The sequence below is a fragment of the Mytilus galloprovincialis genome, chromosome 5 (assembly GCF_965363235.1).
Source record: "Mytilus galloprovincialis chromosome 5, xbMytGall1.hap1.1, whole genome shotgun sequence".
NCBI classification, from domain to species: Eukaryota; Metazoa; Mollusca; class Bivalvia; order Mytilida; family Mytilidae; genus Mytilus; species Mytilus galloprovincialis.
In genome coordinates, this window is record NC_134842.1 from 48,072,736 (window position 1) to 48,205,447 (window position 132,712).

General features: G+C 32.7%; 1 protein-coding gene and 1 long non-coding RNA gene across 5 annotated transcripts; both read left to right on the forward strand.

Annotated features, from left to right (window-relative positions):
• The first annotated feature begins 704 nt into the window (after positions 1-704).
• On the forward strand, positions 705-85,838 carry LOC143075943 (uncharacterized). Of its 3 annotated transcripts, XM_076251543.1 has the most exons (30): positions 709-950; positions 7,576-7,625; positions 10,594-10,704; positions 11,801-11,954; positions 13,097-13,213; positions 14,445-14,505; positions 16,775-16,922; positions 18,554-18,801; positions 22,178-22,351; positions 23,190-23,208; positions 27,009-27,070; positions 28,111-28,168; positions 29,291-29,428; positions 30,147-30,284; positions 30,998-31,156; positions 31,849-31,986; positions 32,705-32,863; positions 46,359-46,496; positions 47,256-47,368; positions 52,377-52,454; positions 54,106-54,177; positions 55,241-55,318; positions 59,307-59,352; positions 62,707-62,739; positions 64,392-65,664; positions 70,740-71,209; positions 74,223-74,312; positions 77,539-77,602; positions 81,370-81,428; positions 82,325-85,838. In XM_076251543.1, the coding sequence occupies exons 1-30, from the start codon at positions 913-915 to the stop codon at positions 82,630-82,632; spliced, it is 4,794 nt and encodes a 1,597-aa protein (XP_076107658.1). In that variant the 5' UTR covers positions 709-912; the 3' UTR covers positions 82,633-85,838. The 3 variants fall into 3 exon arrangements, with proteins under 3 accessions (XP_076107660.1, XP_076107659.1, XP_076107658.1); XM_076251544.1 differs by lacking the exons at positions 30,998-31,156; positions 31,849-31,986; positions 32,705-32,863; positions 46,359-46,496 and having other exon boundaries at positions 706-950; XM_076251545.1 differs by lacking the exons at positions 30,147-30,284; positions 30,998-31,156; positions 31,849-31,986; positions 32,705-32,863; positions 46,359-46,496 and having other exon boundaries at positions 705-950.
• A 30,283-nt stretch (positions 85,839-116,121) lies between these two features.
• LOC143075939 (uncharacterized) lies at positions 116,122-123,334 on the forward strand. Of its 2 annotated transcripts, XR_012978474.1 has the most exons (8): positions 116,122-116,614; positions 117,469-117,638; positions 118,243-118,382; positions 118,955-119,094; positions 119,667-119,806; positions 120,379-120,531; positions 121,356-121,447; positions 123,055-123,334. It is a non-coding gene; the product is annotated as an uncharacterized LOC143075939 (long non-coding RNA). The 2 variants fall into 2 exon arrangements; XR_012978475.1 differs by lacking the exon at positions 118,243-118,382 and having other exon boundaries at positions 116,125-116,614.
• Positions 123,335-132,712: the final 9,378 nt, after the last annotated feature.

Genomic DNA, 132,712 nt, shown 5'->3' on the forward strand with positions numbered 1-132,712 from the left:
TATAAGAATGTGTTTTATAACAATGTATAGATATATATATATATATATATAGTTATCTTTCAACCGGATTGTGGGCCATATCGAGTATGTGTTACCCACGTTGTGGGATACTAGGTGGTTTGTGGGTCATGTATAGAATGACCCATAAACCATGTACGTAAAAAGTACACAGCAGTGCTAGATCACGGGGGGGTAACTTAAATATTTTCTTGGTAGGGGTGTGCCATTTTTGCCTCAAAAAACGTACCCATTTTAATATAACATTCACTGAAATTCAGTACCTATAGTTATATAAATATTTAAGAAAGAATGACCTATACTTATATACAATATTTAAAATATGAGCCATGCTTATATAAGCACTGCTTATATAAGCACTTACTCACCGGGGTTCATTTGGGAACTTATTTGAAAGCACTTTGTTTGAAAGGTGAACTTTCAAATGAATTGATTTAATTTAATATAATAATTGACCATTAATAATGTATGATTCTCAATAGCATATTTATATATGATATGAAGATCATACCCCGAATCAATATATAGTTATCAAACGTAAATGCATTTTAATATAGGATGTCATTAAAAAGGAGGGTCATTTTTATATAAAATCTCGCAAAATTATGACCCATATTTTTGGCACATCCCCGTATACCCAATAATAGGAAGTTGACCCCCCGTGTGCTAGATTGTCTTTAAAATGTTATTTACTGCACAAAAGTCTGAATTAATGACCCACAAAATTTTTTGGAAAAGAATCCCACAATGAAAATCTATTTTTAAATTATTTTGAATACCACCATCATGACCACGTATTGACTTATTTTAGAAAATCCCACAAAGTTTCTATAAATATCCCGGAATCCGGTCACGAGTTGCATTATTATCACGTGGTATGTAAATGGCGGGATTATGAAAGATGGTGGGATGGTGGCCCGAAAAGAAGAGCTGTAAGTTAATTAATTTTAAACAATGAAATGTGTAATAGTAGGCCTAGTGTATGGGATATCATTTAATACAAAAGGTTAAAATTTTCACCGGAAGAAACAATAGATCCTGTAGAAGATAGGACGGAGAAAGTCAAAGTTGAAACCGGTCTTTTACAGATAAAAGTAACATATCGCCAAAATAAATACGTAATTGATATGATATGACTGATATAAGAGAATGTAACAAAAAAAGTTTTTTTTTCTGTATGTGCAATTTTCCATCTCATCTTGCCTTGAAATTATTAAGGCGCTCATGCGGGCATGGCGGGAGTTTAGTCCAAATAATTATGACGTCTTGTAAGGCTATTTGAAAAAAAAAATTTGGATGGCGGTGTCCCAATAAAATACGAAGTTAAGTAGCCTTTAAAGTATATCATAGCCTTACAAGACTTCATAATTATTTGGACTAGGCCGGAGTAAAAATTTGCAAGGATATACCTAATAGATGTATTTTTTTAACACCTTCATCAGGGAGAACATATAGTCCAGTCCTGGCCTCAGTCCCCTGGCCTCAGTGACTCATTTAAAAAAAAAATTATTTTTGTTGTCACGGAGTCCAGCTTGCCCTCCATTACCTTCAATGGTTCAAGCTCCCGGGTAGATTACCCGGGGACGATAGAGACAATGCCAGAGCGCTCAAGTACGAAAAATGTATCACAAATGGTAAAACTTGATAAAATCAACAAGTTGCATACCTGAAATGCTTGTACACTATATGGAAACTCATCTTAACAAGGAAATCCCTTGCAGTCGGAGCTGTGAACATCTTGTTTACATCAGTAACGCTATATCATGGAACGTGACGTTTCTACGCTATAACGTTAGACGAAACGAATTCAATGTATTGATAAAGATTTTCAACGTTTAAACTCGTAACACGATACCGAATGGCATATCTCCCGATTTCTAAACTTTTTGGCACACTTGTATTTTGAATCGAGTTACATCAGTATAAGTCATTGTATGCATAAAAACTTGGGTCACCATTTTTGGTCTTGTAATTTTATAGGAAAACGTAAATTTTGCGACAAGTTTACATATTGCATTTTATCCATCAACAGAATTTAAAAGGTTGGTTAATCCGGATCCAGTTCCAAATATCCACCACTCTTCCTAATATTATGGCTAAAGCTGTAGCAAGGTCTGCTAGTCGAGCTCTAAGTTTATTAATTGTTAAATGTAAAGCACATTGTGGTTTCTAGCACAGTCATGACAGTACCTCTAAAACATTATTAGGGCCCTGCCAAAGGCGGGTCCCCTATAGTGATCAGTCTGTCCGTCCGTCCATCCGTCCGTCCGTAACACTTTGTGTCCGCTCCATATCTAGAGAACCATTATGATTTCATACTTTATACTTTACATGTTAATTAACCACCACTAGAGGGCGTGTCATGATGTATGTACAATTTCCTAGGTCAAAGGTCAAGGTCAAAAAACTTTGGTTTCAGTTGACAACCCTGTGTCCTGTGGTGAAGATCGTGTCCGCTCTATATCTTGAGAACCGTTATGATTGCAAAGTTTATACTTGACATGTATATGAACCAACACCAGAGGGTGTGTCATAATTTATGAACGACTGCCTAGGGCAAAGTTCAAGGTCAAAAACTTTGGTTTCAGTTGACAACCCTATGTCCTATGGTAAAGATTGTGTCCGCTCTATATCTTGAGAACCGTTATCATTTCAAAGTTTATACTTGACATGTATATAAACCAACACCAAAGGGTGTGTCATAATTTATGTGCAACTTCCTAGGTCAAAGGTCAAGGTCAAAAACTTTGGTTTCAGTTGACAACCCCATGTCCTATGGTAAAGATCGTGTCCGCTCTATATCTTGAGAACCGTTATCATTTCAAAGTTTATACTTGACATGTTTATAAACCAACACCAAAGGGTGTGTCATAATTTATTTACAACTTCCTAGGTAAAAGGTCAAGGTCAAAAACTTTGATTTCAGTTGACAAACCCATGTCCCATGGTAAAAATACAATTTTTTAATGCACATTATTCACAGCGGGGCCCACAGAGATGGTTCCCATCTCAATGATATCTAGTTTGATACTCTGGTCAGTAATAAGCTAAGGTGCATTCATTTGGGGCACTCATTCTTTTTCTTGTATCAACGCTGTCCAGAACAGAGCTATCAGTTTTTTTTTTATACATGTAGGTGTTGGTAAGTATAAGCCAGATGATGAAATTAATGGGGACATATGGGCTGGAGACCTCCTAGTGTAAAACAATAGACATGTGTATTTAGGCATTGGGCAAGATGTAGTCAGCGGACATGACCAATGACAGAATAAATTATAAAGTTTTCAAATGGTCACATAAAAATGCTGTAAATAATAAAAAAAAAAACTGGTGTAATAGAGTCATGAAAAAACTAAAAGATTGTAACTTTGATTTGTATACTAGTATTGATAGTGTGCTGCTTAAAGAAAATTGTTCTACAAATTGAAAATGTTTTATTTAATAAATATATTTCAGAAGGGCAAACGAAAATTTTGTCACAGAGTAATGGTAACAAGCTTCGTACTTAAAAGCGATAACATCACAATATTGTACAGAGTTATATTTAAAACAAAATATATCTATTAAATTTAGAAGTGCTTATGCAAAATTTAGATAAAATAGAAACAGGACGATATGAGAAAAAGCCAATAAATGAAAGATGTTGTTAGATGTTATGTGTAAAAACGAAATTGAAGATGAGAAACATGTAGTTACTTTATGTTCTCTATATGCAGACCTTCGAAATATATTGTATAATGAAGCAGTAAAACATAACGATCAATTTTATAACTTGTCTATTGACGAAAAATTTATATTATTACTCAGAAATGAAGGACTAGTAAGCTGGTTCCCTGAAAATTATTCTAATTATTATTAATATTATTAAAATATTCTAATTTCAACCCATAAATGTATATGTAAACAATAAACAGGTCAATATAAACAAAACGATACCAAGATCGACGCTCGTGACACTTTTTACTTCCAATATTCTCTAGTGAAAAACAGATACCCGGAATAAATACACGGAATGAAATTACGCTAACATATGTACCCTCTATATAAGTTAAACACTCCGCGCAAAAATTCCAGTTTGAAATTGTGCATGTACGACATGTAAGCCAGAGTCTGTATTCTGCGTGTTATTTTATATCGTATCATAATGCCAAATCCAACAACCTGTCATTTCCAAAAAAAAACTGACGATATACGAGGGTTTGGACAGTCTTCACGCTGAGTGGCAGCCCAGGCAGCCCAGACTAGTAAAATTGCTCTCGGGCCTGTAAAAATCATATCTACAGGCCAACAGAATCTAACTAAAAAATTTCAAAAATTGAGCTCTGGGCCTGTAGATTTAAAAGTTAGTCGTGAAGACTGTTTGGATGGGGTTAAATGATTAAAGAATAATGCCATTAAAAAATGAAGATTAGAGAAATGCGTGGTCTAATTTTTTGAAAATTAGAGGAAAAAGGAGTTAATTTTTTAAAGATTAGAGTAAAAAGGAGTGAAAATTAAATGTTTACAGAATGACAGACCCCCCCTCCAGACCCTCATTTACACAGCTTTAGTACAAGCATGCAAGCAGGTATACAATTTAAAAGGCTGCCGTCCTAATAGATAAGCCGTATATATGTTAGACTCAGATCGACGACCAGTCTCTAATCGACGTCCAAATCTGACGTCACTTTCTAAAATTGACGTTTGATCCTCTAATCGCCTTCCAATATGCTGTCATTTATTGCCAAAACGCCGTCCGATTTAAATTATTGCAGTCTTCTCTAATCGATGTCCAATATCAATGAATAATGAAATAATAAATTGCGGCACTTACACTTACACAGATACATGCATATTGATAAACGGCATGTGAGTATACATAAATAAGAACCCAACGACAAAGAAAACAAATTGACATATATATTGGGCAACACTCAGTTTTCAACAATGGACAAAATGAAGGAGTAAATGCCAGGGTAGTTTTTAGTTCTATAATAATTGTTTTATATGTTTCATGTCGTGGCTTTTAATTGTCGACTTTATCATTGTTGAAAGACGTACGGTTGCGTATAAATATAAGAAGATGTGGTATGAGTGTCAATGGAGACAACTCTCCATCCAAGCTGTGAAGCAACACAGGCCATTATAGGTCAAAATACGGTCTTCAACACGGAGCCTTGGTTCACACCAAACAGCTAGCTATAACGGTGAAGGCCTTGGGCTATATAATTTGAACTCTTGTGTATAGTTGTCCGATTAGCAATCACACCACATCTCATTGTTTTTTCAGTAAGCTCTCTTAAATTACATAAAATAATATCACAACCTGTAAACATCGGAAATACGCTAAAAAAAGTTTTATTATATTTTATTTGTCACATATACTATGTTTTGGTTGTGAAAATATTGACCTAGGTCCTAGAACTGTCCTTACTACTCTCTCGAACAATCCTAGTTTCAGATCTGTTATTTCGGCAGTTTTCTTCATTTGTTTTAGATATATTTACCTATCATACGGAATGTTGGCCAACAATGTCTCGGCGTTATGATCTTCCCATAGGTCCATTCAAACGGACGTCGATTAGAGAAACAAAAAATTGGACATCGATTAGAGAAGAAAATAATTGGACGTCAATTAGTGGGTGATAGAATTGGCCGTCGATTAGAGGGTGATATAATTGGCTGTCGATTTGGAATCTTATTTTATTGTGATATCATCATTGGACGTCGATTTGTGTCTTACATATATGAAACCTATATATACCCAGTGCAAATTGGACTGCCGGACGGTTAAAACAATATAATGGTGCTATTATAAGTTATATGGTTCGCTACTGACCCCATACGGATCCATAGAGGGTTAGTAAAATCCATAGGGGGTGAGGCCGGAGGCCGAATCCCCTTTGAATTCTATTCACCCTCTATGGATCTGTAGGGGGTCAGTAGTTAACCGTATAATGAATTTATCGGACGCTGGACTTTTTCTGCTGCGTTTTGTTGAAAAATAAACAATGAAACACAACAACAGCAATAGATGACGTCACCAGTAATGCGTCATGAACCCCCTATGAAACTTACTAACCCCCTACAGTCTCATAGGGGGTCACCACGTGACGGCGTTTAACCAATCACAACGTGATAATTTATATGTGGTCCGATAAAATATAAGGAATGTGGTGACAAGAACTTTAAAAAAATGAGAGAAAATGAAAATCGTCAGTATTAAAGTTGTTCTTCCTTTTGTCATAAGTAACAATTAATTCACATTCAAAAAGGTTGATATATTGTAAGTTATCGCAAGGAAATGGACAGAGCCGCCTGTTGGCCGTACGGCAACCCCAAATTAAATATTCGGGATTTTTCATGGAATTTCGGGATAAAAAAAATTGTTTAAAAAAATAAAAGTGTGATGATATATTAATGAAGAAATTTATTATAATAATTGTCCTGTCATTTACTGAAAGGAACCATGATATGTGGAAAAGTTAAAACTGATTAATTTGGTTTGAACTTTCTGTCACTGGCTGGGAACTGAAGAAAAAAAAAAACACAATCAGTAAACTTCATCTGAACAACAGAAAGTACACATATGTAAACATGATTTAAAGTGTCATAATATAGCAGCAGCATCCAGTGCCCTAAGGTCCGTGTTTAAATAGTTTAAGGTGCTAAATAGTTGATTTAACGAGTTTAAACGTTGAAAATCTGTATCGATACATTGAATTCGTTTCGTCTGACGTTATAGCGTAGAAACGTCACGTTCCGTAATATAGCGTTACTGATGTAAACAAGATGTTCACAGCTCCGACTGCAAGGGATTTCCTTCTGTTAAGATGAGTTTCCATATAGTGTACAAGCATTTCAGGTATGCAACTTGTTTATTTTATCAAGTTTTACTATTTGTGATACATTTTTCGTAATTGAGCTCTCTGGCATTGTCTCTATCGTCCCCGGGTAATCTACCCGGGAGCTTGCACCATTGAAGGTAATGGAGGGTGAGCTGGACTCAGTGACAAAAAAAAAAAAAAAAAATGAGTCACTGAGGCCAAAAAAAAAAAAAAAAAAAAAAAATGAGTCACTGAGGCCAGGGCTGGACTAGGAGAACATATATCAAATTGAAGTGTCAGGAAACTAGTCACGAAAAATGCACTCATCACCAGTCACAGATAATAAATTCCATGATCTCAAAGTCAGAGTTCTTGAAGTCTTTTTCCCCTTGATGGTTCTTGAACAGGTTGTTCCCCAAATGAGTAACAATCCCTCATTTGAGTATCCTACCGTAGTCTAAAATCGGTCATCTTGTTGGTTCGTTCGGTATATGTCTTTGAACTTATCACATGGATAAACTAAGCATTGACGTCACTACGCTACTACCAGCGTACAAAATTAGTACAGAAAACGTTTTTTCCACTCTTTTGAATAAAAAAACATTTCTAAAGGTAAGTTTTCATTGTTATTCTCAACGAGTTCTGTGCCACAAAGCCGATGGCCAGTTTTGGGAATATTTTAACGCGATTTTCAATGAAATTGGGAAAAACAACCAATATACCATATGTTAGATACTTATTTATATTCTAGGTCAAGGAAAAGGAAGAAAGATACTGGGTCAAACCATACAGTGGACAGTGGTATATTACATATATTTATCATATATTTATTAGTAAATACAGTAGTTTTGAATATTTGATAAATAGCCCGTTGTTTAATCCGTATCGCTCAACTTTGATGTGCACCCTTTATTGCACCCCTACTCGGATTTCTCGTTTATATTCTATACGGACAGTCTCCTGATTAAATATACAATAAAGCATATAAAACATGGCAAAATCCGTATCACATGCCTTATCACCCTCGACCAATATCAACCCTCTGGCATGAAGGCATTCGGGATGATACGGCATGTGATACGGATTTTGCCATGTATTATTCTCTGTATTATTCATGTTATTGAAGTTGCTATTTTTAACCTGTTATAGTTGTAGTCTGGCCCATTAGTCATATTTGTCTAAAGAAACTAAACTTGGTAGAGATCATTCCCATGTGGTCCTTTAAAAAAATGTATTTTTAGGGTTCTTTTATATGCAGAATCTAACTATATTTATTTTTTTAATTTTGGGCCTGTTTTCAAATTGATCCACATTGAGGTCCAAAGGGTGCAGAATTAAACTTTGTTTGATTTAACCAGGCTGTAATTTTGCCGGCGAAATGACGATTTAAGTCGCCAAGGAATTTTGAAAATCGCTAAAACTCCCCGGCCGACTGACTTCATGGCGAAGTCAAATCGCTATCAAAATCGCTAAAACGGAGACAACTTGTATTTAACAAGTCTCACAGGTAAACAAAAATGGCAATGGACAAGGAAAATCGAAATTTTCGAAACGACCCAGGACTAGTAATACTGTCGACGTTTAAATGAAATAAACACAACTGCGACTTTGAACATCCATTAAAAACTATTGAAACGAGAAACAGAGCATCTGTTTGAGTTTAAATATCATTTTACAATGATTTTCATCTGAGGATGTTGCATAATCACTCAGCTGATTTGTTTTCTTTTCATTTATCACGAGACGATCAATTTTACTATTCGATAGGTTAAGGGTGGGAATGAACGGAACATGTTTTATATTCTTTGATTAAAAATTGAAATATAAAAGGTAGAAAGACATCTAATGGATAGGTTGATTAATTAAAAAGTGATTGATAAATATTTTCATTTATATATAGGCTTACGAGTAACGATCAATTTTCAACTTGCAGCTTACATGATGTCCCGGACAGTCATCATTTTACCAAATTATGACATGTGATGATAAACATTAACATTATCCAGTCATTAAAAAGTCATCACATAAAATGGGAGTCACATTTTTCTTGACTTAATAAAAAAAAATTGAAGCAGATGCACATGGGATTAATGCATGATAATATAACTAGGCAGGCAAAAAACTTGATTTCAAGTTGACAGCACAAAAGGTTGAATGAATGGATAACAACTACATTGTCTAAACCTAAGGGTCAAGTGAGCTTTACTCATCACTTTGCGTCCGTCGTTGTCCGTCGTCCTTAACTTTTACAAAAATCTTCTCCTGAAACTACTGGGCCAAATTTAACCAAACTTGGCCACAATCATCATTGGGGTATCTAGTTTAAAAAATGTGTCCGGTGACCCGGCCAATCAACCAAGATGGCCGCCATGGATAAAAATAGAACATGGGGTAAAATGTAGATTTTGACTTATATCTCTGAAACCAAAGAATTTAGAGCAAATCTGACATGGGATCACATTGTTTATCAAGTCTAGATCTATCTGCCCTGAAATTTTCAGATGAATAGGAGAACCGGTTGTTGGGTTGCTGCCCCTAAATTGGTAATTTTAAGGAAATTTTGCCGTTTTATGGTTATTATCTTGAATATTTTTATAGATAGAGATAAACTGTAAACAGCAATAATGTTCAGAAAAGAAAGATCTACAAATAATTCAACATGATCAAAATGGTCAATTGACCCGTTAAGGAGTTATAGCCCTTTTATATAGTCAATTTTTAACAATTTGACGTAAATTTTTGTAATCTTTTACAAAAATCTTCTCCTCTGAAACTACTAAGGCAAATTTAACCAAACTTGTCCACAATCATCATAAGGGTATGTAGTTCAAAAAGTGTGTCTGATGACCCCGCCCACGAACCAAGATGGCTGACATGGTTAAAAATAGCACATAGGGTAAATGCAGTTTTTGGTTCATATCTCTGAAACCAAAGCATTTAGAGTTAATCTGAGGAGGATAAAATGGTTCGTTAGAGCAAGATCTATCTGCCCTGAAATTTTCAGACCAATCGGGTAACCAGTTTTTGGGTTGCTGCCCCTGAATTGGTAAGTTTAAGAAAAATTTTCAGCTTTTGGTTATTATCTTGAATATTATTATAGATAGAGATTAACTGTAAACAGCAATAATGTACAGCAAAGTAAGACCTACAAATAAGTTACATGATCAGAATGGTCAATTGACCCCTTAAGGAGTTATTGCCCTTTATAGTCCATTTAAAACAATTTTCATAAATTTTGGTAAATTTTGATAAATTTTTACAAAATATTTTCCACTGTCACTACTGGGCCAAGTTCATTATAGATAGAGATAATTGTAATCAGAAAGAATGTTCAGAAAAGTAAGATCTACAAACACATCACCATCACTAAACCACAATTTTGTTATGTGTCCTTTGTTCAATATGCACATAGACCAAGGTGAGTGACACAGACTCTTTCGAGCCTCTAGTTATTAAGAATTTTCAATTCATACATTTTATACAATATCATAATCATATAAAACACTGCAATTATATTTTTTATTGCACAAATAAAACAGTTTTTGCTTAATGATGTTCACGAAAACACTGCAAACGAAACGGAAATGGAAATTGACCACTTCTCCCAACTCTCTCATGGAAGGAGATGTCACTTCTCCCTCTCAAAAATCTTAGATTTGGCCCTGGATTTAACACAACAATATTGTTTTTTTTTTATATGGCGACTATAACTATTTAGATTTTTAATTATGGTTCCCGGTTTTCTAGTATTCCTCAAATGTAATTTCAGGCCAGAGCTATAAAAGAACACGTGGCAAAAAGGAGGTAGTGGACCTAGCTTACTGGGCAAAAATTCATTTTGACCCAGATGGTTTTGAAATAAGAAATGTACCAGGCAAGGGTAAGTACAAATATAGATTAATGAACTTGTGTAGTTTGTTTGTGGGCGATATATAGGAATCATCCCCTCCTTCCATCCATCTTTCTGTATGTCTGTCGTCTGTCCATGGGAGTTGTATACATATAAATAACAAAAATACCGAAAATGGAAAGTCCTAAATCAAATGGCAAAACAAAAGGCTGAAACACATCAGAAGAATGGAAACAACTGTCATATTCCTGATATTTCCTTTGAAGAAAATGGAGGATTAAACCTTTTTTTATAGCTAGCTAAACCTCTCACTTAATAATGCCATGAATATGGAATTAAGCAGGTAGCAATCCTATCACCATTGACATCAACAGGGATAGTGTCAAACAAATTCGAACCGAGTAATTGCTTTGCAGTTTGATCTTGATGTGTCTCAGAATTTCAAAGAAATAAGGCACTATTTTATACATATACCTTTTTGCTCTGCCCACTTCAGTTTTACATACTTGGTAAACTTCAAGACCCATGTACAAATATAAAAAAAGTCAAGCATCTACATGAAATTGAGACAACATTATTTATGAGCCAATGCTTTGTCTTCTGAAGAAAAATATGAGTTTGATTCTTAAAAAAAATGGGAGACAATGTTCATTTAATTTCTGATGCAACCATTTATAACCACTAAAATTGAAAAAAAACTAAGATGTAACGAAAAACTGTTCAATCAGATCATTACTTGTAGATAACTCAGGTCCTTGTAAATTTTCAGAAAAAAAAATTATTGTCATAGGTGATGTACTTTGACCACAGAATCAAATAGTGTGTTTTTTATCCTGTTGTATGAAGCATAAATTGACTTAAACAAGTCTGTCATTTTCTGTCTTAGACCAGTCCAAAATTGTAAACATATTTTTATCAAAATACATGATTTGATTTCTATAAGTCAGAATAAAAAAGACTTGTTTATTTCAGCTCTAATTGCTATGTTATCAGTTAGATTGCAGAATAAGAACAATATTCCTTCATTGCTAATAATTTGAATTTGAAATTAATCTACTAGAGGTTTAAGATTATGTGGTCTTATACTAGCTACATGTTGGTTAATGTTTTATTTTTACATGTACAGGAAGAGGTGTTGTTACTACCATTAATAGAATGGCGGGGGATTTTCTCCTACATTATGCAGGAGAAACCATTTCAGCAGAGGAGGGGGAAAGGAGGGAAGCTGATGGTCCTACTGGATTTCGATTTTTTTATAATTTTGGAAAGAAGAAATTGTGGTAAGTGATGCATTTGCTTGTATTTTTTTTTTAATTTTGTGTTGTATAGTATGGTATAGCAATGTTGTCATTACATAACAATGCTGTGAACATTCTTGCACAATTACTTGTTGGGAACAGATTCTTATGAAATTATATGAGAATATCTCTATGACCATAGGAACAGTTGGTTACATTCTGTTTTTTAAATGATCGCAAAAAAAATGTGTTCGTATATTACTACCACATCATCGGTGTCGTTGGTGTCCGAAAACATTTGGTTTCCAGACAATAACTTAAGTTTAAGATCTCTATGAAATTTTACCCACAAGGTTCAATACCACAAAAGAAAGGTCCAAAAAAGCATTTTTTTAGTTACTGGACAATAACTTGTGTATAAGTGCATGGAGCTCTTTGAAGTTTACCACAAGGTTCCATACTGAAAAAAGGGAAGGTTAAGATTTACTTAGGGGGTGATTGCCCATACTGTTGAGGAATAAGAGGCAAATAAAGGGTGAAAAGCAAGGTTTTTCTTGTTGAAAGTAGTCTATGGATCGCTATATAATTGAAATTGAAACGCAAGGTTCCATACCACAAGTGAGGGTTGTGTTTGGCTTTAGGGTTATAGCTCAAAGTGTTCAGGTAAAAGGGGCCAAAAAAAAGGTGGAAAAAAGTTTTTTTCTGGTTTCTGGACAGTTTCTTAAAGTATTAGTTGATGGATCTCTATGAAATTGTGCCATAAGGTTCCATACCACACATGGAAAGTTTGGGTCTATTTTGAGGGTGAAGGCTTTAACCATTTAGAAACTGGGGCCAAAAACAAGACTTTTCTAATTCGGTCGAAGCTGGTTCCAACCTAAATAATTTATGATCTATATAAAGAAACAACAAATAGTGATATGGCAGTAGATACACATCAAACAGGATGTGTAAATTATTATAGATAGTTTCGAAACACATTTACTAAGTACAAATGAATTGCGCAACAGGGAGAAATCTCCAATTAAAAATAAATACAAAATAATTTGGCCCCCATCCCCTATATTTACATGGAGTATACTAAGTTTATTATATTACTTCTTACTTTTTGCAAATTAGCTATGAAGTCTGACGAAAAATTCAACAGAAACACTGTACTTATTAACTCACTCCTTTTTTTAAAGCATTGATGCTACGCAAGAAACAGGGCGGCTGGGTCGACTCGTGAATCATGGGGAAAAGAGGGAACGGAATGCAAAGATGAGACATAATGAGGGGCAACTTTTTCTTTTTAGCCTAAGGTAAAGTATTTTATTCTGTTAACTTTTCATGCTGATGTGTGGGGCAAGTTTTTGTTACAGGCATATATCCGATGTAAAGGTATATTATGTTTTAAGTTGATTGAATGAAAAAAAAACAAGTAGAATTCATTTCTTACTTATCCTTCACCTTGTTTCCTGAATTTTTAAATTAGTAAAAATAAGCCATTAAGATGATGAAAATGATATCTTTTATTCATATGGTCTGTCATTTTTATAAATTTTCTGTTTACAAAACTTTTGAATTTTTCGAAAAACTAAAGATTTTCTTACCCCAGGAGTAGATTACCTTAGCCGTATTTGGCACAACTTTTGGGAATTTTGGGTCCTCAATGCTCTTCAACTTTGTATATGTTTGGCTTTTTAACTATTTTGATCTGAGCGTCACTGATGAGTCTTATGTAGACGAAACGCGCGTCTGACGTATAAAATTATAATCCTGGTACTTTTGAAAACTAATTAGAATGTTATTTCAGACAAAATTATTTTTATACAGAAATCATTTCAGTCACTTATTTGTTATTGTCTGAAATTTCAAACTTTTCCTTTACAATCACTGATTTCTATTGAAATGTTTTCCTGTAAAAAAAAAACTGTCACTTATATTGAATGATAATCTCTAGGGCATAGCTAATTACTGTTAAAAAAGTTCCAGGGATATAATGTTAATCATTGTAATTGGTATTACCTGTGTGGTGTGTGTGTGTTCGTGAACCTCAGATGAACAAGTTAATCAATGAACTTAGACAAATATCAAATTACTTCTAATGGAATACTTCTCAACTTGATCATATTTGGCAGGGTTTGACAAACTAAAAAAAAAAGGTTTATAGTATGGTGATGTCGGCAGGCTGGCAGGGAAAATGAGTACATAATTTGTGTATTAATCAATTCTTACAGTGTTTAACACAGATCTCTGAAACTTTACTGGAAGCTTCTATATATATATTGAAATGTATTATATATGCTATTTTGAGTTTAAAAATGTATTTAATCACTTAATAGCAAACAAGATATTATACAAATTTCAATCGGGTTTTTATTCCAGGTCATTCTACTGTTCACTAGCTAATAGAAATTTACTATAGGATATGTATGTCACTTGATGATCATGGATTTTGTCATGGTGAAAGTTCTTACATCGTTTAATTTTCATCCATGGAGATCCCTGATCCCTAGTTAATATTGAGTTGGTTTTTTTTTTACTTTTTAGAGACATACACTTTGGAGAAGAAATCCTATATGACTATGGGGTAAATGTTGTGTTTGAAAAGGTAAAAGTAACATTTTGTCCAATGAAAAATATAAATAGATAACAGTGAGATAAAAATTATTAGTGCCTTCCAACCTCCCCTAAAGTAACACTTGTTACTTTATTCATTTACTCCTGTTTGTTGAACAGGTAGATAATTAAAAGTATTTCTTTTTACCATGAAGGTCGTGTGTACTCTTCAGAATTTGCATGTGTTTTACCTGTACAGGTACACACTATTTTATTACAATGGCTGAATTTGATAATGCAGATGTATTGCTTCTGCAAGACGTTTAAAATGATGTTGTCACTAATGAGGGTGATTTAAAATTAAAGATGATGAATTTAATAGGAAAACTAGAGGTATTTTGAATAAACCCTCTTCTGAAACAGTTATAAAACCTAGTAGATTTTTGTCGAGCCTTCGACTTTAGTCGAAAAAGCGAGACTAAGCGAGACTACATTCCGTCGTCGTCGGTGTCGTCGTCGGCGGCGTCCACAAATATTCACTCTGTGGTTAAAGTTTTTGAAATTTTAATAACTTTCTTAAACTATACTGGATTTCTACCAAACTTGGACAGAAGCTTGTTTATGATCATAAGATAGTATCCAGATGTAAATTTCGTAAAAATAAAATTCCATTTTTTCCGTATTTTACTTATAAATGGACTTAGTTTTTTCTGCGGGAAACATAACATTCACTCTGTGGTTAAAGTTTTTAAAGTTTTAATAACTTTCTTAAACTATCCTTGGTTTGTACCAAACTTGGACAGAAGCTTGTTTATGATCATAAGATAGTATCCAGAAGTAAATTTTGTAAAAAAATAAATCCATTTTTTCCATATTTTACTTTTAAATGGACTTAGTTTTTCTGCGGGGAAACATTACATTCACTCTGTGGTTAAAGTTTTTAAAATTTTAATAACTTTCTTAAACTATCCTTGGTTTGTACCAAACTTGGACAGAAGCTTATTTATGATCATAAGATAGTATCCAGAAGTAAATTTTGTAAAAAGATAACTCCATTTTTTTCTGTATTTTACTTTTAAATGGACTTAGATTTTCTTCCAGTTAACATTACATACAGTCTGCAGTTAAAGTTTTCAAAACATTTATTAGATTCATTAACTATCCTAAATTTTTACCAAACTTGGACAGAAGCTTCTTACAATCATAAGATAGTATCAAGAGGAATATTTTTATTGATTTTTTTCCTCATTTTTGTTGAGCCTGCGATTTACAGCAAAAGTAGGCGAGACACTGGGTTCCGCGGAACCCTTACAAATTTTTAAAAGGCACTCATTGCAAGTAACAACACAACAAAACTTGTCAAAAGAAGCCTTAAAATGCAGTGCTACTGGTATAGCTTCAAAATCTCCCAAGATTTGGGAATATTTTTCCAGAGGAGATAGCACAGTTGAGATTTAAAATGGGCATGTCTATTGACAGTGGCAACTCTTCAAAACACAGAACTGATATTCCTTAATTGGCAGTTACAGTGACTTTAGACGCTATAGGTCACTGCTTGGCTTTCAACAATGAGCAAAACTTATACTTTATTGACAGCTATTTAAGACCCCATAATGACAAAATGTGAAACAATTCAAGCAAATTAAAATTTTCTGTTTTTGACAAAACAATAAATGAAAAAAACCAACAGCCAGATAAATGACAAAACAAATATGATAAGACAGCAACCATGACAACCACTGAACTACAGGCTCCTGACTTGAGACAGACACATGCAGAATGTGGTGGGGTTCAACATGCTTGTGAGCACTTCAATTAGGAAAAGAACAACACTTTTGTTGTTATTCATCTCAAAGTTACAGTGAGGTCTCCAACATTAAACCAAAACTATAAGTTTAAGATGACCTCTAGCACTATTTCCAGTTGAACTCTTTTCTAGATCATGATAACAATGTTGATAACTATGATAACTATGATATGCTGTATCATAGAGTGGGAACTATTTTTTTTTAAATTTTCATTTACAGTAAATTCAGAAATTACATGTATTGTGATGTTTTTATTATTGAGAAAAATGTGACAGGGTTATAATCGTAATAATTCAAACTCACATTTTGAAATTTTATATAAGAATTAAACAGAATTCTTCTCAATATCGCATAATTAAAATCACATTTCAGTCTGAAATGACAAAATCGCCATAATATGCACACAATTATTTCTGATGTTACAGTGTGCTGATTAAAGTAGGAACCATTTTTTTGTAAATGTCTATTTATCACATTTGAACTTACACAAAGTTTTTATTTTTTATTTTCTAGGGTGAAAAAGGTGACACTGTTGTTGGGCCAGAGGGTGCAAGAGGTATAGTTGGACCACAAGGTGAAAATGGAGTAGCAGGACCTGTTGAACCAATGGAACCTTCTGGACCGCCTGGAATTCCAGGTCCTGGTGGACTTACAACTGATGGTATACTTAATATGATCTACAGAAAATATGATATGAGGCCCGTTTTAGCTGTGTTGAAGACCCATTGGTGGCCATAGGCTGTTTTTTGCTAATTTTAGATATATTTCCAGATTTCACAGTTTGCTGAACATGGAAATGTGATAGTGGGAATAATACATGGTGTCCTATGAACACAAATTCATAGAAATAAAAAGATGTGGTTTGAGTGCAAATGAGACAAATCTTCATCTAAGTCAAAATGTGTAAAAATAAACAACTATAGATCAAAGTAGGCCTTCAACACGGAGCCTTGACTCACACCAAACAGCAATCTGTAAAGGGCTCCAAAATGATGAATGTTAAACAAATCAAACAGGAAACGCACGATCTAATCCATATTTTTGATTAAATCTTTAAATCTATAGGGGCTTCATTTGCAAAGTGGCGTAAGAATATGACTTCCGGCATCACTAGCCTTTCAACACTGAAGTTGTGAGTAAAAATCTAGCATGTGGCAAGTCTAATCTTAATCGACTAGGATTGGCAGTTTTCCTTTTGAAGGTGGGTTATTCACTCTGGGTGCTCTGTCTTCCACCACCACTCTGGCTTTCTTCACCAATGAAACTGGCCAATAATGCCGAAAGTGGCATTAAATTCCAAAAAATTATCAATCTGTAATCATTACAAATTTGAATTACTGTGGATTCATTTTTATTCGTGGTATACCAATTTTCGTGGGTTTCGTGGGTCACAGCGAACCACGAATTTAAGAATTCAACGATATGTGAAATAATCCCAAGAAATGTGTATGGAGTCGGATGTTATGCAGTTCTAGTATAGTGTTGACTAGGGACAAACGTTGTAACATAACACGTGTTTTTTATTGAAAGAAGATACAAGTATTTTGATTAAATCTATAATAAATATATCGAATATCAGTGATAATTTACTTTATAAAATTTATATAAATTATATATAAATTTATTAAAACTGTTCATGGAAAATAACTGCAAGTTGTTAATTACCGTGTCATAGTTTGGTTTACCACTGATTAAAAATCAATAGGATTAAGTACGGGGATATTGCCCGTAGGTAATATTGTTTATGACAGGAACATTTATTTTCACAGCTTATACTTATATCACTGTTTATTATATCGTAATTAGGGAAATGAGCTTTCAATCATAAAGTTTTGAATGACTTATAGGATTCAAACAAGAATTTATAAATTGTAAAACAAACAAATAATTAGTTGTCTCTGTCCATTATTGTAATCAAAGTTATCAATGAACACTTTAACCTAGAATGACCAAGCGAGGATTTTGACGATTCAAAACTTTTTCAATTAATTCCTTCTTTTTTTGTTTTTTTGTTGTTGTTATTATTGATCAAACCAAGGAGGTTATATGATCTCCTCAATCAAAAAGAAATCCACGAATTACGTATCTAATTTTTTGTTGTTGTAATCAGCGATCCACGAATTTACGTATACCACGAAACGTCTTTTTTTCTCTATCCACGAAAATTGATACCAACGAAAATAAATGAATCCACAGTAAATAGCTCATGAATTTGATACTCAAAAATGTTTTTAAATGAATGTATACTTTTCCTTTTGTACTAAATCATACAAATTCTTATGATTAATTAAGGTTCAGGAGATAGAGATGGAGAACCTCGACTGCCAGGCCCACCTGGTCCAATGGGAATACAAGGTCTAGTAAGTCCTATGGGTCCTGCTGAACATAAGGGAGAAGCTAGAATTATTGGTACCCCAGGTATTCCTGATCTCTCAGGAGCACCTGATACTCCTGGAGTTTTTGCTGGACACTTGTCAGAAATGATTGGAAAACCTGGTAAAGATGGTGATCCTGGTCTTCAAGGAGAACCTGGTTTACCTGTAAGTAAAAAGGAACAATTTTACTGTATAAAATAATGTGGATTCATTTATTTTCATGGGTTAAAAGAAAATTGGATATTTTGTATAGTGGTTTTTCCACAGTTTGTACTCTAGACTGTTGTACCTGTTAATGCCATGGAAAAGTTGATTTTACTGTTTTTTTGAATTTTTTAGTGTCTTCTCAAAAACTATTGTATCTCAAAAATAATCAACAACACATCAAGTATATTTTTTCTCATCACTTGGCGTCCGTCGTCTGTCGTCCTGCGTCCGTAAACTTTTACAAAAATCTTCTCCTCTGAAACCACTGGGCCAAATTTAACCAAACTTGGCCACAATCATCATTAGGGTATCTAGTTTAAAAATGTGTCCTGTGACCCGGCCAACCAACCAAGATGGGCGCCAAGGCGAAAAATAGACCATAGGGGTAAAATGTAGATTTTGGCTTATATCTCTGAAACCAAAGCATTTAGAGCAAATCTGTCAAGGTCTAAAAATGTTTATCAGGTCAAGATCTATCTGCCCTGAAATTTTCAGATGAATCGGACAACCCATTATTAGGTTGCTGCCCCTGAATTAGTAATTTTAAGGTACACCAAACATAATCTGCATTGCCAGGATAAGATCTTTCCAGTACAAATAAGTTTGGTTCCCAGGAATAATTATACCCCCGCTTTAAAAAAAGGGGGGGGTATACTGTTTTAGCTCTGTCTGTCAGTCTGTCCATCAGTCCGTCCATCAGTCAGTCCGTCCGTCAGTCAGTCAGTCAGTCCGTCCCATGAAACTTTCGTCACATTTTTCTCAGGAACTACACATCCACCCTTTCTGTAATTTGGTATCAACATTTATATATGTCAGCCACACCGTGTGATGCGTTTTCAGATTCATCACTTGACAACTTCCTGTTTACCGAACACTTGTCTGATTTTACACATGATAGCCAAGTTGAAAATTTTCGTCACATTTTTCTCAGGAACTACAGTACAAGGATTTCTGAAATTTGGTTTCAGGATTTATATAAGTCAGCTATACTGTGTGATGCGTTTTCAGATTCATCACTCGACAACTTCCTGTTTACCGAACACTTGTATGATTTTACACTTGATAGCCAAGTTGAAAACTTTCGTCACATTTTTCTCAGGAACTACAATACAAGGATTTCTGAAATTTGGTTTCAGGATTTATATAAGTCAGCTATACCGTGTGATGCGTTTTCAGATTCATCACTCGACTACTTCCTGTTTACCGAACACGTATGATTTTACACATGATAACCAAGTTAAAAATTTTCGTCACATTTTTCTCAGGAACTACAATACAAGGATTTCTGAAATTTGGTTTCAGGATTTTTATAAGTCAGCTATACCATGTGATGCGTTTTCAGATTCATCACTCGACAACTTCCTGTTTACCGAACACTTGCATATTTTTACACTATTAATATTATCCACTTGCGGCGGGGGTATCATCAGTGAGCAGTAGCTCGCAGTTTCACTTGTTTTGTTTCTTTTTTAATGGTTTGTGGGTGCTTATAATATTTTGTTAGTTTTGTCTCCTTTTTGTCTTATTTTTATCCTTTATTTATTTTCTTCTCGGATATATCTTTGAAATTTTAATTTCAGAATAATAGTTGTTTTGATTTTTTGTCGAGCCTGCAACTTTTGTTGCAGAAAGCTCGACATATGGATAGTGATCCGGCGGCGGCGGGGTTAGCTAACTTCTTAAAAGCTTTATATCTTAGAAGCTAGAAGACCTGGATGCTTCATACTTTGTCTATATATGCCTCATGTTACGAAATTTCCGTTAGTCACATGTCCAATGTCCTTGACCTCATTTTCATGGTTCAGTGACCACTTGAAAAAAAAGTCAAGATTTTTTGTAATGTTGAATTCTCTCTTATAATAAGTAATAGGATAACTATATTTGGTATGTGCATACCTTGCAAGGTCTTCATGCCCGTCAGACAGTTTTCACTTGACCTCGACCTTATTTCATGGATCAGTGAACAAGGTTAAGTTTTGGTGGTCAAGTCCATATCTCAGATACTTTAAGCAATAAGGCTAGTATATTCGGTGTATGGAAGGACTGTAAGGTGTACATGTCCAACTGGCAGGTGTCATCTGACCTTGACCTCATTTTCATGTTTCAGTGGTTATAGTTAAGTTTTTGTGTTTTGGTCTGTTTTTCTTACACTTTATGCAATAGGTCTACTCTATTTGTTGTGTGGAATGCTTGTAAGGTGTACATGTCTAGTGGGCAGATGTCATTTGACCTTGACTTCATTTTCATGGTTCAGTGGTTATAGTTAAGTTTTTGTGTTTTGGTCTTTTTATCTTATATTATATGCCAAAGGTCAACTATATTTGGTGTATGGAAATATTTTATGATCTATTTGTCAGTCCCGCACGTTTTATTTGACCATGACCTTAATTTCACAGTTCATTGCACAGTGTTAAGTTTTTGTGTTTTGGTCTATTTTTCTTAAACTATAAGTAATAGGTCAACTATATTTAATGTATGGAAGCATTGTTAGCTGTACATGTCTCCCTGGCATGGTTCATCTGACCTTGATCTCATTTTCATGGTTCATTATTCTGTGTTTAGCTATCTTGGTTAATGTTAAGTTTATGTCACAGTTGTAATAAAGCTTTATACTTAGGACTATCAACATAATATCAATGATTAGTAAAGAAGGTGAGACATTTCAGTGTGTGCACTCTTGTTTAATTAAATCTTTGCAATTAACCATGACTTTCAACAAGAGGTTATTTCAAATACTGAATGTTTTCATCAAATGTACAGATGACATGCAATATTTAAAAGTTTTTTATGACCGTACTGAACCTCTATAAAAGACTTCTGTGAAATGAACCTGGTATATCTTAACCTGTTACAATATTTCCCTTATCATTTTTACAAACATTAATCTTTTATTTTCAATTTTTAAAAAAGGAAAGTTCATTTTTTTGACAACTACCATTTTAAAAAGCTATAATTTTTTTCAGAGACAACATTGCAATACTTACCAATTAATTAACGGTGAATTTGATTTGTTTTGTAGGAAGGCTCTGGATATTGTGGTTGTGAACTATGTCTGCCTGGTCTACAGGGTTCACAAGGACCATCAGGTTTATATGATATTTATCAGGGACTGATTTGTTTTGCAGGAAGGGTCTGGAGATTGTGGTTGTGAATCAGATCTACAGGGTCCACAAGGACCACCAGGTTTATATGATATTTATCAGTGAATTTGATTTGTTTTGTAGGAAGTCTCCAGAGATTGTAATTGTGAACCACGTCTGCCTGGTATACAGGGTCCTCAAGGACCATCAGGTTTATATGATATTAAAAGGTGAATTTGATCTGTTTTTTGTAGGAAGGGTCTGGAGATTGTGGTTGTGAGCCCAGTCTGCCCGGTATACAGGTGCCTCAAGGACCATCAGGAAAGCAGGGAATTCAGGGTACATCAGGTGTACCTGGAATAGCTGGTGAGATTGGAAGACACGGACCAATGGGCAAACCTGGAATCAGAAGACCTGCAGGACCAAAGGTACAAATAAATTACTGTTGGATCATTCATTTTTGTTGGTACAAATTTTGGTTGACTGAAGAAAAATTGTATTTTCCTGGATATTTGATTTTTCATATTTTACCAAAGTCTGCAAATTGGGAGTTTAAATTAATGCGATTATAACCAACTCTCATTTTTCATAATAATAAAAACATCGCAATAATTTCTGAATTTACAGTAATTTATTTATAAATATAAAGTATCGTCTAGCAACTTGATATCTTTGACAAGTTAATGTACAGTTAAATTTTTTAAGTCATATTTTCTCCTGGAGCTTCAAATTTGAAACCCAGGCTATGTTATTTTTCAGCCAAGATATCCCTTGGCAGGGTTTTAATAACAAAAAAATAGTTTCAGTACAATACCTTGATGGTGTTGAGGGGAGTTATTCTTTTTTTATTAGGTTGCATCTGATCAAACATGGTACATTGTAAGTCTTTATCAAAATCTGGAACACGTTTGATAGTCAAGGTCATAGTGGGACTTGTTAGTCCATACCTTATTGATTTTCCAAGTAATTAGTCAAAACTTTATGTCACAATTGGACTTTTATGTTTTATGTCAATAGGATTGTCCTTAACATTTCTTGTGTCAAATATGCTGTCCACATCAAACACTATGAATGTATCCTTTATTTGGCCTTCAATGTACAGGGTCTAACTAGCTGCCCAACTTTGCAGTGTCCTCTGTTCTTAATGATGAGCAACAAAAATCAATTGTCTGCTGTTCTGTCAAGATAATTCATGAATATTCTAGTAAGAACTTGACTAAAATATTCAAGTTACTTAAATATTTCACTGTTTGCTAAATATTTCAGGGAAATTTGCAGGAAAAAGGTATTTAATATTCAAAATACATGTACTGAGGTTTTAAAAGTTTTTTACAAGACATTTATTATTTGTGTGTTCCATGTTTCATGTATTTCATGTTAAAGTAATATGAAATGAGTTGTGATGAAAGAAAATGTTAACGATATTGTTGAACCAATGCATACATATACTATAAACTTAGTCTTCTGTGCATGTAATAACCCTTTATCATGTAAGGCCAAAAAATTTTTTATGTCTGTTTCCTGCTGCCATGGCAAAAAAATCAGGGTCGGTAGGTCGGGATTTTTTTTTTTTTATTATTATTATTATTTTTGCACTCCCTGTCAGATTTGCAGATGGTTAAATGTCATGTTTGGTTAGGGTCCTATACCCTAAAATCATTTAATCTCTTTAAAGAAGCTTTAATTGAATAATCCTCCCAGTGCCGACATTTTTTAAACCTTAATTGTAGCACTTTTGTGCTGGGAGCAGCCATTTTGATTGTTTGGGTATAGTAAAATACGGATCTGGATCAGAACGGAAACGATTTTTTCCGGACCGGAAACGATATTTTTTTCCGGAATTGAATAAAAAGATCTAGGGTCGGGAGCTTTGAGTCAGAGTCGGTCGGGAAACAAGAAACAGACATATATTTATTTTTGGCCTAACATAAACAACAAGAATTTTCATTTTGTCATTCCTGTTCAAGCAAATGGGTGCTTATTGTCTTCCTAGTACATCTATGGAAGTTGACTGATTGTCACCTGGATAAACTATTTTGAAGTTGGAGCTATATGCTTTTATGTTCAACTTTTTTTTCAACAACTGGTTTCATATTACTTTAAAATTAATGAAACTATAATTTAGTTTTTTGTCGAGCCTGCAACTTTTGTTGCAGAAAGCTCGACATAGGGATAGTGATCCGGCGGCGGCTACGGCGGCGGTGTTAGCTTACTTCTTAAAAGCTTTATATTTTAGAAGGTGGAAGACCTGGATGCTTCATACTTTGTATATAGATGCCTCATGTTACGAAGTTTCCGTCAGTCACATGTCCAATGTCCTTGACCTCATTTTCATGGTTCAGTGACCACTTGAAAAAAAAGTTCAGATTTTTTGTAATGTTGAATTCTCTCTTATTATACGTAATAGGATAACTATATTTGATATGTGCGTACCTTGAGAGGTCCTCATGTCTGTCAGACAGTTTTCACTTGACCTCGACCTCATTTCATGGATCAGTGAACAAGGTTAAGTTTTGGTGGTCAAGTCCATATCTCAGATACTACAAGCAATAGGGCTAGTATATTCGGTGTATGGAAGGACTGTAAGGTGTACATGTCCAACTGGCAGGTGTCATCTGACCTTGACCTCATTTTCATGGTTCAGTGGTTATAGTTAAATTTTTGTGTTTTGGTCTGTTTTTCTCATACTATATGCAATAGGTCTACTATATTTGTTGTATGGAATGATTGTAAGGTGTACCTATCTAGCGGGCAGATGTCATGTGACCTTGACCTCATTTTCATGGTTCAGTGGTCAAAGTTAAGTTTTTGAGTTTTGGTCTTTTTATCTAATACTATATGCCATAGGTCATCTATATTTGGTGTATGGAAATATTTTATGATCTTTATGTCAGTCGCGCAGGTTTTATTTGACCGTGACCTCATTTTCACGGTTCATTGCAAGTGTTAAGTTTTTGTGTTTTGGTCTATTTTTCTTAAACTATAAGTAATAGGTCAACTATATATGTTGTATAGAAGCATTGTTAGCTGTACATGTCTGCCTGGCATGGTTCATCTGACCTTGACCTCATTTTCAAGGTTCATTGGTCTTTGTTTAGTTATCTTGGTTAATTGTCGAGCCTGCAACTTTTGTTGCAGAAAGCTCGACATAGGGATAGTGATACGGCGGCGGCGTTCGCTAACTTTTTAAAAGCTTTATATTTTAGAGGGTGGAAGACCTGGATGCTTCATACTTTGTATATAGATGCGTCATGTTACGAAGTTTCCGTCAGTCACATGTCAAATGTCCTTGACCTCATTTTCATGGTTCAGTGACAACTTGAAAAAAAAGTTCAGATTTTTTGTAATGTTGAATTCTCTCTTATCATAAGTAATAGGATAATTATATTTGGTATATGCGTACCTTGCAAGGTCCTCATGCCCGTCAGACAGTTTTCACTTGACCTCGACCTCATTTCATGGATCAGTGAACAAGGTTAAGTTTTGGTGGTCAAGTCCATATCTCAGATACTATAAGCAATAGGTCTAGTATATTCGGTGTATGGAAGGACTGTAAGGTGTACATGTCCAACTGGCAGGTGTCATCTGACCTTGACCTCATTTTCATGGTTCAGTGGTTATAGTAAAGTTTTTGTGTTTTGGTCTGTTTTTCTCATACTTTATGCAATAGATCTACTATATTTGTTGTATGGAATGATTGTAAGATGTACATGTCTAGCGGGCAGATGTCATCTGACCTTGAGCTCATTTTCATGGTTGAGTGGTCAAAGTTAAGTTTTATGAGTTTTGGTCTTTTTATCTAATACTATATGCCATAGGTCAACTATATTTGGTGTATGGAAATATTTTATGATCTATATGTCAGTCTCGCAGGTTTTATTTGACCTCGACCTCATTTTCACGGTTCATTGCTCAGTGTTAAGTTTTTGTGTTTTGGTCTATTTTTCTTAAACTATAAGTAATAGGTCAACTATATTTGTTGTATGGAAGCATTGTTAGCTGTACATGTCTGCCTGGCATGGTTCATCTGACCTTGACCTCATTTTCATGGTTCATTGGTCTTTGTTTAGTTATCTTGGTTAATGCTAAGTTTATGTGACAGTTTTTAATAAAGTTTTATACTTAGGACTATCAACATAATATCAATAATTAGTAAAGAAGGCGAGACATTTCAGCGTGTGCACTCTTGTGTTGTAATTATGTTTGAAGGCAGAACTCCATTTGCTGCACATTCACTAAACCATTGTGCTATAATTTTTTGTTATGGAACATTTTTGTCCCCTGCGCCAAACTTTTTGAAGGACATAAAAACACGTGTAAGTCATGTTAGTGCTCTCACATTTACAATTTTTATGTATACCGACTGTGCAAGGGCTGTATAGCCAGTCAAGGTCGTTAAAAACTTCCATTTGCATTTTTATGAATTTTATGTCATAGGTTTATATCAGCAATGTTTCAGACAAGTTCGAATATCAGTGCTGATTGACTTTTTTTACCCCGTGGTAATATTCATTATATGGAAAATGGTATCTTAGGGCTCTTGCCAGATTTCTATGAAACTTATATCAAAGGTTTTATATCAGCAATGTCTTAGACATATTAGAGATCTACTTATGTTAAAAGAGTTATGCAATTGGACTATATTACTTTTGAAAGATGAAATATGTGCAACACAGGGGACATTGGAACTCTGTTCTTTTCTTTTATTTGTTATTTTTCTAAATTTGTTATATATTTAATTAAATAATTAAAAAAAAACATTAATAGCACATGTAACATGCGCACACATAGTCCAATGAAAATCCTTGGAGAGTTTGAAAATTATTGGCCATTTGGTGCATTTTTCTTTTTTAAAATCCTTTTGAAAAACAAAATTGGAATAAGAACTAAAAATTTACCTGAAGCAGATAAAATGAGATAAGACATAAATTCCACTCCTGTACAATAATAGATTTCCCAGTATCACAAATTTAACAATAAATGATAATGTAAGGTATAAGTATTCTTCTTAAAAATCCGGATAAACCAGTATTTATTGCATGATCAGTAGAATTGAGCATTATGTTTTGTAAGGTTTGATTTCAGATCAACAAAGTAAACTAGAAGGACCACTACATGCCAATTCCAAAACCTGCAACAAAATAAAGGTAAGATCATGCTTAAATACCTTAGCGGAGAGGGCATTAAGTTTTACCCTTGTCTGTATGTACGTACATCCGTCCGTCTGTACGTCCCAAAGTTGGTTTCCATTCTCTAATTTAAGTTTGCCTAAACCAAATGTTATGAACCTTATACACAAAGCTTATTACCACTTACAACGGATTCCATTGAGTGTGTAGCCATAGGTAATATCTTTGGTTAGCTTGCTTGTTAGCTGAACCGTGAAGTCATTGTTAGGTTAGGTAAACTACCCTACTTTAAGAATAGACTAGTCCTACAGAAAACAAATCAATCTGTCTGTTGGACTATGCTACTTCGAAAGGAGGGTAGTTTACTTAACCTAACAATGACTTCATGGTTCAGCTAACACTCCATGGAATCTGCTGTAATACAGATCAAGTTTGAATTTTAGTGGCATCACTTTTTCGATCAGTTTAAGATGAACCACTAATGTTAATTGTAAGTCAATGATATTTGGTATGTAAATTTATTGCCATTTGCAAGTCTCTTTTCCTAGGAGATTATATAGCCCCATCCCCTCATCATGGTTCATTGACTGACACTTTTTCATAGTTTACAAGTTAATGTTTCTGTTTAGATTTGTTTAAAGGAAGGAAGTATGATTAAGTCATTGGTATTTGGTATGCAGTTGTATTATAATTGGCACATCTTATTTCCATGGAGATTGTTTAGCCATGTACCTTCAGTCATGATTCATTGACTTTGAATATTTGCATAACTTACATGATAAATTATTGCTATTTTAATTTTAAAATTTGCATTATTAAAATTACAAAAAGGCAAGACATATCTCTGTTTTAACAGTTTATTCCACATGTTTAGGTTCAGGGAACCATGGTCTCAAAATTTAAAAATAAATCTCCTAGCACAGGGAAAAGGTCTAAACCAGCAATGGAAGTGCAATTATTTATTATGGGACATCAAGACACAAGATTGCATTCTTCAATTGTTTATTCAGTACATGAGCCTTAAGTTGCTTTCTTATAATTTCTTCTTTTTTTTTTAGTGGTGTTTTGTGAGCCTTCAAGACCTTACATTTACTGGATTGGTTAAGTCCAAAAAAGGTAAATAATCGAAGTATAAATCTTCTGTTTTAAAGATGGTCAATATCATTATTCACTACCATGGTGTGTATTGTGCAAACTTTTTTACCAAGAAATTTTTCTCAGAGCATGTGGAGTTGTGCACAATGCATAAATGTAATATCTGATAGCAATTTGTGACCCGAAAAAATTCAATGAAAAAGATAACATGTTTTGTTTATGCATCTGTGCATCAGACTGAAAGTTTGAAGGTTCTACATGAAAAACATAAATTTATGACCATGACAATACAGATCAAGTTTGAATTTTGTTCCGGTCTGATGATTTTTGCAGAGTTATGGACTTAAAAATTCATGCAAATAATCAGTTTTACATACTTTTTTTGTTATGCTTGAAGATATTGATTTGATATTTGGTATATAATTTTACCATGACAAGTTACAGATCAAGTAAGAATTTTATTCTGGTCTGATATTTTTGTAGAGTTGGACTTCAAATATTCATGCAAATAATCAGTTTTACATACTTTTTTTGTTATGCTTGAAGATATTGATTTGATATTTGGTATATAATTTTACCATGACAAGTTACAGATCAAGTAAGAATTTTATTCTGGTCTGATATTTTTGTAGAGTTGGACTTCAAATATTCATGCAAATAATCAGTTTTACATACTTTTTTTGTTATGCTTGAAGATATTGATTTGATATTTGGTATATAATTTTACCATGACAAGTTACAGATCAAGTAAGAATTTTATTCTGGTCTGATATTTTTGTAGAGTTGGACTTCAAATATTCATGCAAATAATCAGTTTTACATACTTTTTTAAAAAATGCTTGAAGATATTGAAGCACTATTTGGTATAAAATCTTATCATGTCAAGTTTCAGATCAAGTGAAGAAAGCAAAATATATATAAAAAAACTAGCATAAGAATTCTTTATCAAAAAAAAAATGTATCTTAATAAGATTTCTGCATTTCTGTCTGGCCTTTTCAGGGTTTTAATGGCTCTGGGATTTCTATCCTTGAATCTGTCTTTTGTTAATGTTTTTTAATATTTTATTATTTTGGTTCTGAGTTTATCTATGGTTGTGGAGCTAATTACATAAATATTTTGAACTGGTTTCTTTTGCTATATAGGTAACCATAACATTGAATCTGAAGAAGAGAAGGACGATATTCCATTAAATTCAAGTGGTGGCCATGGTTTTGCCATACAAGGGGATGGTACTATTAATCTAAAGTCAGATGATACAACAGAATATCAAATGTTAACAGGTATAACATAGTATAATAAAAGTAAGCAAAGAGGAAAGATAAATATTAAATCATCTGGTAATGAATTTACAAAGTAAAATATTTAAAGAAAGCACTCCTTCAAATCGTGATAGCATAGTATTAGTAGTAATTTTTAATGAGGCAACCATCAACTAAAGACTATTGACAGAATGAGAGCATCTGCAGGTAACTGTATGGAATTCATCAATGAGCAAATACATTTATATACCATGCACTAAGCTATAAAGCACTCTGAAAACAAGAGAAAAATTTCAAAGAACAACATTGTTCATTTTTAGCTGACCTATATTGATATTAGCTATACAGGTCACAGTATGAAACCTTGACTTGCACTGCAAAGTAAGCTATAAGGTCTCTAAATAATCAGTGTAAAACAATTCAGATAAAAAAAAAAAAAAAAACCCAAGCCAGATTTATATAAAAGAAAATAAAGGAAAACAAATTTTATGAAACTTATACACAATGCATGATCATAAACCACAAGAGCAAGTTCAAATTTGGGTGGGGTCACTTTTCTCTAGTTTAGTGTCTTTATAACAGTATATGTAAGAAGGGAATCATCTGTGTCCCATAAACACATTTTTTTATGCCCCCGCTGTAGCGGATTCAGTTTTATGGCTTTGATGGTTCTGAGTTTTAACTATGGTTGCGGAGCAAATTACATAAATATTTTGAACTGGTTTCTTTTGCTAAATAGGTAACCATAACATTGAATCTGAAGAAGAGAAGGACGATATTCCATTAAATTCAAGTGGTGGCCATGGTTTTGCCATACAAGGGGATGGTACTATAGATCTAAAGTCAGATGATATAGCAGAATCTCGAATGTTAACAGGTATAACATTGTATGATAAAAGTAAGCAAAGAGGAAAGATAAATATTAAATCATCTGGAAATGAATTTACATTGTACAATATTTAAAGAAAGCACTCCTTCAAATCGTGACAGCATAGTATTAGTAGTAATTTTTAATGAGGCAACCATCAACTAAAGATTATTGACAGAATGAGAGCATCTGCAGGTAACTGTATGGAATTCATCAATGAGCAAATACATTTATATACCATGCACTAAGCTATAAAGCACTCTGAAAACAAGAGATAAATTTCAAAGAACAACATTGTTCATTTTTAGCTGACCTATATTGATATTAGCTATACAGGTCACAGTATGAAACCTTGACTTGCACTGCATAGTAAACTATAAGGTCTCTAAATAATCAATGTAAAACAATTAAGATAAAAAAAAAAACCCAAAGCCAGATTTATATAAAAGAAAATAAAGGAAAACAATTTTTATGAAACTTATACACAATGCATGATCATAAACCACAAGAGCAAGTTCAAATTTGGGTGGGGTCACTTTTCTCTGGTTTAGTGTCTTTATAACAGTATATGTAAGAAGGGAATCATCTGTGTCCCATAAACACATTTTTTTATGCCCCCGCTGTAGCGGATTCAGTTTTATGGCTTTGATGGTTCTGAGTTTTAACTATGGTTGCGGAGCAAATTACATAAATATTTTGAACTGGTTTCTTTTGCTAAATAGGTAACCATAACATTGAATCTGAAGAAGAGAAGGACGATATTCCATTAAATTCAAGTGGTGGCCATGGTTTTGCCATACAAGGGGATGGTACTATAGATCTAAAGTCAGATGATATAGCAGAATCTCGAATGTTAACAAGTATAACATTGTATGATAAAAGTAAGCAAAGAGGAAAGATAAATATTAAATCATCTGGAAATGAATTTACATTGTACAATATTTAAAGAAAGCACTCCTTCAAATCGTGACAGCATAGTATTAGTAGTAATTTTTAATGAGGCAACCATCAACTAAAGACTATTGACAGAATGAGAGCATCTGCAGGTAACTGTATGGAATTCATCAATGAGCAAATACATTTATATACCATGCACTAAGCTATAAAGCACTCTGAAAACAAGAGATAAATTTCAAAGAACAACATTGTTCATTTTTAGCTGACCTATATTGATATTAGCTATACAGGTCACAGTATGAAACCTTGACTTGCACTGCAAAGTAAGCTATAAGGTCTCTAAATAATCAGTGTAAAACAATTAAGATAAAAAAAAAAACCCAAAGCCAGATTTATATAAAAGAAAATAAAGGAAAACAAATTTTATGAAACTTATACACAATGCATGATCATAAACCACAAGAGCAAGTTCAAATTTGGGTGGGGTCACTTTTCTCTGGTTTAGTGTCTTTATAACAGTATATGTAAGAAGGGAATCATCTGTGTCCCATAAACACATTTTTTTATGCCCCCGCTGTAGCGGATTCAGTTTTATGACTTTGATGGTTCTGAGTTTTAACTATGGTTGCGGAGCAAATTACATAAATATTTTGAACTGGTTTCTTTTGCTAAATAGGTAACCATAACATTGAATCTGAAGAAGAGAAGGACGATATTCCATTAAATTCAAGTGGTGGCCATGGTTTTGCCATACAAGGGGATGGTACTATTGATCTAAAGTCAGATGATATAACAGAATCTCGAATGTTAACAGGTATAACATTGTATGATAAAAGTAAGCAAAGAGGAAAGATAAATATTAAATCATCTGGAAATGAATTTACATTGTACAATATTTAAAGAAAGCACTCCTTCAAATCGTGACAGCATAGTATTAGTAGTAATTTTTAATGAGGCAACCATCAACTAAAGACTATTGACAGAATGAGAGCATCTGCAGGTAACTGTATGGAATTCATCAATGAGCAAATACATTTATATACCATGCACTAAGCTATAAAGCACTCTGAAAACAAGAGATAAATTTCAAAGAACAACATTGTTCATTTTTAGCTGACCTATATTGATATTAGCTATACAGGTCACAGTATGAAACCTTGACTTGCACTGCAAAGTAAGCTATAAGGTCTCTAAATAATCAGTGTAAAACAATTAAGATAAAAAAAAAAAAAAAACCCAAAGCCAGATTTATATAAAAGAAAATAAAGGAAAACAAATGTTATGAAACTTATACACAATGCATGATCATAAACCACAAGAGCAAGTTCAAATTTGGGTGGGGTCACTTTTCTCTGGTTTAGTGTCTTTATAACAGTATATGTAAGAAGGGAATCATCTGTGTCCCATAAACACATTTTTTTATGCCCCCGCTGTAGCGGATTCAGTTTTATGGCTTTGATGGTTCTGAGTTTTAACTATGGTTGCGGAGCAAATTACATAAATATTTTGAACTGGTTTCTTTTGCTAAATAGGTAACCATAACATTGAATCTGAAGAAGAGAAGGACGATATTCCATTAAATTCAAGTGGTGGCCATGGTTTTGCCATACAAGGGGATGGTACTATAGATCTAAAGTCAGATGATATAATAGAATCTCGAATGTTAACAGGTATAACATTGTATGATAAAAGTAAGCAAAGAGGAAAGATAAATATTAAATCATCTGGAAATGAATTTACATTGTACAATATTTAAAGAAAGCACTCCTTCAAATCGTGACAGCATAGTATTTGTAGTAATTTTTAATGAGGCAACCATCAACTAAAGACTATTGACAGAATGAGAGCATCTGCAGGTAACTGAGACCGTGTATATTTACGCCAAACATTTTTCATTTTAAGCTGAACAAATAGATTTTGAAAATACCCTACAAATTTTAAAATTAATTGGTTTGATAAATGTAACAAACATCGTTATGAGAATTGAAATTTGTAATTTTCATGACATTACATTATTTGATTTCACGAGGATAATATTAAAAGTAATGATAAGTTTGTCTTAAAAAGATTTCATCTTATCAACAGTTTGAATAAATTAAAACATTTGAATTTGATTGTTTTAGAAAAGAAACAAATTTCAATCTCCTTCTTAAGGACAAAATATTGAAATTGGTAACCTTAAGCAGTTTTCAATTTGCCATAAAATATTGAAAAATGAAAAATGCTAAAACGTGGAGCATTTTTCAATTTGCCTTTAAAAATTGAAAAATGAAAAATGCTCCAACGTGGAGCATTTTTCAATTTCCCTTCAAAAATCAAAAAATGAAAAATGCTCCAACGTGGAGCATTTTTCAATTTGCCTTTAAAAATTGAAAAATGAAAAATGCTCCAATGTGGAGCATTTTTCAATTTGCTTTGAAATATTGAAAAATGAAAAATGTTGACTTTTCATCTTTAATTTTTTTTTCTCAAAAATGAAAATGTTTTTATTTGTGTTGAGGATTTTTCAATTTGTTTAATCAAAGTTTTGTTTTTATGCTTTAAATATAATACACATATGTGTATGTGTGAACCCGTGTATACACATTTATTACCTTACCCCGAAAAGATAGGAGAACAATAACGCACCAGCAAAATTTTGTGATGTGGCGCAGGATTATTATGCAAAAAAATATTGTTATTTCCCTTGCTTAAAACCCTTAACTTTATATTTCCCTATTTTGTTGTTCACATTCAGGTTAACTACATATTCTCTTTATATCTGTTAAATCAAATGGATATTGGTTTGTTTAATTCATTGATAGAGATATTTATTTTTACTCCAAAGTTTAGTATTTGCACCGTTGCAAAACATTTGTAAACTTCTTTAAAAAGTTAATATACATTTAAGATAACATCTGAGCAATACGAACACGCACAGATCAAGGCATATATAATCCTGCTCGTAACAACACGGTTCGGTTTTTGCCATTAAAGGATTTAGCATAGCGAAAAGCTATTACATTATGCCCTACAAAACTCTCAACGACAGAATAGCTTCACCAAAGCTGAGAGCTATTTATCAATAAATAGTAAATGAAAAATATTGTAACATAAGATTTCGTACTTTCATGCAATTGCTAAGGATTTGGTGATACCCTCGTTGACAACCTAGAAAATATGTAAAGATAAAAACAACACCTAGGAAAGCTGTTCTGTTCCCAGTCTCTCTGTATAAGGTTGATTAATATGCCATTTTCCTTCTAAATACAGCTCATTTTGGAAGTCATTGAATGCTCCCTTTCTTAACTAGATAAAATGAATTAAATAATTTGTTCACTGGTTTTTTTTGGGGGGTTAGTATTACTTAGCTATTTTAATACCAATAGTGCTTTAACATTTGGCATCCATCGTCTCTGTTTACAACTAGAACAAGCTGTGGTTTACATCTCCGAATCTCAATCAGAATTACTAATGCTAAATGTTGGTCCCGCGAGGTTGATGTTGAATTTTACAGCGATTTTTCTGTTTTTAACTGAAATACATTATTTTGGGAAAACTAATCAGAAATGAAGCAGACATTTGAGTCAGTGCTCGATGGAATTAGATACGACTGTCTTTAGGAGACAAGTTTTGAAAATGTAGGTGTATAATTGTTCCTGTGGTCTTTTATTTTTATAGTATGGTTTATTTGGTACATTTTGTGTCAATGTATAGTCAAAATATGTTTAATGTTGTCAAGACTGATATTGCTGATTACTTAAAGTTTGTTCATTTTGAGACAGATTTTTTTTTATTTGGAATGAATGTGCGGTGGCATTTTAGCTAAAAATTAACTTCAAATGTGAAGCTAGTTTACATTTCTCTAGATATAAGAAGATGTGGTATGAGTGCCAATGAGACAGTTTGCCTTCTAAGTCACAATTTTAAAAATAAAAACCATTATAGGTCAAAGAACGGTCTTCAACACAGAGTCATGGTTCACATAAAACAATAAGCTATAAATTGTTCCCAAAATGACTGGTGTAAAACGATTCAAGCGGGAAAAACAACGGTATAATCTATATACAGAACGAGAAACACTTATGAATCACATCAACTAACGACAACAAGGAACATTATAGAAGATATAAAAAAAAACTGTTAAACAGACTTAGGAAGAAGGGATATAGTAAAATTCTGTTGTGGTTGTCAGGTTGTTAAAGTTTGCATATTTTGGTTTTAATATTGTTTCACTTATAGGGTCTTTACATCGGGATTAAACATATTTTTTAAAAACCAGTTGTTGGCATGACACGGGTTATGTTTTTCTCTAAAATATTTTATAATTTGTATAATACTGAACCCCTAACGGGAGTTGCCTGATATTCCTATGATGAAGACGTAATCTTAAAATCAGTTTAATTAAGGTCTGGAGCTGACATGTCAGTAACTTCTGGTAGTCTGTTGTTATTTATGTGTTATTATCATTTTGTTTATTTTCTTTTGTTACCTTTTCTGACATCGGACTGGGTGTATGGTTATGCGTTTACTTTTCTACATTGGTCAAAGGTATCAGGGGAGGGTTGAAATCTCATAAACATGTTTAACCCCACTTATTTTGCGCCTGTTCCAAGTCAGGAGCCTCTGGCCTCTGTTAGTCTTGTATTATTTTTTAATTTAGGTTTTTAGTTTTTAACTTGTTTAGTATGGCGTCCATTATCACTGAACTAGTACATGTATATATATATTTGTTTAGGGGCAAGCTGAAGAACGCCTCTGGGTGCGGCAGTTTCTCGCTGCATTAAAGACCTATTGGTGACCTTCTGCTGTTGTCTGTTCTTTATATATGGTCGGGTTATTATCTCTTTGACACATTTCCCATTTCCATTCTAAATTGGATTGTCTATTTAAAAAAAATAGAAGATACAAAATTATTATGTCTGAAGCTGTCAGGGAGAATCATAAAACCTTTGACATAAAATTATCCATATTTTGAGTCAGAGATGGGAGATCTTCCTATGATGCCCGCCCGTCCTCCCCCTAAAAAAAGTAAACAACACTAAAATCTTATTCTGACATTACAGATGGGATTTCATTTCATTCACGTGAATGAGGTTGGAGTGACTCGGTGTGCGCCTTTTCCTAAATTCATCTTTTTTGTTTGTTCTCCAGATCCCACCTTTGGTGTCCCCTTGATTTCATTACCCACATTTTAATAATCCTATATCCGACCATCCCTTTTTGTAACCTCAATAGCACCCCCTCTCTATATCCCACTTCTGGGGCTACTTGCAAAATTCATTTTGATCAAGATGGATTGTATACTCAGAATTATCAGCCTGATATGGATCAGGATAAAAGTTTCGTGATCCGTGTAAAAAAACAAAACAGTTGTGACTTTCTGTTTACATAACGAATATAAAAGGGGAGCGGACGAGCTACAAAAAATATAATAGTATCAACAAAGAGGCAATTTCGATAAATATTCAAATTATTTAAAATTTCTCAAATTACGAAAAGAGTGCACACGCTGAAATGTCTCGCCTTCTTTACTAATCATTGATATTATGTTGATCCAAAATCCTGGACTTAAAAACATGAAATCCCGAGGTCCTGAATGAAGAAAAAAAATCCCGGGTCCCGAAAGGGTTAATCCCGAAATCACAGGCTTAAAAACACCTAGTCTGTTTCCCGGCCGTTATTGAAATTGTTAATATTTGTATATTCCGAAGGCATACTGAATGTTTTACGGAGGGGACCAACCTAAAAAAACACCCGATCCTGACGTCCTGACAAAGGTCCTGCCCACCCTCTATGTTGATAGTCCTAAATATAAAGCTTTACTACAACTATCACATAAACTTAACATGGTCAAAGAAAATTAGGACAAGGTCATATAAACAAAACAAGAAATACATGTACACCTTACAATAAATCACTAAGTATAAATGACCCATGCTAATAGTTTCTAAGAAACAGACTTAACCGAGAAAACTAAACACATGAACCACCTAACTAAGGTCAAGGATCTGACCCATGGCAGGCAGAAGTGTACAACTTACAATTCCATATAGCAAGTAAAGTTAACCTATTTCTTATAGTTTAAGAAAATCAGAACAAAACTAAAAAAACTAAATACTGTGCAATGAACAGTGAAAATGAGGTCAAGGCCAAATAAAACCTGCCAGACTGACATGCACATCATTAAATATTTCCATACACCAAACAAAGATTACATATTGTATATAGTGTTAGAAAAAAAGACCAAATATCAAAAACTTAACGTTGGTCAAGGTTTGATAAGCACAACCATGCTTGACACATCTATATCATTTCCTCTATTGTTCAATAAAATATCGTCATTTGATCTCGATGGATCAGCATCGCGTTGTGACTCAGGTTGGATTGGTTGATCTGACATGCATATATGTCTACTGGATCAGAATTCGTATCAGAGGCTCCTCTGATTCTACCTCTATCTCTACCATCATGCCCACTAGTTCTGGTATATTTTGGTGGTATGCCTGTGTTGTTTGCGAGAATTCTACGTATTTTAAATGACAATTAGAAGAATATTTATTTATAAACAGTATGTATATGCAATATGATGTTGATGATAATGACGAGAGCGTAGAGAGTGAAAGTGGAAAGGACTTAGAGCGGTCGATGTAAGAGCGGCCTATAATCGCAGAAAAAGTGTGTTAAGATCGTGTTGCAATCGAATAAATCGTGCATGTATTGTCGTTATGAAAACGTGATTAGCGTAATAAATCGTGATTATCGTATTGAAGACTCAGAATAGGCGTGATGAGAACATGACCCGTAGCGGGATCGTAGTAGCATCGTGAAAACAATGAAAATCCAAACTTTCATCCTGCTCGTACCGGGACCTCACCTTTTAGATCGCGGTGAGCGTGGTGCAATAGTGGTCTAGTGTGACTTGGGCATAACACATGCTCCTTGTTTCTCCACCTTTCCTACTGATCAAAATGAGCAACTGGTTCTTGTCTTGAATTGTTGATACCGTACGTTTCCTGCTTTCATCGTGTCAGAATACATTTTTTAATAATCGTGAAATATATATCACTTATTGTTCAGTAATTTCAACTGTTGTTATTATTGTTATTGGTCGTAACGTAATCAATAAACATAATCAATACCGAAGAAACTGTGCTATCTTATTTTTTCTTAGTTTCCCAGGTAGCAAGTACAAAAAACATTACCAATTGATACATGTACATTTATAAAAATTCATATATGTATAGCATGTATGGCACATGAAAATAAATAACGCTGCGCTCTCCATGTATTCATTTACTCAATTCGTGAATGGAATGTTCTGTAACTAAACTGACGAATACTAGTGATAAACTTTGTTTTATTCATAATTTCACAAAAAAAAAGGATGTGGTATGATTGCGAGAGAAACACTTTTTTTCCACCAGACATTAAATGATGATGAAGTGAACAAGTATAATTCATAGTACAGTCTTCAACATTGATGAAAACCATTACCGCACAACAATCTATAAGAGAATCCAAAAAGAAAAATTTAAAAACAATTCAATTCATTCGAGAAAAAATAGTTTTACGGCGCATATATAGGACTCTTAGTGATTAAACTCGTTTTATATGTGCACAACCGTCCCCTTAACATTGAACAGTGATAAAAAGCATATTATAAAAACAGTTGAATCATTTCACAAATGATATCGGATATGTTCCTTACGTCGTAACTACAATCCCCTTCCCTTTCATGAATGTGACCTACCGAATTAGACTATTTACCGGATTTGTTATCACATTGGCAACACGACGGTAGCCACATGTGAAGTAGGATCTGCTAACCCTTTCGAAGCACCTGAGATCAACCCTAGTTTTTGGTGGGGTTCGTGTTGTTTATTCTTTAGTTTTCTATGTTGTACCATGTGTAGTATTGTTTGTTTGTTTGTTTTCTTCATTTTTAGCCATGGCGTTGTCAGTTTATTTTAGATTTATGAGTTTGACTGTCCCTTTTGTATCTTTCGTCCCTCTTTTGAAAAGACTTTTCAAATAAATAAATAAAGAGCTCTGCTGTAAGCGCATGGTGCTCCTCTTGTCTTTATGCTTTAAGGGCATACGATACAGTAGAGATCCCTCGTTGATTTTTTCTTAAAATTTTGATAGAAGGTCAATTTCAATGTGTACTTTTTAAATATGCAAAGAAAAAAGTACCTTCATGACCTACTTTTAGAGATAATTTGGTTCGAAATTTGCATATTTGGAAGAAAATCCCTGAAATTTAATAAATTATGACTTTTAAAGAAAGTAACAATACTTTTGAACGAAAAGTCATAACTTAACCGGGTTTTTGTAAAATATTCCCTTGATCCATGACATCAACATACTGAAACAAGTTTAAGGTTAAACCAAATCATCATGTTCCGGATTTAGATTGCTATATCCGAAATAAAAAATTGACCATATTTTAGCGTCTTTTCGGAAGTGCAGAAAAAATTTGATCGTTATTTTTTTCCTGAAATTTTGGCGGAGTGTTCTTGAAACAGTACTTGATTGATTGCAAGAGAAAACAATTGGGGTCCATGTGCTTGTTTTTTTCAATAAAAGCCATACATCTTTATTTTTTACGACGTCTGTCAGTATGGCGCTAAATTACGTTAAATTAAGTTTTAATCGCAACAACGTCGTGTAATCATTCCCGCCGTACACGAGTTCGCTGTCAAGTTTATGCAGGTGTTTTTCAAAGCGTTGATACTTAATATAAATGAAGGATTCTAGCAGATTGCATTGTCAGATGTAGATCTGCTAGAAGTATAAAGGTGCATCTCCGTCCGACATTAGTTCTAAATTGCTTGATGTACTGTAAGATGATAGACAACATTATTGACATGACAAAATGTGAACCAACTATAAATTAAGTGAGGCGATCATACCATATAACCGTCAACAATGACAAAACCGATACCGTATCGTCAACTATAAAAGGTCCGACGTACTTTGATTTTATTTTTTTTTTACACTCAAAAGATAATTATCTTTCAAATGTAAATTATGAGCAGTACTTCTTGTTTTATAATAAGAGCTGTTTTGTGCAATTTAACTCATGCCATTATTGCATCAATCGACCGAAAATGAAGTTGTAATATAATATTTCATAGGAAGTACTGCAGCCGGTATAAGAGAATGATATTGAACGATGTCTTTATCAATAGATAAGTTACATAACATTTTTTTTTACGGCGTATACGTATGAATATTTGCATACTTGTTTGTCTAGAAGAAGAGCTATATTGAAAACACTTTGTTCCTCTGTCTGATCGTCTAACTTTACGACGAGTTTTAACGTGTGTACACTTTCTGATCAGTCTGTCTGCAGTTAGTGTACATTTGCCGATACTTCAATTTTTATCTCTCAATACATTGAAGTAAAAAAATGTACAATAGGGACATGCTTATACATATAAGAAGACAAATGACTAAACGACTATAGGACATCGGACGGCCTTCAACAAAGAGTAAAACCCATACCGCATAGTAAGCTATGAAAGGCACCTACATGACAAATGCAAAAAAACTTAAACTTACGGCCTGATTTAAGTACAAAACAATGAACAAAATACAAATATGATGAACAATAGCAAAAGACACCGTTAATTACAAGCCCTTTTAACAGCATGTGAACGGGCGTTTTCTTGTTTTGGTCTATTACATCCAGTTTCATATACAAAAAGAATACATGTACAACCAATTTAACAAACTAACGTGTGACAATGCTGCATCTATTGGTAATATTTTGCTTAAATTCAAACCAAAAACGACACCAATATATTTTTTGAAATCTTTTTAACGGTTTTTTATTGACAGTTTTTCTTCATACACATACAATATTATATGTTTTTAAAATATCAATTAAAATCGGCTTTTTTTATGTACCAATTTCAAGTCCAGAATAGGATGAGACACTCTCTTTACTTATTATTCTATTTACTAATAAGGGTGTTATACGACCTTGTCCACCAATGAGAGTCTCGCACATGCAGTTGGTTTTGTTATTTCATTGATAGTCTGTTAAATTTGGCCTTACAATGACAATTCTCCGTAAAATTTGGAAGCTGCCAAATGCTTAACAAGAAAAGAATTCAAGATAGTATTATTTACTTCGAATTCATTATCAATAAATGAAAATAAATGTTCTCGTCATTAAAAATATTGCACAGCTGTACAACACGCCGTAGTAATGACTTTTGTGTATGGATTTCAACACCAGACCAGATTCAGCTACCATACGCGCCATAGATTTTGTTAAATTTTTCTCTTTAATTACGGGTTCATACGTTTTCTCATTTCTTTAAGTTTCATTAAAATAACATTTGGATGTCATAAATGTGCAAAAAATATTTGCCGCTGTACGTTAAGCAGCTATATTAACTATATAATTAGATATATTAACTAGTCGCCATAGTCTAATCATTAAATGCTGAAAGCATTTGTGATTTATTATCCGAAAAACTGGAAAAAAAAGCCTCATTTTTTTATGAATAAACACTCCATAACTCCAAAAATGTAAATGTTTCATAAAAGTTGGTAAAAGCGTGTTTGAGTTATTGTCCAAAAAACTGGAAAAAATCCCCTTTTTTCAATATAAAAATTCATAACTAAAAAACGTAAAATCTGAAATTTAAAAAAAAATTGAAAGGTAGCTTAAGTCAACAGATTTAAACAGTTCACTAAACTGTCATAAAATTTTGTTTAAGTGTTTATGAGTGATTGTCCGAAAACTGGAAAATCCCCCCTTTTTTAAGCATAAAAATTCATGACACGGAAACGTAAAATCTGAAATTTATAAAAATCAGAGCATACGTCAATAGATTTAAACTATTCACCAAAGTCTCATTAAGTTGATGGAAGCATTTTAGAATAAGTCTCCGAAAACTGGAAAACTCCCCCCTTTTTAAGGAAAAAAAATTCATAACATGAAAATAAAATTCCATAAAAGCTGGTGGAAGCGTTTTTTATTAATTGTCCGAAGTGTGGACGACGGACGGACAACGGTATACCATAATATGTCCCATTTTAGACGGGCGTATACAAACAAAGAAACAAGTTATAAAAAATGCTTAACACATAGTACAGATACAAGCGTGCTCGATGTTTGTGATAGAGGGGGAGGGGTGTGAAATTGCTGCGAGTTTTGTTTATCCAAAATCGATTTTACATATGTCCGCTTTTTACAATCAATATTTCACAAATTAAGTTAAGAATAAGGAATCAGTGAAAAAACTATGTAAATTAATTATTTTTTTATTATCCTACATTGAACTTTTGATGTTGTCCCTTACTTTGGCTTTGCGGAAGCGTCGACCATGTGCATTATACGCTGTCATCATTGCAGAAGTTAAAACACTATGTACAAAAATGTATTTCCGTTGGTGCCCCCACCCTTTTGTGGGGAAAATTTGGTTGATTATATAGGAAATCGCCGAAGCATGACTGGACCCCCTTAAGGTCAGTCAGTGCCACCCCTTATGAAAAGTTCTGGATCAACCACTGCTGCTGTCGTAAATGATGGTAGCGAGGGTTAACTGTCGCTAATGCTTTACCAACTCTAGCTTCAAACACGTTGATTTCTTTGCTTGATAAATGTAACTACTAGTATTTGTTCCATGTACATGATGCATACGGTTTGAAATTCGATCATTTGTGTCGATCTGTGTCGATCTGTTATTTTTTCCTTTTTGTATTTCAAAAGAAGATTGTCACTGACTGAGACCCTTTTTTTGTGTCGACAAATTTGTCCTATAATACTCGTTTTGCTTTCACATATTGAAGATGTAAAATCATATTAAAGACATGATAATAGAATGTACATAGTACAGAACCTCGGGGGAACTGTTTCATGTTTGTTGAAATACTAATTCACATAATTATTATATATTCTTTGCTACATTTTGTTTTCGGTAAAAGCAAATATAAGAAGTCTTTCATGCTTTATACATTTACCACACATACATGCATGCAAGTTAATTTGATATTTTCTTTTATAGGATGATTGCTTATTTGAAATTCTGCGAATGAAATTGTGAATATCATAAGCTTGGGAAAAACAAGTTTGTATTAAACAGATTCAAAATTAGGAAATGCTGTACAATGTAGAAAAATACAAAATTGAAAACATATACTAGCACAGTGATCAGAATAATTTAATATCTACACCCATCCCTCCCCATCCCTTTCGAATCGCGAACTCTGCTCCTTGAGCATGTACAGAAACTGACATGGACAATATCTAATATTTTAATATTTTCTCTTCTTTTCTAACATGTTTGACACATTCAGCCATGATATGGTTCAATGCTACTTCGTCTACTCCGCATCGCCTAGTAATTCCATTTTCAGAACAAACGACTTACGGTAAGAAAAGACAAAGAAAAACAAAAGTCAGATAGATAGACAGATAGCAAGATATATACAATGAATGACAGATTGATAGATCGACAGATAGATATAAAAACGTAGCTACAAAGACAGCTATATACATTGTATATAGATAAAAAGAAAGAATGATTCTTTGTGGTCATTATCGTACTTGTCAGTGTACCATTCTTGTTCGGAATTTGTTGATACCATACATAGTTCAGACACACACACAAACACACCTTAAAAAGATCTTCAAGACATATTGCGCTTAAAACAAGACAAAAAAAAAACGGAAATAGTAAAACATTTAATAAAAAGGGACAACAATTCAAACATTTAAAACGCCTACATTGAAACAAATTACATTTCGTTCCCATTATTAGACATTTAAATAATGAACATTTTTCAAATTTGAATATTGCACAGTAAAATGAAAATTGAAAAATTGGAGCATTTTTCATTTTTCAATATTAAACGTCAAATTGAAAAATGCTCCACGTTGGAGCATTTTTCATTTTTCAATATTTGAAGACAAATTGAAAAATGCTCCACGCTTGAGCATTTTTCATTTTTCAATATTGTAAGTCAAATTGAAAAATGCTCCACGTTAGATCATTTTCCATTTGTCAATATTGTAAACTAAATTGAAAAATGCTAAAGGTCAGTATTTTCAATATTTGCTTTTAAGAATGAGATTGAAATATGTTTTGTTTTCTAAAGCAAGCAAATACAAATGTTTTAATAATTTTAAACTTTTGACAAAATAAAATCATTTTTAACAGAAAGTTATTGTTATTTGTTTCAATATCTTCGTTAAATCAAAAATACAATTTCATGAAAATAACAAATTTCAAAACTCATAGAGAAAATGGTTTTTCGAAAGTGATTTCTACAGGTTTTTGTTACATTTTTCAAACCAACTACCTTTAAGATTTGCAGAGCAATTTGAAAATTTATTTTTCATTTTAAAATGAAAAATGTTTGGCGTAAATGTACACGGACGTAACTGTATGGAATTCATCAATGAGCAAATACATTTATATACCATGCACTAAGCTATAAAGCACTCTGAAAACAAGAGATAAATTTCAAAGAACAACATTGTTCATTTTTAGCTGACCTATATTGATATTAGCTATACAGGTCACAGTATGAAACCTTGACTTGCACTGCATAGTAAGCTATAAGGTCTCTAAATTATCAGTGTAAAACAATTAAGATAAAAAAAAAAAACAACCCAAAGCCAGATTTATATAAAAGAAAATAAAGGAAAACAAATTTTATGAAACTTATACACAATGCATGATCATAAACCACAAGAGCAAGTTCAAATTTGGGTGAGGTCACTTTTCTCTAGTTTAGTGTCTTTATAACAGTATATGTAAGAAGGGAATCATCTGTGTCCCATAAACACATTTTTAGCTCACCTGACCTGAAAGGTCAAGTGAGCTTTTCTCATCACTTGGCGTCCGTCGTCCGTCGTCCTGCGTCCGTCGTCCGTCGTCTGTAAACTTTTACAAAAATCTTCTCCTCTGAAACTACTGGGCCAAATTCTACCAAACTTGGCCACAATCATCCTTGGGATATCTAGTTTAAAAAATGTGTGGCGTGACCCGTCAAACCAACCAAGATGGCCGCCATGGCTAAAAATAGAACATAGGGGTAAAATGCAGTTTTTGGCTTATAACTCAAAAACCAAAGCATTTAGAGCAAATCTGACGTGGGGTAAAATTGTTTATCAGGTGAAGATCTATCTGCCCTGAAATTTTCAGACGAATCGGATAACCTGTTGTTGGGTTGCTGCCCCTGAAATGGTTATTTTAAGGAAATTTTGCAGTTTTTGGTTATTATCTTGAATACTATTATAGATAGAGATAAACTGTAAACAGCAATAATGTTCAGCAGAGTAAGACCTACAAATAAGTCAACATGACCAAAATTGCCAGTCGACCCCTTAAGGAGTTATTGCCCTTTTAATATAGTCAATTTTTAACAACTTTTCATCATTTTTTGTAACTTTTCTAAAAATCTTCTTCTCTAAAACTACTTTGCCAAATTTAATCAAACTTGGCGACAATTATCATTGTGGTTTATAGTTTAAAAAATGTGTCCGATGACCCAGCCTAACAAACAAAATGGCCGACATGGCTAAAATTAGAAAATAGTGGTAAAGTGCAGTTTTTGCTTTATATCTTTGAAACCAAGACATTTAGGGCAAATCTTTCAAGATTTTAATGTCCATCAGAATAAGATATATCCCCTCACAAATTTTCAGTTGAATCGGACAACCTGTTGTTGGGTTGCTGCCCTTAAATTGGTTATTTTAAGAAAATTTTGCAGTTTTTGGTTATTATCTTGAATACTATTATAGATAGAGATAAACTGTAAACAGCAATAATGTTCAGCAAAGTAAGATCTACAAATAAGTCAGCATGATCAAAATTGTTAGAGGACCCCCTAAGGAGTTATTGCCCTTTAGAGTCAATATTAAACAACTTTTCCTCATTTTTGTAACTTGTATAAAAATCTTTTCTAAAACTACTTGGCCAAATTTAACCAAACTTGGCCACAATCATAATACTAGGGTATCTATTTTTAAAAAGAGTGTCTAATGACCCCGCCTACCAACAAAGATGGCCGACATCAGTAAACACATTAACAGGTGAGCGACACAGGCTCTTGAGAGCCTCTAGTTTTATGCCCCCGCTGTAGCGGATTCAGTTTTATGGCTTTGATGGTTCTGAGTTTTAACTATGGTTGCGGAGCAAATTACATAAATATTTTGAACTGGTTTCTTTTGCTATATAGGTAACCATAACATTGAATCTGAAGAGGAGAAGGACGATATTCCATTAAATTCAAGTGGTGGCCATGGTTTTGCCATACAAGGGGATGGTACTATTGATCTAAAGTCAGATGATATAACAGAATCTCGAATGTTAACAGGTATAACATTGTATGATAAAAGTAAGCAAAGAGGAAAGATAAATATTAAATCATCTGGAAATGAATTTACATTGTACAATATTTAAAGAAAGCACTCCTTCAAATCGTGACAGCATAGAATAAGTAGTAATTTTTAATGAGGCAACCATCAACTAAAGACTAATGACAGAATGAGAGCATCTGCAGGTAACTGTATGGAATTCATCAATGAGCAAATACATTTATATACCATGCACTAAGCTATAAAGCACTCTGAAAACAAGAGATAAATTTCAAAGAACAACATTGTTCATTTTTAGCTGACCTATATTGATATTAGCTATACAGGTCACAGTATGAAACATTGACTTGCACTGCAAAGTAAGCTATAAGGTCTCTAAATAATCAGCGTAAAACAATTAAGATAAAAAAAAAACCAAAGCCAGATTTATATAAAAGAAAATAAAGGAAAACAAATTTTATGAAACTTATACACAATGCATGATCATAAACCACAGAGCAAGTTCAAATTTGGGTGGTGTCACTTTTCTCTAGTTTGGTCTTTTTATAACAGTATATGTAAGTAGGGAATCATCTGTGTCCCATAAAAACATTTTTTTCAATTGATTTAAATATACTGCAGGACAATTTTTTTTCAGTTATTTTAATTAATATAATGGAGTATAAAAAAAAATGCAATAATTTAGATCTGCCTACTGCCCAGATATTTATCAGTAGTAGTTATGCCTGTAATAATGTAAAATATATTTATATCTTCAGAACAGTTAGATAGTGAAGAGGAAGATACATACTCTGATATATTTCCAGCATTGACAACTCAGGAAAAAACTGATGAATATTTAATTAACATTCCTAATTGTGTATACTCTAAGGTAATTTGACTCATCTGAACAGTTTTTATTTCTAAGCAATCATTAATTAATTTAGGTTACATCAAATTAAATTATACATTCTCATCCACTTTTTAATAGAAAAGAGGGTCAGGCAGTTTGATTTTATTATAGGATTTCATGAACAAATTATGTTATCCAACAATTTTAACATATCAGACGAGAATAGTTGGAAAAATGAAAATTGTTTTGAGCAGTTGGTTAAGAGGAGGGGACAGACAGGGATGAGTGTCTACAAATTAATTTGATCATGTTGATATCAATTATTATCAATTTTTTTATGATCCGTAAACATACCAGAACTACCTGATAAAATTGGAAACAAATTATAACTTATTGTGTGCCATGGACAATTAAATATCAAGTTTTCTTACACACACCCTTTTTTAGCTCACCTGTCCTAAAAGGTCAAGTAAGCTATTCTTATCTCTTGGGCGTCTGTCCTCGTCAATTAAATTTTTACATTTTAAAATTCTTCGAGAGAAGCACTAAATGGAATGATACCAAACATGGCATGAATGCTCCTTATGAGGAGCAGACTAAGTGTTGTTACTTTGTGGCCATTCCCTCATCCAAGATGGCCACCAGCATGGGACTTAGTTTGACATAGGACCCAATAGGAAATACATAAAATGTCTTCTACAGAACCAATGAAAGGAATGAAACCAAACATGGCATGAATGTTCTTTATGAGTTGCTGACCAAGTTATTTTGTAGCTTATCCCGCATCCAAGATGGCTGCCAGCAGGGGACTTGTTTGACATAAGACTCTATGGGAAATACATACAAATGGTTTTTTTCTAAAGAACCTATGAATGGATTGAAACCAGTTATGGTAGGAATGTTCCTTATGAGGTGCTGACCAAGTTTTATTACTTTGTTGCCAATCTGTCGTTCAAAATGGCCCCCAGCAGGGGACTTAGATTAACATAGGACCCTATGGGAAATAAATACAAATATCTTCTTATGAGAACTGCTGAATGGATTGAAACCAAACATGGCATGAATGTTTATTATGAGGTGCGGATCCCTTTATTTTCTATTGTTACTTTAATGCCTTTCATGTGCATACCTTTGTCCTTAGATCAGTATAACCTCAACTTTATAATGTAAAACACAAAAGAAAAGCATAATCTGTCTTAATATGCAAGTTTAAGACTGTCTATCTTGGAAATGTCAGATTCAACATATAATTTACCAGTAACAATCACTGCATGTGAAGGCCCCCTTCAAAAATATGATATGCAGTTTCCAACCATAGAAGATCCAGGTGAGTGACACAGACACTTAGAGCCTTTATTTTCATACGACCGCAAAAATGTTGGTCGTATATTGGTATCACGTTGGCGTCGTGGTCTGCGTCGTCGTCCGAATACTTTTAGTTTTCGCACTCTAACTTTAGTTTAAGTCAATAGAAATCTATGAAATTTTAACACAAGGTTTATGACCACAAAAGAAAGGTTGGGATTGATTTTGGGAGTTTTGGTTCCAACAGTTTAGGAATTAGGGGCCAAAAAGGGACCCAAATAAGCATTTTTCTTGGTTTTCGCATCATAACTTTAGTATAAGTAAATAGAAATCTATGAAATTTAAACACAAGGTTTATAACCATAAAAGGAAGGTTGGGATTGATTTTGGGAGTTTTGGTCCCAACAGTTTAGGAATAAGGGGCCCAAAGGGTTCAACATTAAACTTTGTTTGATTTAATCAAAAATTGAATTATTAGGGTTCTTTGATATGCCGAATCTAACTGTGTATGTAGATTCTTAATTTTTGGTCCGTTTTCAAATTGGTCTACATTAAGGTCCAAAGGGTCCAAAATTAAACTTATATTGATTTTAACAAAAATTGAATCCTTGGGGTTCTTCGATATGCTGAATCTAAAAATGTACTTAGATTTTTGATTATGGGCCCAGTTTTCAAGTTGGTCCAAATCAGGGTCCAAAATTAAACTTTGTTTGATTTCATCAAAAATTGAATAATTGGGGTTCTTTGATATGCCAAATCTAACTATGTAGATTCTTAATTTTTGGTCCCGTTTTCAAATTGGTCTACATTAAGGTACAAAGGGTCCAAAATTAAACTTAACAAAAATTGAATCCTTGGGGTTCTTTGATATGCTGAATCTAAAAATGTACTTAGTTTTTTGATTATTGGTCCAAATCAGGGTCCAAAATTAAACTTTGTTTGATTTCATCAAAAATTGAATAATTGGGGTTCTTTGATATGCCAAATCGAACTGTGTATGTAGATTCTTAATTTTTTGGTCCCGTTTTCAAATTGGTCTACATTAAAGTCCAAAGGGTCCAAAATTAAACTAAGTTTGATTTTAACAAAAATTGAATTCTTGGGGTTCTTTGATATGCTGAATCTAAACATGTACTGAGATTTTTGAGTATGGGCCCAGTTTTCAAGTTGGTCCAAATCAGGATCCAAAATTATTATATTAAGTATTGTGCAATAGCAAGAAATTTTCAATTGCACAGTATTCAGCAATAGCAAGAAATCTTCAATTGCACAGTATTGTGCAATAGCAAGAAATTTTCCATTGCACAGTATTGTGCAATAGCAAGAAATCTTCAATTGCACAGTATTGTGCAATAGCAAGTCTTTTCAATTGCACAGTATTGCGCAATAGCAAGAAATATCTAATTGCACAATATTGTGCAATAGCAAGAATTTTTTTAATTGGAGTTATCTTTCTTTGTCCAGAATAGTAGTTGAATCAACTTAAATCATTGTTTTATACAATATACAATGTATATTCACTTTTACTACAAATGTACCAACTGATAAATTAAAACAATCTTTACCATTCAGTGATAACAAGCACTTTTTTTACATTTTAATATTTTATGATGTATTTAAATGAGTAGTTATTGTTGCAAAACATTTTTAGAGAGGATTTATATTCAACAGCATAGTGAATTGCTCAAAGGCAAAACAAAAATTTTAAGTTCATTAGAACACATTCATTCTGTGTCGGAAACCTATGCTGTGTCAACTATTTAATCACAATCCAAATTTAGAGCTGAATCCAGCTTGAATGTTGTGTCCATACTTGACCCAACCGTTCAGGGTTCAACCTCTTCAGTTGTGTAAAGCTGCGCCATGCGGAGCATCTGGTTTAAGTTGGCTTGCGTCACTAGTCGGACTGTAGTTGGTGTTGAAAGGGGTGTTAAATCCCAACAATAAATAAGTCGACAAATACTCTGTCCAATAAAAAATATATTGGTTACTGGTATTTGTTTTTCTGTAGTGGAAATTGCATCTGCTTTTTCTATCAAAATTCACTATAATACCAGCATATGATTTTTATGCCCTACATACGATAGTAGAGGGGCATTATGTTTTATGGTCTGTTTGTTCGTCCGTCTGTCCGTTTGTTTGTCCATGTGTCCGTCCGTCTGTCCCGTTTCAGGTTAAAGTTTTCGGTCGAGGTAGTTTTTGATGAAGTTGAAGTCCAATCATTTTCAATGAAATTGAGAATGAAAATGGGGAATGTGTCAAAGATACAACAACCCGACTATAGAGCAGACAACAGCAGAAGGTCACCAACAGGTCTTCGATGCAGTGAGAAATTCCCGCACCCGGAGGCGTACTTCAGCTGGCCCCTAAACAAATATATACACTAGTTCAGTGATAATGAACGCCATACTAAACTCCAAATTGTACACAAGAAACTAAAAGTTAAAATAATACAAGACTAACAAAGGCCAGAGGCTCATGACTTGGGACAGGCGCAAAAATGCGGCGGGGTTAAACATGTTTGTGAGATCTCAACCCTCCCCCTATACCTGTAGCCAATGCAGAAAAGTAAACACATAACAATATGTACATTAAAATTCAGTTCAAGAGAAGTCCGAGTCTGATGTCAGAAGATGTAACCAAAGAAAATAAACAAAATGACAATAATACATAAATAACATCAGACTACTAGCAGTTAACTAGTACACATGTTCCCTTTGATATGATCTTTCTAATTTTAATGCCAAATAAGACTTTTGACCCCAATTTTACGGTCCACTGAACATAGAAAATAAAAGTGCAAGTTTCAGGTTTAGGATTTTGGTCAAGGTAGTTTTTATACGCCCATCAAAATTTTTACGGGACATATTATGGTATACATATGTCTGTCCGTCTGTCTGTCCGGTTGTAAACATGTTGCACCGTAACTTGAGAAAGACTTATCCAAATTTCATAAAACTTAATATAGTTGTTTGTTATGATGGTCAAACAATCTGTATACTTTTTGGTGAAAATTAGATAAAAACTTTTTGAGTTACAGGACTTTGTAACTAAAACAGGGGTGTGTTTTTTTCACATGTCGCACTGTATCTCAAAAAACGATTTATGATAATTGATTAAAACTTTACACACTTCTCAGTTATATTAATCTAAAAACTATACTTTTTGGTGATGATTCAAAATTTTATATTAGTTATTGAGTATTTTGTAAAAAAAAGGGGGAGGGGTTTTATACATGTCGCGCCGTATCTCAAAAACAATTTATGATTATTTCTTAAAACTTTACACACTTCTTAGTTATATAAATATAAAGATCTGTATACTTTTTGGTTATGATTCAAAATTTTAAATTAGAGATATTGAGTTTTTTGTAAAAAAAAAAAAAGGGGGGGGGGGAGGGGTTTCACATGTCGCGCCGTATCTCAAAAACAATTAATGATTATTGCTTAAAGCTTTACACACTTCTTAGTTGTATTAATCTTAAGATCTGTATAGTTTTTGGTAATGATTAAAAATTTTATTTACGAGTTATTGAATTATTTGTTATAAAAAGTGTGTTTTCACATGTCGCGCTGTATCTCAGAAACTATTTATGATTATTGCATAAAACTTTCACGGTCCACTGAACATAGAAAATGATAGCGAGAGTGGGGCATCCGTTTACTGTGGACACATTCTTGTTAAAATTTGCTATAAAGACATGCCAATCATTGATTTTAATTTATTTATTGATCAATTGTAGGAATCAGTAAATTTTGTATTATGTCCCACAACTGGACATTTAATATCACCAACTGGTGAGGAACAGATATATGAAAAGGTATGTCTCTTTAATACTAAAAAAATGTTTAAATTATATTTATTCATCATTTCCATTTTGACGTCTTCCAGGTGATTTTTTTCTCTTGACAGATCTTTCAGTAAAGATTTTTTTTTTTTTTTACTATTTAACTGCCACAGTGGTCTTGTAGTAGGGCACTTGCCTCTTGTTTTTGGTAGGTCCGGGTTTGGAACACTGGCAAGGTTAATGGAAAAACTTGTAAGTTGGTATTCCTACTTCACCACTAAGTATGCAGCATTCTGGACTAAGAGCAATGAATGATTTTCTAGGAATTAGAATAATTTGTCTTGGTAGGATGACATGGTTGCTGTGGACTATTTAAACCTTTATTATGTTGTTAGCTAGCAGCTCAGTGTGTCTTATAGTACAAAGTCGTATTATTTCATTGAATTAAGTTCTAATCCTGAATTTGAACCAAATAATTGTAACTGGATGTTGAGTAACCATCCATCAATCATCAGTCGATCGTTTAACATTTTGATAGTACCGTATTCAGGCTTGTATAGTTCGCACTGGTACATAGTCCGCACCCCCTTCTCCCCACGAAATTTCAGGTAAAAAAACTTTTTGTAACTTAGAAAAAGTCTAATGAAACTCTGGAAATTTCAAATCGTGTGCGGTCATTTGCGGTATTTTCTTGAAAAAACCTGTTTTCCATCATCAAACAGAAGCTGAAACTGCTTGTAAATGATTCTAGAACGCTTCATGATTGTTAAAATAAGTTTAAATCACTTAAAAAACAATTTAGAAACTTGTGTATGTTTAAACAGGAAGTTTGAAAAGCACATGTAAAAGAAGAAAAAAATGGTGAGAGTCGAAATCCGTACATAATAGATATCACTATAATACGACTTTGAAAGTAAAACAGTTCCTTCCTTATGTAAAACAGTCTTTAATGTATTTATCACATTAATGTTTGAAGGGTCTTAAGCTAATACAAACCATATTATTCAGTATGAAACACCAAAACGGAACGAACAATAACCGATTACGTTTTGTAGTTTACAAATTGTAAGCTGGTTAACGGTTGTCTATTTTACTATGTTTGTATCTTTTCAACCAAGCAGATACCAGTTTATTTCAACCAATGCATTGAAAAGAAACAAGAAATTTGTAATGAAGGGTTTAGTTTTTAAATTTATCAGTATTGATTTGATATTGAATAGAAATAACTTATTAATATGGATGAGTTAAAATTATTAGTTTAAAAAATGATAAGAGCGCCCTCTACAAAATCAATAACAAAGATGGCGGAACGTAAACAAACCACCTCGCCCGCGAAATTGAACTTTTTCTCTTATTTCTTGTTTATTATACTCTATAGTCTGCACCTCGTCTGGAAGGTCCAATTTTGGAGAATAAAACCCAGACTATACAAGCCTTTTAACAGTAAATAAAACAAATCCCATTTAGGTATGCAGTTTTTTTTTTAGAGTGTGTAGGAAGAGTAGAAAACACACCTCTTTCTACTTGTGGCCTTCAGAACCTTTGAAGTGTTATCTGATTTTAAATATTTTCTGTTTACAGAATATAGGCTTTAAAGTTTTAGACTATTTTCACATGTTAACACTTTTCTGCTTTACAATATTACTGGGGTTAATTACAATTCATTAAACTTTATAAATTATAGGAACTTACACAGGATGTATTATATTCTACAAAGAAAGAAACTGATGGATGTAAGCTGAACTTAACCAACAAGGTATTTTGGGTCTTCTATTTATTTTGGGTCTTCTATTTTGAAATAGATCAACAACACACAATGCTAAACCAACAACACACAATGCTAAACCAACAACACACAATGCTAAACGTAATTTAGAGTGGTGCGCCCATATTCGCCGGGGACACAATTTCACCATTTAATGATTTTGAGGTGTAAAAACTTCAAAGGATGGCTGAAATGGAAGACATATACTGGTAAATGATATTATATAACAAATATGATTATTTTTTAAAACTGAGACAAAATTGCGTCATCTACTGAAAAGGACCGAAAAACGGACAACAATTTTCGTCCAATTTCCTGAAGAAAAAACACGAATTCAAATAAGTATTTCTAAGTAATTCTTTGACTGAATGCCCTAAATTTCAGTTCTAAACACCTTTGAAATGTCTGCTATTCATCTATAATGAAATTGATTTGATTACTGTTGTTTAAAGCTGTGGTTATTTGGTTTTAAATAGATGTGTAAAAACGGCGAATATGTGTCCCCCATTGACAAAAAGTCGGGAAATTTCGAACACCCTTTAATCTAACTTTTTAGATGATTTTATTCAAACAAACACGTTTTCAAGCTTAAGAATATTTTGCATTTGAAGTTATCTTTATATAGAAATATCAGTATACTTCAAAAACCTTTAAACCTGAACATAAACTGTAGAAAACATGAAAAGATGTGGCGAAAATGAGCACCCCACTCTACAAGTTCATGGCAATACATAGTCTGAACAATGACAGTACACGATAAAATCAGTCACATTTTATTAAATCTAATTCTTTATTGAAAGAGTAAAAACATGATATTTACATCAGTCAAGCAAAATATAAGGAAAAGTTAATGGGTAGATATCAGCTGAACCATTTTGAAATTCATGCTAATGGTTACAAACATGGTCTGCTTGATTATATATTTTTTTTCTAGAAAATAGGCTGTGCAAATAATTAAAATCAAAATTCACTGTATTAACAGCATATGATTTTGAAAATTTGCTCTAAAGACATGCCCATCATTGATTTCAATTTATTTTTTGATCAATTGTAGGAATCAGCAAATTTTATATTATGTCCCACAACTGGACATTTTATATCACCAAGTGGTGAGGAACAGATATATGAAAAGGTATGTCTCTTTAATACTAAAAAAATGTTTAAATTTGCAGTGGTGTTATAGTGTGTTACAGTTATTGTAACTGTTAGAATTGAAATTCTATTTATCTATTCATCATTTCCTTTTCTGGTGATTTTTGGCTAGCCTTGACAGTCAAAAAGTGAGACATATGTATGGTGTTTCTGATGGCGGCGTCTGTGACGTCAGCAATTTGTTAAAGTTTGTGATAAGGTTAGTTTAAAGGGAACCACTTATGGTAGATCATTGATATTTAGTATACAGTTGTACAAGTATTTGCACATCTCATTTCCATGGACATTATTTAGCCCTGCATCCTCAGTCTTGGTCTATTGACTTTAAAACAATTGCTTACTTTCAATGTAAAAGTTTGTGATTAGGTCAGTTTTAGTGGAACCACTAATGGTAGGGCAATGACATTTGGTGTGCAGTTGTATTCGCGTTGGCATATCTCATTTCCATGGAGATTGTTTGGTTCTGCCCCTTCAGTCATGGTCTATTGACTTTGAAAATTTTCCATACCTTGCACGTTAAAGTTTCTGATTACAATAAAATTGAGAATGGAAATGGGGAATGTGTCTTAATGGATTAGGTTAGTTTAAGGGGAACCATCTAGGATATGTCAATAATATTTGGCATGTTATTATATAAGCATCAGCAAATCTCGTTTCCATGGAGATTTTTTACTCCATCCCCTCAGTCATGGTTATTGACTTTGGAATTTTTTCATGGCTTAAGTTTATGGTTAGGTTATTGTTAGGGGAAACCAATAACTTAAGTCAATGATATTTGGTATGTAGTTGTCTTAGCATTGGCATATATATAGTTTTATGAAACTTTCTCAGATTTTTTATCATATAATGCCATTATACACCTCCTATTTTGTTTTTGTTAAAACTCGTTTTTGGAGTTTCTATTTCAAAAACTTGTACTTTGCCATTGCCATTGCCTTATAATGGGAGGTACCCATTTTCTATCGGCAACTCCTCCTAAACCAAAATATGAACTTTGCAAATGGGGGGGAGGGGGGGGTGGTATAATTTCGTGAGCTCTGTACCTGTAGTTTTGGCTGGTGCTGAATAAATCAACCTACTTTAAATTGCTTAAAGAGCATCCTGGTTTCAGTAAAAACAAACAGTACTTCACCGCTGAAAAACAGGTAAAATTTGCCCTATTAAAATTTCATACAGTTTTTTATTATTGAAACAAGGGTAGCAGCAACTCCAATAATAACAGAGAAATATCTTTCAAACAAATCTGTCAAAGCGTCTTTACACATCCAGGAGTATAGTTTCATCATTTGATCAAAATTGTTTCCCCCCTGGACAGTTCGCATAATTTTTTGAATTTCAATATTTCTCAAACGATCACAAATTGAAGTTCGTTTGTCGTAGATTCGTCATTCGAACGAATTTTCGTCACATTTAATATAAAAGAGGGACGAAAGATACCAAAGGTACAGTCAAACTCATAAATCTAAAATAAACTGACAGTACCATGGCTAAAAATGAAAAAGACAAACAGACAAACAATAGTACACATGACACAACATAGAAAACTAAAGAATAAACAACACGAACCCCACCAAAAACTAGGGGTGATCTCAGGTGCTCTGGAAGGGTAAGCAGATCCTGCTCCACATGTGGCACCCGTCGTGTTGCTTATGTGATAACAAATCCCATCAATATAAATTTTCATCAAAAACTTTCGACAATTTCCATTTAAAATAATGAACTTTATTCTGAAAACGTTCAATGTTTTCACGAGTCAAGCAGGTGCTTCCTGTTCTGTATGCTACGCATGCGTGAAAGTATTCCTATGACTATTTATAGACACCAAAAACGTAAAATACGAAATCATTTAGTATCATTTAAAGGAGAGAGAAAAATATATATCTCTTACTAAAGGAATTAAAATTGAAAAATTATAATTTACTGATGAATCCGGACTTGTTTTGAATTTATTATCCACATGTCACTTCCCGTTTTCATTTTATTTAAAAACCGAAAGTAGAAACATGATTTATTGACTATTCTTGTTTACAACCTCCATACAGTAACAGTCATTAAAATCGTTCCAAAAAGGATTTTATACAGTTCCAACTTCATAGGAATGTTATCCAAATATCGACTTAGACGTTTTATAAGGATAATGATTATGCAGTAAGATAATCATTGCAAGTTAATTTCTGCTGTGACTCCTTGTTTAAAAACGATGGAATCCAACTTTTGTTGATCAGGAATTCCCCTGGAATAAACTGGAGAGAAATTGTAAACTAAATCTCTGGATCCCATGTCAGAATCTTTCATAATAAGGACCAATACAGTCAAATCATACAATAACTGCCAATCATGCCTAAGTCCTTTAAAACATGTTAAAATCTGACAAAGTCAAAGATGAAGCTAGTAATATACATCCTTGGTCCCTCGCTGTTACACAAAAATAGGTTGAATTTAATAGCGTGCAAAAGTGACTTAAGAACTCAAAATCCTAGCTTAAACCCTGGTTATAGTTGCATCTACTTGTAACTTTGCATACATAGTCATTATGATTAGGACTTTCTAAACAGTATGGCAAATTTGGGTTTTGATCCAAATTTTACGGTTCATTGAACATGAAAATGGGATTGTGTGAAACCGCTTCTTTTTCAGGTTGAAGTTTTTGGTCGAGGTAGTTTATGATGAAGTAATAGTTGCATCAACTTGTAACTATGCATACATAGTCATTATGATTGGAAAATTTACAGTCAATTGGCGTCTGTTGTTTGTCTGTTGGCGTAGTTCGTCCATGGTCGTCGTCGTTGTCGTCTGTTAACTTTTACAAACATCTTCTCTGAAACTACTTGGCCAAATTAAACCAAACTTGGCCTAAATCATCCTTAGGGTATCTAGTTTAAAAAATGTATCTGATGACCGTCCCACAAAACAAGATGGCCGCCATGAATAAAAATAGAACTCAGCAGTAAAATGCAGTTTTTGGCCTTATATCTCTGAAGCGTTTAGATCAAATCTGACATGGGGGTAAAACAAACCAAAAACTGAGGACCTGGTGTGTTTTAGGGTACATGATTTACTTTGCACCTGTCCAAAGTCAGGAGTCTGTAATTCAGTTATTACTATCTAATCTGTCAACTCAAGACAACGATTACATAATACTGTTTTGCTTGTAAGGGAGGTAATTTGTGACACTAGATTCTATGATCTCAAATCGATCGATAACCAATTTTCAGTCCATTTATAGAAATATATGTGTATATCACTTCAGAATTATAAGGAAATTATTTGCTCACCAAGACGTTAGTGTTCAAGTTGTTAAAATTCACGACCTATTTTTTGTATTCTGTATGGAATTAGTCATTTCACACCCTAATCATTTTGTATCCTCAATTTCGTACCATATGGAATATTTAATTAAAGTTTCCATGTACTGCTTCACTATAGCAATCACAGGTCTTTCAATTTCAAATATTTATATGATGCCAAATAATAAACATGTATTTTGTCTATACGAAATTAGCTACCAATTATTCCCAGCATGCATTGTCACTTCTAACCGGGAAGAGTCAATAAATATTCTTTTTGTTCTTAAGAGTATGTAAATAAAAGTTCAGTCAAAAAGTATCCAAAATTGATCCTAAGTCCTTTAGCTTTCATCTGGTACTAAAATAACCAATAGATTCTTTTCTTTTTAAAGCTATAGTTACATGTATGCATAGGATTTATTATGTCTTGAATAAGTTGTACTCTCTGGTATGTTCCTTCTGACCAGCCCTATTAAGTGGTTCTATATCTATAATTATTACATGTACACACTGCAGATCTTTTTAAGAACTGTGCATGTAAAAGTAATATTTCACCACTCTTTATTATCATTCAGTGCTGAAGAAATTTATATTGTATAATGTACTTTTTTTGTGCAATCTGACTCTGTAAAGAGTATTAAACGATTAATACTAATAAACTTTGTTCAATCTTGATTTTAGGAGACTTCAGATACTCCATTTTCTGATGAAGAACCTTTGGACTCAGGTATTCTTTATTTAAAGGTTAATTTTGCTTGAACAAACTTGAGGGTATCTATTTGAGTACCCTAGCATCCAGGTCTGATACAACTTAGCCATTTTGTCATAGGACTAGATATAAGACGTTTTGTCATCGCTCAAAACTCGTGCATCCTACTTTGGATTGGGGATAAAACATGGCAGGAATACATGTAAAAATTTGAATGAATTCTGTATTTACAAAATTCATATTTTTAGGATTGACCAGGTTAAGATATGTTGATAGCCATTTTGCCTTAGATCAGGATGAAGAAATTTATATTCTTGCTTAGAAAGGAATATTGACATCACTGACTCATTATGAAATTCAATTGCGTATTTGATATCTGGTTTTTAATGGAACTTTTCTATGTTCCCTCCTGATAACATGTGAGTTTGGGGAGATAAAAATTGTGCATGCAAAAAGAAATTTTATTTGTTTACCCATTGTTGAAGGCCAAACAGTTTTCAACCTGTAGACGCATATTACTTTGTACTAGGCACATAAGTCAGTAATACCACATCCTTTTTTTTTTTCAATAAAATAAAGGTAAATATAAAAGTATTTGTTAAACTCCTGCTTTTTATAGCGGAGGTATATAGTGAGGGGTAGTCTATCTGACCTTCCATTTGTCTGTCCAGTGCAATATGCTATTTTTATTCCCAACTCCCTTTTAACTACTTTTTGGCTCGGCCAAGTGAGCTTTTCACATCACTTGCCGTCTGTCATCGTCCGTCTTCGTTAACTTTTACAAAAATCTTCTCTGAAACTACTAGGCCAAATAAAATTTAACTTGGCCACAATCATCATTGGGGTATCTAGTTTAAAAATTGTGTCCGGTGACTGGGCCAACCAACCAAGATGGCCGCCATGGCTAAAAATAGAACATAGGGGTAAAATGCAGTTTTTGGCTTATAACTCAAAAACCAAAGCATTTATAGCAAATCTGACAGGAAGTAAAATTTATCAGGTAAGATCTATCTGCCCTGAAATTTTCAGATGAATTGGAAAATCCGTTGTAAGGTTGCTGCCCCTGAATTGGTAATTTTAAGGAAATTTTGCTTTTTTGGTTATTATCTTGAATATTATTATAGATAGAGATAAACTGTAAACTGCAAAAATGTTCAGCAAAGTAAGATTTACAAATAAGTCAACAGGACCAAAATAACTCAAAAACCAAAGCATTTAGAGCAAATCTGATGGGGTTGATATTGTTTATCAGGTGAAGATCTATCTGCCCTGAAATTTTCAGATGAATCAGACAACCCTTTGTTGGGTTGCTGCCCCTGAATTGGTAATTTTATGGAAATTTTTGCTGTTTTTTGTTATTATCTTGAATATTATTATAGATAGAGATAAACTGTAAACAGCAATAATTTACAGCAAAGTAAGATCTAAAAATAAGTCAACATGCCCAAAATGGTCAGTTGACCCCTAAGGAGTTATTGACCTTTACAGTCAATTTTTAACAATTTTCATAAAATTTGTTAATTTTTACTAACATTTTCCACTGAAACCACTTGGCCAATCATTATAGATAGGGATAATTGTACTCGGCAAGAATGTTCAGTAAAGAAGGATCTACAAACACATCATCATCACCAAAACACAATTTTGTCATGAATCCATCTGTGTCCTTTGTTGAATATTCAATAGACCAAGGTGAGCAACACAGGCTCTTTCTAGCCTCTAGTTATGATTGAATGAAACTTTATCAGATTCTTAACCATGCAATGCAATTGTGCACCTATTTTGTTTTTGGTCAAAATCATGTTTAGAGTTTCTATTTCCAAAACATGGACTTTTAATGGGAGATACCCATTTTGTATCCGCAACACCTCCTAAACCACTTATTATACTTAAATGAAACTTTCTCAGTTACTTTATCATAAAATGATGCCATTGTGCACCTTCTATTTTGTTTAGCTCAAAATCATTTTTTTGGGATATGTTTGCTTTCAAGCAATCTAAAGACTTTTTACCATTGACTCAGGGCCATGCCCTCACGTCAACCATTTTATTCTAAACATTGAGGAACATCTCAGATTCTTATGATTGTCTTGCTTTAAAAGGTAAAAACAACCAAAAGGATTGAATTTAAACAACTGTCCTATACTGTTCTTCTCATTATCTTCATATTGATATTTCCCTCAACCTATATGCGTGTTTTTAACAACACGGAAAATCAGAATTCAGCAGTATTTATATTTAGTGTTTTTATAAATTTAGAAACGCGTCTGAGAGAATTCCTCAGTTTTGATAAAATGCGAGAGTTCTCTGAATTCCGATAAATCTATTTCTGTAATATAAGAACTGAAGTGGAGTTTTTCTTATATGTCACTGTTATGAAACTGATATTTGGTATTGTACTGCCATAAAGAAATGGAGAACCATCTAGGTCGTTTAATTAAAATTGAATATACGTCCTTGCTACAAATCAAATGTCTAGGATTTATTTAGGTAATTAAGCACATGCGTATAGTTTTCTTGACTTCAAGGGGTATCAAGATTGAATGATTGCTCTGGACAGGGACTTTAGAAAGTCTCTGCTCTGGATTCCCAACTTCATTGATTAATTTGAAACTCGTGAGATCCTTTCTATGTCTGTCTTCTATTGAGGGTTATTGTTGTTGCATAATTTTAAATCATATGCATCATTTAAATTAAAATAAATGTAGTCCACAACGTAAACGTGTAACTAGAACACCCCTTCAGCCGAAATGGAGTCTTCCATATTATCGCTACGAGTTGTCTCCCTTATACTTCTGTCAATTCTGAATCAAAATACGACGATATGTGAAGAAAGATTAACTCGTTCTGTATTATATTAAAAGCGATCGCAATTTAAACAGAGGAATGTGTACGGAAAGGAGTCATGCCCACTGACCCAAAGGAAGTTAAATATTTTTAAGAGTAAGAAATGGGAATTGGGATTCCTCATGGCACCGTCATATTTTGTATCTGTAACTCTTCCTTATCATAATCTTATGAAACTTTTTCAGATTCTATTTCATGTAATCTTTTTGTGCACCTCCTATTTTGATTTTTGATTAAAATAATGTTGTATTTTTTCTTCTCACAAACATGGACTTAGCCATTGCCTTATATTGGGGTACCCATTTTGTATCGGACACTCATCCTACACCATTGAATATAATTTAATGGAACTTTCTTTGATTCTTTATCGTATAATGCCATTGTGCGTCTCCTATTTTATGTTATGGTAAAAAAAAATGGGGGTTGTCCAATACAGAAACGTGGACTTTGCATGCTTATGGTATAATTTTGTGAGCAGAGACCTCAAGTTGACATTGATTTTGATAACATATTTATCTTTTTCAGGATGGACATCCTACAGATTATCAAGACCAAAAGGTTAGTTTAATTTGTGTCTCACCTTGACATTGCAAAAAGCGAGACTTAAGTATGCTGATATTGACGACAGCAGTGGCAGCAATTTGTTAAACTTTGTGATTAGATCAGTTTAAAGAAAGCTACTTATGGTAAATCAATGATATTTGATACTCAGTTGTACTGGTATTCCCACATCTCATTTCCATGGAGATCACTCAGCCTGGTCGACTCAGTCATGGTCTTTTGACTTTAACAATTACTTAGTTTCAATGTAAGTTTTTAATTAGGTAAGTTCAAGGGGAATTATTAATAGTTGGTCTATGATATTTGGTGTGCAGTTGTTTTTTCGGTGTATGGAAGGACTGTAAGGTGTACATGTCCAACTGGCAGGTGTCATCTGACCTTGACCTCATTTTCATGGTGCAGTGGTTATAGTTCAAGTTTTTGTGTTTTGGTCCGTTTTTCTCATACTTTATGCAATAGGTCTACTCTATTTGTTGTATTGAATGATTGTAAGGTCTATATGTCTAGCGGACAGATGTCATGTGACCTTGACCTCATTTTCATGGTTCAGTGGTCAAACTTAAGTTTTTGAGTTTTGGTCTCTTTATCTAATACTATAAGCCATAGGTCAACTATATTTGGTGTATAGAAATATTTTATGATCTATATGTCAGTGGCGCAGGTTTTATTTGACCTTGACCTCATTTTCACGGTTCGTTGATCAGTGTTAAGTTTTTGTGTTTTGGTCTATTTTTCTTTAACTATAAGTAATAGGTCAACTATAATTGTTGTATGGAAGCATATGTTAGCTGTATATGTCTGCTTGGCATGGTTCATCTGACCTTGACCTCATTCTCGTGGTTCATTGGTCTTTATTTAGTTATCTTGGTTAATGTTTATCATGTTTATGTGACAGTTGTATTAAAGCTTTATACTTAGGACTATCAACATAATATCAATGATTAGTAAAAAAGGCGAGACATTTCAGCGTGTGCACTCTTGTTTTTCTACGGAAAGCTTTTCCATAATGTGTTTTAAATGATTAAATAACAGTTGAGTACTTCTAGCGATAGAACAAACTTTTCAGTTGGAGTTATGAAATAAATATATTGCAATCGCCACCTGGGCGATCTGGAAAGTGATGTGAAGTCGCCCGTGTGAAATTGTGCTCGCCTTGGGCGACCGTTTTTATCCCTGTCATGGACTCTTGCAAAAACAAAAAGATTTACAGATTTACAATTGTTTTGCACCAGCCCATGAGAAAACGGTTCATTGTATGACTCCCAAATGAAGGAGGTTTGGTAGGTTGAGGATTAATTTCCAAATTCTTACGGGCATAATTTAGTAACCTATCAAAAAAAAAATATACATGTATGATGATTATCTGATTCATCAAGGAACAAAAAGATGACTGTTTTGCACCAGCCTATGAGAATAAACATGTTCTCTGTGAGATTCCCAATAAAATTTAGAGACTGTATAGCTTTAATACATGGGAAATTTTGTTTTGCAAAAGTATAATTTTTAAATAGGTAGACTTATCATGTTTGAGCAGATGATATATTATTCTAATAAAAAGATAACTCTAAATTATTGGAAAACAGATGGCTTAGATCCTAATTAAAAAAATATAGAGTCTTAAATTGATAATTATTTAATTTTATTTTCAGTCAAAGTCAAGAGAATTCACAAATTAAACGGAAAGAGACAATATAACAAATTATTGGCATGTTATTTTTGTGGGAAAGTGTTTCGCCATAGGATTAAGAAACATCTTGAAAGTTGTCACTCAAAGGAAACTATGGTTGCTTCAGCATGTTCTAAAACAAATAAGATTGAGAGGAGGAAATTATTTGATAGAATCAAGAATTTTGGATCTTTTAAGTATAATGTGAAAATTCTGGCGGAAGGACAAGGAAATTTGATAGTTTGTAGGAGACCAAGTAAAGAAACCTTAAATTCAGTAGATTTCCTGCCATGTCTTTATTGTTATGGTTTTTATGGGAGGAAAGAATTGTGGAGACATACCAAGAAATGTGCATTCAACAAAAATAAAAATAAGTCACAGTTACAGGACGCAAGTATTATTGCAAGATCTAAACTAGTCCTGGCAGGAGGATTGAGCCCTTATTTAGAGGAAAAAGAAGTAGCAGTTCCTAAGGAACTAGAAGAAACTTGCTTCATTAAAATGCATAGAGATCAAATTTTTGATAATATTGTAAATGATATATTAATACTACAATTTGGAAAATTCATGATTAGCCAGCTGGGACCAAGAAGAACTAACTATGTATCACAAAGGATGCGTCAACTGGCAAGATTGAAATTGAAGTTCAATGAAATGAATAAGTCGGAAAAGGATCTTCAAAGTTTGATTAATCCAGAATATTTTGATTGTATTATAACAGCTATACAAAAACTTGCAGGTTACCATAGGAACGAGCAGCAGATTTTTGCTTTTGAAACTCCATCTTTAGCTCTTAATATGGGACATAATCTAGTTAAAACAGCAGAAATAAAGAGAGGGAATGCTATTAGAATGTCAGATGATGTGATGAAAAAAGAAAGTGATGACTTTTTGATGCTCCATTCCTCGGACTGGACTCAAATGATATCTGCTGTTGCTCTTGCAACACTGAGAACAAACAAGTTTAACAAGCCTATGGCATTGCCAGTCACAAGTGATTTAGTCCTATTGAAAACTTATTTAGACTCAATAATTGAAGAGTTGTCTAGTCAAAAATTTAAGCAGCAAGACTTGAAACTTTGGAAAAGGTTAGCTGAAGCTACTTTGACCAGAATTATACTCTTCAACAAAAGAAGAAGTAGTGAGGTAGCCAAATTACTTACCAGCAGCTTCAAAAAAAGATGCAATTGGCAGCAAAATGTAAATGAAGAGATATCCATTGGTCTGAAACCTGTGGAAAAAATGCTTTTACAGAGGTATGTAAACATTTGCATGTATTGTTTTTAATATACTCTTTCAAAACAATTAGATCTCGTCTTTTACTTTGGATTAATCTTGTAATATAGCTATTTTTCAAAATTTTCCTTCAATGTTACTGATCGTGCTGATAATTATGATGAAGTGTTGGTAACCATAAAGCATGGATGGGATTGATTTTCACAAAAATCTGTTGAGGGTGATCTTTTTTTCAGGAGGGGGACTTGGATAAAAATCTTAAATTTATGCTTGTCGCCTGGATAGCGCCTTCATTTTTTGTCTGATTTCCTTCAAACTTGGATGAAGTTTTCGAAACAATAAAAGCTTGGATAGGATTGATTTTTACAGAAATCTCTAGAGGGCCCTTTTTTAAGGAGGGGTACTTTTAAAAAAATCATAAATTTATGCTCGTCGCCTGGAATGCGACTTCTTTTTTTATTGAATTTTCTTCAAGATTAGATGAAGAGTTGGTAACCATAAAAGCTTGGATTGGATTGGTTTTTCATAGAAAACTGTAGAGAGGGTCCACTTTTTTAGATCTATGATATTTTGTTTGCCTAGTGACAATGTCGGGATGTGGAGTATGTGAGCGTGCTCACTAAGTTTCTTTCCTTTTCTTTCTCGGTACAGACGAGTGATATGAATAAAATATTGATAGAAACTAGAGACGCAAGTGCTGTTGTCAAAGTAAACAAAACAGTGATAAACAGATTATCATTGGATCTCAATTCTATTGCTTTTCTCACTTTCGCAGCATCTGCACAAGCAAGAAAATCAATTTTGTTGAGATGACCAATTATAATCTATAAAAATGGCTTTTGAAAAGCAGTTTAAAATAATGATATATTAAACTGTGTTACCCCTTTGGTCAATTTTCTTTTTTGTCGCCTCTTTCGACAAAACTATATTTTTTTGCCAAGTAATTGGTACATGTATTTGTCCTTTTTGCTTTCTAAATAAAATAAATTTGCACCATTGTTATCCCATTTATTTTTATTCCCTTTTTTTGTTTGATAATCATTGTACATGTTGCAATAGAACAATAACTGCTATATACTTTTTTAGCTCACTTGGCCCAAAATAGGCCAAAGGGCCAAGTGAGCTTTTCTCATCACTTGGCGTCCGGCTCTGTCGTCGTTAACTTTTACAAAAATCTTCTCCTCTGAAACTACTGGGCCAAATTTAACCAAACTTGGCCTCAATCATCATTGGGGTATCTAGTTTAAAAAATATGTCCGGTGACCCCGCCAACCAATCAAGATGGCCGCCATGGCTAAAAATAGAACATAGGGGCGAAATGTAGATTTTGGCTTATAACTCTGAAACCAAAGCATTTAGAGCAAATCTGACATGGGTAAAATTGTTCATCAAGTCAAGATCTATCTGCCCTGAAATTTTCAGATGAATCAGACAACTGGTTGTTGGGTTGCTGCCCCTGAATTGGTAATTTTAAGGAAATTTTGCCGTTTTTAGTTATTATCTTGAATATTATTATAGATAGAGATAAACTGTAAACAGCAATAATGTTCAGCAAAGTAAGATCTACAAATATGTCAACATGACCAAAATGGTCAGTTTACCCCTTAAGGAGTTATTGCCCTTTATAGTCAATTTTTGGTGGAAGAAGACGTAAAGTCTTCTGAAGACCTATGGGACCGACTTTAAACTCATTGAGCCTCCGTATGCCGCATTCGTTTCTGTGTATTACAATTTCATAACAACTTAAGATTCCTAACACCGATTTTTACACATGATTAAGCATCTGAATCATTTAATTTGTAAATTAGGATTGAAAAACAATCACTATCGTAAATATGACCTTTTTATTTATGTAAATTAATAGATATTATCTCATCCACATGTAATCCATGAACGTTATTTGTTTACTTGTAACCGGATGTTTTTACTGTAGATATTTGTAGTACGCATGTGTGAATTTGGTATCGGGACAACTCGCCCTGTTTACAAGTTCACCCTTGAAGTTACGAATTTGCAATCTTGCAGACAAGAAGATTTTGTTTTTAATAAATAAAAAGGATCTATTTCTTATTAAATTGGTGTCTTTATTCATTGTTTTCCTTGTCATGTGAATTAGATGCCTTTCTACTTCAAATGGTTTGAATCTATTTATAAATTTATTCAAGACTCAGTTGACAAGAGCAGTACGTTACTGTTGGGAGAATTTGATTAAACTCTAAATGCTCATAGAATAAGAAATATAATTGAAACTGAATGTACCTTCTTCTGAATAATTTATTGCAATATAAATATAAATCCCTTTTGACAAGAGAAATCTGACTTTTGTCAGAAATATTTTTTTCACATGTGCAAAGGTAATCACGTGTGGCGGCCATATTGGTTTGTTTACAAATATGTGAAGAAGCCTCTAGAACCATGACCTAAACATAAATAGTCTCTGAAAGTGTAAACTTTATGCAATACTATTTTATCAATCATGATTATTTTCATAAATTTAAATTTGATTATTTAAAGAAATAAAATTATAGCAATTACGATTTTAGATTAGAGGTTCTACTCAGACATGCTTTGATTTATTTATAGCCAAATTAGTTTACCTGTGTGAAAATGTAAATAATTTGTTTACTAAACTAGTAAAAACAAACTATGGATGGAAGATAATAATTTATATAAATATTGCAGGACATTTGATTGATTTTAATAAATATAGGATTTAAAAACTGCAAGTGGAAACAAATTTATTCATTAGCTACATAATCAGCTGATAATTTTTCTCGCAAACATCGTGGTGATGTAACTGATGAAAATCACTCCATCAATCCTCCAGCCCTTTCATATATTAAGCAATAGATCTACTTATTATTGTAGAATATTCATTGAATATACATTCATCGTCTAATTGAATATATCGGGTAATCGGATATTTTTAGCTGACATTTTGATTATCCGATTGTCCGGAGTCTACTGTACTACCATAAACATGATAAAGATAGTAAATAGTATTTTTTTCACTAATTTATTGACATAATACTGGTTGTAACATATTTTATTTTTGTATTCAGGTTGGGACCCCCCCAATTATGAGTGGTGTCCCTTAAATAAGGGACTGTTCCTAAAACAAGGGGTCATTTTACTGTTGAAAAAAAAGAAAGAACATTCTTAAGATTTTTATTAAACTCAAAAGTGGGAAAATTCTAATATTTGGAACAACTTTTCTAAATGAGGGGTCAAATTAATAAAGAAGATATAAGTTTAGAAACAACAGAAAATTCTTATGACATATTTTGACCATTTAGTACTTAATAGATGCATAGTTCTTGGGGGAAAGTTTCATCAAATAATATGAATAAAAATGTGCTCATTTTTTACAGTGGGTTGTAATGTTCTTCCAATAAGGTTACCCCTCATTTGGAGTGTTGTTCCCAACCTGTTAAAGGTCCATCTTTGTGTGCATAATTCAAAATTGGAAATTTCAACAAGCATCTAATATTCTTACGCAAGAAAATAAACCCTGATCTGCTAGCTTCATCTCTTCTACCGATTTAATAACTAGAATCATGCAAACAGACTTAAGAAAAAGGCATGTAAGTTCATCATACAAATATGACACTTTTTCTAGACAATCCAGATCGTGCAAAATACTTCGCTTAACATTGTAACCTTAAAATTGTTGTTGTGCACTAAAAACCCCTATGGGAACTTTCAAAAGTTGGCGGGTATGTAACAAGCCTTACTATTTTTATGCTCCATTTATGGGCATTATGTTTTCTGGTCTGTCCGTTCGTCCTGCTTCTGGTTATAAAGTTTATGGTCGAGGTAGTTTTTGATGAAGTTGAAATCCAATCAACTTGAAACTTAGTGCACATGTGTTCCTTATGATATGATCTTCTTAATTTTACTGCCAATTTAAAGATTTTACCTAATTTTCACAGTCCACTGAACATAGAAAATGATTGTACGGATGGGAAATCCATGTACTTAAAATTATGACCTTTTCTTGTTTGAAGAAAAAAAAATACATCATAACGATAATGGAACAAAGCAGCCTGGGTTAGTTGGGCTGCTTTTGTGGTAATTCAGGTTACCTTTTATTCACCTTCTTCCACCTCAGAGCTATCAGCTCTTTGTTTAACAATTTTCATTAATTCGGTAAATTTTTGTAAATTTTTACAAAATATTTTCCTCTGTAACTAAAGGGTCAAGTTTATTATAGATAGAGAGAATTGTAAGTAGCAAGATTGTTCAGTAAAGTAAGATTTACAAACACATCACCATCACCAAAAGACAATTTTGTCATGAATCCATCTGTGTCCTTTGTTTAATATGCACATAGACCAAGGTGAGCGACACAGGCTCTAAAGAGCCTCTAGTTTTAAATAAGTGTGAATTGCATTAAAAGTCAAGAAATTATCAAATTTGACTCCTGAGAAGTTGATATTCACCTTCTATCAGTTTATTAGATCTATACATCCTGTCTAATTGAAGAACCAATTAAAGAAAAATAATAATATTGGAAAAATTTTCATGTCTGGACCTAAAGTTGAAACATAAAACTATACTTAAACTGCATATGTTAACTAATCACCTACTTAAAAACAAATATTTTATGGAAGTTGTGAAAACAAGCCTTTAGGTGACATGTGGAGCCATTTGACAACATTATTTCATTAAACAATAAACAATACTATTAGAAAAACTGAATAAAGAATGGAAATGGGGAATATGTCAAAGAGACAACAACCTGACCAAAATGAACAAAACAACCCAAGGTCACCAATGTGCCTTCAACACCGCGAGAAATCCAACACCCAGAGAAAGGCAGGCTTGAGCAGGCACGAAACAATCCCCACCCCTAAACCATATATATTCCTTTCGTCATGTCAAATTGATGAATATAATGGGGGTGCCAAGCTGTTTATAATAACAGGGGGCTTTGTTTGTGAGACTTCATAACAGCATCCTGTTACAATAATTTCTTGTTAAATGTTTGCTTTACAGATAACATATGGGATTGGCACATTAAAAACATTTCAACTTAACATTTGCTAAATATTTTCAGGGACTATTTTACAATATATTACATTTTCATTTTTAGGCTACAAATGATTGAAACTCAAGGGAAGCAGAACAAGAGGTGTCCGGTGCTCCTTACCCCTGCCATGATAAAAGCTATTGAATCCCTTGATGCTAACAAGGAAATATGCAAAGTGTCTTTAGTAAATCCATTTGTTTTTGCAAGTTCGACTAGTACTGACAGTCCGATAAGTGCCTGGAGTGCAATGAACAAAATGGCAACTGAAGCTGGGTGTAAAAACCCAGAACTGATATCATCGAGCCGTCTGAGGAAATATTTGGCCACTGTTTGCCAGGTCCTTGACCTGGAGGACTTTGAGTTAGAGTGGTTGTCCAGGCACTTGGCTCATAACATTAATACACACAAAAACCATTATAGGCAGCATGATTCGACCATTGAAATAGCCAAAATTGGCAATTTGATATTGGCTGCAGATGAAGGAAAACTTGGAAAATATGCTGGCAAGAAGTTATCTGACATTGATGTTTCAGGTTAGTGATAGACTAATGACCCTTTGCCTAAGCAGTATCACGCCCAATGCAGAACATTATGAAGGAACACCATTATTTCACTCCCCATACACAACTTTCTGAAACTTTGTTAATTCCTACTATTTAATGAAGGACACGTTCATTTTTGATATGAATTGCTTTTGGCAATCAAGAGTTATTTGCCCTTAATTGTATAAAAAAGACTAATTTTTCATTTCCAGTTGATAAAAAGAGAATTTCACCTTAACAGCTTTCTTAAATATGAATATGCAGTTTCTTACTTTAAAATCAAGATCAGGTTCAATTTTGAAACATATATCTCATTTCAAGATTTATTTGCCCTTGATTCTTAAAATAAACTGTTCTTTTCATTTCTGTTTTTTACAACCTTACTTCTCTTCACAGACAAACATACATGTAACAACTTTATATAGCATAAGGACATCTATTGCTTAATTCAAACAAATACTTTCAACTGACCACCATCTTTATATGTGTAGTTTAGAATGGGTGGCACTCAGTGGTGGTTGTATCTCAGAAGATCAAAAGATCACTAATAAATGTCACAAAGCTTTAATAGTTGAAATACTTCATTGCATGTAATCTGGAAAGAAAAAAAAAACAGCAAGAAAATATTTTTTGTTGTGAATAAACCATTATTCTGAAAGAAAAAAAATATACCATTTTCTGAAAGGATATTGTTCTATAATTATTTGTATGGCCCTGCAAGGATGTTGTCGGTGTCATATAGTTTTACCCTTGTCCATAATTTCGTCATTCCACAACAAACCATTACACAGACTTTTTTTCTGAACGCCTTCAGATATTGGGCTGATATATGGGAATTGAGTTAACCATGATGAGTTACAGATCAAGTTTAAATTTCGTTTCGCTCTGCTAATTTTTGACGAAATTATGGGCTTTGGACTTTGATAAATTGTTGAAAATCACAGTTGTACGGACCTTTTTTCTAAACGCCTTCAGACATTGGGCTGATATTTGGGATTTGAGTTAACCATGATGAGTTACAGATCAAGTTTAAATTTCGTTCCGCTCTGCTAATTTTTGACAAAATTACAGGGTTTGGACTTTGATAATTGTTGAAAATCACAGTTATACAGACTTTTTTTTCTAAACGCCTTCAGATATTGGACTAATTTTTGGTATGTGAGTTAACCATGATAAGTTACAGATCAAGTTTAAGTTTCGTTCCGCTTCGCTAATTTTTGCCAAAATAACGGGCTTTGGACTTTGATAAATTGTTGAAAATCACAGTTAGACAGACTTTTTTTCTAAACGCCTTCAGATATCAGGCTGATTTTTGGTATGTGAGTTAACCATGATGAGTTCTAGATGAAGTTAAAGTAAGGTTGTGCTCCGCTAATTTTTGACGAAATTACGGGCTTTGGACTTTGATAAATTGTTGAAAATCAGTTATACAGACTTTATTTCTAAATGCCTTCAGATATTGGGCTGATTTTTGGTATCTGAGTTAACCATGATGAGTTATAGATCAAGATTAAGCAAGGTTCCGCTCTGCTGATTTTAGTCCAAATTAAGGGTTTACCACTTTGAAAATTATACAGACTTATCTATACCCATTCAAATTTTGAGTTTGTGTCCACATGTATGTGTGTTGTTGAAATTGCAGTTTTTCAACTTTTTGAGACGGAGCCATTCGTGTCGTTTTGACGCATGGTTTTTTTTTTTTGTTTTTTTTTTTATATGTATCCTTTTTTGTTCATGGACATTAATAATTGTTTATCTGTCAATACACACATATTTGTGGTCTTCTTTTTCTTGTGAATACCACTGTCACACTAATTTAATTATTGTCACTTTATTATTTCAATTGTACTATACTGTATGCCATGTCCATTTAATGTACATGTGCTTGTGCTAATAGATAATGTCTATTGTCTATAAAAATTGGTTGGGCCCCTGGAGAAAAAGAGTTAAGTTTAGTCCCTATAAACACAGTAAATACTCACAAGCCTGCTCATTTTTTTTTTCAAATCATAAGGCTTAGAAAAATAGCATCAATTTTAAGAGTATCAATTTTTAAGAAATTCAATAAAAATATAATTTAACCTGTTCCTTACAAGGTGCTGACTTAGTGTTGTAACTTTGATGCTGATCTGTCATCAATGATTGCCATCAGTGTGGGACTTGGTGTAACATAGAACCCGATAGGAAATACATACAAAAATCTTCTTTTAGAGAACTGCTGAATGGATTGCAACTAAACATGGTAGAACTGTTCCTAACGATTTTCTGATCAAGTTTTGTTACTTTGGTGCTAATCTGTCATCCATGACAGGCCTCTACAATAACTTTTTTTTTCAACTTGTTCGAATGGAATTGTAACTTGTCTGAAAAAACCTTATTAACTTTTTTTCAGTAGTTGATTCAATAAACAAAATGAAATAAAACAATATATTATTTATAACAGAATTTTATTTATATCTCTTGACATCCTTGTCAAAAATATAAGTCGAGAGGAACTGCAATAGTCAAAGAATGTAGGGTCTAGTTTTTATCAATGACCAAGTCTCTTCAGTCAGTGTGTCACAGTAAAACATAAAATAGCCTTTCAAGATGTCATTATTATTTGGACTACCACAAGACCAATTTTATGAGTATCTGCATGTTCTAGGTCTTAAGTGCTGAGGTAATTATTTACCATCACTTGGCGTCAGCCGTCGTCATCTGTCAGTCGTAAATTATTTCAAAGATCTTCTCTGAAACTACTGAACCAATTCCAACCAAACTTAGCTGAATGATCTTTATGGTATCTAGTAAAAAGTTAGTGTTCTATTTTCTGTTTCGTCAGAAAACATGGCCACCATGGCTAATAATAGAACATATGGTAAAATGCAGTTTCTGGCTTATATCTCAAAAACTAGAGCATTTAGAGCAAATCCGTGACATAATTAGAATTGGAGCAAAAACAATAAGGCTCCCAAACTCTGTTTTGGGTGATTTGATTATTCATAATCTTGTTTATTTTCAGAATTTATAATTCCACTAGAAAATGAAGAGGATGATTTTGAGTGTGATCAGCCAGCAAAAGATGAGGATTTTTTAGATGAAGACCTCAGTGGTAAGGATTGATCTAATTCCTGTAACAATTAACAATTAAAAACCAATTGTTCAGAGAACAATTGAAAGTCTTTCCACATTAAAGAAATTTTGATAAGAAGATAGTTTCTTCATACTGATGCGATAAATAATGGTTTAATTATATTTTTGAGTGATATAAGGGAGGTAATATGCTACTTGTACAAGGTCCAAAGCCTTTATAATGAACTTAGTTGAAGTTATAATCAAATAACCTCATATCAAGACATTTCAGGGGCACCAACTCCTACAAGATGCCATTAAATTGTGTAAGACTAAATGTAGCATATCTTCGTTACAATAAAGCAGACATTTTGCACTTGTTCTTTTATATGTATCTTTCAAAGTGTCGGAGAAAATGCAAAAACAAGCAAAAGTCACAATTGAGAACTTGACCTTGACCTTTGACCTTGACCTCATTTTCTAAGTTAGGACCTAGGGGCCTCAAATAAAAACATTCCAGGGTCATACCGTTAACTGTTTATGAGTTAAAAAAACTTACCAACAAATTTATTTTGTAAAGGTAGATAACTCCTATAAAATTTCATCGAATCGCTTTGATCCAAATAAGCCAAAAATTACTGAGGATGTAACAAACAATTTGTAAAAAGAATTTTGTCAATATCTTTTTTTGTTACGAAGGAGATGCACACAGATGATAAACAGTGAATAGGGAGATAACTCTTACAAAGAAAATGGTTCGGCTTAGCAGGGTGAAATTTTAAAGCGCATAAACTATACAATACAGTATGAGAAATATCTAAGCGACATATTGCGAAACAAACATTTATCGCAAGATCAAATTTGGCGGGAAAAAAAATAAAATAATGATAATTAAAAACCAAAAGGTCTTTCCACACAAAACAATGTATTTTCATATGAAAGTAGTAAAATTAAGTTTAAAATGTCATTTCAATCGTCGAATGATAGCTTATTGTACGCTGATTCCAAAAATATATGGTTTCTATACAATATTTTTAAATATGGAGGATAATTTGTTACTTTCCGTTTGAAAAATGTTAACTCAGATTATATTTGAATATTTACTTGACACTGATTCCAAAAATATCTGGTTCTATATACTTTTATACTAATAAAGTACAAAAATAGCTACTTCCGGTTTACACAAGGTCACTTCCGGTTATTTTTTCAAGGTTAAATGGTTTGATACCTATTGCCAAAAGTCTCATGTCTTTATCATGTATACATATGAGGTAAAAGCAAAGGTCAAAATCTAGAACATCAAATTAAGCTATGACCTTGAGATCAATTTGAAGGTCATAAACCAAGGACCTTAAATCAAAAGACTAGGTCTTAATTATATCTGGTTAATGAGTTATATCACCATACCTGTATCTTTAAATACAAGAAGAGAGAAAACTCCCTTTTACGTTCAGCGTACCCTTGCAATCAAAATTTACATGTTACGACATATCGTAACTAACAATTTAGTAAAAATAATTTGTTGATGTCTTATACGGTTTTTGGAAATAAGTGAAAATAAGCCAAATTCAAATTTGGAATATGACCTTGACCTTTGACCTTGCCCTATTTTTTATTTTTTTGTACCAAGGACCTCAAATCAAAAGATCCTAGGTCTCTATCACCTATGGTTTATAAGATAGAAATGCATATCACTTATATTAAATGCATGAGGGGAAATAACTCTCATATGGAGCATTCATATTGCTTCGGTCAAAATATGACAAATCATGCGAAGGATATAACTAGCAATTTTATAAAATGAATTTGTCGCTTTCTTTTACGGTTACGGAGGAGATGTAGGCACAAGGAAAACAGTGTTCGGGGAGATAACTCTTACAAAGAAAATTGTTTGTCTTAGCAGGGTGAAATTTAAAAGCGCATGAACTATACGATACCATATGAGAAATATCTAAGCGACATATTGTGAAACCAAAATTTCAGAATGTGGCGGGGAAAAAAATATAATAATAATCGGAAGAAATACAATAGGTCTTTCCACAGAAAAGTGGAAAGACCTAATAATAATAATCAGAAGAAAAACTATAAGTCTTTCCACAGAAAAGTGGAAAGACTTAATTATTGTTAAGGTCTGAATATGTTTTCATCTTTCCTTTCTTTAGAGTTCAAGAAATTTGTAAATCATGTCTTTCTTTAGTTAACTGGCAAGATACACAAGTATTTCAAGACTCAAATACTATTGCAAACTAGAGGTATTGAGAGCAGAGCTCCTGAAATAATACCTTTGTTGCTTGCAAAGTCCATATTTTTGTTTGCGAACCTCCTTTATATTTTGATTCTGCAGATGCCATTTCTTTGAAGTTATAGGAAATAATTTACAGTTGAGTTACTTGGAATGCTTGCTACAGATGATTCAAACAACAGAAATAGGTGTGTTATACACAATTTTGTAGATAATTTTATTAAGATTTACGGCCATACAAGTTTCAGGGGGATAGGCAACTGAAGAAGCTAATTATACAGTTTATATAGGAACTCTCTGAACGAGTGTCATTTTTTTGTGCCTGTGCATGCAGAAGCGACATATAGGAATCCCTTTCTGTTGTCTTGCATGCGTGTTGTCTTCACAAAATTTTCTGTCACACTTTTCTTAACAACTACATTGGGCATAATCTTGAAATTTAGCTCAAAGCTTTATCCCAAGATGCTATAACGTGTGTACCATTATCATTGCCGCTGCTCTTCAAATTCCTGTCGCAACTTGTTGTTTCTTAGTAACGTATGTTTTCCATGGAAAACTCGCATCTAAGTTCAATAATGCGAGTTGGGTACCTTGTGTTAGATTAAGGGATATACATGCAGGTAAAAAAAATCATAGACAAGTGCCTGTGATGGCATTAAGGGTGAAAATTCTGAGAACATTTTTTTTAATTATGATAAATGATTTAGGAGGAGTTGCAGTCCCATATAAGGCAATGGCAAGTCTTCAGTTCTTTGAATGTATTTAATAATTGGATTTGGTTGGTGACCTCTTGATGTCTGTTTATGCCAGTTTACATTGGAGATGGATTGTTCTCTCCTTGAAATCTCATATCCATTCTGTTTTCATATGAGAAGGCAAAATCAGATATCCTTACTTGTTTAAAAGTAAAAAGATACCAATTAATAAACAGAAAGTTGACCTAGAACACTAAGGACAACATATATACAACAAGTTTATTTATAAATTGAGGGAGTTCATATTTTCCTTTTTTTGTTTGTTTTAGATGAAACACAAGTTGGAGATTACATGCCTGATGTTGATATTGTGCCAGCAAACAATGTGCAGCAGTAAGTTGAATATTTGCAAAAGTTGTCTGATAACTTTTTGTGGAATCTGGCTTCTCCCCTTTTTTTTCTTTGGGTCATTTAGGGTTTATTGATAATTTTGGTGTTAACTTTTTTAGTATTTGTCTGATTTCTATGATTTTGTATTTTTAATGTTGAACTTCCTTGATGAAATTGATGAAAATTTTACCACCAGGTTCAATACCACAAAAGGAAGGCTGGGATTGATTTGGGGTATTATGGTCCTAACCGTTTAGGAATTAGGGGCCCAAAAAAAATAATTTTCTAATTTTCGGACAATAACTTATGTATGGATCTCTCTGAAATTATACCACAAGGTTCCATACCGCAAAGGGAAGGTTGGGATTTATTTTGGGGTTATGGCCAACACTGTTCAGAAAAAAAGGTGAAAAAACAAAGTTTTTTTTCTGGTTTATGGACAATTACTTAATTAGTAGTCTATGGATCTCTATGAAATTGAACTACAAGGTTCCATACCACAAATGGAAGCTTGGGTTTGACCTTTGGGGTTATGTCTCAAACCATTCAGGAATAAGGGGCAAAAAAGGGGGAAAAACATTTTTTTTTTTCTGGTTTCTGAACAATTTCTTAAGTATTAGTTGATGGATATCTATGAAATTGTACCACAAGGTTCCATACTACATATGGAAAGTTTATGTCCAATTTGAGATTGATGGCTTGAACCGTTTAGAAACTAAAGGCCAAAAGGGGCCAAAATTAATATTCCTAATACTGGCTAAGCTGGTTCTTATTAATGATCTATATAAAGAATCAACAAATATTGAAATGGCAGGATATACACACCAAACAGGATGTGTAAATTATTATATATAGTTTGTAAACACATTTACTAAGTATTGTGCAACAGCAAGAAATCTTCAATTGAAAATAAATACAAATCTTTTAACCAATTTCAATGAGGATTAATTTAAAGTGTTGAATTGTTTGGGTTTTTTACTGTGTATTACTATATTGGTTATTGGGCCCCATTTTTAAATAGGTCTACATTGAGGTCCAAAGGGTCCAAAATTAGACTGTTTGATTTCATCAAAAACTGAATTCTTGTGGTTCAATGATATGCTGAATCTAACTGTGCATTTAGATTTTAATTTGGGGCCCTGTTTTCAAATTAGTCCATATGAAGGTCCAAAGGGTCCAAAATTAAACTTTGTTTGATTTGATTTCATCAAAAAACTGAATTCATGGGGTTTTGTTATATGCTGAACTAACCATGGAAATGGATTTTGGATATAAGACCATTAATTAAATAAAATGTCACATTTCAAATTGAAGTTCTCTGCCCACATTTATTCTGTGTCATAAATCTATAATGTGTCAAATATTTAATCACTATCCAAATTCAGAGCTGTATCAAGCTTGAATATTGTGCCCATATTTCTGTTCAGAGTTCGACCTCTGCGATCGTATCCAGCTGTGTTATGCGAAGCATTTTATTGGTTACTATCTTTACCATTATTACAGATAGAAAGTGTAAATGACAGAAATGTTCAACAAAGTAAGATCTACAAATAAGTCACATGACCAAAATGGATAAATGACCCCATAAGGAGTTATTGCCCTTTAAAGACAATTGTTTTTCATATTTCTTTGGGTTTTTTTTTTTTAAGAAACTGTGATGAATAGAAACAAGAAATGGCATGTTTTAATAAACATGTATTAAATTATACATAAACCATCATAAATTATATCATTATTGATGAAATATCTGCACAAAAAATTACAGGTGTCCAATTTCTGGCTCTCACGAGCCTCTTGTTCATTATATTGATTAATTGATTTTTGCTACAGGCAAATATTTAATGTATGTTCCAGAAGAATACAAGTTCAAGATCATATCAAAATAATAAGTATTGGGATCTGCCTGATGGGTGATGAAAAATTAGGTTTAAGCTTCAGAGAGACGAAGGATTAGGCCACAAAGGCATTAATTTGGCCCACAAAATTGAACTTTGTAATGTTGTAAGTAAACACCAATACTCACAATCTTGAATATGCAAATTAAGATATTCTAAACCCTTTTTCTGTCTGCAGGTCGTTTTAACAATGTGTTCATCTTCAAAAGATTGGTGTTTTACCAGATTTTTATCAAAATTTTTTTTTTTTTTTTATTATTTTATAGCTATATTTCCTTCTGAAACACATTGGCCACACCCTTCAACCAAAATAAATTTATCATTAAAAGTTGTAAATGTGTTAAATACACATCCTGACTTAAAATTAGGATGGTCCTTGCATGTGGCCAAGCGTTTTTGACGAAAACTATTCAAATGTTGCCAAAAATAGTCAAAATTAGGATTTTCTACATGAGAGGGCGCAATATTATGACGTCATGATAACATAAGTGATCTAATATGTCAAAGTTTGTTATTTTGAATTTGTCAGATATTTATCTCTATTTTGTCATCAAATACTTAATATTACTTCAGAAATAAAATTTCCCAGAATAACCAGGCCAATATTGACCTTTGTGGACTTGCTCCTTTAGAAAAATCCTGTTGCTAGCCCCAAACAGCTAGTGATAAAGTTTTTAGCTCACCTTGCCCAAAGGGCCATGTGAGCTTGTGTCATCACTTGGCATCCACCATTGTCGTCATAACTATTTCAAAGATTTTCTCCTCTGAAACTACTGATCCAAATACTTTTAAACTTTAATAGATTGTTCCTTAGGGTATCTTGTTTATAAATTTATCCAGGGATTAGATCCATCAACAAACGTGGCCACCCTTGGAAAAATAGAACATATGAGTCGAATGCAGGTTTTGACTTTTATCAGTACACAGCCAATTTTGAATAGGTACTATTTTTGTACTTAAAATCTGTAGTACTGAAAATTTACTTTTGATATTTAGTACTATTTCTTTACTTTAAAATTATTGTACTATTTACTTACCTGTATTTTACAGTACTTGATTTGTACTTAAAATTTTGGTACAGAAATAATACCAAAAGCGATCACAATATTCCATGTTAAAAAATAATAATATTAAGAGATTTGAAGTAGACATTACTATCAAAATGCTTAAAATGTAACATTGTAACCAAAAATATGTAGTACTTAATTTTTCAAGTACAAATCAAGTACTGTAAAATACAGGTACCTAAATATTACAATACTTTTAGAGTAACAAAATAGTACTGAATATGAAAGGTAGATTTCCAGTACTACACATTTTTGGTACAGACATTGTACCTATGCAAAATTGGCTGTGTATATCTCAAAAACTAAAGCAGTAAAACCTGACAATGGGTTAAAGTGATAAACTCTTCCATTAAATTTTCTGACCAATTGAACAAACTACTGTTAGGTTACTGTCCCGAAATAAATTTTTTTTACATTTTTTGGTTATTATCTTATTACATTATAATGGATAGAAAAAATGTGTAAATGGCAGAAATGTTCAAAAGTAAGATCCACAAATAAGTCAACATGACCAAAATAGTCAATTAAGGGCTATTCCAGAAAAAAATGTATGGGGGGTTGGGGGGTTGGAAGGCACATTGTATTAATAATACATGGGTGATGGGTATCAGAGCAACTTTTCACACTATAATGCACTATAATTCTCAATTACAATTGTCTGGATGGCGGGTGCTGACACAAACTGCCTTCCAACCCCCCAACCCCCCCCCCCCCCCTTACATTTTTTTCTGGAATAGCCCTAACCATTTTTCATTTGGCAAACTGAACGGTGTAAAATGATCATGTTAAATTTTTTTTTTTCTTTTAGAAAACCAGAAACAAGGTCAAGGCAAAGTAAGAAGAAAGATTTGAAAGTAGCCGTTGATGGTAGGTTTAGTCTTAAAATTTATTATTACTAGATATACAAAAAATTTTCTGTGAATTGATATAAATGAAAGATAAATGTAATTGATTCATTTTACAATTGAACAGCAATTGAAGCTCAATGATGAGCAAGTATATCATCATTTACTTTGTCACCAATAAGCTTTGACATTTTTGAAGTCATATAATTAAGAAATAGTTCATTGGGGCTTGAATTTATACTGATTTTACCCCTCTTTTTAGCGAGGGGTAAAATATCGGCATATCTGGCTAACCTGTGGTAAAATGAATATAAATTCAACACCCCCCCCATGAATTTTTTCGATTCTAATAAAACAAATACAGCAATTCTTTTGGATTGAAGCTCTCTAGGTAAAGTCAAATGTTTGCATGTTTGCTGTTGCTGTAATGAAACACACTAATAATATTGACGTAAAAGATGAAGAAAACTTTATTAGTAACATAACTATTTAGAATAACATACTTGGACAGCTTTGGACGAAGTTAAATGATTATCTTATTTTTACTAGTGAAAATTGGCAACTAATTTTTATCATGGTTTGTTTATGTTACTATGTTTTGATGACATTCAGTTTCACAATCTTGCATTTTCCTGTAGAATACTTATATTCATACGTCATTCAATGACGTCTATTACACAATGGGAACAGCCCAAAGAAATCATGACGTTTCCAATCAGCTGACATGAAACATATTCATATTTTACCACGGGTGTGTACACAAATGGTTTGAGGAACGTCATATTAGAATATGCCACATAAACATGAAAGGTTACTTATGACTAAACAGAAATGGTTTAAAACCAAGAGAGTCATATTGAAAGTCATTTGTATATACTTTGTAAAGCCTTCCTAACAATATTTTTCTTTTGCTTCCAGAGTTTGAAGATAATGACAGTGAAATAGATAAGAACTATCAGCCGACAGAAAATGAAGACGAGTCTGATGAATCAGAGGAGGATGAGTACAATTCAAAATTCAAGAAATTAAATAAGCAAAAAGCAGAGAGAAGAAGGTGGACAAGAGAAGAACAAAATATCTTGAAACTTGAATTTAATAATTTCATAAGAATGAAGAAGATACCGAGAAATAGTGATGCTCTAAGAGTGAAACAAAAACATGCCATCTTTTCCGAAAGAAGTATACATCAAATAAAGAGTAAAGTACAACATTTAATCAGATGCTAATGAATTTCTATTTGCAAAGGAGTAGGTTTGTTTCCATAAGGCAGTATTTTGTCCACCATTATTAGCTAAAATTTCAAATTACTATTGAAAGCTTATTACTACAACATGTCATAGTTCATACATTGAAGGAATCTGGTGAAATTTTGTTTGTCCAGTGACAATGTGGGGGCGTGGGGTATGTGAGCGTGCTCACAAAAGTTCTTTAATTTGACTATTCCCCATTCTATTGCTATTTTACAGTGTAAGGTATGTGTACATGTATTTGAATACAGGATATTTTTTTTTTCCAATGAAGAATGAATACCAATTTAAATAAAAATTAGTTATTTAATTTTTGTTGTTGAAAAGGTGCATTTCCAATGCCTCTTTCTGGAAATTATTAAGTCAAACTTCAAAAAAAAAAATATGCCTTCCTTTGAAGATTTCTATTTCCAATCATGTCAAAATCATTTAACTTAAAAAAGGAAGATATTAGAAATCAGTATTGAGAAATTCTCCATCTTTGGGCAATTGATGATGAAAATTGTTTTTAGTTATATCATGATAATGAAATAAAACTGTTCATCTGCAGTGTCATATAATTTTTTTATCAAAAATCAATAAGATGAGTTAGAAAAATTGCATACCAATGTTTATGAGCTGAAAGGGGTGATTTTAAAAAGGAAAAATAACAATGGTAATTTTTTAGTGAAAATTATGTTCTACATTTCAATCCTTGTGTTGACTGGTTTTTTTTCAGTCCCTTGGTTTCTTCTGTTAAAAGTGTTTAAACACAAACATTTTGGGCTAAAATCACTTATCCAAAGTTGTGATGGTTGTCTCTGTATAAATGTCTTACAGAAGCTTGTATAAAGAAAAACTTATTGAAAATGATATAAAAAAAATGTCAGACAAACTGTAGCTAAAAAATGATTGGATCACAGCACCGACGATGCTTTGATTTGGACAATTTAAGTATCAGAGCTCTTACAATGATGTCGATATTAACATCATTTTCAAATTGACAGCAAGTTCAATGAAAAACAGACAAATTTTGGTTGTTTTTTCATTTTTTTGGTCAGGAGTCATAGAGAGCATGCATCGACAAAAAAGATCTTTTAAAAATAGTTTGTTATAATCAATAAGATATGTTTAAATTTTTTCAGTTTTGATGTTGATTCCAAATGGTTTGATGGTATTTAGTATTTGCATCGATTGTGCTTCAACATATCTTCTGTAATTTGTAGATTATTCATATATTTGTACAGTCATGTCCTGTCTGCAGTGCTTTTTCTCTGTTATGTGTAATGTTTAATTTTATTGTGTATTCATCCTCATGTTCAAAGCTGCAAGTCAAGATGGACATAGTCCCATTGAGCTGTACAGGCTTTTGGAGCCTCTATTTACTTCAAGGAGAAATGTAACAAAAGTATATTAAACCATTGCTTTTATGTATGTTATATTTTTTAGAGAAAGGTTATTTTAAAGTATTCTGTTTATGAAGTATTCACTATTATATATTATATAGTGTATTTTGAGGATGTACTTTGAAGCACATATACTTAATTACATACTGAAAGCTAGAATTGTGTGCTCATTAAGCAGATAGAGAGAGAGAGAGAATTATATGAATTTTGCATGATTGCATGAGGTAAAACATAAAAGACCAGGTCTTTTATTCCCCCTTTGTTGGCAGGGTTATATAAAATCAAAAACCAGTCTATAGTACAGTGATGTCAAGTGGGCAGGCTTGCAGGGAAAATTGGGTACAATTGAGTAATCAACCCCTTCTATAGTTTTTGACCCAGATCCCTGAAACTAGGGAACTTTTTGTATAAAGAATTTCTTCCCAGTTTTCTGGACTTTAGAACTAATTAGTCATTTTTCAGTAAACTTAAGAAAGGAAAGTACAAGTTCTATGTAATCCTACAGTTTTCAACCAAGATCCCGGAAATTTTACAGGAAGCTTGCACACATGTGCACTTGCTATTATGGAATTGTTCGAAGAATTTTTTCCCAGTTTTCCAGTCTTGGGAACTTAGACATTTTTTAGCAAAATTAAAAAAGGAAGGTAAAGTTTTGTGTAATCAACTCCTCCAACAGCTTTCAACCCAGATCCTTGAAATTTAATAGGAACATTGTACACATGTTGATGTTGTGTACCTACTAATATCAAATTTTTCCAGACTTTGGAACTTAGTCATTTTTAGCAAAATTTACAAAGAAGTGATTAAGTCTTGTGTACTCGACTCCTCCTACAGTTTTCAACCCAAATCAATGATACTTAACAGAAAGATTGTTGAAGTTATGCACCTGCTTTTATGGAATAGTTTGAAGAATTTTTACACTTTTTCTTGACTGGGGAACTTTTGTTATTAGCTTCTCGTACAGTTAACAATTAAGATCCTTTTCCAAACATTACAAAAACAAACCCGGCCAATTGAGACTCTTAACTTATTTTTTTACAATTTTTTAATGATGATCATAATTTAATTCAATCTTTTAATGTCAACTGTTTATTATGTGAAGTATGAAGTTTAGTAAATTCTTCAAAAGTATCAAATAGCATGGATAAAATAGAACTAAAGTTGTTTTTATAAGATTTATGTACCTAATTAAGCAAACAGATAGAATTATTTGAAACTTACATGAGGTGAAACAAGGTCTTTTTAAACCCTCTATTTTACAAACTTTTAATGGTGATCATAATTTAGTTCAGACTTTAAATGTATGAAGTTAATTATGTAAATTATGAAGATGAGCAAATTTTAAACAATTGTTTTGTTACTTTTTCCATAGTTTATTGATTGTTCATAGTTGCCTAAGACAGTTTATTTGTTTAAATGTCTTTTTAAACCCTCTATTTTACAATTTTTTAATGGTGGTCATAATTTAATTCAGACTTTAAATGTATGAAGTTAATTATGTAAATTATGAAGTTAGGCAAATTTTAAATAATTGTTTTGTTACTTTTTCCATAGTTTATTAATTGTTGGTTGTTGCCTAAGACAGTTTATTTGTTTAAATGTCTTTTTAAACCCTTTATTTTACATTTTTTTAATGGTGGTCATAATTTAATTCAGACTTTAAATGTATGAAGTTAATTATGTAAATTATGAAGTTAAGCAAATTTTAAATAATTGTTTTGTTACTTTTTCCATAGTTTATTAATTGTTCATTGTTGCCTAAGACAGTTTATTTGTTTAATTAATAAATAGTTGTTTATATGTATTGACTTGCTCTTTTATTTCACCTACATAATCCATCTGAGCTAATTTGAACAGCTAGTATCCTATTTGAAAGATCAACAGTAGCATAATTATGCATCCAAATAGCTTTGTGGTCTAAATATGTCATCCAAGATGACAAGTCAATTAATATGTTTTAAGCAAAACTATTTTACAAATTTTCTAATAGTTACACATGGTCAAATGATTTTCAGTAATAGTTCACTAATTTACAAGTTGTTGACCTTCACCTTTTTGTAAAGTTATGCTTCGGTTCATATGTCTGTTCGTAGATCCCAGTCTTTTTTAGTTTGTAGGTCCACCATCCATATCTTCGATACTATACCAATCATACGTGACAAGTGGATAGTCAGAGATTCCTGTGATGTCAAACACCTCATGGAGGTTGTTCAGCCCCGCCCCCTCAGTCATGGTCTATTGACTTAAAAACAATTACTTAATTTTAATGTTAAAGTTTGTGATTAGGTCCGTTTTAAGTGGAACCACTAATGGTGTGTGAATTATATTTGGTGTGCAGTTGTATAATCATTTGCACACCTCATTTCCATGGAGATAATTTCGTCCCACCCTTCAGTCATGGTCTATTGACTTTGAAATTTTTCCATAGCTTACACGTTAAAGTATCTGATTAGGTCAGTTTAAGGGGAACCATTAATAGTTGGTCAATGATATTTGGTGTGCAGTTGTATTAGCATTGGCATATCTCATTTCCATGGAGATCATTTGGTCCCGCCCCTTCAGTCATGGTCTATCGAGTTTTGAATTTTTCCATAGCTTACATGTTAAAGTTTCTGATAAGGTCAGTTTAAGGGGAACCATTAATAGTTGGTCAATGATATTTGGTATGCAGTTGTATTAACATTGGCACATCTCCTTTCCATGGAGATAATTTGGCCCGGCCCCTTCAGTCATGGTCTGTTGACTTTAAAGTTTTTCCATAGCTTACATGTTAGAGTTTTATAAGGTCAGTTTATGGGGAACCATTAATAGTTGGTCAATGATCTTTGGTGTGCAGTTGAATTAGTATTGGCACATATCATTCCCGCGGAGATAATTTGGTCCCGACCCTTCAGTCATGGTCTATTGACTTTGAAATTTTTTCATGGCTTACTTGTTAGTTTCTGGTTAGGTTATTGTAAGGGAAACTATTTGGCCTCACATCTTCAGTTATTGTTCATTGACTTTTAATTTAAACAATTGTATTAAACTATCAAAGTTGCATAAAGGCGAGACATATCTCTGTGTCCACAGTTTATTGACAGGATAAATAGTCATACAGAGGAGTGGACAGTTTTGAGGGACCGCGGTTTATATAAAAAAAATATCTCTCACACTGATTGTGGGTCACACTGAGTATTTACGACCCACCTTGTGGGATACTTGGGTGGTTTGTGGGTCATGCATATTTTGACCCATATTCCATATAAAATGCATACAGCAGAGTGCTGGATTTTCTTTAAAATGTGACAAAAGTGTTTGTGGATATCAATATGTCCTAAAATAACAATTGTACTGGGAATTAGAAAATAAAATCCATTTCTTTACATACATGAAAGATTTCGACAAATATCTGTAAATTCATGTATAAAGCATGCATTTGAAATCATTTTCTTTAATTGTAAATGTCAAAACAGGTATGTTAAGTTTTGAGAGACAAAGGTTCATAAAAGTTTAAACATTTACAACCAAAGTGGTCCAGCGAAGAATCATGCAAAATTAAAAAAAAGTGATTCACTCATAATCAATCCCTATTACAGGATCTACCTATTGTATCAATTGTTAACTTGTAATCGCCCCGAACATTCATGAAATATTTGCTACCAGATGCAAAGCAAAACACAAATAAATCAATAAATCTGTTATCTACTTTCTGATTTCTCAGATCCGGACATCCTGGCATTTAAATTTTTCAAGGGTTGAAGCCAATAGGAATCCTCTAGACTTTTCATCTATTTGAAGGTGATTACTTATTATTTATATTGCTGATTATTTTTTAACCAGAGGATATAGTATGATAAAAATTTGTAAGGCTTCCGCAGAACCCAGGGTCTCGCCTACTTTTGCTGTTAATCACACACTCAACAAAAATAATGAAAAAAATCAATAAAATTATTCCTCTCAATACTATCTTTTGATTGTCAGAAGCTTCTGTCCAATTTTGGTAAAAATCCAGGCTAGTTTAAGAATCTTAAAAATGTTTTAAAAACTTTAACTGCAGACTGTATGTAATGTTAACTGGAAGAAAAACTAAGTAAAATACGGGAAAAATGGAATTTTATTTTTACAAAATTTACTTCTGGATACTACCATCTTCTGATCATAAACAAGCTTCTGGCCAAGTTTCGTACAATTCCAGGATAGTTTAAGAAAGTTATTAAAATTTTAAAAACTTTAACCACAGAGTGAATGTAATGTTTCCTGGCAGAAAAAAACTAAGTCTATTTATAAGTAAAATATAGAAAAAATGGAATTTTATTTTTACAAAATTTACTTCTGGATACTATCTTCTGATCATAAACAAGCTTCTATCCAAGTTTGGTACAAATCCAGGATAGTTTAAGAAAGTTATTAAAATTTTGAAAACTTTTACCACAGAGTGAATGTAATGATTCCTGGCAGAAAAAACTAAGTCCATTTATAAGTAAAATACGGAAAAAATGGAATTTTATTTTTACAAAATTTACTCCTGGATACTTAGTCTATCTTATGAACATAAATAAGCTTCTGTCCAAGTTTGGTAGAAATCCAGGATATTTCAAGAAAGTTATTAAAATTTCAAAAACTTTAACCACAGAGTGCAGGGCCGTAACTAGCCTCTTTTAATAGTGAGGCAAAATATATTTGCCGAGCGTAGCGAGGCTAAAAATTTTTGACGGGATCTGAAGCTCTGAGAAAAATAACGCAAAATCGTGCATTCTGAGCGTTTCCCGGACTTTTTTTTTACATTGAAACGCAATTAATTTTTAGCTATTTTTTCGACAATATTCTGGTCTCAAAGCTAAAACATAGATTAATTGTAATTTAAGACTTTTAGGTTTCACAGGGACAACATTAAAAGTGGACCGATATGTAGGATAAAGCAAAAGTCGTAAATCTCATAATCTCATAATCATTAAAACCGGATCTGTCTGTCGATCTGTTGTTGTCTTGTATAGTGCTTAGACTTTTTTTATTATTTTTTTTACTAGATTTAAATATAGTGACAGTGCAACTATTATAATTATACTAGTACTGAAAAGTCGTCACTAAGGACCATCTTGACCTTGTTTTACGGTATTAATGATTCTTTTATTGTTGAAGACCCTCCAGTAACTATCAAGATGAAGAACAAGAATAAAAACTTTGACCATTGATCATTGTATTTGTTTCTATGCATTGACTTTGTGTGAGATTAGGTTCCGTGCACGTTTACTCCATGTTCCTTTATTTTCTGTTAAAGGGTCTGAACTTAATGTAAGTTTAACCCTTCAATGTAAAAGGTCATATTGCAATGCATTGATGTTTTTATAATTTATATAGATGACTTGATACGGGGAAATTAGAGGTCTTACTTTAATTTAATCCATGTCAGCTATCTTTCTACAAAAAGAGCCAGTTTTCTTTGATATCAAGTTCAATTCTCCATGCAGAAACGACCTTTTTTTTTTCATATGCAACTATTCCAGTCATAATTAGGTTCGATAACTCTGTATGTGACTGGTTTAATTATGGTTATGTAAAATGTACTGGTTACCCAAGTAATAATTTCAAAATATATATATATAGATATTGCATCTTTGTTTCAACCCATCCGTGGTTTCCTTTCGTTGATATAAAATATTATCATAAAATGATTTCATAAACAATCGTATAATACTAATATTATATATTAAGTCTTGTCAAAATTTACATCGTGATTAGGTCACGTTGCCATGTTTGTTTTGTTTGATCACGTTGATGACTTAATTAATATCTCCACAATCTTGCTTTATCCTTAATTATCATACGAGTTACAATAACGTGTCATATTTAATTGCAATACAAACAGTTAAATCTTATTGAATTATTTGCATGTGTAAACTAAGTGTCGAACATCCTCTACGTTTGAAATTATTTGGTCGCCATTTTGTTATATGTAACTTCGAAATTTTATCAAAACAAATAGCATGTATCCACTTTCACAGAGGGAAATAGTGTTTAAATATATGCTGCATTAAGGTAAGACAATTATTGAAAAGACATGCATCTAACAATTTTACGATTTTCATCGTACAAATCTTCAAAAATACATATGTCCATGTCGCCCCACGCTATCAATGTTCTAAACTGCATGGTCGGTGCATGTAAATCTTTATTTTTAGTGTGAGAGACTGTTTCTAATAAATATATTGAAGAACATGTGAAAAAAGAAATTTCTTAAGTACAAAAAGACACACTTTGATAAATATTTGAAATATTACTTTTTGATTTATAACTAAATGAATACCGGCATGTCGTGTCGTTATGAACCTTCAACAGTGTCCGCCATTTTGAAAATATTGCTGAAGACTGCCAAAATATGAACTTTTCAAACAAATTTCGAAGCAAAAAGTTTAATACCTGAACTGATATGGTTTGCCATTTACTTTAAATAAATATGTTGTCGATCTTTTTAGAGGTTGGAAGGATATAAGTAACAATAAATTAATTCAGAAAATTGATTTTACAAAAAGGTCCCATTGCAATTTTGTCGAGTTTTAACGAAGATGTCAACGGAGGCTGTGTGGCTATGTCACCTCAATTTTCAAACTTATTTCGAAGCACGAAATCATATTTCTGAACTGAAACTTAAAGCATATTTAATTGTAAAAATTTATAAACTGTAAAACGCGGGGTTGGAAGGAAAAATATACTTTATAACAAAAAAGTTATGACCGTTTTATCTATGTACCCCGTTCACTTTCATTGATAATCTATCGGCCATTAATGACATACAACAGAAGTGTAAAAGTCACGTGATGACGGAGATAGCTGGATATGGCTGTGTCCAGTATAGCATCGTATATTCTTAAAATATTTTCTCACACAATGTCTGGACATCGGTGGACATGCACTATTGCAAAACCAAACGCTTACAAATGAAAATCAACACTCAGACTATAGTCATAAAGTAGGACAATAAATGAACAAAAGACAAACCCGAGACACGAAAGTACAAACAAAATAAAAACCCGGGACACAAAAGTACAAACAATAGACTATCTACTCTGAAAACTAAAAGTAAAATAGAAACATGGATCACGAAAACATGCAGGGGCAACAACAGATAGTAAAGAAAACGTGCTTTTTGCAAGAAACTTTCAGTGAAGACAATGTTTTGTTTCCGTTTTTTTTTTGTTTTTTTTTTTGAAATGTCCAACATGAGGCATTTGCCTCATTTGCCTCAATGTAGTTACGGCCCTGGAGTGAATATTTGTGGACGCCGCCGACGGAATTTAGGATCGCTGTCTCGCTTTTTCAACTAAAGTCAAAGGCTCGACAAAAATCAAAATGGAGATATTATATAGTGTCTTTAACAATATTAAAAAAGTAAAATTACTATATTCAACTGGTGTCGATATATATATCAATTAAATTAATTTGCATTGAAGTCTATGGAAAATCTAGAGGATTCTTATTGGCATCACCTCTCAACATTGTTTACATAACACAAATGCTAATCATTGATTGGTCAGTTACATGTTGTGGTGTCACTGCAGATCTACATGGTTCTGATATTAATAGTTATATACAATCTTAAATCAATAGGAGGGGTCTCGTTTGGCGAATGGTCAAAGTAGTTCATCTAATTAATGACTAGCCAGACAACGCTGAGGTTGTGTGGTGGAACCACGCCAGTCTCGGTGCACTCGACGTAAATCTTGATAGACTATGCTTGGGCGTGTTTTTTTTTTTCTTATTCGGTAGTTAGCCAGATGGGGTTTATTTCATTTTTTTTTTTTTTTTGCATTGAGAAGATCTTCTGGCTCTCTTCCACCTCTTCTTTTTAAATAGGTGGTTTAGACGGCAGAGGCACAACACAAACATGGCGCCGTTTGGTCTAAATGACATTAATAAATTTATGAATGAAGATGTATTAAAAAGTGAGCTGTGTTATAAACGTTTTTATAGTAGGACATCTCTGTAGGACGATAAGTTGGATGAATATAATAACAGTTGAGGGAAAACTATTTGAAATTCTAGGAAAGGGATTTTGCTCATTGGTGGTTGATGCTACTTTCGACACTTATGATTGGGCTAGTAGTCAGTTTAAATCTATAGATCTAGATGAGGAATGAAGAAGGAAAGAGGACATAATTATTCGTCTTAATTTGTTGCTAATCATGCATATTTTTTAGTCGAGTATATAATAAAAAAACGAAGAGATGTGATATGATTGCTAATGAGGCAAATATCCTAATATGAAGTAAGCAATTATAGGCAACCTTAAGGCCTTCAACAATGACAAAACCCGATACTGTAAAGCCGTTTATAAAAGGTCATGAAAAGTGAAACAATTCAAACGATAAAATACGGCCTAATTATACAACACAAAACAATTTACAAAATATCAAAAATGAGTTGAGACGTGAACCAACGACAACCACTAAACTACAGGCTCCTGACTTTGAATAGGTTCATAAAGAATATGACCGGGTTGATATAAAAACCAAGAAGTGGTGTTATTGCCAATGACCGACCATGCAAGGGCTGAATAGCCAGTCAATGTCGTTATAAAACTTCCATTTGTTATTGCCAATGAGACAACTCTTCACAAGAGACCAAATGATACTAAACTTAACAGCCATAGAACATCATACGGCTTTCAACAATTATAAGCAAAGCCCATACCACATAGTGAGCTTTAAAAGGCCCCGAAATCACAATCACAAATGTAAAACAATTCAATGGTAAAAACTAACGGCCTAATAAATGTACAAAATAAGTGAACAAAAAACAAATAAGTAACACAGCAACAAGAGACAACCACTGACTTATAGGCCCCTGACTTGGGACAGTTAACATACAAACAGAGTGCGGGGTTAAACATGTTAGCGAGATCCAAATCATCCTCTAACCTGGGGCAGTGATGTAACAGTACACCAACTTGTTTGTAAGCGCTCAATTCTCACCGAAGCTGAAAAAAGTAGTGTAGCAGTACAATATAAGAACGACTTGCGCAAATCAGTTGCGATTAGATTATCTCAAAAGATCGGTACGAGACACACAAAAGAAACCGGCCAACTAACATTAAGACAATAGGCTCAAAGCATCGAACTAAGAGTATTTGCAATTACTGGAAGTTGTTCAAAGCTAGTTGCCCCTAGTACTGAAATAAATCTTATTCCCCAAGACTGAAGTATTAATCAGTACACAAACAACTGATTTATTAAAAACAAGAGTGCACACACTGAAATGTCTCGCCTTCTTTACTAATCATTGATATTATGTTGATAGTCCTAAGTATAAAGCTTTATTACAACTGTCATATAAACTTAACATTAACCAAGATAGCTAAACAAAGACCAATGAACAATGAAAATGAGGTCAAGGTCAGATGAACCATGCCAGGCAGACATGTACAGCTAACAAAGCTTCCATACAACAAATATAGTTGACCTACTACTTATAGTTTAAGAAAAATAGACCAAAACACAAAAACTTAACACTGTGCAATGAACCGTGCAATTGAGGTCATGGTCAAATAAAACCTGCGGGACTGACATATAGATCATAATATATTTCCATACACCAAATATAGTTGACCTTTGGCATATAATATTAGACAAAAAGACCAAAACTTAAAAACTTAACTTTGACCACTGAACCATGAAAATGAGGTCAAGGTCAGATGACATCTGCCCGCTAGACATGTACACCTTACAATCATTCCATACAACAAATATAGTAGACCTATTGCATAAAGTATGAGAAAAACAGACCAAAACACAAAAACTTAACTATAACCACTGAACCACGAAAATGAGGTCAAGGTCAGATGACACCTGCCAGTTGGACATGTACACCTTCCAGTCCTTCCATACACCAAATATACTAGCCCTATTGCTTATAGTATCTGAGATATGGACTTGACCACCAAAACTTAACCTTGTTCACTGATCCATGAAATGAGGTCGGTATCCGGTCGTTCCGGCCCCAAACCGATCCGGCCCCAAGTCAATCCGGCCCAAAGTCGATCCGGCCCAAGTCGATCCGGCCCACGTCGATCCGTCCCCAAGTCGATCCGGCCCCATAATAAAATATGAATTAACTAGATTTTGGAGGAATTTGTCACAAACTTTAACAGTATAAATGGAATTTGAAAAAAGTGTCCGATCGATGATGGTGACAACAGGTCAGTGAAGTATTGGAGTACCAATTAACGAACTATTTTAAATCCATACGAAAATTAGTGTTATTGTGTCTGGTTGTATCGCAGTTTCTACATTTTTAAATTATGAAGTTATTTTCACTGATAACTTTTACTTTGAATTTCATGGCGATTTTAATTTATTAAGTTCACACACAGAATAGCTAAATAAATATTTACAGTCCAATGGAACTTATAAAATTTAACGCATAATAATGACTTATTTAATCAAATCATTAGTCTATAATTGGTTTGTTTATTCAACAATTGTCTGATGATTGTGAACTAAGGTAATGCCACTCGTAATCACTTAATTCAGTCCAATGCTGATTAATAAAAGTTACGTAATCTGTTTTTCAACAAGAAAATGCTAATTACTGCTGATTAATGTTGATGCCTGAATTCTTTTATATACGTTTTAGTATAATTATACCCAATTATCTTGAAAACTTGTAATAAAGACATAATCAACCTATTTGTTTTATACTCATCTAAAGAACATATTTTTCAAAGGCCTTTTTTACTTTTTTTACCGTACATCTTTAACATTATAATAAAAATAATAAACATTTCTGAATTACAATTAATATATATATTTATTTTTATTCCTTAGAAATATTTTTTCTTATTGGGGCCGGATCGACTTTACATGTGGGCCGGATTGACGTGGGGCCGGTTCGACGTGGGACGGATCGACTTGGGCCGGATCGACGTGGGGCCGGATCGACCCGAAAGCAGTGAGGTCGAGGTCAAGTGAAAACTGTCTGACGGGCATGATGACCTTGCAAGGTACGCTCTTACCAAATATAGTTATCCTTTTACTTAAAATAAGAGAGAATTCAACATTACAAAAATTCTGAACTTTTTTTTCAAGTGGTCACTGAACCATGAAAATGAGGTCAAGGACATTGGTCATGTGACTGACGGAAACTTCGTAACATGAGGCATATATATACAAAGTATGAAACATCCAGGTCTTTCACCTTCTAAAATATAAACCTTTTAAGAAGTTAGCTAACGCCGCCGCCGGATCACTATCCCTATGTCGAGCTTTCTGCAACAAAAGTTGCAGGCTCGACAAAAAGTCTTAAGAAACGTCTGGTATACGTTGTATAATTACATATAGATCCATATATAATGAAAGTTTTGGAAAAGAGGTAGTCCGAAGGTTTTCACGACAATCGAAATTTTGCATTAGAAAAAACAGTTAGGACCAGATGATTTTCTTCAAGGAACACCAGAGAAAAATAATTTTGAGATGTTTCTGTTATCTTTGTTTTATACAAAAAATAATCCAGTTCGGTTACTTTTGAAAAAAAAGTAACCCTAAGACTTCCTTTTTGATCAGTCATATTCAAGACAAACAATTGTTTGTGGTCCTTTGTGCAGTTAAAGATTATTCTTAAAAATCAAATAGTGGGACGATAGATGGTCATATAGGCTCTCCGTGAGTGTTCGCTGTCTCCCTTATTGACAGGATAAATGATCAAATGGGCTTCCCATAACTGTTGTCGATTGTAGTATTAACACGATAAATGACGGATCATTAAGACTCTCTTTAACTATCTGCCTTCTCCGTTATTAACACAATAAATAACCAAATAGGATTCCCATAACTATCATAGTCTGTAGTATTTAAACGATAAATGGTCATATAATATCTCCGTAACTGTCCGCTTTCTCTATTATTGACCGGATGAATGGTCCTTGGTTTTCATTATGGTCAAACTCTCCACAGTCTCTTTTATTGACAACATAAATTGTCATAAATACTCTCTGTAACTGTCCTCTGTCCTTGTTATTGACACAATAAATAATCAAATGGGCTCCTCATAACTGTCGTAGTCTACAGTATTTACACGATAAATGGTATACAGGATCTCCGTAATTGTTTGCTGTCTCACTTATAAACAGAATCAATGGTCAAATAGACTCTCCGTAACTGCTCGGTGTCTCTATTTTTGACAGGATTAATGGTTAAATAGGCTCTCCTTAACTGCCCATGGTTTTCATTATGGTCAAGTAGACTATCCGTTATTGCCCATGGTCTCTTTTATTGATAGGATAAATAATTATATAGGATCTCCGTAACTGTCAGCTGTCTCTGATTTTGACAGCATAAACGGTCGAATGTGTTCTCCATAACTGTGTCATGTGTCCGTTATTGACAGAATAAAAGGTGAAATGGACTTTCCATAACTGTCATCGTATGTAAATATATCTATAATACTAAAATTACGAGGTCCAATTTGTCAGCTGTCATCACGTAAAAACGACGAATCACAGAATTCAACTTTATATATAACTAATATAGTACAAAGGTGTAGATTAAAAATTACACCACTCCAGGCCCTTTTGTTTTCCACGTAATTAATATTGCCAATAATTAAGAAGTTCCGGGTCGAGTCCGCTACCGATACCAATAGTATATATATATATATATATTCACCTGTTACCTATTACCTTATCTGTACGTTCCGCATCTGACAGGCGCACCACCAAACGTTGTATTCAGGATTAATATGCTATATACACGGGCATAACCACAGGGTTGACACTATTAAATTGTCAAATTGTTACCTATTGTAGTATTTTAATCAGTAAGACTTTCTAAGATAACAATACGAATACTAAAAATCTGGACTAAAAATAAGGCGTATAGGTACAGTTTTCAATTTGTTAGTGAGCATGACGTAAAACAGCGAAGCAAAGAATTCAACTTTATTTATAACTTATATAGGACAATGCTGTTGATTAAAAAATACTCCATTCCAGGACCTTTTGTTTTCCAAATAATTAATATTATTGTTTCAGTTCGACGGGTTCAAACAGAAAGACTTGAAAGCAGAGAAAAACTGTGTATCTTATAATCGGCATGACTTTATCAGATGACAATACTAATACTAAAATAAGGCTTGCGCATAGTTGTATACTTTAATTCAGTCACGGACCCGTGATATCACGGGTGTGTTCTAGTATTATAGTATTTACACGATAAATGGTCATATAGACTCCCCGTAACTCTCCGCTGTCTCCGTTATTGACAGAATAATTGTCAAATTGGCTCCCCATAACTCAAATCAAATCAAATCAAATGTTTATTTCCTAATCAAAGGGCCCATAAGGGCATATCAATTACAAACAAAAAATTATAGACAAACATATATACATAATATGAATTTAAACATTATAATATGATTCATTTAAAAACAAAAGAACAGTTTATAAGACTAGAGCCAGTTCGCCACAAAAAAAAGATAACTCTTCACCAAATATTATCGTTAAAGCCTGTAATAATTTTTACCCAGGAGGTTGTATGAGAAGGAGAGTGCACACTCTGCTTGAAATAAAATTAGCAATCCCAGGATAGCAATTCGATCAGAAGAAAATGATAAAAATATAAAGAAACCGACAGGTTTATCAGCCACTTGATATGGCCCTCTGATATACTAGGCTCAGTGTATGTAATGTGCGAATCCTGAAATGCCATTTTCACTGTATCCGTGATGAACTTCTTATGTAGAATGATAAATAAACAGACGACAAATTCACGATTTTTTAATAAAATAAGAATTCTAATGCAACAACGTTTGTAACGTTCATTTTGATTGGATAACGTCACTTTCTTACATGGCATCAATTGACAATTGATGCTATGGGACGTACGCGCAAGCGCAGACGGCATATGACAGATTTTAAATACATGTTTTAACGTTGTTTTCTGTCAGTTTCATTAGAATGGAGATAACAATATTGTATTTTAAGCTCCGACGGCATCAATTTGGGATTTGATGGTCGCAAATACCCGTTTACTGTCTCCGCTAACGCGTCGCCAGTAAACTTAATTTGCGACTACAGCCATCCAGGTATAAAATTGATACACAGATAGATAAATATTAAGAATATTTCACGAACAGAGCGTGCAAGAGTTTTAAAAGTAGCAGTCAAGTTTCATTTGTAGAAAAATGTACCTTTTAACATGATTTATAATGTAGTATAACTTAAAGCAGGTTTTGTTGTTCAGATTGTTGATTTTGAATCAAATTCCACTTTGTTGTTTTTGTGATGCGATTCATGTTTACTGTTGAATAATGATACCAGACTTTCATTTTCACTGTAGAGCGATTCATTACTGTTGTATATGCGATGCATTTTCACACAAGAATTTTGATTAATTTTTTATCATATGAAGTCGTAATTTAGCCGACTCTCTAACATAATTTATGAAGTCAGAAGGATTGTTCATATATGCATACTTTGTGAGTGAAAGTCTGAGGTAATATATCAATAAATTCCGTAAAAATGGCATTTATTGCTAATATTGTCATTTCTACATTCTCTGATAATTTGTTCAGACCCAGATCTATATGTAGGATTAAATATATCCTTTCCGATGACACACCATCATCTTGGACAGCTAAGGCAGCAACCATTTGATTTTCGGAGGGGGGGGGGGGGAGGGTGGCTTTGGATTTTGGGGCTTTTTGGGAGGGAAAATAATTTATTCCACATTTACCAGAAACAAACTTTTTTTCAAAAAAATATCCATAAATATATCAAAAGCAACAACCCCCCTTAGGCATTGCAATTAAGATTAAGCACACATTTATACTAAAAAAGCAAACAAGCCAACCAAACCGTTTAACTACAAGCATTATGAAAATAGCTCTAATGGATGCATCTTAGAAAATCAAAGAGCAGTCACAAAAAGATCTTCATATCACGATTAATTGAGTGGTAACGTTTTCATCTCGCACAAACAATTGCAAATACATTTGACGTCTGGATGGCTGCATTATTAATTTTTGTAATGCCATTTTATATACATCTTATACAGTTAAGAAAGTTCGAGCAACAATCGAGTCACCTTGATATATGTTTGAATTTCTCATAAATTGTTAACTATGTTCTCGATGTTTTACTTAAGAACGGTACAGAACTAGTACAGAAAAAATATCGATGAACAGTACACAATGTCCGAAATCAACCATAAGTTGGTTATATCCTTGTATATTCAAGTGAGAATCTACGACCAGCTTGCATTGTAAATATCATCAGTATTAAAGTGATTTTTAAGACTATTTTCAATTGTTGCATGTCGAATTATCATATAAAACAATAATGAAAATTCATCGCACCTCCAAAAATCCCACATCAAAAATGATTGCACTTTCAGTGATAATTCATCGCATCTATAGTCAAAATGAATAGCATCCAGTCAACAATATTATGGATTCAGCTGCTTTAATAACTTTTTTTTGGACTTTAATCTTGTGATTATACATTAGAAAGTTATATTCTTATAAATTGTGTTAAAAAAACATACATTTAAATAAATTATTTCTTCCTTTCAAAAAGTAAACAAACGCAGTTTTTCCCGTCATCCTTTATTCTACAATAGACATACTCGCATATAACAGTGAAAATGAATAAACTGGATTCGCACTTTATATACAATGAGGCTGTTACCGCGAACATTTCGGTAATTAGGAGTGTCACGTGATTGTAATCGGTGACTGGGTTATTAAAAATATAATTTCATACGGTTGAACGTAGTGAATTAGAGTGAAATTATTTTCTCTTGTCTTTTCATGATGTATATAGGTGTCGTACCTATCGTGTGGTCAGTTTCCCGCTGAAACGGGGGTTTCGGTCTTTCAGCACGACAGCGCCAAAGCGATCGGTCCTCTTTTAAACACTTGTTAAATTTTAATTTATTCAATTAGTCCCCCTTTTTTGTTTTTTAATTGTTTCTAAGATATACAGGATTGATAGGACTGGAGGGTAGTTTTTATTTTTGGTATCATATTGTATGAAGTATATACTTGTGTATAATATATATATATACATAATTGTGTGTTTATGAATGTTCATGTGTAACATATTTAATAAACATAGCAGCGGCGTTGTCGTGTAGCTTTGCACTTTAATTATGAGTTTTGTATTCTTTATACTTTCACAGTAAAGGTTTTTCAAAGGCATACATTATCGTGGGGTGATGTACGTGAGACTAGTATTATGTAGTGAAGTTTAATACAGAATGAAGGTTGTTACAAGAGAATACAGGTGTATTTATCGTTACAATTCAGTTTACGGGTGTCAATACTGTGCAATAACATTTAACGGGAAATTTTAAAGTATATCATCCAACTACGGTGGAAAACGTCCAAGAAAGGACAAAGTTAAATTATGAGGGTTTAAAGAAATTTAACAATACTATTTCTATTCAATACCCAACTTGTTTTAAAGATTTTCGCTTCCCCTGTCTGGCCCTGCCAATGCGAATTGGTAGGTAGTATCATAGAAAGTACCTTCGTTACGGTGACCGGAGCGAATTTTTGTAATTGAAATGGAGAGAAATTTACCGAGAACCACCGAAAAGGTTTGTTTCTCATGTAGATAAGAGCATAGACCATAGTTTTCACTTCTCTTGAAGGCCTCTGATGTTATATCCTCGAAAGTAGAGGATATCTGAGGTACTTTCTTAACAGTGACCGGTTGCGACCGGAGCGATTTTTTTTTATTGAAACAGAGAAATTTATCTGAGAACCATCAAAAAGTTTCAACTTTGTCAGGGCGTAATGTTGTAGACATCAGGACATAGGGGCTTGATATCATTTCTGTGCAAAATTCGAATATTTCTTTATTATTTCATTTTAATTTCCAATACTAACGTATTTTACATTTTGGTTCCTTTTAAATTGACGTGCTCTCACTGAATGCAAATGAATTTTTAAAAGAACTTAAAAAAATATATATATATTATAACATTGTTTTAAGTCCTCACTGTGGCCCCGCCAAATCAATACCTCGTTATACTCGGTGTATAATTTAGATTTTGTTAAAAGCCAGTACTTCGTTGGCTTAATAACATGACCAATTATCAGTAAATTTACATATTCATTATGTACATATAATACTAGCAGCATATAGATTGGTACCTAACTGATGTAATTTTTTTTCGTTAACACACATGGTATGTTTATAGATCCATTTTGTTTAATAACCAGACTTGTATTTTGAATCAACGGTTGAATATTCATTAAAAAAAATGGAAAAGACGTCAATTTGTATAGAGAAACAACGACAAGAAAAGCGTGTCCATTCTTTATTAAGGGGCATTTTTCCTGCACATTTTTACAAATGTTTTATTTAGGAAATTTGAGTTCCATAGTCATATTACAGAGCAAAGCAAGTCGGTCGAGTCGTTCTTCTTGCAGATGCAGAATATTTCTAGATCAAATTCTTTTTCAAGCGCCAACGCTTTGGCATCGCTAATAAATAAATCGTCGACCCTGATCAAATGTTCATTAAACATAGAAAAAGGATAGTATGAAAACATTCCATTCTCGGGTTAAACCTTTTGGTGAAGGAAATTTAAGGTTATGTTGTATGCACATCAACTTGAAACTTACTTTATGTACATTGTGCTATTGTTGTAATACTTGAAGTCTGTAACATCGTTTGTCTCATTGGCTATTTTTGTCTTTTCAGTTCGTCGTCATTTTTGGGTAGGTTGACCAGTTTATGTTTGTGAGTCGGTCACAGCAAGGACTTATATACGTCCCTGGTCTGCCTGTGATTCGGTCTACTGTTTGTCTGTGTGGAGGGTCTTAGTTTTTTTTTTTTGTTTTTTTTTTTAATTAGGCAGACCGTACACGTACGTTCCAAATCCGCATATGGTCTGGAACAGATATGCATGTTGACAAAGTCGAAGATTACTTTTCTTGTGTATCTTATACAATGTATATCTGATAAATAAATAAAAAAATTGAAAAATAATTTCGAACTTTTTTTAACAATAATGGATTATTCTATATCTTAAAAAAACGTAAAAGAAAGACCACCTTAGATTATATATTCAGAGTTTGTTTAATGCAGAAGCAGTTTCTTGAAAGGAAAACGTTGAAATATTGTAACTCATGATTTGCAAATTGATTCCAGTTTGTTATAGAATAAAGAATTGAAACGGGGAATGTGTCAAAGAGCAGCAACCCGACAAAACTATCCCAAGGTCACCAATGGGTCTTCAACACAGCAAGAAATCCCACACCCCGAGGCAACCAAGAGGAACCCCGAAACACTCATGTGCACTAGATCAAGAAAATGGACGCCATTCTACACTCCGAAACATAAAGATGAACCAAAAATTTAAAAAACATACAAGACCAAGAAAGGCTATTATATCTATATAAGATAAATCCATGAGGGCGTTTGTCCGATTGGGTGTATCTTATTTACACTAAGATTCCACATTTACCCATGCTAACATTTATTCTCCATTTTCCGTCCACTTCAATATTATGTTTATGTCTATTGCTGTTTTTCTTTCAGTTCTTTTACATTCTGTCCCTTATGCCAAGCCCATCATCTGCAAACTTGCAGTTGTGTCCTTTAGTGTTGTCCATTATGTCTGCTATAATTATATTGAAAAGGGTAGGTGATAGTACTGACCCTTGTGGTCATCATTTCGTTTCGTGTTTTTCATTTCGTTGTGGGATATTCAGAAAACACTATATTATTATTGTAATAAACTGTGGGACATTATCCCATAGCGCTTTGTTTTCTATGTAATATTGTGGGATACTAACCCACAACATATATATATATTCATATATACTGTATATCATAGTGGGACAAAGACCCATAGAGATCTGACCCACAATGTCATATATAGAAATTTAACCAGATTTTAGAAAAATCTTCATATTTAAGATCAGTACAAAAATCTACTCCGGAAAATACATTTCTCACCTCATTTGGTTCTTTACAAATACAAGGTCCCATAACCCATGTTACAGTGCATGACCCACAAACCATGCTAAACGTGTATATATATATATATATATATATATATATATATATATATATATATATATATATATATATATATATATATATATATATATATATGAACTAACGTTATAACTGGCGACCCTTTTCTCTTGTATCGTGGTACTTTGTGGTATTCTGGTAGATCTAAGGATGGTTATGTATAGGTTTTTATAGTACTTTGTGGTATTCTGGTAGATCTTAGTTTGGTTCCGTTTAGGGTTTTGTTAGAATAACAGACTCGTCAGATATGTTCTGTTTTTGACATAACAAGTGGACGATATGTTCTGTGTTTGATATTAACAAGTGGACGACATGTTCTGTGTTTGGCATTAACAAGTGGACGATATGTTCTGTGTTTGATATTAACAAGTGGACGATATGTTCTGTGTTTGACTTTAACAAGTGGACGATATGTTCTGTGTTTGATATTAACAAGTGGACGATATGTTCTGTGTTTGGCATTAACAAGTGGACGATATGTTCTGTGTTTGGCATTTACAAGTGGACGATATGTTCTGTGTTTGACATTAACAAGTGGACGATACGTTCTGTGTTTGGCATAAACAAGTGGACGATATGTTCTGTGTTTGGCATTTACAAGTGGACGATATGTTCTGTGTATGACATTAACAAGTGGACGATATGTTCTTTGTATGACATTAACAAGTGGACGACGAAATGTTCTGTGTTTGGCATTAACAAGTGGACAATATGTTCTGTGTTTGGCATTAACAAGTAAACGATATGTTCTGTGTTTGACATTAACAAGTGGACGATATGTTCTGTGTTTGGCATTAACAAGTGGACGATATGTTCTGTGTTTGGCATTTACAAGTGGACGATATGTTCTGTGTTTGACATTAACAAGTGGACGATATGTTCAGTGTTTGACATTAACAAGTGGACGATATGTTCTTTGTATGACATTAACAAGTGGACGATATGTTCTGTGTTTGACATTAACAAGTGGACGATATGTTCTGTGTTTGGCATTAACAAGTGGACGATATGTTCTGTGTTTGACATTTACAAGTGGTTGATATGTTCTGTGTTTGACTTTAACAAGTGGACGATATGTTCTGTGTTTGGCATTAACAAGTGGACGATATGTTCTGTGTTTGACATTTACAAGTGGTTGATATGTTCTGTGTTTGACATTAACAAGTTGACGATATGTTCTGTGTTTGGCATTTACAAGGACGATATGTTCTGTGTTTGACATTAACAAGTGGACGACATGTTCTGTGTTTGGCATTTACAAGTGGACGATATGTTCTGTGTTTGGCATTAACAAGTGGACGATATGTTCTGTGTTTGACATTAACAAGTGGATGACATGTTCTGTGTTTGACATTTATAAGTGAACGTTATGTTTTGTGTTTGACATTTACAAGTGGATGCTATGTTCTGTGTATGACATTTACAAGTGGACGATATGTTCTGTGTATGACATTAACAATTGGACGTTATGTTCTGTGTTTGACATTAACAAGTGGACGAAATGTTCTGTGTTTGACATTTACAAGTGGTTGATATGTTCTGTGTTTGACATTTACAATTGGACGTTATGTTCTGTGTTTGACATTAACAAGTGGACGATATGTTCTGTTTTTGACTTTAACAAGTGGACGATATGTTCTGTGTTTGACATTTACAAGTGGTTGATATGTTTTGTGTTTGACATTTACAAGTGGACGATATGTTCTGTTTTTGACTTAACCCTTATATACTGCCGGCAGGCCGATCTGGGCCGATTGACATTACCTTTAACTGCCAATGGGCCGATCGGGCCGATTGACGTTGCCCTCAATGCGGGGTTCACACATTGCCGATTATTGCTCTCGTTTAAGATAAGACAGCGATACGAAACGAAAAGTGAAAAAGTCGGATTACTATCCTCAATTATCTGGAATGTCCTATCATTGTCTGAACGCAGTCGTTCAATTTCGAAAAAGATTCCTAATCATATGAGTTACTTTTATATTAAATCGTCTGATTCTATAAAACTATGTTTTCCTTACTAGTCTTATGAAACTATTTCAATTCCTCTCTAATATACATGTATGTCATATCGAAACAAGTATAAAAACACAAGAAGTAATTAATTTTAATGAATGAACTTTTCGTTGCTGTTCCACTAAACTGTTCTATACTATAATGTCTTTGTAGATGCCAGGAGTTATATGAGGATGAGAATTAAGAATCTTTTATTAATGTTTGTGTTAATTACTGTTAATGAAAATCTTCAACCAGTGGCCGATATGTTCTTTGTATGACATTAACAAGTGGACGATATGTTCAGTGTTTGATATTAACACTGGACGAAATGATCTGTGTTTGACATTTACAAGTGGACGATATGTTCTGTGTTTGGCATTAACAAGTGGACGATATGTTATGTGTTTGACATTTATAAGTGATCGTTATGTTTTGTGTTTGACATTTACAAGCGGACGATATGTTCTGTGTTTGACATTTACAAGCGGACGATATGTTCTGTGTTTGACATTTACAAGTGGACGATATGTTCTGTTTTTGACTTAACCCTTATATACTGCCAGCGGGCCGATCTGGGCCGATTGACGTTACCTTTAACTGCCAATAGGCCGATTGGGCCGATTGATGTTGCCCTTAATGCTGTACCGCTTAACTGTTCTATACTATAATATCTTTGTAGATGCCAGGAGTGATATTAGGATGAAAATTAATAATCTTTTATTAATGTTTGTGTTAATTATTTCCCAATTGATACGATATTCCCGTGCTTGCATTTCCTATCATGATTTTCTTGATAGAGGGTTACTGCTCACAAGGAAGCTATTAAACCAAGAGTTCCAAATGGTGAAGTTGAAATCATCCCTTCGTAAATTTTACGGACGCCATCACGAGTTGGTTGACCGTTATGGAATAACCGTTTCACAAATGATATCGGATATGTTCCTTACGTCGTAACTACAATCCCCTTCCCTTTCATGAATGTGACCTACCGAATTAGACTATTTACCGGATTTGTAATCACATAAGCAACACAACGGATGCCACATGTGGAGCAGGATCTGCTTACCCTTCTGGAGCATCTGAGATCACCCCTAGTTTTTGGTGGGGTTCGTGTTGTTTATTTTTTAGTTTTCTATGTTGTGTCATGTGTACTAAAGTTTTTCTGTTTGTCTTTTTCATTTTTAGCCATGGCGTTGTCAGTCTGTTTTAGATTTATGAGTTTGACTGTCCCTTTTTATTTTATTTTCTTTTAAACTATAATCGTTTGATTGTAAATATATTGAAAAACCCTTAACATATAATTTAGGTTTAAGAAGACTAAAAGGCTTATTTTACCATTTGATAAGGAACTTTCGGATAGGAATGTTCTTGCTTGTGTTCGGTATTTTTGTTGTTTTACTACTTGAACTAAAGAGAGAAATTGCTTGTACTGAAAAAAAAAACAATTTCAAACTGTACCTTTATTTTGACAGTAGAGGCATGTCAAGTGGACGAATTTAAATGTTCTGACGGAAACTGTATTCCAATTGCAAATAAATGTGATTACGATGTTGATATCCCAGGTCGTTCTGATGAAATCATTTGTAAGTATCAATTTATTGTGAGGTTGTATTTATATTGAGGTCTCTATACACAAATGATCTCAAATGAACAGCTAAATAAATTTTTTACATTTAAGAGACAATTATTTCAAAATAAATTGAGAATGAAAACGGAGTTAGTGTCAAAGAGACAACAACCTGGCAAAGAACTTAATGCTTTTCGTAACTTTTGTAAGAGTGGTTTTTCTTTATAAATAAATCATGTTATCCTGTTTTCAATCTGCATCGTTTGCATTTAAAATATTTGTATTTAGTAAAATTGAGAATGGAAATGGGGAATGTGCCAAAGAGACAACAACCTGACCATAGAGCAGACAACAGCAGAAGGTCACCAACAGGTCTTCAATGGTACATACTTACACGCATATATCATCAACAACATATTCTCAATTATAAATGTAGCAATTAAACCACGTAGACCTTACGAATGATGTTCGGTGAAAACCAAGCTAGTATTCCAATATGTGGCATCTTTCTCAGAATTTCATTTTCCATGTATTGTTATATACTTTTGCTAGGATCTACTGTGCGAGCTTGTCCCGAAGGACTAAGCCGTTGCAGTTCAGGAAAATGTGTTGTTCAACAATTGGAATGTTCAGCATCAGCTAACTTTGGAAACCATACTACGCCAGAAAGCAAATCAGGTGAACCATTATATATCAAATATTACTTAATCAGGTTTTTTTATTGTAGGTTTGAGTATTATTATACAAGAGTACTCCTGCTATATTTGATGTGTCCGTCCAAAGTAAGGACCTCAACATTGTTTTCAACGTAAATTATACAAGTTATGTGTTGATGCAAAATGGTATCTATGAAGATTCGGATCACGACATGTCTGGTATCATTTAAACTTGTTTTACATTGACAAGATACTATTCGATTGATGACGAATGCATTAAAAAAATTAGATGTAAATATTGTAAAAGAAAATGAAGGCAAAATGGTACTTAACACATGCATTTTGTCATGGCACAATTGTTGTGTCTTTCATTGACAATGAATGACGCCAATACACTAAATCCTTTAGATGTTGGAAGTTGACTGATTTATCATTCAGTTTAAGATATTTTATTAGATGTTATTGGCTTTTAACTAGCTGTCAGTAGCTTTGAGTACGTGAAACCTTTACTTAGTGTCTTTCTTGTTGTGGAATATAAAGATACTCTGCCACATCCAGTCTGTGTTTTCGTTAGATGTGTCCTGCATTATATCGATCTGATGATAAGTTAAATCCTTTTCAACTGATTGTCATAGTTTGTTTTAGTACTATAATATTTCACCAATGTCCTCGATTATTGGGAGGGTTGGGCGAAAAAAACTAGTTTAACCCCCCCCCCCCTTTTTTCACATCGTTATTTTTCTGTACCCAGTAATGAACCAGTAACTTATAGTAGTGATCTTCGTAGGTTCATGTCTTTCATACTTGTGATAACATATATATATTTCTAGCTTGTCTCTTATAAAAATTATCAGAAAACTTGATAAAACTTTTTAGAAAACTTGATAAAAATTATTAGAAAACTTGATAAAAATCGGCTTATGACTGTAATATCAATCTAATTATGGTTGTAGATTTTTTGTCCGAAATGAAACTCGCACAACGAAAATTATTTTTTTTAAATCTTTTCAGATTGTGATTGGAAAAAATGCGTACTAGTAACTATCTGTGTTGTAGTGATGTGTTCCGTATCTGTAATTATATTTATGGTATTCATAAAGAAAAAAACGTAAGTAGATATAAGGAGATGTGGTATGAGTGCAAATAAGACAACTCCCCATCCAATGCAAAATTTATAAAAGTAAACCATTATAGGTCAAAGCGCGGTCTTCAACATCGTGCCTTGGCTCCCAATGAACAGCAAGCTATAAAGGGCTTAAAATGTACAAGAGTAAAACCATTCAAACGACAAAGCCAACGGTTTTATCTATATACAAAAACGAGAAACATGTATGAACCACATCAACAAATGACAACTAATGAACATCAGATTCCTGACTTATGATAGATGCAAACCATTGAAGCGGGTTTAAACGTTTTAGCAGTACCAAACCATCACCATTAATTATCTGAAACAATATTGTTACATCACATAGAAAGACATACTATACAATCGTTTTTATATCGTTTTAATTATAGAACTGCGTATAAGACAAAAATCCCTCTAACAAAAATGTTTACGGCATGACAAAACTAATCTTTGAATCGTTATCATTCATTTTTTTTATTCTAATGCTTAATCCTGTATGGAATGACGAATATGGAATCGTTGAAAAAAACAGAATTTAATTTGCCTTACAATCATCAAATCTTCCATTTCAAATCCATCGATTTTTCTTGAAAAAAACAATTGTTGATATATAATCATACGGTCACCATATATGTTTTGGTCTATAAACCAAACTGTTTTAAGGCATACTACTTCATTACGTTACATTTTATGGTTTTGTTATTCTAGTTCACCAAGTTGAATGACGTATACCGTAATACGAAGTAGGTGACCCTATTATCATCTACGATCATTTAAACGGAAAATTCTGTATTAACAATATATATTATTCTTTAAGAAATAGCAATGTATTTTGAATTGGTGGGTTGATGATTGTAAGACAAGTTTAAGAACGTTTTAGCAGTTTCAAAACGACGCAAAAAAGGATACACACATATATATCATACTATGATTAGACTAAAGGATAATGTAATGAGCTCAGTCATGCTAGTATGACACTATTTTTATTAAACAATTTGTTTATTGAGTAATTTAATTGTTTATTCCAGGAGTTCAAAGTCAAAAACGGATCCTGTGGATTAAGCATTGAAATAAAAAGCGTTGAATAAGTATGAAGAATTGAGGTTGATTTTTGTTCAAATTTTAGTTCATAAATTCTATATATAAACTTTAACAGAGTGTACAATAATCATTTTGAAAATAAACATAAAACATGATTGCCTGCTTATTTTTATCTTTCTATTTAGTTGTATTGTTTTTGTCATTTCCATAGTAACGTGGAACTTGTCTCGAAACCATATGATTAAAACTACTTTATATAAAATATGGAAATAGGCTAGACACCAATGTAAAATATGTCTACAACATCAGGACACTGTATCGCCTTCAACATATACCCAAACCCATTTTGTATAGAACAGTATAATGGATCCATTGGAGTATTGATTGCAAATAATCATAACTACTTGTACCTTAATTTGAAAAAAAATGTTTGACCAAATTTTTAATCTCCATGTATATCATAACTTACAATTATACGCTATGTTCGTTCATGATGGCACTATATGGATTTCATTTGAACGTTGTCGTTGTCTGAATTCACTGGCTACTTGTTTTGTGGTGAAAGATATTATGTTACCAAGTTTCGGATCTGTAACTTAGACGATTTGGTCCTTTTCCTGAAATCAAACAAGCTCATAAACAGGAGACAGGGTTAAACTTAGTTACGCCCTCTATCCTATTTCTTTTCCGTAAACAAAGTTCGTCCAAATAACATAATGTTGATATAAGAAAAACAGTGAAAACAGTATAAATAAGCACTGAAACTTTGGACGCATCTATATAAAGGGTTTTTTCAATTGTAACTGATCTTGGTTAAATTTATGTTCAAAGTCATTTTTTAGATTAATATTTTACCACTAGCATCAGCTCTTGAAACCCCATACATTGATTGACACGACATCATGACGATACTTACATTAAAGGACCACTAGCTGCCAAATTCATGTTCACTGAGTTGACTCAAATTCTCATATTTTATTTATAACAATGTAAAACCTTTTTCCAAACTATCAAAATTAAAAAATAAATAATTTATAGGACATGGCCATAATAAGATGTAGTTTCCTTCGTGTGAATTTTAGCCAAGACGCCATCTAATTAACTATCGAGTTGACCTTCTATGGCCATATAAAATGTAAGATCACAAAAATACTGAACTTACAGCAAAATCAATTCGAAAAGTCCAAAATCACATGGCAAAATCTTTTCAATAGATGCCCATCTCTGAATAATGAACTTATTTATTGCTTCTCACATATTATTTAACTGCGTTCGCAATATTGCTGTTTAACAAAAAACGCGCAATTTATATTTATACAAAAGGTTTATGAAAAAGAACAAAAAACTATTTAAGATTGATCAGCTTACCCGTTATGTTTTGTAAAAAGTAAAATCACAAAAATACTGAACTCAGAGGAAAATCAAATCGGAAAGTCCCTAATCACATGTCAAATTCAAATGTTAAAACACATCAAAAACGAATGGACAAGAACGGTCATATTCCTGACTCGGAAAATGCTAGAAAATGAAATTAGTTCTGTATTTTCGAAGCTCCAGTTGAATAATTGTTCGTCAATTTTGCCCTGCTCCTCCGTTATAAATTAGTCACTATACTTTTACAATTAAGATATACAATATCAGGTAGACGATATTAAGTGCTAAAATTATTTGAATAAGTATATGATTTGTATCAAATTTCTTAAACGGCCTTGAAAATAACAAACCTTTCGTTTCTATGCCATTTGTTCCGCTTAATAATTGACCATTCCACTTCATTACTAATGAATCTGATTTTCAATTTAGCAGCATTTTCTGGATTGACGCTTTTCAAAAATCGTCGTGTTTCTTCTTGGATTTTAAAGATATTTTGTTCTGCCTTCAAGAATTTTACCAAATTGTGTGATGAAGCATACTTTAACTATTTGATTATTACAACTCGACTATTTATATAGCTAGATCCATAAATGCTTGGGATTCCAAATAAACTCATCATATAATGTCTATCTATTATAAGTTAATATTGATTATTCTTTCATATTTACAATTTTAAATGATGTGATTCACACTCCAAAAGCGTATTACCAATGTTATTTCAACTAATTTTAGATTTTAAATCACACAAGGACAATCTTTGACTTCGTTCTTATTTTGCCCATTTCACATTTTGTGATTCGAGTGTCACTGATGAGTCTTTTGAAGATGAAACGAGCGTCTGGTGCAAATATGACATTTCAATCCTGGTATCTATAATGAGATAGTATACATCCAGCAACAGAAATAAAAAATACATGAATTAACAACATCGAGCATTTTACCTATGAAAACCACCGACCGACACATACCATTAGTTCAAATAATACTAATTTTAAATGTCAATTATAAGTTAAGGTAATGCCTTTTATGTCTCTATCTATACTATTAAACGAGAAGACCTCATTTTGTGTTTCGCTTCTCTTCTTTCCACAATAAATTAATCAACACGCCTCTGTGTCCTATAGGTACAGTGCATAGTCGCATTTGTCATACATTTATATGATTATTCAGATTGAGTTATTTTGGGAGAAAAAACGAAAAAAAAGGCATCCGGATATTGTCCCGTCAAAGTCAGATTAGACTTCAGGTTTGTGTTTTTCTGTATAGTTCGAACATACATATACTACGAATAAAATGTATTTTAATTCTATCTGCTATCATTTTCAAGTTTACTATCCACGGCGGTCACAGAGTTTATCAAATGGAGAGGGTCAGTATACTATATGAATTGATCACCATGGATCGATTAGTAAACTTGGAATGGAAAGTAAATACACTTTATTTATATAGTAATAAATGTTCATAATATACAGATACGCGTTAAAATTATTCATGTTAACTTTTGATACCTTTTCTGAAATTCTCCAGTCATTAAATCTTTTACAAAATTCATTTATTACAACAACAAAGAAAGATGTGGTATGATTGCCATGTTGAGACAACTCTTCACAAGAGACTAAATGACACAGAAATCACAACTATAGTTCACCGTACTGCCTTCAACAACGAGCAAAGCCCATTACGCATACTCAGCTTTAAAAGGCTCTGAAATGACGATGTAAAAGAATTCAAACGAGAAAAAAAAACTAGCGGCCATATTTAGATACAAAAAATGAACGAAAAACAAATATGTAACATATAAACAAACGACAACAACTGAATTACAGGTTCCTTACTTAAATGGTCATAACATACTAAATGTATGTTCATATTGAAATTAAACTACGCTCTGAATGCCCACGATTTCGCAAGTGTGTTCTAGTTTTATCTAATGGAGAATCGTTTGTACGCAAGACCTCGTTGGCCGAGTGATCTAAGTTGTTGCTACTGTAATCCTTAGTCAGTGAACACTGAGGTTGTGAGTTCGAACCCCGCTCGTGTAGGTGCACTTGGCTCAAATCTTATTTAATTAGGATTGTCAGTTTTCTTGGCACTCCGGCTTCCTCCGCCAATAAAAACTGGCTGTCACGAAATAGCCTAAATGCAGTGCTTAAAAATGGCGTTAAAACAACAAAAATCAAATCAAATCGTTTGTACGCAATTTTCGTTTGTGAAATTAATATGAATGTAACTTATGTGCTAAAAATAGAACATACATATTTTTTATAAAAGAGCCAACCGTTTATCCCCGGACGATGATTCATTGTAAATAAAGGACCCATTGTGTATACTTCCCTGGGTTATACAAAGTAAATTTATTTCAAGTGATTTTCAATAAATGTTTTTCAAGTCTTAAAAACAAAATCAAAGAAAAATATGCTTTGTCAGACAGCTATTTGCAATATGTTACTTAGAAATTTCTATTTCCATATCTTTAGTCATACATAACGTTGTTTTCATACTAAATGCTCTTTCTGTATATAAAAAAAATTAAACAGCTATTGTTCATGTGAAATACATATGATATTTTTGCAGGCAGGTTAATGCAGTTTAAAAAAAATTAGCAATGATTTTCGGTGTTTGCATCGCAATCTAAATCTGACGTCATTTTCCTAACTATTAGACACGTGATTGGCTAGAACGTTTCGTCGACGTCAAAGTTCAGCTTGTCACCAACAGCTCTGATCGGGCACCTTGTTATGATAAGAGTCGCTGTAATCAGTTCGACAACAACACGTTAATGTAGATGTGGGTTGCTTATATTTTGAGGTACGTTAGTTTTAAATTAAGTTATTTTAGCCTTCTGCCGAGGATCTTGGATATTCATTTCATTCACGATTATGAATGTAGTCTGAAGAGAAAGCTGCATGTTTACTTAAAAGATGTGGTTATTTACACTTTTCGCTGTCAACATTATGTGGGCAGTCTGTGGAAACTTCCTTTGAATTAATTTTTCACGTTAACAATATTTTACTTGCTTAAAAACAATCCAATCTTTGTTGACTATTGACTTTATAAATATAATTTCACGTCGACATTTTGCAGACTGACCAGGGATGCATTCATGCAGGTCAAATGTTTAAATTTGGGATCTCAATGGTGATCAATCATGCAACGTAAGAAGCAGAATTTGTTCAAATGTCCGAACAACATGCCGGGTGAGGCCCGCCACTTTTCACCTATGTCTCTATCCCCCCTTTAATTAGTCTCGTATGCAAACACCTTAACAATTTCTTTAAATATCTATTAGGTATATTTGTATATGAATCTTAGAATCGATCGCATTTACACATGTTACATAATTTCTTATTTCAATTTATAACATATTGTAGAAGTAAACCAAAGAATTATTCAAAATATATATGATTGCATGACTCTGTGCATCATACTTATGTCTCAGTCTGTATTTAATCAAATTGTGTAAGCATTCACATGAGATGTTATATGTGAGAAATCTTATTTTTTATCATGGCCTTAATTTATTAACAACTTATAGTTTTCATTTATGGTTTTAAATCTGATGCTAAGTCATTATAGTATTATTTTAAATCATCCCTTTTAGTGTACATTTGAATATTTTGTCTTTATTAATTTGTTTCTAATGTTTATTTTATAGATAGACATAAGATTTAACCAAATATGAATTTTTAATATTGATTCACTATAATAAAGTGTATCTGAAGTATATGTGTGTTTGTGTAAATCTTTTCAAATTTTCACACACTTGTTATAAAACAATTTACATCAACAGACCAATCTTAATTGTGTAATAATTGTAACTTCTTCTGCAGATTGATTTACAACTGGCACATATAAGATGACAGTTTATGCGCAATTAGAGTGTAGTTTCTATAATATCAAATATGAGGTCTACACAATTAAATGTTAAGTTGTAATTATATTATAATGAATGATTCCTGCTAGGGTCCTTCAGTTCTATATTTTATATACCATTTTCTCTAATCTTTATATCTGTTTTGCTCATTATTCTCTATTCTTTGTATTTTAACACACCATCAATCTTTTTTATTATCAGTCATGTCAGTCTTTTCTTAATCTTTAATTTCTCAGCCTTTACATTTTGCACTTTTGCCCATAGGGATTGTTACATGATTGGTGTATCTATTCTGTAAACACCATCCAGACCCTCAGTTTAGGGGAATATATATAAGTTATCTGGTGTATTTAGTCACACCCACCCAATATTGATTAAGTCATATTGATTATTAATAACAAATTGGCAAAGCAATGTGATAGGTAAATATCAGTTAAAGTAAGTTGCACTTACAAACTTTATTGCACTTTTACAGACAATTCATCAATTAAACTTTGTGTCAAGTTTACTTTTAATTCAATAATAATTAAGGAATACACAAATGTGACAATTTTGACTGACGTTTTTTATTTGTATCATAACATGAATACCAATTACTTGTAAATGCCATTAATGGTTTACATATTTTTTTCAGTACATGCATGAAGATGACTTGGAGGCAATGGTGTCATACAAGTTAGTTTTAACTATGATAGCCTAACTGAAATTTGAAAAAAGTAATCAGAGAAAAAGAGTGACCACTTCTTTCTTTTGAAGATCAACACACACAAGGAAATTATAAGACAATTTGTAACCAGATATGGGGGCAATTTTAGATATATGCATGAAAAGAAAGTGAAATCAATGTTTTTAAGATAAAAGCTTGATGATATAACAAAAATATAACAGTGCTGAATATGAAAACCCCATGCCATGTCACATGTAGCTTTTGGAATGTAGCAATTTTCAGTATGGCAATTAAAGGAAGGGTTTCATTACTGTTAAGACTCTGGAACATTGAACACAAAGAAATAAAGGTTTTAAGAGGAAATGACTGTGCACTTCTTTTTTGAAGGATCACCACACGAAAGGAAATGTTCATATCATTATGCATCATGTGCAGTAGTTGAGATAATTTTGGATATATATACATAAAACTGTGAACTAAGTGATAATTATAATTCAAATATCATATGTGGTACCTGCATATGTACTTACTGGTATATATATTGTAATTCACAACATTTTACATGGATATATATAGGAATATTCTTTGCATGATACATGTTAAATAAAAAAAGAGAGGTATAGGAATAAGGAATTATCTAGTACAGCAATATCATATGAAAACCAACAGGATGATATATGTGCACATTTATTATGGATCACGGAAACCTACAAGGAAGTATTGTATGCATTGTTATAATGATTATCCAGTAGGACAACCGGAAGCGCCTGAGTAAGGATTTCGCCGCTCAGTGATACGGTTCACTAGACGACGTTGTCAATACGTAATGGCGGCCATAACTTTACGTTGATTTTTGCATTTCAGGCTGATAAGTTGATGATATCATAATTTGACGCTTGAACATTATACTATACACGATAACTTAAGAAGGAAAGGCTTACTTTCTATTTTTGGCTGAAATATTTAACAAGAAAGTGCGTTCATCTAAATAAATCATGTTATAGACTCGAAAAAATGAACCGACGTGTACAAGATTTGATGCAGGCAATACCATTCATTTCATTTTTATTCATCATAACCACCAACATGAAAGAAGATAAAATTCGGATTTGAACGCAAGGTATCCGCGTTTGACTCCGGTGATAAACCAATTCACAAGACATCCGTTTCCAGCGTTGAGGACCCCACCACATGGTAAACGACTATTTCGTAAATCTGGGAAGATAAACACCAAATACTGAACAAAGTGAGTGAAATTAAAATCCATATGTGGTCAGTTCATACCGACAATTAATTCTAAAACCTGGTACCACTGCAATTTGTCTCTGATATGTATTATGTTCCCGGTGATTTTATAATTAGGCCAAACAAAAAACATGCGTGTTCTGAACTTTTCTACAAACATACCTTCCGATTTTGTAAGCTAAAAAAAGCCTACACGAAGTTTAATTTTTCAAGACGCAGTGTTAAAGTTAATAATGTCCCTCCCATAGACTCAATCAGTCTATGTATAAAAAAATAATAAAAATGGTTAAATGGGAAAAAAATTCCTACCTACATGTACCTATTAAAATATACCCTATCTATTCAAAGATGTATCAGGAAACACACTCACATATTTTTTAACCTTACAATTATGCCATTTATCAATAAGAAATCAGCTCTATTGACTAACTTGTTGTCCTGGTTTTCTGTTGTCCTCTTATTAAACTGGTTAGTATAAAATATATATATGTTCACAAAAGTGAAAATTGGAAAGAAAGGAGCAGATATTAAGAAAAGGATCAAGGGTCGATGTTGCCTCAACCTTCGGGTTAATCTGAATTGATGAAATATTTTTGCCACTTTTATAAAACACTTAAATCTAAGTGTCCATACATTCATAGACTTTTAATAGTACATTGTAATAGTTGATTCAATTAATTCATATGAAAGATTTTAACTCATTTAGCTATTATGCTGAAATTCAAGCTTTGATATGAAACAATTATCAAATATGCCATTATATGTCACTTTTGAGATGGTTTTTGTAAAAAATGAAAACGAGTGCATCCATGTTAATTCTCAACCTCTAAATATGTTATGTTAAATGTATTGCAGCTCGAGTTATTATTTCAAACTGGACAGTGTTCAGCACCAAGTATTACAAAGTGATTGGATCAGATCAAAAGATGTAAATCTTGAAGCACACATTTCAACATACATGACATATGACCTATAGAAAAAAGAGAATAAGGAAAGACAGTGAAAAACAGGAAATATTTGAAAGGGTAAGCATGGTAAACATTTCTTTTTAAATACAATGTATAGTAATATTCTGATGATGAAATAAATTTATTATAATTTCCATAAGGAAATAAGCATACCTCATTTTATATTTATCATGTTACAAAAATGAAAATCTGCTTTAGACTCAAATAAATTTTATAAAATTTCAGATAAATAGTGTTTGAAGTAAACAATTCAAAGAAAAAATAAGTTCTGTAATTGAGTACAAAGAGTCAATTCATATAACAAAAGAGGGATGTATAAGTACGCAGCCACACATTGGGCTGACTGAGCTTTGATTTTAATCAAATATGGCCATTTTCTTTCAAATATTTTACAATAATAAAAGAGTACTTGTGGCATGATTGCCAATGACATGAGTGAGATACATTTGTACCAGACCAGTGCATTAGATGAGTCATGAAAAGTGTCTCTTGTCCTCTACATCCGGAATACTGATTCAAGCATTTTTTATTGGAAAAAACTTGCTTACAGAATGTGGTTTAAAGTATATTTATTTCTTGGTTTTAATTTATATCAATTTCTGGTACCTTTATAATATACTTTTGATATATCTCCATTTTTTTTTATTTTAATGTTTTATAGATACAGCTATTATTTCAAATTGGACAATGTTCAGCGGCAAGTATTATATTGTGATTTGGATCAGATCAAAAGATGTGTACATTAAAGCATACATTCGGAGCCATAGAATAAAAAGAAAAAGAAATTACAGTGAAAACCAGGTAACTTTGAAAGGTTAAACAGTTCTGTTTTAAATATGATAGACTTATTAAGATAATTTCTATCCGGAGTATACCTCATTTCATATTTATTGCTACAAAATTTGCTTTTCAATCAAATAAATTGTATAAAATTTCAGATAAATAGTGTTTGAAGTAAACAATACAAAGAAAACTGAAGTTCGGTAATTGAGTACCAAGAGTCAATTCATATAACAAAAGAGGGATGTATAAGTACGCAGCCACACATTGGGCTGACTGAGCTTTGATTTTAATCAAATATGGCCATTTTCTTTCAAATATTTTACAATAATAAGAGTACTTGTGGCATGATTGCCAATGACATGAGTGAGATACATTTGTACCAGACCAGTGCATTAGATGAGTCATGAAAAGTGTCTCTTGTCCTCTACATCAGGAATACTGATACAAGCATTTTTTTATTGAAAAAACTTGCTTACAGAATGTGGTTTAAAGTATATTTATTTCTTGGTTTTAATTTATATCAATTTCTGGTACCTTTATAATATACTTTTGATATATATCTCCATTTTTTTTATTTTAATGTTTTATAGATACAGCTATTATTTCATATTGGACAATGTTCAGCGGCAAGTATTACATTGTGATTTGGATCAGATCAAAAGATGTGTACATTAAAGCATACATTCGGAGCCATAGAATAAAAAGAAAAAGAAATTACAGTGAAAAACAGGTAACTTTGAAAGGTTAAACAGTTCTGTTTTAAATATGATAGACTTATTAAGATAATTTCTATCCGGAGTATACCTCATTTCATATTTATTGCTACAAAATTAGCTTTTCAATCAAATAAATTGTATAAAATTTCAGATAAATAGTGTTTGAAATAAACAATACAAAGAAAACTGAAGTTCAGTAATTGAGTACCAAGAGTCAATTCATATAACAAAAGAGGGATGTATAAGTACGCAGCCACACGTTGGGCTGACTAAGCTTTGATTTTAATCAAATTTGGCTATTTTCTTTCAAATATTTTACAATAATAAGAGTACTTGTGGCATGATTGCCAATGACATGAGTGAGATACATTTGTACCAGACCAGTGCATTAGATGAGTCATGAAAAGTGTCTCTTGTCCTCTACATCAGGAATACTGATACAAGCATTTTTTTATTGAAAAAACTTGCTTACAGAATGTGGTTTAAAGTATATTTATTTCTTGGTTTTAATTTATATCAATTTCTGGTACCTTTATAATATACTTTTGATATATATCTCCATTTGTTTTATTTTAATGTTTTATAGATACAGCTATTATTTCATATTGGACAATGTTCAGCGGCAAGTATTACATTGTGATTTGGATCAGATCAAAAGATGTGTACATTAAAGCATACATTCGGAGCCATAGAATAAAAAGAAAAAGAAATTACAGTGAAAAACAGGTAACTTTGAAAGGTTAAACAGTTCTGTTTTAAATATGATAGACTTATTAAGATAATTTCTATCCGGAAGTTAGTATACCTCATTTCATATTTATTGCGACAAAATTTGCTTTACAATCAAATTGTATAAAATTTCAGATAAATTGTGTTAAAAGTAAACAATACAAAGAAAAAATAAGTTTGGTAATTAAGTACAAAGAGTTGATTTATATAACAAAAGAGGGATGTATAAGTACAAAGCCACACATTGGGCTGACTTAGATTTGATTTCATTCAAATTTGGCAACTTTCTTTCTAATATTTTACAATATAATAAAAGAGAACTTGTGGAATGATTGCCAATAAGATAACTTTGCACTAGATACCAAAGTGCATAAGATGAGTACTGAAAAGTGTCTTTTGTCTTTTACTGACTGATACATGTATAAGCCTTTTTTTTTATGGAAAATATTTACTTTCAGATTGTGGTTTAAAGTAACATACATTTCTTAGTTATAGTTTATATCAATTGCTGGTACCTTTATAACAAACTTTTAATATGCCTCCATTTGTTTTATTTTGATGTTTTATAGATACAGCTATTATTTCAAAAAGGACAGTGTTCAGCAGCAAGTATTACAATGTGATTTGGATCCAATCAAAAGCACAAACTGACAAATGAAATATCAAAGAATTATCCACAGACAATTCTAAAAGATAGTGAGAGACGGGAAATATTTGATAAGGTTAAGATTTTTAAATAGTAAGCAGATTGTGGCCTAATTATGATTTATAAACCTAGATTAAGATATACAAAATGTATGAAAATTTTGCTTGTACTTTTTCAAATAATACAAGTGTTTTCATAGTAATTCTCACATATTACAATTGTGATAAAGGCTGAACAGATATTTATACATGTTACAAATAGTATTATCATTGTCAGTATAATTGTTTCACAAATTAGGATTATTTAATCATCTCTGCTGTAAAATTATAAAAAAAAATTAAGATAGTCATTTACTGGTTAGAGTCTTAACAAGTGGTAATTGTGTACTTTTATTATTTACCAATTTACCCCTATTAAAGATGTGTCATTCTTTGTAAGAGGTATATCAGGGCAATGCAAAGTGATATAATATGTTAAACTGTATCCTTTTAAAAAAATGTCAGATTTCAGGTAAAGGGGAAATAACTCTTACAATATCAAAACACTGAAAATAAGAACTTTGAGAATATCATTTTTTTATAAACTTGTATATCCTGGATATTTTAATCATTACACTATGATATTTAAACACATTACCATATGATGTAAAAACACAGTACCAATGTACTTAAAGAGTGCATGTCATATTTTAAGTCAAGGGGAAATAACCTTTACAATATCAAAATATTTAAATTAGAAATGTAAGAGTATTACATATATTATACTGTTTTCAACTTCAACAAAATGGTTTTTAATACCGTTTAATCATATATTTTTATATTCTCAGCTTGAACAGAACATCTATCCAGCACTTGAAACTTTTTTTTTCTTCAAATTATCATGAAGTTTTATATTTTACAGAAGTATCATACAATAATGTGCAGTCAAGAACTTGGTGTTATTCGGGACATGGATTAAATGGATCATGAACCAAATTTCAGATTGTGATAATGGTAAGTAATTGTAACCAACTATGTCTTGAATATTCACATACATAAAAATGAATATAGGTTGAAACTGTCATCCAGCAGTTAACAATTTTTATCATTCAGAAAGAAAAATGTGCAAAAAAGTAATAAATTTCGGATTGAAACACATTATAAGAAATTAGCTTAAATGTCATGAAAGTTATTATATGTTGATTCTCATATTTTTCTCTGTGATTTATAAATTTAATTCCTTCTGGCAAGCACTGACTCAGTATAGGACTTGAGAAAATTGTCAAGACAAATCACAAATGAACTATTTTAGAACATGAACCACATAAAAATTATTTTGAGAAATACTATTTGAGAAACACTGTCAACATGAAGCACATTAAAACTATTTGAGAAACACCGTCAACATGAAGCACATTAAAACTATTTGAGAAACAACACTGTCAACATGAAGCACATTAAAACTATTTGAGAAACAACACTGTCAACATGAAGCACATTAAAACTATTTGAGAAACAACACTGTCAACATGAAGCACATTAAAACTATTTGAGAAACACTGTCAACATGAAGCACATTAAAACTATTTGAGAAACAACACTGTCAACATGAAGCACATTAAAACTATTTGAGAAACACTGTCAACATGAAGCACATTAAAACTATTTGAGAAACACTGTCAACATGAAGCACATTAAAACTATTTTACAAACACCGTCAACATGAAGCACATTAAAACTATTTGAGAAACACTGTCAACATGAAGCACATTAAAACTATTTGAGAAACAACACTGTCAACATGAAGCACATTAAAACTATTTTACAAACACTGTCAACATGAAGCACATTAAAACTATTTGAGAAACACTGTCAACATGAAGCACATTAAAACTATTTTACAAACACTGTCAACATGAAGCACATTAAAACTATTTGAGAAACACTGTCAACATGAAGCACATAAATATATTTGAGAAACACTGTCACCATGAAGCACATAAAAACTATTTGAGAAATACTATTTGAGAAAAATGTCAAAATGAAGCACATAAACTATTTGAGAAAACTATCAACATGAAGCACATAAAAAGTATTGGAGACAAATGTCAACCTGTAGCACACAAACAATTTGAATTAAATTGTCAATCTGAAGCAGGCAAACTGCTTGAAAGAAACTTCACATGTAGCACAAACCCTACTTGATACAACTTTCAACATGAAGCACATAAAAAGCCCAAATGAAATATTCAAATAAAATTTGGCCCTGTCACGTTGGCCACTTTACTGAGTAAAGAGTTTCCAGTTGATACCGCGTGGAGGTGTGACTTGGACTTGGTCATATTAACCCATTCATCAACCTTTTTTTTTTTTTTTTTCCTTCATTATGTAAGAAGATTTTTTTTTTTTATTAAAAAAGTGTAATTTATGTTTACAGTATAAATTTTAATATGAGCATACAACACAACACATACTGTATCTACATTTTTTATACGATTCTCACCAATTCAGCTTATACAACAGATATTGTTTTTTACCAGCTAAGTCGGAACTTCTACTGTATTATGTAAAAAAAAAAGATTTCTCACCGAACATTATATTTGAATATATTCTGCTTTCAGAATGTGAAAACAGATGAATTCAAGTGTACAGCTACAACCTACTGAAATACATGTGATATGGGATATTTGGAACTAAAATTGTTTATGTAAAAATGTTATTTGAATGGAATTATTTCAAACATGTGTATTAAAATCTGTGATGACAGTTTGTAAATCTGATTCATCCAGATCAACTAAATTAATGCCAAGATTCTCAAATTCAAGAAAGAAGTCATTAAATATCATATTATCAGAGTCCGTGTCAGTGTCTGATTCAGAGTCATAAAGGGGTTCAACTTGGGTTTTCTCGTTTGGTTGTTGGATATTTGCATCACCAGAAGGTAACATTGTAGGGCCGCTTGAATTTAAACAAGACTGCCCACATTTACATCCAGGACCGCACGATTTTCTTTGCTTCCTACATCCACACTGATTGCCACTACAATTAGATTTAATACACCCACACCCAGCTGTCCATAATTTTATATTGTTTGAAATTTTTTCTAAATTTTCATCAGAGTCCCAAACAATGCTTAGTAAATTTTTGTCAACCTTCCAGCCATGGTCATTCAAAATTGGATAATGCACCAAATTTTGATTAGCTTGCTGCCATACAAGTTTAACCCAACAAGATCTTTTCCAGTGTAAAAATAATGCATCATTAGATGGCAGGAAAAATTCTTCGGAGGGAACTCTACAGTAAAGTGCATCTCTAATTTTTGAAAGCCAATTGAAGTGATTTTCTAACGGGCTTAATGTTTCTACAAAAACAGATTGAAATAAATAATGGGGAGAGTCGATCCTATCTTTTAAGAAGGCAGAGGAACATTTCCTCCAATATTCACACCCAACTAAACGTAAAAAAGCAAGAAATCCTGCATTTTCTCTGTTATCACTATCACTTAAAATTCCCAACCACCCCTTTACAATATTATTGGAAGTAATGAAATCTGGATATTTGAAAAATATCTGATAAAAAGAAGTTTTACCATGGTCCCTAAAAAAAGATACATAATCACATCCAGTAACAATATACAACATTTGAAAAATTGATGGTATATCGTCAAGATTGTTGTTTGAAAGGCACTGTAAATCTGGATCATTTTTCATGGACTGAATAAGCTTATTCATGTTTAAATATATGACATCCTTTTTAAAAGTAAGTTGAACAAAAACCTGTTTATCTAAAGTTTGTATAAGTGGTAAACCAATGTTGTATGTGTCATTGTCTGGCGAATAAATAAGCACAGTATCACACAAAGTTTGTTCAGTGTGTAACCATACTCGACTGTCCCCCTCTGATATATTAGTTTGAAAATTTTTGATTATTCTTATCTCATTTTGGACAACACATTTTGATAAAGAAGAATTTTCAAAACCACCACCAACAACAAATGTTTGGTTCAATTTGATAGCATTTTGTGATAGTAATAAAAACTGTTCACTTATTAATAAAACCAATTGTTTTTTGTTGTTTCTATTTGCCAAAAACTTCAACCAATCTGAAGGTAGTTTGGAAGATTTGGTAAAAGAAACACCAGATGTAGTTTCATTTTTTAAATCACGTCTGTTCCTCTCAATGTCCTTTGGGGAAAGTGGAGGCGACTGATCATCAAAAACCAGATGCACTTCAACTGTAGTATTATTATCAAAATAGGGTAATATGCATTTTCTGTAAAGGTAAATAATATAATCAGTGAAAGTTTTATATGAAGATAACAAGGGTTTGGTATGTAAAAAAAACATTCCATCTATAACCACACATTGAGGGGTTTCAGTTAAAATATTTGTGAAAGAATCTGGGTATCGCGTACGGAAAATCTTTAAGGTTTTTGACTTGTCACCTTTATATGGTAAGCCATCAGAGTCAACAATGGCTTTGGGTAAAGCAATAAACTGTTGAAAATCAGAAACTGGTATGTTTTGATTTTTGGACCAGGAAATTTGTTTCCTAAGTAAAGAATTTTCCAAGCGTTGATCTTTTAATTCTTTTTTAACATAAGAAACAGTTGGTGGTTTAAATGAAAAACCAGTAATTTTTTTGGTTTTATTATGTCTAAATTTAAAGTCAGTCATACAAGATTTTATGTAGGTCATCAAATGAGTAGTGGCTACATTTTCATATGATAACAAGTCATCTTTTTGTAATTTTGTCAGAATTATTTTATCATTGAAAAAATGTGATAATGTTTTATTCTCAAATTGCACTAAATTGCTTTGCTTGAGATGATGTATATATAAAAGTATGTTTTCTTCTTCAAAAGTTTTCCTAGTAACAGCAGTTTTGTGAAGGTCTGGCTTATTGAATGAAAGTTCGTTTTTTAAGTTTGTTAGCACTGTAGCTCTATGGGGAAGATAATGAACTAGTTTTGACAAAGCAGAAGAGGAAAAAGTTGTCATTGCACCCTTTACTTCACGGTTGATACAACTCTCGTGTGCTTCATCCAACCCCTGACTATGAATGTTTCTGCCAGATATGTTAACAACAAAAGCACCCTCTTCAAACTTTTTAATAATGCCAGCTGGAAAATTTTTCAAGTCCGCTATATGATATGGTAAAAGTCGTGCATAATATTTGCTTTCAGTGATTTGTGTAATTTTGGTCACTTCTTTAATACAAAAGTTACGAAGTTCCCAGTTACCAGACCGTATAGCAAGGAAATATGAAATATAAGTGAAGCAGTGCTTACTTAAGAAAGTATTCCAAAATCTCCAGTTTTCATTTTCCGCACAAAGCTGTTCTAATAATTCTTCATATTCAAAAGAAAAATTTTGGAAAAATTTCATTTGTTTTTGTATTTTCTCTAAAGGGGAAAGTGTATCATCTGATAAAATTTCAGATACTCTTTTAATATGAATAAAATGGTCATTTTGGTCATGATTAAAATGAAAATATTTAATAACAGTTTCTATTTGAAAACGAAAAAGTGATTCCCAGAATTGCAACAAAAAATTATGTGTTTTATCAAAGTTAAACGCCTGTATAACTGAATTTGCAGTTGCACCTTGATGGAAAATTTCAATAAAATCTTTGAGACCAGCATCAAGATACAACTTCATAATCATCCTTTGATAATTTTTTAGTATGTGCCAGTCACCTGGAAAAGGGAGGACCCAATCAAGTTCGGATCCATATTCCCCTTTTAGCTTTACTAAGAGGTCATATGTCTTTCCATCACCAACAACAACTAAATGGTTGATATCCTGACCAACATTTAAATTTTGATGCAATATCTCTAATGAATGTTTGACAGTATCTTTATTGTCACATTGTTCGTCCAACAAAGACAGATATTTAACCTCAGATTTTTCAATTAGAGTATTGTTAGTTTTTTTACTTATAAAATCTTGAATACCAGGGGATTGGGAATGGCTATTTGGACAGGGCAGTTTACAAAAACAATATTCAAGTAAAGTAGAAGCACAGCTTTGGGCCACTGCAATTTCAGAATCTGATTTTTCAAAATCATTTACAATGAAATTTTTTTTTAAATTAGATTTCTGTCTGTTACTATTGGAATGTTCTAGAGTAACTTTATTAACAAAACTTTCTAAATTAAGTATAGACTGATTAGAGAAATGAAGATCTTCTGGTTTTCTTTTTCTGTTTCGAGCAAATTGCTGAATTTCTGATTCTTTCATTACTTCTGTGCAAATGGCTGCAATACTTGACAATTTTTTATGAAAACCATTATACTTTCTGAAATCTGAAACATCAGTTATATTTTTTGACATGAGAAAAATTCCACTATCAAAGTATAACCTACGATTTATTAACGGACAATATTTTCCATCAACCTCCATAATGTGGAAAGAATGATTAGTTAAAAACATTGGATTTATTTTCTTCTTAAGGAGTAAGTGATTTTGGTTTAAGGGATTGTTTGTGTTTATTTCATATATATAAATACAGCACCCTGTAGCAAACGATACAGCAGCTAAATCTACTAAATCTGACTCTCTCCTAGTATTAAAAAGATATAATTCATGGTTAATGTGCTCATCTGGAGAAAATTTTGAAACTTTAGAAAAGTTTTCATCACTTAAATAATAAGGATCTGACAATATTTCTCTCAGAGATTGATCCATAACAGTATTTGTTAGGCAATTTTCCATAACTTTTTCAATATCAGAAATGCAAATACCATCATTATCTCTTTCAGATGTAAGTAAACCATAATTCATTAAAATGGCAATTGACTTGTAAAGGGAAATAACTTTAAAATCATTATTTGGAAATAAATTGATGGAACGATACTCATCTTTACCATATAAATATATATGTCCTTTTAAATACTGTTGCTTTTCCTCGGGCAATAACTCTATTGAGGGCTTAGGTATAACCAATTGAATAGAGGTTCCATCAAAACCACGATGGGCATCTGTAGACTTAACAGCAGCATAAGATGATCTTTTGTTAATATTATCTACAGATGCTATTTGAAATTGACATTTTGAGGAATTTATTGAATTTGATTTCCTTTCTTCAACAATTTGAGTTTGGTATCTCTCATAAGTCTGCTTAGAAACACATATACCAAATTTATTTAAAAGGTTAAAGCAATCAGTAGAGGAATTAGTAAACTTGTCAATGATGTCAGCTATTAACATTTGAAATTTATTACATTTAGAATCTCTATTGAAGATTAAACAACAACAAATATTAAAAATTTGAGAAAACTGAACAGAATCCTCACTAAATGAATTCTCCCCGAAAGGAAGCTGTAATTCTGTTTCCTGTCCTATTAAGGAACACAAGAAATTCCACAATATTGGGTCAATAGAATTCTCTATATAGTTTTGAAATTTAAAATTTGACAAGCTTCTATTGGAACTATTTTTAATATTTTTACAAGATGTTTGTATTTTAGATTTGATAATTTCTGCAGCTTTTTTCAAAACATTTGCATCATCATCAGTCTTGACTTTTTCTTGAAGTGTATTTCCTTCATGTGAAGTACAACTTTTAAATTTCTTTAATTCAGCCAAAGAGTCAATAAGACAAGTAACAATATTAATTCCTTTCATTAGTATTATAGTACCATGTCGGTCGTATTTGCAGTTGATGGAATCACCGAATAATGTGTTTAATTTGTGACATAATAAACGGTTTTGATTTCTCAACTGATCTGAGATAAAATTCCCCCCAAAATCTTTATAAAACTGCACAATGTCTGAAATTAGAAGTGCCTTTCTCTCTAAAAGATCATTGCAAATTTTAGTAATAAGTTTATCAAAACATTGGGTGCTATTAATATCGAAATAAATTGGAAGGGAGCTGTTAGTGGCTTTTGTCAAAATGTCTATAATTTTTTCACGACTTACTATCTCAACAAAAGCATCACTATCAAAAAATTTTGTAACAGAAGAAAAACATTGTTTGCATATATCTGAATTTTTAGATAAATCAACAGGGGTCAAATTTTTGTCTTGAAAGTAGTATGGTAATTTGTCCATCTTTTCTAACCTCAATTTGTATTTTCTCTTTAAAATAGAGTTACATATATTGCATTTGTCATGCGAAGATTCAAATCTTGTAGCCTTCAAAAAATGAGAATCACAAAGAAAAATCTCAAACCCTTCATAATCAGCTATATTTGTAGCAAAAAGAGAATTTATTTTATCTAGGGAAATGGGTGAGGGACGTAAATGAGATATGTCAGGGGAGCACGTCTGTAGAGAATGTAAGGTGCATGGAACCTTTTTCTTTTTGATAATTGGTACATCTTGCTCATTTCTCTTGGTACTGGCTGCCCTCTCTGACTTAAGAAAACAAGCCTTGCAAATACAGTCATTTTCAATAAGTTCATATTTTTGTTGTATATAATTTATAACTATGTCAGATTGTTCATTTTTTAACAAATGGCGATAAGAATAAATGCTGTGTTTTTGGCATATTCTGCATGGACCACATTCTCTTTCAGGGTGAACATTTGAACCTTTAACACCCCCCAAACCAGGTTGGTATAAATCTATTTTCAGACCATCTTCACAGATGACTGGCTTCATGGTGGATAATGTAAGACCATTTTTTAACCTGAAATGTTGCTGGTTTTTTTTTATTCCAGTATGTTTTTCAACAAATGATTTGAGGGTTGATAGTGATATAGTTTTATTGAATGTATTAAATGTTAGAGATTTGCCAAAGGCTTGGATATAAAGACTTGTTCTTTTATTATTTCTATTATGAAGTCTGTGATTAGTTGGAATTATCTTTCTCTTTTCATGAGGAATTTCTCCAGGTTCATACATTTCATCATCATTACACTTTTCTTTCTTGTCAGTCTCAGAGATGGATAGTAAATCAAAGGAATTTTTTGTAGAAACTGTGTAAAACTCAGACACACTAGTGCAATTATTCTGGTTGGCTTTGGGAACATATTTAAAGCTGCTACCAATATTAGAAACTGCACACAACTTGACAGTAGTACAATGTTTAGCCTTTGGTCTCAAAATTTGTTTGGACTTTCTGTAAGGTTCTGTTTTAGCAATTGGATTATTTACTGCTTCAGTTAGTTTAGTATCAATAATTTTGTTTGTTGACTTATTGGATGAGAATTTAAAATTATTCAGAGATTCCTGGATGCCCATTTTGTCAACTGGGTTTATGAGGGGTGGAAAATCCTCCACGTTGAACTGAAATTGCATTTTAAATAGAGTCAATAGGTATTTTTTTTAAATTAAAAAAATACTATTTCAGAAGTATTAAATTTTAATATAAAATAGAATTATATCATTATATCATAACAGACATATCAGAGCCAAAACAAAATTAAAATATTAAACCACACACACAATGATGTTGAAAAACAGTATCAAAACTGTTGAAGTCTGTTCTTTACTTGAGTTAAAGGAACTTTCTTTAAAACCACCAATACTACATTATATATACGATAAGATTTTCGTAAATGAAGTATTTTAAAACTGAATTACATTTGTAAGTGTAAACGTGTTCAATTATTAAAAAAAGAACAAAGTTAAAGAGAAAATTTTACAAGTCTAAGAGCAACCAACACTCGGCAGCAGATTATGCCAGATAAAATGTACGTCAGAAAAGAACGCTGATGACAAATTACGTGTAGCGTTCTGTTTACTGAGGAAGTTCAGGTGTTAGTGCGATCGATTGGGTTTTATGAGGAGGTTCAGGATAGTACTATCGATTAATGATGATCAATGATTTGATTATAAAAACATCGAGCCACCAACTTTTATTTACCGGAAACGAAGTATATAAATATAAAATATAATGCAGTTCTCTTGCGGTACGAATACCAAATAATTCCGGTTTATTTAAAGCAGTACGATTTATTATGGTTTAGAAACTTCAAAAGGAAAGCTAATTTAATATTTTTGAACATTTGTAACAGAAGAAAAATAGATGCAGCTGGAATGTAATAGCAGTTTGCGTCTTCTATCAGGTCCGACCGCCGCCCCTTTTTTACGTTACGTGTGTGACTGCTCGGAATCCTAATTTCATGTTGTCATTACATTTTTTCTACTCAGTAGAATTAGACAAATTTTAAACCAGATAATCTCTCTATATTCAGAAACATGAAAATAAAATTTGGAAAAATTGAGGCGAAGAATTTGATTTAATTTTTTTTATTTTAAATGAAAAGATGAAAAACAGTGTCATCCCTCCGTGAACTTTACACTATAAATCAATCTTGTTTTTCTCTATATCTAATTGTCTTAAATTTTAAAAAAGCATACAATATATACCCAAGATAATTACCGAAATGTATGAAAAAATTTGAGGCGACCATTTTTTTGAATTTGCTAATTAATGAGGCCGAGCCGAAACGCTAGCGAAAAAAGGGGGGGGGGGGGAATTTCGAAAACTATTTCCAGAAATATTTTTTTTTAATTATTTTTTTTAATACATACGGTTCTTTTTCAAGGACACTAGTTACTAAGGATTCCTCATTTCACTTCCGTGCAGCAAATAACTCATATTTACACTAAAACGCTAACAATTTCTAAAATATACCGCACTTGCTATGAAAAACATTGAAAAATGAGACCCCGGCATTAAAATGGGAACAAATTTTTGCCCTGGCTTGAACACCCGTGTTCTTTACAAATTTCGATGCCAAAAACTCACAAGAATAGGATGTAAAAAAAATTAGCAAATCAAAGGATAGGTATTTTTTTGTTCCCATTTTTTATTTAGCCATTTAATCCTACATGGCCGAAAATCAAAATCCGAAATTCTATGTTCAGATAGGAAAAAATAATATTTCCTTATATTTCAATGTTCAAAAATGAAAATAATATGTAAACTCATATATTTTTCTCATACAAATATGCTTATAAACGACAGTATGTATCGTCGGTACTTTACCGCAAACGAATAAAAAAAATATACAAAAGCGCGCCATTTTACAGTTGACGTCGGCCGACGCAAAATAGTCCAATTTTCGGCGTAGGACTACTGAGCGCCGCCGAATCACATTTAGGCCAAAAAGGCACATCCGGTTGTCCTACTGATCAGTTTAAGTTCAATGTGACATTTGCAACGCCTCTTGTTTAAATTTTGAGAAAACTATTTGAAATGAATGAAAAATTATAAGTTTCTTTGACATTGAAACCTTTGAAATAGTCATATTTGTATGTAATAGGCAGATAATACTCATACTGAACTCAAGGCTTTCACATGCAAACAACTTTATTGAATAAACAAATAGTTTTATCTCAAGGAAATTTCTTTTTTTAATGTTTTTTTTCTATAATAGTTAACTGTTTTGTACTGGAAAAACTGCAATGAATGAATGATGCATGTTCAAAAAATGAGCATAGCTCTAGAAATTATTGCTTATAGCTGATATAGTTTAAAAAAAAAGACCCATTCCCACATGTGATGTGAAAGTAAATGATCCTTATAATTCAGTGAATTAGTTAAAAATGTTTTTAAATAAAAAAAAAAACAACATTGAAAGGCCTGAGTAGATAAATATTTCTCATAAAACATGAGTTTGATAGAAGGGGCTTCATACTACCATGCACTAGTGCTTGTTAAAGTGCTTTCCCCATCAGGAGAATCATTTTGTTTTAGAAATACTGTTATGCCGATCGTCATCACGTTATTTCACTATGCTAAACCTTGGTTATCTACATGTAAAAGTCGTAAAGACCCTATGATATTCAAAGTTAAGGAAGTAAGCAAGATAACTTTATTTGCAATCGGCACATATGACACACATATGTATGTGCACTTAGAAATGAAAATTTGGTTACGAAAACCTTTACAAAGTATAACGTCAGAGTATTCCCCCCCTTTTTTTCTCTTAGTATGCATGGTGATTCTTTAAAGATGCAAGAACAACTCAAGTATAAAAATGTGAAAAAAACAACATTATTTTACATCTTTAATGTGTTTATCTCTAGTCAGAAACTATCAAAATGTCGATTATTTCTTTCCCGGCATTTTTACACCGAAAAGGGGAATAATCGATCTGAATCAATTCAGTGTTTAAATGTCGCCGAGTAAGAACTTGAATATCATTCATCTATAAAGATCGCATTGGAACACCCCGTTAACATTTATTGATATCTATAAAACTTGGCGTATTTCTTCTTGGAAAGCTCATGAATACGAAGATTGCTGTTTCTTGTTTTTAAAATGAATACAACATTTCTAAAATGGCAAAACAGTTGACTTTTGGTGTGGCCACGGTTG

What these genes read in the sequence shown, in the direction of transcription:
- LOC143075943 (XM_076251543.1), top strand. Translation starts at nt 913, where the DNA reads ATGAAAGATGGTGGGATGGTGGCCCGAAAAGAAGAGCT. An exon ending in CTAATTGTGTATACTCTAAG is followed by an intron (nt 47,369 to 52,376) that starts GTAATTTGACTC and finishes GATCAATTGTAG; the next exon opens with GAATCAGTAAATTTTGTATT. An exon ending in GAAAAAATGCTTTTACAGAG is followed by an intron (nt 65,665 to 70,739) that starts GTATGTAAACAT and finishes TTTCATTTTTAG; the next exon opens with GCTACAAATGATTGAAACTC.